Source organism: Chiroxiphia lanceolata, chromosome 14, assembly GCF_009829145.1.
Source record: "Chiroxiphia lanceolata isolate bChiLan1 chromosome 14, bChiLan1.pri, whole genome shotgun sequence".
NCBI lineage: Eukaryota > Metazoa > Chordata > Aves > Passeriformes > Pipridae > Chiroxiphia > Chiroxiphia lanceolata.
In genome coordinates this window covers 18,749,993-18,863,213 of record NC_045650.1, presented here as the reverse complement: position 1 = coordinate 18,863,213, position 113,221 = coordinate 18,749,993, and the positions used below count along the sequence as shown (strand labels likewise).

At 49.7% G+C, this 113,221-nt stretch overlaps 1 protein-coding gene across 4 annotated transcripts; it reads left to right on the top strand.

Annotated features, from left to right (window-relative positions):
* The first annotated feature begins 30,626 nt into the window (after positions 1-30,626).
* GABRA3 (gamma-aminobutyric acid type A receptor subunit alpha3) lies at positions 30,627-103,050 on the top strand. 4 transcript variants are annotated; one of them, XM_032701903.1, is made up of 10 exons: positions 30,627-30,691; positions 46,431-46,535; positions 50,517-50,638; positions 75,262-75,329; positions 79,009-79,229; positions 86,893-86,975; positions 90,383-90,526; positions 91,742-91,894; positions 94,614-94,825; positions 102,469-103,050. In XM_032701903.1, exons 2-10 carry the CDS (start codon positions 46,453-46,455, stop codon positions 102,796-102,798), a joined length of 1,416 nt encoding a protein of 471 aa, XP_032557794.1. In that variant the 5' UTR covers positions 30,627-30,691; positions 46,431-46,452; the 3' UTR covers positions 102,799-103,050. The 4 variants fall into 4 exon arrangements, with proteins under 4 accessions (XP_032557794.1, XP_032557795.1, XP_032557797.1 ...); XM_032701904.1 differs by lacking the exon at positions 30,627-30,691 and adding an exon at positions 36,388-36,711; XM_032701906.1 differs by lacking the exon at positions 30,627-30,691 and adding an exon at positions 37,071-37,168.
* Positions 103,051-113,221: the final 10,171 nt, after the last annotated feature.

The following is a 113,221-nucleotide window of genomic DNA, read 5'->3' as shown; positions in this document are numbered from 1 at the left end:
ACCAGGGAGGAGCTCTTGGAGAGATGAGAAGAAGCATTTGCCTCTGGGCACCGGCAGCCCCATTTAGCCTCTCCTGGTCCCTTCCTTTTCTGGCCCCTTGGCACTGCTCTCTCCCACCAGCTATGATTGCATGTTACTGGCAGAAAAGGTAAGTGGGAAGCAAATGTCAGAGGCATACATGAAGAGGAAAAATTATGCTCACAAATGGTGACATTTGTGCTTGCAAGTTCACCCAGTCGGGAGCAGAAACCGTGTCACATGAATTATCTGACCACTCAGCCACGACGGGACACTCTGGAAAGCCGATTGCTTGGCAGTAAATGCAGTCAAAGAAGCTGTTGTGTGCTCCTGAATAATCTACCTGAAGCCATGTTCTTGAATAAAGGACTGCTTTGGAATTAGTCACCCGTCTCTGCTGAGTCTCATTAAGGCTGATGCACACAGGTACGTGACGATGCTCGCCGAGGTGCTTGCGTCTTGCCCTCCGGAAGGTGGGCATCCTTGAGCCCCTCCCAGAATCCCAAATGCTGCGTCTCCCGCTCCTGCCAGGGGCTGTCTGATCTCCAGTGAGAGCCCAACAGTGAGGTTGATATTTTGAGTCTCAAAAGAGGTGCGAGAGGCTGCTGGAGATGAAGTGCCGTGGCCGTGATCACCCTGAAGAGGCCATGGACGATTGTGTTTGTGGCCATTTGCTGTCCTCCACTATTAAATCATTCATTTAATATCCTTTCACTCTTACCTGTTGCTCTGCTGCAAGCTCCACACCCTCACCTCTCTTCTTATCCCGTGGCCAGTGCCGCCTCCAAGTCCCAGTCAGTGCGACAGTGTTGTGCCAAAAGCCCCTGCAGATCATGGCTTATGGTCCACACCCCCCAGACACAGTGTCCCAACAGCTGAGCACTTGCTGGGGCTTCATCTCTGTGCCTTCTTCTTGCATCTTTGGCTTCATGGTTTGGAGAGAAGGATCAGTGCCAACCTGAGGGGGCTGCACGTTTAAAGCACTGAGGCAATGAATCAGATTGTCTCTACCTGTCAGCAAAAACAGGAGAAGAGGGGGAGGCTGAGTCTTGCCAGCACCAAAGCATGCTTTAGAGCTCCTCTGCAAGCATGCAGCTGCACTCAGCAAATGCATTCTGGGAAGATATTTCAGTAGAAAGAGTCCAACATTAGGAAATACCATAATTAGAACTAGTGCTAAGGAGCATCCAAAATACAGGTCCACCAGCAGCACTTGGCTGTGTCACCTTCTGCCCTGAGAAGGTGTCATGTGTCCCCCTTGCCATCACGATTATCATGTAAGTGCTGCTTTTTCAGAGGGCCTGCCATCAAGCTGGAAATTCAACCTGGTCCCCCTCCCCACTGGCTGGATAGATGGCTCTTCTGTCAAGCCAACAACTCCCAGCATGGAGAAAGCAGAAACAGGACGAGAGGAGAAAGCAAAAGAACCCAGGCATTAAACCAAAAGTTTAATAAAAGTTCTGCAGAAAAGGACTGCCCTACAGGACAAATGCTCCATCATCCATTACAGTGCCACCCAACCACCCTCAGGCACTGGCAAGGGAAGACCACAGGTCAGGGTCCCCATGTCCTGATGTCAGCAACTGCTGGGACTCTTGTTTTGGCAACTCTCTGTCCTCTAATTCGCTAATCTCTCCTAATGTATCAGCCCAGGACCCCCCTGCTTGGACACTCCTTGTGCTAACATTATGTATTCCTGAGGACACACCTCAAAGACATAGTGTATCCACAGGGTTTCACATCTTTGTTCCTTCATCACTTTGCAAGGTAGTGCAGACTTGTCCAGAGTAAGTGGAAATGCTGACCATTCTAGGAACTGTGAATGGAGGAACTGGTGAGCAGAGCTTTGCATGCAGTCCTGTGTCTTCTCTGTGCTCAAATCTCTTTAACCAGAGGATGGAAAGGATGGAGGGAAGGGAGAAAGGATTGTCCATGGAGGTGGGATCAGGGACCAGCTCCCATTCCAGCCTTTTAGCTTAGGAAGCTGCAGACAGCATTTAGTTTGGGCTTTCCTTCACTTGAGAAATGGTCTGAGTGAAGGTCTTTTGACAATGAGAGCGCAGAAGTGCTGTGACAGCTGTGGCTGTTGAGGTTTAGCTCCCATGTGTGCAATGAAAGAACATCTCTGCACATGCCAGTCTCCTAACACCACAGCCACCTCCTGCCCTGCCCAGACAGCCTGCAGGGCGATGGTGATACCATGTGTTGAGCCTGTGGCACAGGAACAATCTGCTCCAGCCATACCCAAAGGCCGGTGATGGGGAAGACAAGTGAGCCATGACCACAGGGCAGCCTTAGGGCTGACACGCAGCCACAGCAGAGCTGTGCTACCCTGGGAGGTGTGAATCCATCCCTGCACGTGTGTTGAGGGATGTAGAGCCTTAATCTCACGAATCCATGTCTGACTGCACGTCCCCTGGCTCCTGACTGCTGGGGAGAGCTGGGCCAGCTCCTGCAGCTCCTCCTGCCTGGCCCTGCTCACTGCAGGGACGTGCCATCCACTTGCCCCACTTGCACATCTCACCTTGGGGCTGCAAACACAAACTCCTGATGTGTGGCAAAGGCCTGCTCAGGTTTGAGTTTAGCTTGTCAGACGCCCCCAGTTCATTTTCTCTTTGCATTTCCACGATGGTGCTCAGGAGAACCAGCGATGCCCTTTGGGACTGGCACTTCTGATCATGTTATGACTGGCAGTATGAAGGGCACGAGGCAAGAAAAAGGCCCTTCAGCCCCTGCAGACAGTTGAGAAGTGCCAAAAAATGCCTCCCCTGCTCATTATTGTTAATGATAGAGAACTGTTCTGACACAGAGTGTGTCTGTTGGGTCCATGTCTCCCACGAGGCATTCCCCTTTCAGAGGGTGTAGCACCTCTCATTCCTAGGGAAGCTCCTTCCCATTTATGCCAGCAGAGAAGTCCCTTTCTGAGTCAAAGATCCTGGTTTGAGTCATGGAGCTCCAACCAAAAGTGCTGGAAGCAGCCATGGAATGGATTACAAGGATTTGGGTAAAAAATTCCACCTCTGACCACCGCATGGAGGTGTGGATGGTTTCAGCTCCTCTTTGTCCCTCTGTCCCTGCAGCTCTCCTGCTCTGAGAAGGGCCAGGGGTCAGCACCATCACCCTGGAGGCAGAGGGAGCTGAGAAACCCAGTTGCTGGTCCCTCCTGGCTGCAGGGACAATGTGTTCCCAGAGCAGGTGCCACCCCTGCCTCCTCCCAAATCCCTGCAGCATCCACCACCTGCGCTGAGGGGACACGGCAAGTGTGACAAGAGATGGTTCCTAGGGACACCTGCACTCCATTCCTCTGTGGCCTTGGTCTCCTTGGCCTCAGGGAGGTCAAGTCCAGATCTCCCACATCACAGGAATGTAGGAGAGAGCAAGCCCTCCTCTGTATTTTATCCCGTGACAAAGCTCGTGGTGTGAACTCTGCAGACAATGTCCTGGGGGTTGGAGTCCCCTGACTTTCCTGCTCAGCAGGGGCTGGGTGGGTCACCAGCTCAGGGCTTGCAGGACAAATGGGGGGCCATGCAGGGGGGCTTGTAGGGGCCACCAGGCTGAGGGAGGGAGGCCAGGGATGTCACGGGTGGGGGCAATGACAAGGGGTGATGCTGTGGGGAAACACGAAGGCAGCATCCCAAAGGTGTGTGAGCTGCAGAGAGAGGGGCAAATGCACCAAGTCCCCAGGCTGTGATGTCAGTGAAGGACACTGGTGTCACACAACACTGGTGTCACACACATCAAGGTGCCCCATGGGCTCTCTGCTCAGAGCAGAGCTGAAAGAGAGAACATAAATAAAGTGTGTTCAGGGTTTCCAAGACAGTTCTCAATCCACTGCCCACACTCTTACCTGCCACCCTCACTGTCCACTCATCTAACCCATTCTTCCTGAGCTTACCTATGAGGATATTATGGGAGACAATGTCAAAAACCTTGCTGAACTCAAGATCCACTTCTGTCTCCTCATTTACTCAGCGAGTCATTCCATCCCCCAAGGCTACCAGATAGGTCAAGCATGATTTCCCCTTGCTGAACCCACATTGATTACTTCTGATAACCTTTTCCTCCACATGCTTAGAGATGACATCCAGGATGAGCTGTTCCATCACCTTTCCAGGGATGGAGCTGAGACTCACTGGCCTGTAGTTCCCTGGGTCCTCCTTCGTGCCCTTTCTGAAGACTGGAGTGACCCTGACTTTCCTCCAGTCCTCAAGCACCTCTCCTGTTCTCTGTGACCTGTAACTGTGGTGAGACTGGGGCTCTGTGACCACACAGAGATCTCTAATTCTTCTTGTTTGTTCCCCATGCTGTGTGAGTTGGTGTACAGGCATTTCAGAGAGCTAATCAAGCATGAAGGTTTCCAGTAAGGGATGCAAAAGGATCCATCAACCTGTCACCCGACCTTTTTCCAGTGTCACATTGTACCAGGAAGCTGCTCAGCTGCTTCCCTGGAGCAGATCAGGACCCCCTCAGCCATGTGCTGGATTGAGAGGTCCCCACTAACAGTTCAGTTGCCCTATTCCCAGTTAGGAGGTTTCTTCCCAAGTTTGGTCTCTCTTAGTTTTGACTTGACACCCAAGCCAGCCAGCAGGCTTGTTTCTGTGATGGAGGCAGTATAGTGAGTGCAGTTTTTAGTGTAGAAATGCAGGAGGACACACCTGGAATGTGCTTTCTAAAGGCACATGCTGCTTTGGGAAAGCTGTGCTTCCTCCCTCCAGAGTTCTCCTGCCTGGGACAGGGTATTTGCAAAATGTTCTCACTGGGAACGTGATGTGTGCTCCTCGTTAGCTCAGCATTTCATGTGAGATATTATTCATGTGTGCTTTCCCATGGTGTTCAACCACTGCAGTGGTTGCAAGGAGCTTTGGCTGACAGCACTAAACAGGTGGCCGAGTGCTGAGTGACTTTTATGACCTGAAAAGGGTGATAATTGTGCCAAAATTTGCTCTCAGGAGTGTTATATGGCTGTCATGAAATGCAATTTGTACATTAGAGGTTGGAAGACGATCAGACATGTGTCTTGCTCCTGAAATAGATCTGACAGTCCATCAGCCTGTTGACAACAAGTAATCTCAGGTCATGCCTCAACTTCTGAAGCCACTTTAGCATCCACTGTGCAGATGTGAAAACAAAACTTCTGTGTAATTACGAAGAGGATCAAATTAATGCCCACAGACTCCCAGTCCTGTGCAGGCTGGAGGTGGGGCACCTGTTAAACAAATCCTCGTGGGAGACAAGGATCATGCCAGTGTTTCCTACCACTCCAAATGCCTGGCTCCAGCTGCCTGTGGGTCTGTGCCTGGAAAGAGCCACTGCCTTCAAACAAAACTCAGTGTGTGACTTCTCAGGTGCAAAACTGGCAGATGGGGAGGTAAAGGGAGGAGTTGTGTGTTAAGTATGGTCCATCTTGGAAGAGAAAAGAACTGGGATAACTCTGTGTTCCCTCTTACACTGGGATCAACTGTCTTGACCTGAGCACAAAACACAGGGCTGGTACTGCAGGCTGGCAGAGGCCTTGCTGCCCATCCCTGGGGGCTGCAGTGTGGGTGAGACATGTCAGCATGAATGAGCCACCCAGGGGGGACAAGGAAACCATGGCTGGTTCCAGCAGGAGTCACAGGTGTCCCCTCTCTGCCTTCATCACCCCACTCTCCCCCACCTCTCCTGCTGCAGGCAGAGCAGCACCACAGCAAAGCCAGCAGCCAACAGTGCCTGTTGGAGAGCCCTCACCCTCTCAGACCTGCCAGTGAGGCAGGTGAGGTCCCTCTTTGGAAGAACAGGAGAAAAATCCCTTGTATCTACAGTTTATTTTGGAGCTTGGGAGTGAAATCCATGTGATGCTGTGTTGCCTGGCAACAGGCCGAGAGTGATGGAGCAGGGGCAGGTCTTCTCCTGGAGAGGAGCATCTCCAGCCACGGTGCCTGCACGTGGCAGGAGATGGAGGGGAACATCTCCTAGTACCAGAGAAAGGGGGGCTGCTCCAGCAGAGAGGGACTTGGAGCAAAAGGTAGGGGCACAAAAAAGTGGAGCAGAACCGAGAGGGAGATAAATGCCCAACTGAGGGTAGGGAGAAAGAGAGAAGTCAGAAAGAAAAAGAGGAAAGGGGAGCCTAGAGAAGACATCTGGCCACTCACTGAGCTGCAAGGGCTCATGGCTGTCACCCCCCAGGGACAGCTGCTGTCTGTCCTCAGGTGTGTCACAGCTTTGAGGGAAGAATTGCAGGAAAATGCACTTTTCCTCTGACACCTGTGGCATTTCCTCACCTGTAAGGGATTCACACAGTCCTGCTGCCCTCACAACCACTGGAGAACTCAGTTTTGAAGCCAATTGCACTGATTTGGGTTAAGGGAATTGTTCTGAGCAATGAGGGGCTCCCACTCCCAGTTAAACTGGTTCGAGGGAGCACTTGGACTAAGGGGACAGGCATGGTCAGCACAGAGAGTGTGAGTCAAATCTTAATTTCCTTTACCTTTAACTGTTTGGAAATAACAAAAAAAAAAAAAAAAAAAAAAAAAAAAACACCACCAACAACAGCAAAAAACTCAAAAAACACCAAACAAAACAAAACGAAAACCCCAAACAAAACAAAACGAAAACCCCAAACAAAACAAAACGAAAACCCCAAACAAAACCAAACAAACAAACAAGAAAGAGAAAGAGAGAGAAAGAGAGAGGAAGGAAGGAAGGAGGGAAGGAAGGAAGGAATGAAGAAAGGAAGGAAAAAGGAATTGGCAAATGACAAGGAAAGCCATTGGTTTCCATCCATACTAAGTGCCTTTAGTCTTTATAATCCCTCTCAAAGCCATAGATCTCCCTACACATGCCCTTGCATTTGCTCCACAACTCCCAGGGGTCCCTTTCCCCACATCCCTGTGCAGGCTCCCTGCCTGGAGCTGAGCTCTGGCTCAGGGAGGGGGCACAGGCAGCCCCTGGGGAAGATCCCTGGAAGCCACAAGTCCTGGCTGCAGAGCTCTGCCCCAGACATCCCAAAGAAACGTCTTGGAGTGCTGGTCTGGCCCACACATGAGCTTTCCCCAGCTCCCTCTGCTTGCATTTCAGCCTTTCCTCATGGCTGAGTGAGCCTGGAGGCTGAGAGCTCAGCCCCGTGCATCAGTCCCCTGACACCCAGACTGCCCCTGCACAGAGCACATTGCAGAAGGGACACTGCCACCACTTTCAGCCACCCTCTGGCTTTCCCTTTTGTTGTTTTAGACTCCCCACACTGTTTCACAGTGTCCTCAGGAGGAGGCATTCATCCATGTTGCCTTTGGGGCACATAAAACAAGGTATCTTGTTCACACTCACACAGTGAGGGAGTAGAAGGGTTGTGATAGACTGTGCTTTCCCCATGCTCAGCTCCAGAGTCTTAATAATTAAGATAAACCTTTTAGCTCAGTGCTTGATGCTTTTTCACCCAATCTGACTGAAAACAGTGTTGTATCAGGACTTTGACCTGGCAGAAAATCCCAAATCCGGTTGTTGATTTGTCCCAATTTGGAAAGATGAGTAAAAATACTTTTTCTAAGTACAGTTGCTTCTGAAATGTCAGGGTAAAGTATTGTTTCAAGTGCACCTTTCTTGTCATTTCTAATAAAAGGCAATACTAAATTTACACTGGTAAGTATTGCAACACTTATCAGAACAAAGTCCATTACAATTTTCTGTTGTGAGCATTGAGGAACAAAAGTCCATCTCGCTCCACAGAACATTTCCATTTTGTACCGTGTTTTCTGAGAAAAATTCATCTATTGCTTTCCCTTTAAAAATTAAGGTTCAGCACAACACCTGACAGCAGGAGGGGAGGTGGCATTTCCTTGGGCCTGGTGCTCTCAGGGTGAAGCAGCTGCAAGCCCAGGACGTGCCCTGGCCATGCTGACTTTACCTGTGTCAGCTGCATTGCTGACCATACCTGTCCTTGCCAGAGCCTCAGCCTAAAGAAAATCACTTTTTTTTTTTAAAGGATGACGCCCAAAAAACTTGACAGAGAGGAAGGTTAGAGCATGGGCAGGGTGGAGAAAAGCTCTGAATCCTTTCCCAGCCATCCTCGTTCTGGGCTGCTGTCCCTCTCACTCCACTGCCCCTTCTCAGGCAGAGGAGTCTTTCCTCAGGAAAAGCTATGTATAATTGAAGCAATAGCTGAAACATCTGATTTTCCACCAACCAACACCTCCTGCTGCAGCCAGCACTGGCCTAAAGTGAGTGCATAAAGAGACATAACACTTCAGCAGCATGTTACATTTGCTTTATGCTGGTGCCAGCTGCTGTAGAAGGTAGTAGAAGGTGATTTGAAGCTTAGAACAGGAGCTTTTGGAAATCCATTGGCACAAATCTGGGCCACATTCCATACGTGCTGAGAACCCAGGCATGGATATAGGGGTACAAGCTTTCTCAGTGTGTGCCCACTTCTTCTTCACCAAGGTGCTTCTAATTATTTCCACTCAGGTTTGAAACTGATGCTTTCTGTCCTCACCAAATCCACTGAGGGGAAATGTTTCCATCTAAAGAAAGTCTGTGGGGAAAATTAACTTTTCCAAGGAAACGGCAGGGAGGCAAGAGAACAAAGCAACTGGAAGGAGGAGTATAAAACATTCCTGCAGTGCTGCTTGGTACAAACCTCCTCAGGGAGGGAAAGGCAGTATCCTTTATGAATGGGAAATGGGAATGGCCACAGTTTTCAGCCTTCTTGTGGGATGTGCAGGGAGGAGCAGCAGCCCAGGTGAGCAGGACCTCTGGGCTGGGCTGTGCTGGGACCAGCAAACCCTGCCTGAGTCAGTGGCAAGTCCCAACCCCAGGATCTCACTGACTTTGCCACATTCCCTCAGGCTGCCATTTGAGCTCCCAGTTCCTGGAAACACTGTATTTTTCTTTGCTTTCTTTCATGTCCCTGGACCTCATTCGAAAACCAAAAGGATGTTGGACATGACCGGGGCTGAGCTGAAACACAGGCATGGTGTGGTCACACACATTTGGCTGGTCATGATTTTCCAAGGCCAGCAGCTGCCCATATTGGGCTTGCAGACACCAGGGATGCATTTTTCCTTGTTTCTTTAATTGAAGCCCACTGCTGCCTTCCCTGGGGGCCCCAGGGAATCCTAAAGAACCCACAGTTCAAGTTAAATCCAGACCTTCGCATCTACTTGGGTCCTTTTCAAAGGAGGACACAGCACAACACTGCTCAGTGAGGTGAGGTGACCTGTATTTCTCATTTCCTCTTGCTCCAGTCTCTGTTACCCAGAGCAGGGGATGCTTTTCTTCCACATCTAGAGGGGACAAAGCACTTTGAAGACATAACCACAAGGGACAGTCTCCAGAGGCCAGCCCAGGAGCAAAGACAGAGCTGGATGCCTGTGTCCCCAGGGAACCTGCACCTAAGGTGCCTCAGCCAGCAGCCACCCAGCAGAAGTAAGTAAGCACTTCCAAGCCTCGTCCCCAGCCCACCACTCCAGCTTCTGGCTGTGAAGTTGTTTTCCAGACCACCAACATAATTCTTCCAGCAACGGCAGCCCAGCCCTGCAGAGAAAACTGAACCAACAAATTGGGGATGCCCAGACATTAATCACAGAAACACTGGTTGCCAGAGAGCTCTGGAGCTCCAGTCTCACACTGCAACCCATCCTTGCCTTGCAACCAGCAGGCAAAGCAAGGGACACTCCTGATCCAAGGATTCTTGTTTTCCCAGGCTCAGGTAAGTGCTGGTTGGCATGTTCTTGCTTTCTCCTCCAGCACCAGCCCTGGGCCACTTCCCCACGCTGCTGTGCTGACACTTTTTTGCCCCTAGAAGGGAGGACAGCCTGGTGTGAGCTTGGAGCCAGGCAGCACATCCACTGTGTCCCTGTCCTTGGAGTCAGCCAGCACTCTGTGGGGGCTGTGATGTCCCGGTGGTGGCACTCACATTTACATCCACAACTCCCGAGGCATTGCAGGGACTGGAAAGGCTCTTTGCTTTATTATATCTAATTGGCAGTGGAAGTGCAGGGGTCAGGAGAAGGCTGTTTTTCATGCTGAGATGTCCTGATTAAGTCAAGCACCGATGATAACGTCTTAAAAGGGCTGATGAGGGGTAAATCATCTGCCGGCACTGGAAGCTCGGGGGGAAAAATTACCCAAAAATGGGTAGGGGTCAGAATCAGCCGGGTACGTGCGCATCCCCCCCGTCGCCAGCCCGCGGCCCCCAGGGAAGCGGAGCGGTCCCTCACGACACAGGGGCTGACAGGCTCTGTTGGCATGGCAACGCGGGATGCTGCGGCGGGGACGGCCGGGCGGGAGTTTGCAATCGGCAGAACGGAGAACTGTTTGATAGATTTTAAAAAAAATACAACCGCACGCACTCTCCCTCTCTCCTTCCCTCCCTCCCTCCGTCACTCCCTCGCTCACTCCGTCGCTCACTCACTCACTCCACCTTGTGCTGCCAAGTTGAATAACGATGTTATTGTGGTGGGAGAAAAACAGCATAATCTGCACCCCGGCTCTCAGGGAGAGGGGGGAGAGAGGGTTTAACCATATTTGCTCTTGTTATTCCCCCATTTTCTGTCCAATATCTCTCTCTGGGGAGGCAAAGCCAGGAGGTGGACAGGGCTCTGGGGTGCAAGCAGGACACCCAGGCTCTGTGCTGTGATATCTCATGTATCTCATCACCAGCCTGGACTGCTTTACCCTCCCCATTACAGGATGGAGAGGGTGACTCTGAATTACACTTTTTTAAAAAAATTCAAGATCCTGGGTTTTCCAAATATTAGGTAATTCTTGTTCACTATTAGAATTCACAGAGTGTTCCCTAAGGGACAGTGAGGAATGAAGAGGTAGAGGGGTTAAAAAAGCAGATCTGTCTGCATGGCCAAAACCTTCACTGTTTCCACATGGGATCTCTGGGACACTGCAGAAGACACCAGGGATCCCTGAACAGTTTGCAATCACAGTGGTCCCCATTCCCACCCTGGAGGGGACGTCCCAACCCAAAGGGGTTTGTCCCCCACCCACAGCAGGCAGGCACATGTTACCCTCATGCCTGTAATTTGGGACAGTGTGACACACCCCACAGTTTCACCCAATTTTGGCTTATTCCAAACTAATCATTCTGCTGCCTTTAGTCTGGGTAGGATGTCAAGGGGATGTTTCAATCTAGTTCTGGTTTCTCCCTGGCCAGGACTTGGCAGATTGGTCCAGTTTGCACTTCAGGTCTCTTGCAAGGGCCCACTGAGGTTCCCCCCTGGCTTCTGAGCAGCATCCAGCTCTGGTGCTGTGAGCCTTGTACTTCACCCCAGTGCTTTGTGTGCTGCTCCTTCCCAAACCACAGACAGTAGCAAAAAGCAAGATGTGATTCCATGAAAAGCAACCTGTGACACCTGAAAATGCTCAACCATCAGGACACACCCACCCCTGAAGAGCTTTTATGATGTTGCAGCTGTGCATCACCTGAGTGCATCACCAGCCCCACCTGGGGGTGGGAGGTCCCCCTATATCTTCCCCAGCCCAGAGGAGGAACGGCTCCCTCAGAACTCTTCTGCAGCTCGTGTCCAAGGAGGAAAGCAGACAGCAGAGGTGCTCCTGGAAAAAAGGTACCAGTTCAGTCCCCTACAGGGCAATTTGTCTTGCAATGCTTCCCAGATGAGCAGAGCCTTCCATGGGACTGGGCAGAACAGGAGCCAGTTCCCACTCCTAAGCAGTGACCAAGGTCAAAGTAAGGATGATCTTTCCCTTGGCTAGAGGGACAAGAAAAGAGTAGTGTCCCACGGTCATCCAGGAGGTCTGTGCCAGAGACCAGAATTTTATGACTAAAATACAACTTAAACTCAAGAAAGGGGTTTAGGCTTTAATGTTTTGCGCTCAGACATGGTTGGGCATGATCCTAAATAGGGGGGTATACAGTTATGTCTCTTTTTCATGAGGGTGAAAAGGCAAAAGGGACTGGTCAGTGGGAAGCACAGAGCCCAGGTCCCACATTTCCTGGGCTGCCTTGCCTGTACCTCGTGCACATATAGGAGCACAACTGCTTTGCAAGAGTAATGGATGTCTGGGTGTCTCTTTCTGCATGGACAGACAGACACTCCCATAGCCGTGGGGGTGTCTCAGTGACAGCAGCCCATGTGTTGGCTCTCACCGGGGACTGGGCTTTGGAATCCCTTCCTCAGAGCTCTGTTGGCACAGCAACCTTCCCCCGAATCCTGCAGCCGGGCTGAGCACAGAGCCCAGTGGGTTCCCCTGAGGACAGGCTCTGTGGGTCTGTGTGAGTGCTCAGCCCTGGTGCAGAGCGTCGATCGGGAAGGAATCCCGATCCTCTGGAGGGGAGCAGAGGGGGATGGGGCTGCAGTGTTCCTATACCTCCACCACATATGCAGGGAGGAGAAATCCTCTCCAGCAGCTCGTCACTGCGCCAGGACCAATAGCGGGTGGCAGAGGGAATCCCTTTGCAGGGGAAGCACCGCTGAGCCCAGCCAGCCCCTGACAGGGAGCCTCCACAGAGCCCCAGTGAGCAGCATCCCACCTCCATCCCCCCCCGGGGAGTCTTCTGAGTTTCCACTCTCCTCTGTTCCTTTGTCTCCCCCAGCAGAGCCACCTCCCTCTCCTGAATTTCTTCTGCCTCACTCCACACCGCTCTGCAGCTTTCTCTGCTCAAAATAATTTCTGCTCAGGGAATTCCTCTTCCTCTCTCTCTCTGCTCTCCTGCAGTATTTCTCCCTGCCCTTTGCCCTGAGAGATGTAGTTGAGCATTAGACCAAACATCATCTCTCACCAGTGATCTGTAGCAGACTAGATGACTTTAAAGCCCTTCTGCAAAAACGTCTTGTTGCAAAACCAGGGCATTAGAGAGGAAGACTTTGCTCCCCAGGTGGGGTGTTTGCTGAGGAATTATTCTAAGCACTGAGTATCTTAGAGAAGTTCTGTCTTCACCTAGGGCACTCCCAGCCTCAGCAGGAACAAAATCTGAGCCTGAGAGCAGCAATCTTGGCACTGCTGCCAGCATCCATCTCCTCTCCAGCCACAGGAAGGTGCCAGCCTTCAGCAGCAACCCGTGCCCACCTGTGATGCTGTGGAGAGTCTCTGTACCCACCCCACAGACTGCAGTGAAATCATCTGCAGCTGATCACCTGCAGATGACAAGCAGCAGGTTTCCTGGCTGGGAGGTGCTGTGTTTCTGTGGGAGGTCTCACAGGTTGGGCTTGGTTAATCCTGGCAGCAGAGCTGTGGGGCAGAGTTCCCTGGAACTTGGTGTAGGACCCAGGGTCAGCAGTGCCACCAGCTGCCCCCAGAGGCAGGGGTCTAAGGCACTGCAGAGCCTGCTTTTCAGTCTCTGCTTTAATTAGGTAGCTTCTTGCTTCTGCCTTTTATTTTAGCCTTCTTCCTTCTGTAGTGAGCTGCTGAGTTTTGTGATTCCTCTGCAAACTGTTGGGGGGGCCTGAGCAATTACTGCCCCATAGAAAATGTACTGGGTTTTGCCTATTGAGCTGGGCATAATATTTGATGAACCCTGAAGGCAAACGTTTGCCAGGGTGCTGTACATGCTGTAATATGTATGTGTGTGTATGCTCTGCAGCTGCTGATCAGAAATTTAGTGAGGTAAGAGTAGGAAACTGCATATATAACCTTCCTTTTAAAATACTATAGCAGTCCTAATGCAAGCCTGTGATGGGGGTAGAGCAGCTATTTTTAGCAAAATGCTTCAGGTGAATCGAAACTTTCCCCTTTGTTGCCTGCATCTTCAAAGCACTCCTTTCAGCCTGGAGAAACAAGGCTAATAAGCCTCTGTTGCTCCTCAGTTCTCCTGTGAGCGAGTCTGCAGGCTCTTAGAAGCTGCTGCAAGGATGGGCACTGTGTTCCAGCTGCAGCCTGTGTCACAGTGCCAGGTAATAAAATGAAGTGATATAAAAATGCCATGGCTATAAGAAAGCTGGTGAACCCTATAGATGGTCTTTTGCTAAAAATGGGCTGGGGTGTTTTAGGAGCTGCCCTTCATGGTTTCTGTAGAGGGTGACCTGGATTAGCTCCACCCATGCAAAGGCAGGTGATGCTGAGCTGTAGCTGCCATGAAGATGTGGGCTGTGGCAGGGGAGGTAGGAGGAACACAGCTAGTGCAGGTAGCTTGGTGTGCAAGCTCCATGTTTTGCCCTGGGTGGCAGGAAAGGGCTGGAGCCCTCGGACAAGGAGCTGGGAATTGGCAGTGACCATTTGCCTGACAAAGGACATGGAACTTGCAGGGCCAGCTGGCCAGGGAGGGTATGGTCAATCACACAGAGATTCTATAGAACCCTATGGACAGTGAGAGGACCCCAGACCAAACACTGCCATTGGACCAAGAGGGCCATGTAAGGGGTGTGAGGAACGGGTGCACAGACTGTAAAGGCATAAAAGCCCAGGGATTGCTTTGCTGGGGCTCCCTCTCTGGCTTGAGCTGCCTGAGACTCTGCTATGGGAAACCTGGAGTCAGGCCAGTAAGAAAAACTTGTGTGGGGTGTAGGGAGGAGAGCAGGGCACCTGTTGGCTCACTGGAGCTGCCACTGTGAAAGGACTTTGGTCCCAGCAGTGACAGTGGTGCGAGTGTCACTCCAGGAGTGGCACCTGAAGGGTCAGATGGGAAAGTTTCCTCAACAGCAGCCTTAGTCCTTTCGTTGTGGATTGTCCTCACCCAGCTGTGACAATGGGGCTGAGGGTGCCACCCACCCACTCCCTGCTCCCAGCTGAGGAGGAAAACCGGGTTGGCAAATGGCCATGATCTTAAATTCATTGGGTAGTGCTGAGGATTGTTTGGTTTTTCTCTACAAGACACTTCTCCCCAGGTGATTGGCAGAGCCAGCTCCTGGGGGAGAGCAGTTCTGTCTAACCCAGTTTTATACCATGCACTTAATGCAATGAATCTCCTCGCTTTTCTCAAAGATCTTCACTTACAACAAGATCCCTTGGCACCCTTTTTAAAAAAAGAAGCCTTGCTGACATGCCTTTATTGGGCTGCTCTTAAAGCTGGCACAATTAAGCAGCACAGATAAGAGCTGTTATGCAGTCTGCATTCAGTTAGTAAATATTAATGCTGCCTTTTCTAAGGTGAGTGGTGTGTTCCTATGTTGTTGGCAGTTAGTTAGGCTGGTACAAGAAATGGCTTATAGTGCCTTAACTTTTGATAAGGGTTCAAAGAAGGTTTGAGCTCTTGGAGTTAGAGGCAGAAGGGGTAATTTGAATAAGTTTTTCTATCCAGGGTATCCTGAAGTTTCAGCTGGTTAACACTCCTCATTGATGAGCCCAGTAACTTCAGCTGGATGGAGGCAGAGGAGGTGTTTGGCAAGGCCAGCTTGTTAGAAGGCTTGTATTTTGATTTATAGAACTCCTGTAAACAGAAGCTCCTGTGCAACCAGATAGGCAAGGACTGCAGTTGCAGGCAATGTGATGCTTAATTACCCCTGCCATTAGAAATGTTTGGTTAGTGACTTTTCCCCCTTGGCTAACTTCAAACTCTGAAGATCACTTCTGATGGAGAAGTGGTTTTTTGTTTTGCAAGGAAGTCTTGTTTCTCACTTTCATTCCCCCTCGTCCCCCATGGCCAGACTAACTCAGCTTTATGCTGGATTTAGAGGGCTTTGCATTTGAAGCTTCATTTTTAATGATAGTGGGCACCTGCAGCCTCCTAACATGGGTACAAGATTTGTTTAGCTGGGAGAGCAGGTCGTGGGAGTGTTTGTTTGGCATTTAAGCTCTCCCCACTGGTAGCTGATAAGGATGTCCAGTGTTGGACTCCAGTCCAAGGGATTAGGAATGATCCCATGGAAGACCCAGGGGGAATGTCAAGTAGTCTGTGCTGTCAGTGTGATGGTGTGTTACAGAGGCAGCTTATCCTCAGTCCAAGATTCTGTCTGGCCTAATGGGTCAGGTAAGCACAAAGGGGAGAGGAAATCTGTGGCTAAAGCTCTAACTGGAAGGCAGATGTTAACTCTGAAGGCTACCACAGACACAGGTAACACCAGGAACAATCCCATGTCTTGTTTGCTGTGTCTCAGCTTGAGGCTGCCAGGGAGGAGTCAAAGGTTTCTTGCCCCCTCTTTGCAACACACTCCCTTCATTAAGCTCTGCATCTGCAGACACCAGTGTGACTTGGACCCAGTCAGAAACTTAATTGGACAAAAAACCAAAAGCCAGGGCTAGCTGGTGAGATGCTGGGTTGTGACGCTTTCCTGGGAAATATGTATAATGAAGGCAATTTATGCACCTCTATCATAGGTGGTAATGTATATACACATTTCACACAGGAGAAATTGCTGGCTCTGTGGGGATTGAGGGCTGTTTGGCAAAGCAAGCACTCTGCCATCAAATGAAGAGATCAGCCACGCTTCCTGGAGCCAGCCAGCCTCAGTTATATTTAACCCAGCAGCTTTCACACTGGGAGGGTAAGTGCATGCTTTGTATCTCATTTCTGTCCTGGGTGCCATGTTGCATCACAATTGTGGCAGAGGTGATCTGTTCCCCATTAACACCTTTACGGGCTGCTTAGCACATCTGAGGCTGCTGGAGGGTGGGGGAGAGGAGAGGGAGGCAAAAGCTTGGAGCCCGTGGTCCTGGTTCTCCTCCCCTCCCTGGCTGGCTTTGACATCCTTTCAGACCTGCAGGTAGTGGGGCAAGCAGAGAGTTAACTCTTGAATGTTGGATGTGGGTGTAGAGATTAAACAAACGGAGGAAGAAGTGCAACATCCCCACCTCAGAAGTCTGGGACAGCTCTGGAGGATGAAGTGCTGCCCTGCCCCTTGTAGGGCGTGGCTTTGACCAGGGTCACCACCACTTTCTTTTAAGCCACATAATTCAGACTGGGAATGCCCTTGATAGACCAAGGCTGAACCAGAGCAAGCTGGGCAGGAAGCTCCAAGATGTGTGATTGCTCTGGTGTCCTTCCTCTGCCCCACCCTCTGGGAAGTGCTGCTCCATGGGTGTGGTGCCCCGTGCTTGGCAGTGGTGGGGGTGGCTCTGCTCGGGGGCTGCTTCCCCAAGAACAGAAAGACATGAGAGATGTGATGCCTCAACCCTGGATGAGGGAGTTTTCTAGGCCTGGAGCTGAGTGCTGGAGCAGGGAAGGAAGAGCAGATTATGTATGGGAATGCTGAATCCCCTTCTCACCCCAGAGGTGAGTTGTCCCCTCGGGCAGGGCTGAGGCGTGATGCTGGAACAGCTTAGGCAGAGGGGACCTCAAATGTCACACTGCTCATTATTTCTCTGTACCCTGGGGGAAGGTGTAGCATCCAAAGTCTTCAATCAACATTAATCAACACCCTTTCTCCTCGTGGAGAGCCGTGAGTGGAAGCTGACAGGGGTGCAGGAGCAGAGCTGGAGTGTACAGAGCTGCCCTGGTGGCTGCATGAGGGGCAGTGTGGGACAGGGACTTTGCAGCCCACTTCTCCATTCCTTGGGGGCAGAAGGGTCTGACTGTTGCAAGATTAGTGCTGAGCTATTAACTCTGCTTGTCCTGCCTGACAGAGTGCAGAACAGCCTTTCCAGGCACCTCTTGCCCTGTGAAGGCTTCCCTGTCCCTCCTGTTCCATGGGTCATCTCTCATCAACAGCCCTGTTTACAGGTTATATGGAGACAGGATGCACAGAGAGATAAAAATGCTTTACAGGAGCAGCCTTATAGCACCAGTCCCTTTTTAAAATAGGGGAAAATGGGGCATGTTATTATAGCAACACGATCAATACGTCAGCAAGTCTGACAGTCAACAGTATAGACTTTGCAGGCTTTCCCCATCCTAAGCAAGACTGAGGCTAATCGGAGCAGGGTTGGGAGAGTATGAGGAGGGCTAAACATGTTGCCTGCATAGCAAAGGCTGTATGTGTGCCTACTGAGGCCTAGGAAGGGGTGGAGATATGGAAAAGAGGCAAAATCTGGGGTCTGGAAAATCACTGTCCGTAGGCAGGTGACCAGATGTGTTTTGTGAAGGACAGTGTGTGTGTCCTGCCTGACAGAGGACCTCTCTGAGAGATGGGACTTAGGGCACGGGGTGAAAACAGGGGGGATGCTGGCAGTTTCATTTCAGGTTAATGAAAATATGATTAACAGTTGTAATTAACTGATGAAATGGTGGCGAGTTCTCTGCCCCCTCCTGATGATTTATGAGGTGCAGAGGCTGCCTGTGCCTGTGGTATCTGCTTATGGCAGCACTCTGCAGTACCTCAAACTTTCTGCTTCTAACTCAGGCCTGGAGGGGGATTTCCATGTATAAAACCTGTATAAGTATGGGAGGACAATACTAGAGAAAGGCACTGTATGCATGAACATGTAACACGGGTAGGGCAACTACTGGGGGGGCAGGGAAACAACTTCCTTTGGTTTACTCCAGTGTGAGGGTGGCATTTGTCCCTACACTGAAGACAGATGGCATTTCTGGTGCTTGTGCCCAAGGCCGATCAGAAGCTGGTGCTCTGTCCCATCTGAATAGCTGTTGCTTTTGCTGGAGCAGTGGTTAAGGACGTGCTTTTTGCTGTAGAGGGGAAGAACAGGGCAGGTGAACTATATTTTGTTTGTCTGATTACATATGCATGTTCTAAAAAAAGTGACTCTCCATTTTCTCTAAGGATACCTGATGAGCATTAAAAATACAATTGCAAGAATAATCAGGTCAGACTTCAAACAAATGCAGGGAAGCAGATCTGTTGAAGAAATAGATACCCTGTTATGTCACACTTTGTCTGAACAGTTCTTTAAAAAATTATCTTCTTTTTGGAGATGAAACCAAGGCCTTTCAACCCACTTGCCCAAAAGCTGTGGTTAGCCAAGGAGTTCTAATTGGAAAGAAAAAGCAAATCCCATAGTTTTGCAGGGATTTTCCAGAGCTTACAGCAGGGTATGGCTGTGCTTTCAGAGAGGGTCTGTGCCTTTATGGCTCATGGAGGGTGCAGACACAGGGTTAGGACCAGAGTGGATGGGGAGATGCAGTTTCTGGGTAGGGGTTTAGCCCCCTGTCTTTGCTCCTTACCTTGCTGGGCAGGTTTTACAGGCTGGGGCCTGTCTGGAGCAGCAGAGCTTGTAGCTCTAACTCTTCTGAAAAGCAGTAACTTGAAACAGGAACTATCCATAGCTCAGCTTGAGGGGGAAAAAAATCCAGATACACAAAAATGCCATCTTACAGTCACTTTACCTGCAGAGGGACACTTTCATGCATCACTGGGATGCAAATGCTTGAATGAGCTTCAGTTTAAATGGAAGTTCTTCTGGGAAGGGAAAGCAGAGATCTCCCATGGACATGTCCACTCACCAGAAATGCACAGGGTGACCTGAACAGCTGTGGCATGTGTCTGCAGGTGACACTATTATTGTTTTACAGTTTTCCACGTGAGCTAATGAGCCTTGCAAAGACACTCTGGGAATCCTGGCCTGCCAGAAGTGCTGTGTAAAAGGAAGGGGGAGAGGGAAGCTGCTCTGAGGAGACAGGATTGTGTCCATTGTGCTGGAGTCCAGAGAGTGGCTCTGGGATCAGTCTCCTTCCTTAGGAACCAGGGAGCTCCCTCCCTGTTGTTCCACCACATCTCTGTGGGTATAAATATGTGTAAATAAACCAGTTGTGTCTTTGCACATCCAGGTCACTGGTTCTGCCCCTCAACCTACTGTCACTACACAGGGGCAAATCCTGTGTCCAGTTCTGGGCCCCTCAGTTCAAGAAGAACATTGAGATTCTGGACTGTGTCCAGAGAAGGGCAGCAGAGCTGGGAAAGGGTCTAGAGGAGAGGCTGAGGGAGTGGGGATTGTTTAGCCTGGAGAAAAGGAGGCTGAGGGGGGACCTTCTCTCTCTCTACAACTCCCTGACAGGAGGCTGTAACCAGGTGGGGACTGGTCTCTTCTAGGCCACTAGTGATAGGACAGGAGGACATAGCCTCAAGCTGTGCCAGGCGATGTGTAGGTTGGACACCAGGAGGAATTTCTTCATAGAAAAGGTGGTTAGATATCAGAATGGACTGCCCAGGGGGGTGGTGGCATCACCACCTCTGGAGGTGTTTAAGGACAGATTGGACTTGGTGCCGTGGTCTGGTTGACGTGGTGGGGACTCGATGATCTCGGAGGTCTTTTTCCAACCTCAGCGATTCTCTGATCCTGCGAAAACCGCGCGGGCTCGGAGCCGGGAGGCTGCGGCTCTGCGGGGTCCCCGCGGCAGGGCCGGAGGGCTGCGGCCACCTGAGCCGCGGTGGCATCCCAGGGGTTATCCCGGGGGCTGTCCCGGGCCCCGCTCGCATCCCGGGGTTTGTCCTGGGGTTGTCCCGGGCCCCGCTCGCATCCCGGGGTTTGTCCTGGGGTTGTCCCGGGCCCCGCTCGCATCCCAGGGGCTGTCCTGGGGTTGTCCCGGGCCCCGCTCGCATCCCGGCGGCCGCGGCAGCAGCGCTTCCCTCCCGCGGCGGGCAGAGGGCGGCAGAACCCGCGGAACGGGCGGCGCAGCCCGGGCCGGGAGCTGGGATGTGGGTCACACCGTGCCCGGGCAGCCAACAGGGCAGCCGTGCCCTGGGGGGCCGTCGGGGTGCCGGGCACAGCATCGCTGCCCGGGCCGGGGTTGTCCCGCTCTGCTCTGCGCTGGTGTCACCTCGTGTGCTGCGGGTGGCTTTGGGCACCACAACGTTAAAAAAGGCATTAAACTGTTAGAGAGCATCCAAAGGAGGCCGCGGTGATGGTGAAGGGTCCAGCAGGGAAGTCGTGTGAGGAGCAGCTGAGGGCTCTTGGTTTGTTCAGCCTGGAGAAAAGGAGGCTGAGGGGAGATTTCATTGCTGTCTTCAGCATCTTCCTGAGGGGCAGGCACTGATCTCTGCTCCCTGGTGACCAGTGACAGGACCCAAGGGAAGGGTGTGAAGTTCTGTCAGGGGAGGTTTGGGCTGGACATTAGGAAATGGTTCTTCTCCCAGAGGGTGGCTGGGCACTGAACAGGCTCCCCAGGGAAGTGGTCACAGTCCCAAACCTGACTGAGCTCCAGGAACATTTAGACTGCTCTCGGGCATGTGGTGGGACTTTTTGGGACTGTCCTGTGCAGGGCCAGGAGCTGGACTTTGATCCTGGTGGATCCCTTCCAACTGGGAGTATTCTGTGAGATGCTCATCTCCTGACTGGGTGGTGGTGCCAGGCTGTGGGGTGGCAGTGCCTGTTGTGGTCAGCCTGGCCTGGATGTGGGCTCCTCCACTGGGCCCCTCTGGACAGCAGCTCTGGGCTCAGGGTTGGCCTGGGTTGGCAAGGGATGGAGCTTTCTCTCTCTGTAGCAGTTGACTCCAGGTTCACATTGATTTCCATTTGAGTCAGACACTTCCTAAAAGGCCCAGAGGGAGCTTGCACAGCATCTGTATCACTGCAGATTCCAGAGTGAGAGTCTTGCCAAGGATCTTGGTGTGTGAATAGCTCAGGGAATCCCTCTGTAACCTCCCTCTTGTGGATGTCTCTTTCTAGGTCTCCTGACACGGTATTCTGGTGCTGCCAAAGGATGACAGCCCCTTTTGGAAGGAGGTCCTGACCTGCTCAACCCAGTGCCTCCCCAGATGTGGTTTCCTTTCCCTTTGCATTGCAAGAAAATGTGCTGCTGTTCTGATCATAAAATGGCCTGGTTTGGAAGGGACCTTAAATATTATCTCATTCCAAACCCCTGCCATGGGCAGGGACACCTTCCACTAGACCAGGTTGCTCCAAGCCCCATCCAACCTGGCCTTGGACACTTCCAGGGATGGGGCAGCCACAGCTTCTCTGGGCAACCTGTGCCAGTGCCTCCCCACCCTCACAGTAAAGCATTTCTTCCTAATATCTAATCTGAACTTACTGTCAGTTTGAGGCCATTGCCCCTTGTCCTTTCACTGTGTGCTCCTGTGAATTGTCTCTGTCTTTCTTGTCAGCTCCCTTCAGCTACTGGAAGGCTGCAATTAGGTCACACTGAAGTCTTCTCCAGGCTGAACAATCCCAAGTATCTCAACCTTCCTTCATAGGAGAGGTTTTCCATCCCTCTGATCATCTTAGTGAGCTCCTCTGGGCTCTCTGGTCCGTGTCCTTCCTGTGCTGGGACCCCAGAGCTGGAGGCAGCCCTGCAGGTGGGGCCTCACCAAAAGATTTCCCAACAGCAAGGACTCATGTAGGGTGTCACCTCCCAGCACCTGAGTAACTTTCTCAGGTGTGTCATCCCACTGTAAAACACCTCTCCTGGATTGGGGTGGCCAGGACCAAGACCAGGGCTGTTCCTTGCTCTCCAGTCAGGGCACAGCACAGGCTCCTGAGGCCCTAAAGTTTGTCTGTGAAGGAAAGGCAGCTCTTCACCATTTCTTTTCACTTTCTTATCACAGGACTTTACGTTGCAAACTGGTTGCTATTATCAGCCCAGGCTAAAAAAGTATCTGTAGCAGCAAGTACCAAACCCACACAGGAGCTGAACCTGGTTCGGATGGGTGGGTTCTCATCCATTTTCACCTGACAAAGGATTTTTTTGTTCTGGTTTAATTTTTTACCTTCTAATGGGAAGATTATCAGGCCTTTCCACCTTCCTTGAAGTGATGAAAACTCCTCAGGTTGGTAAAATGGCAGTGAAGAAAGGGACTAAGGCAGAAACTACTTGCTCAAATATTCTGACTGCTTTGTCACTCAGGTGAAAATAGAAGGATAAAAAGGACAAAAGAACCAAGAGATGATTCTGTTTCCTCTAAAAAATTCATCTTTTTTTTTACTGCTGCTCTGTCTGGTAGAGAGCTTAAAGTGGAAATTTAAGACCTTGAAGAAAAATGCAGTTTTTCAGAAGTTTCATTTTATGTTTTTGCTTTAAAAATTATTGGGTTTGGTTTTTTTCTTCTTAAAAAAAAAAAGGTAAAGAATCCAGCAGAAAATACTTTAAAATTAAAAAAGCTACCAGGATCACATCCTTTTAACTCTGGTTCTTCCTAGTGGGGCAGTGCTGAAGCCTGATGCAGGTGATGTGCAATGAGTCTGTTTGGTTCTTGGCAGTGACTCCTCAGACCCATCACACCATTGCACTGTGTTTTCCTCCTAATTCCCCTCTATCTCCTTAAAAAAAAGGGATTTGGAGCCCTTTCACCTGCTGGCCTTGCCTGTGTACCCCAAAAGCAACAGGTGAGCTTATCACCTGCTTCAGTGCCACGTCCCATGGAAGTGCTTTGGAGAGGGAGTCAAAAAATGAGAACTGCCACCCAAAAAACCATCTGAGATTTGGTGAGGGAATGTAGTGATGGGGGGAAACAGGTTACTTGTATCTCCCCTCATGCCATGCAGGAAGGAGACCTCAGGTAATCCTACTTCTAGGTGTGTGAAACAGCATCCTGAGTGGAAGCCTGAGCTCCCTCCTGCTGAGGGATATGAGGTGGGACCAAGGCAAAGAGCTTTGGCTGGAGACAGCTGTGGGTTGTGCTGCCATTTTATAAATGTGAGTGAAGACAAGAGTGTTTATCCATCAGAAACTGATATAGGGGACAAAATACTGGAGAAGAAAGAGGAGTAATGGGCAAGATCCTCTGAAGCTGGGGTGGAAACTTGAGGAACTTCATCTTGGATCAAACCAAACCACCTGACAAGTGATCAGGATGGAAAACAGTGATTCTGCCTGCAGCAGGCTCAGATGGGAAAGACCAAATTCCCTGAAGAAGCCAAGGGCTGTGTGTGGCCCAGGGAGGCTGTTGCAGTGGTTCAGGGGCTGCCAAGCACAGGACTGCCATGTCCAGAGCAGAGGCCAAGCAGTTGCTTGTACAGGTGACCACAAGTGTGGCTGTTTTACACTCCCAGTTAAAAATATCCCATGGAAGGCAGTAAATTATATCCACATGATGAATCCTTTCTTGGCCAACAGCAGTTGGCCATCCCCAGCTGTTCCAGATGTGTTTGCTGTGGGCTGGAGGCCAAGGACAGCTGGCTGCTGATCTGGGAGGCTCAAACCACAGCTGCACAAATCCAAGCCAGGGAAAGGCATCAGAGGCTGAAAATTACTCCCTGGAGTCAGTGGTGAGACCTCATTGGTGTGGCAGCTGTAGGAGGGGTTAGCAATGTTTACTGAGTGTGCTTTGTATGGCTTTTAGGATGCCTGGCTTCACTCTGATAGCTCTGCTTTCACACATGTGCCTTCCCACCTTTCTGCTTGCCCACCTTCCCTCTCCCCTGACCTCTACTCTTTATGTGTCTTGTCTTTTATAGCCATGGCTTTTAGAGTAAATGAGGCACTGAATCTTAGATCAGCCTTTTCAAGAAGTTGTGCTTCCTTGTAAGTAGCTTTTTTTTTTTGCACACCTGGTATTCTCTACCTTGGTTTTATTAGTCTTTTTGGCCCAAATATTTCTCTTGTAGTATGTGTGTGTTTGTTTCAGTGGGAGTTTTGTTGCTGTTTGTGGGTTGCCTGTTTGTTTATTTTTCCCTAGCTTTGTTTTTAACCTTCTGCTCTTTACTAAGCTTTTTCTGCTGTGTATGCTGATGTTGCTGAGATGTTCAGAATTTGAGAAATGAAGATGGAACCTGCTCTTTTACCTTACCCCGCCCCATGCTGTGCATATGCATCAATACAGCCCAATTACCTGACCCCCATGGATCTTCTCTCAAGAACCTCTGCCTCACTGAGTGCTCAGATTCAATGTGGCTTTTAGGGTTTTTCTTCTTTTGCCTATTGTAGGGCCTGCTGCTTTGCTCAGTAGTACTCATCACTATTGTATTAGAGTGCTTCACACATGGTAATGAATTTAATTTCACACCACCACTACTGGAAGACAGGTTATTTTTATCCTCTCTTCAAATTCGTGAGAATTGACGTGCAGAGCTTGAAGCAGCAAAGCAGTGGATGCTTTTGGCTGTCAGGCTGAAGATATCTAGGGTCATGATGCTGGAATACTCAGCCCCAGAGGGATCTCTGCAGTGCAGCTGCTCCTCAGTAACAGTGGTGAGTGCCTGGCACATCTGTAAGGCAGACCCAGGAGATCTCATACCCCTGGAAATGAAAGCAAGTGGCTCCCTGTGGAAACTTGGGTTTGAGTTGTTCTGTAAGTGCTCTGTAAGAGCCAGAGGCAGCACCTGCTCCCACAGTGTGGCCCCACAAGAGGAGCATCCTCCATCTTTCTGCAGCTTTATGGTTGTCTGGTTTTTGTCCCTCATTATCAGCAACAAATAGCAGTTCCCTGTAAACAGGAACTGCTGCTCCTTTGCTGTGCTAATTCAGTCTGGGACAGATGCATCTGGCTGGCTGGAAGAGCTGGAGGTCCTGAAGTGAGGTAATAGGATTATATAATTAAACACTGTCATAATTTGTTGCTCTTATGTCTGTCTGTATGTGAGGGCAGCAGGGCTGCTCTGAGTTCTGGCACTCCTGATTTGAATGCTTGACTCTGTAGCCTCTGTGGGCATTGCTTCTGGACAGGCTTCATGGACTGTTGGCAGCAGACACTTGTGGTCACAGCACTGTTTATGGACTCTGGTCTCCTCCCCCCATGCTTTGGCTGCTTTTTATGATCCAGGGTCCCATGTCTTCAGCCCAGCATTTGACCATTTGGCCTTGTCTCAGCTGTTTCTACCTCTCCAGCCAGTCCCAAAATCCCTGACTTGGCAGGTCTCAGCCACTGAACACCTTTTTGTCCCTTATAATTATTTCAGGTCTTCCTTCCCCTCCTTCCTCAGCTCACTTTGTCAAATCAAAGAAGACCCTGGTCTCATCATACCTGGATAAACTGAGCTCAGTTTGCAGCAGTGGAGTCTCCATTGCTGAGCTTCAGGTGCAAAGGCCATCAGGAGAAAAGAATCACAAGGATAGAGGGAACTCTGGTGTGCTCAGTGACCTACCACATCTGGACACTGACTGTGCTTTCACCAAGACAGATGCATTCCTACTGTGGATATTCAGTATGGGCTCGTGCCCTTGCACTTTGAAGGGTATTCAGAAAGGTTGTTTTGGGGCTGAGTGGAGTCCAGCTCTCTGCAGCAGTATGGGAAATATATGTTTCTTTGTCCCTTGCATTTCTGCTTCTGTTAATACTGATACTGGCCAACACTTTACCAGGGATAATGAGATGGACTTCAAGTGATGCCATGGGATCATTTTCCTTGTGGATCAATGCTTGGGTTGGCTCAGCAACACAGCTACAGAGCACGTGTGTGAGCAAGAGATGTGAAAAGGAATACAAGTGAAAAGGAAGGTGGCAACTCCTGCTGGAATATGTGACTAATTGCTGTGCTTTGAATCCAGGGGATTTGAGAAATGTCGGTGCAGAGGCTGATTAATTAGTGGTGATGTCACTCTGTTGGCAATTCCAGGGCAGGCCAGCTGAAACATCACCTTTGGGTGTAGATATAATCCTCGACACAGTAATCTGCATTAAAGAAGTACATAATATGTAGTTGCTTCAAGACAGCCATAGCAAAGCTGAAAATCCTGCTGCTGTCAGGGCAGGGAAAGGGAGTTTGCCCTTTTTGTTTTGCAGTTTGATTGAGGAGTGTGTGCCTGTGCCTCTCCTTGGGACTCTCTGAGTGTGTGTCTGCCCTGGAGAAGTTGTAGCTTCATCCAGTTATCCTGCTGCTCAGCAAAAGCTTTCCTGCAGCAAGACGCTCCCTGGCTTCCTTGGCATCTGAAGACTGCTTCATTAAACCCCCAACCCAAAAACAAACTTAGGGAGGGGTGAAGTCTTGCAGTTGGGTTGTGTTGGGCTGTGTTTGAGGCTGCCGTGCTGCACCTTATGGCCATGCCCTGCAGCAAGAGGATGATTCTGGATGAATCTTTGCAGGTTGCCAAAATGGCACTTTAGTAAAAGTGGGTAAAAGTTTCCCATCTGGGGACAAAGCTTCCACCATTCCTTCCTAATACTGCTGAAGTAAAAAACTTGGGAGGGCTTGTCTTCCTTCAGTGGTCTGCCAAAGCCCTTTCTGCCTGAGGGCTGCTTTGGCTTTGTGGAAAAAGATAAAGATGAGCAAGGGATTTCTGGGTCTAATGGGGTGAGATAGGGCCAAACCTCCTCCTTCCCCCACAGCCTCTCTACAGTGTCTTTTCAACTGCTGATGGATTCTGCTTTCTTCCCACCTGATTTTTTTTTTTCCTCCTCTTTATATAATTTTTTTCAATTTTGTTGTTGGCAGCTCTTCTGTTTCAGATCCTCTTCAAACTTAATTAATGTGCTGCTTATTCCCTCTTCCAGATCAGTAATTATTACATTTAATAAGACTAGATCTAGTCCTGATCTGAGCATTACCTCCTGCTATCTCACCATGTTTCAGTTTGCCATGATGTTACAGCTCACAGGAATGCAGTAGCACATCAGTCCATGCAAAAAGGTCAGAGCAGCTTTCTTGTCAAATAAAGAACAAAAATATATATCAGAGCTAGGAAAACAGACCTCAACTTGTGTTGTTAAACAGGAGGTGGAAAGAGAAGCTGCTGTAGAGGTATTTTTCCTGGCACAGCTCCTGATGTTTTGGGTGGCTCCAGATCTGCAATCCACGGAGCAAGGTCCGTTCTGCTGCTCCCGGGAAAACACGTGAGCCTGTTCCCCCCTGTGAAAGAGGATTGTGGGTTCCTGCAGTTTAGAAAAGCTCTTTCTTCCCTCTCTGCCTGGCTAATTATCATCTCTGCATCTGCAAATTGTCAGGTTTCCATCAAAATCTTGGTGGTTTGTATGTGGAGAAATTTCCACTTGTGAAAGAAAAATAAACGTCCTATTGACAAGCCCTGGCTGGGGACCTTTGAGATGTGCTGCACCCCCAACACCTCCCTCCAGACCAGGGAAGATATCTGGGGGTTACATATCTAATGCCTAATGCTTCCCACTGATCTATTGTATGAGAAATGTAACAAAGTAGCCTGATTAACTGGGATTGAAGGAATTAAGCCCATGTTTGTGGAGATAGCGATCAATGAGGTCTCTTTTAACACACTTGTTACTCTGGGCTTCCTTTGATTGGCATATCAGCAGCTACACACCATAAATTACCTTGATGGATTCCCCTGTGCCTCTGAATTTAAAAGAGATGAGGCACAGGGTTATTTTAGTTAATATTCCAGTGTGCTGTGCAGATGCTCTGCAGTTTGTCTCGACTCATAACCTCTGTTCTTTCACTTCTAAAGTCCTGCCCATGGAAATAGTACTGCAGCTGTCCTTGAACCTGCCTCTGGGCTTCCTGTAGCTCCCATGTTCCTTGACCCAAGAGTCCTTTCTGCCTGGACCGTTCCTTAAACAGTAAATGCCTTGAGGAGGGAGCAAGTGCTGTGAGACTGAGGCGGATTAATTACTGACACAGACTCTTGGCAGGACCTTGCAGGTTCTCCCAGGTGACCAGCTGGGGCTGCTGGCAGGGATCCTGGAGAGAATGAGCTAAAGAAGTGTTCCTGGATGCATGTGGGTCCACAGCAGAAATTTTGGTGCTCCCCACTGCAGCCCATCAGCTCAGTGAAGTGAGAGGCTGCCTTCCTCGGATTAGAAAGCACTTGAGGATGTCATTTACTCAGGCAGATTTCCCAGCTGACTGAGCATTCTTATTGCACTAATTACAAATCAAGAGGGTGGTGTGTGCACTGGCTCCCAAACAGCAGGAGCTCTCCTCCCTAATGGTGGGGCTGGCTGGACTGGGAAAAGCAGAATGGATCTTGATCACAATTATCCTCTCCCCTCCTATCAGCTGGAGCAAAGTAAAGCTTGCTCTGGTAAATCCTGCAGAGTTTGGGGCTCAGGTGCTGCAGCTGGTGCCCTCTGCATTCTGGGGCCCAAGTCCAGCCCTGCAGATGGAGTCTGTCAGCACTGGGGCTCACTCAGACCTGAGACCCTGACTCACACCAGCTGCTGCCTTGGAGTCACTAGAATAGTCCAGAACCTGGAACTTGAGAGGCACATGAAGGAAAAAAACTAACCCAAATTTTTGGTAGGTGTTTGGCCAAGCCACTGTAGGACTGTCTTGCTCTTACTGTTTTCAGCTGGTGTGGGAGGGAGAAGACTTAGGAAAAGTTGCTGGTTTGAATTTCCCTGCACTGAAGGTTGGTAAGCTTTGGGGTAGGGAGCTCAGTGGAAACATCATAAGCCAACCAGCTTTAGGGCTTCCCTCTGTGTAGGGCTGTTCTGGATCATGCAGCTTGGCCTGTCAGGAGTATTGCTGGTTTGGGGGCAGTTACAGCATCTCTTTTCTCATTTTGAGTGTCCTTTGATTCCCTGAGTCTGTGTTTTCCTATTTGGCTGAGGCTGGCTGCATTTCCAGAGGCTCCATGTCCCATTGCCAGGCAACTGATAGCAGCAGAACATCTGCCTGTCCCTGTGCCCTGGGGCTCTTCCTCCCGTGCAGAAATGCTTTGCTCTGCCCTGTGCCTTCCTGTCATCAAATGCACGACTCCTCTTGCTTTTTGTCTCTGACCTGTTTACACTGATGAAAAAAACCCCAAACCCCTCCTGAAGCAGACAGGCCCTGGGAGAGCACTGACTATCAGTTGTACATTTGTAGTCACAGCTATAGCTGGATTCTCCAAAGCTCTGTGCCAAGAGGGAGTTCCAGCTGCCTGCCCTGGGACCCGTAGCCTCGTGCCTGCCTGCCTGAGTGTTGGCCCAGTTCTGGCATCCAGCTGGTGCTGTGGTTTCCAGTGCACGTGCCTGAATGTGTTCCAGAGAGTGGGAGTCACCATCAGTCTTAACAAAGTTAGGCATGGATGGGATCTGGACTGATGGCTGAGCCAGTCCTGCAGCATCCATCCACTCCTGGCTCCAGCTGTGCAGAGGGGGTGTGCATGAGGAGTTGTGTGAGTGGCAGGGAGACAGCCCTTGGGCTTTGAACTGCTCCTTTTTGTGGTGCCCTACCACATGCCGGGACAAGGCTAACACATAAACCATTCCTGGGCAGTTCCTCCTTTCATTAACTGCTGAGCTTGGCTCAGCCTCAGCTTCCACCCAGGTAGCTCCAGCAGCCCGTTGCAGTGGCCTGTCTCTCGCAGCCACCACTCACCTTAATATCATGAAGAGCTCTTATTACCTGGGTCTCTGCTGCTTTGTTTCAGCTAATTAGAGCTGGTGAGATCCACTCAGTGTCAGGCAGTGGCCTCAGCTCCTGTGCTCCTTGTAAACTTTACCAAACGTGACAACATATGAATCCTTTCAGGGGCCACAGCACAGGCTGTGTGGTGACATTTAGAGCTCTGTTAAAGTAGCAGGTTCAACTGAGGTCTTTGGGAAGCTTCTCTCCTGCTAACAGGCTCTGTCTACAACCATATTGTGTGGCTGACTATTCTGTTTGATGGAGAGGATCCTAAAATTGCTGTTTTGATGGAAGTATGGTCAGTGTCCAGATGGGAGAGGTTTCTGAGTGCACCAGATTTCATTCTTCCTGTGGGATTTTTTTTATTGTAATGGCCTTTGCACCTGAAGCTCCTTGTGCCAGGAGGTTTGCTGCTGTTTGGTGTGCAGCTGAAAACTGAGCTCAGCCTATCAAACTATGATGAGACCTGTTGACAAAGAGAGCTGGGGAACGTATTTAGAGGGGAGGGAAGACCTGGAATAACATATTGCATGTGATATGAACATAGGGCATTTTCCAAACACTTCAGCTAGTGCTGTCAACCCTGCAATTTTTGGTGTGAACCTCCCCATATTTGGGCCTGTTTCAAGTTCCAGGTTTTGGCTCCATGCCACTCTTCATTCCTTCTGAATAAAAATTCACTTCACAGCTCCATGAGTGCAGAAACAAACTCAGAAGGACCCTGGATCGGGAAAACAAACAAGCAGGACTCTTCAGGCCAGCCTTCCTTAAGCACTTGATTTAGGTGAGTGTTAGGTATCCAAATTGTTTAAGAATATTTGGACTTGACAAGCATGCGCAGTGTTAGAAATAGAAATGCTGAGGCATCCAAAACCTCATGACTCCACAGGGGGATTTTTGAACTGCTGCTGCTGTTGTAACTGCAGAAGAGAAAAGGAAGAGTATGTGAGCAGGTCTGTCTCTCCAGGTTTATTTTTGCTCTTGCCAAGGGACTGCAGGACAAATACAGTGTCTTTCAGGCCCATTAGCTTTTATGAATTTGTTCCACTGCCAGCACTATAGCTTCTGGAATTCGAGACAGCTATCCCTGCTAAAAGCTCTGGTACTTCTCCATGTAGTTGGACGTGGCTTCTGGAGATTTGGGTGGACATGTTTTGCCATAGAAACAAGGCTCCAGCTCTTTGCTTTGCCAGGGTCTGCTGAGCCACAGACCTTGAGCTCTGCAGTGTCTTGCCAGAAGGGGTTTTTAGTTCTGTGAGTTGTTGTGTGGGGATGCATGTTGAGCATCTATGTGAAATGAAGATACATAGCTATGCCAGTGCTCCTTGCTGGATTTCCTTGGGCATGTCTAAGCTATGGATCAACCCCCAGATGCGTTGGAGCCCTTATCTAAGGCAACAAGATTTGTGTGGTCTTGTATAGAAACACTACAAGCATCCCTTGGGATTATATATGGAGAGCAGCACCTTCCAGGGAATGTGGAAAGGTGATGGAAAATGATCTTTTCCACTGGTGCACATTTGACCTGTCTACTTGTTTGTGGACTGTTTGTGACCTCAGATGAGTTATTTGATGGCTGTACCTTAGCCCATCACCTTCCTCTTCCCACGAGCACAGCTCTGCAGTGCTCCAGCAGCTTCCTGAATATGATACTTTACCTCTCACTTACTTTGCCAGGCTTCTGTTGACTAAAATTCTGGTGGCAGGAGCCACCTTTGCGTTTTCTTGCCAGGATTTAGCCCCAGTGTTATCAGGTGCTTGAAATTTATGGATGGAGTGACAAACTGCATAACACGTGGGATGCAAAGAAAAAGCTCTCAATTTTCTAAGGTTCGGAGGGGGAGAATTTCAGCAGCAAGAACACGGTGTTTGCTGTGAGTTTGTGAGGGTGAAAGGAGCATGTTCTGCATCCCCTTCCCAGTGTCCCAAGGAAAAAATGTGTAGGAAAGTCAGTTCTTGTGGGGGCCAGCAGATTCTAGTCACCTGCTTTGAACTGTGTGAGGGTAAAGGTTGCTCTTGAGCTGCTTCTGGATAGCAGGGAGAGCACAACATTTTGGGGGGCTCTTTGTTCCCTCCAGGAAGGCTTCACAGACATGGGGGGGGGGGAGTGATGCCTTCCCATGGAGGAAGGAATTACTGCCTTTCTGCCTCAGCCCAGTGCTACTCCTGTTTGCTGGGGGTTGGCCCAGGACCCTGCTCCCTCCCTGAGGGCAGCAGAGCACCAGCTCATTGCTGGTTTGCACGGGTGGCTCCAAACTACCAGCTTTTGGATACTGTCCCCTGGGAAGACTGTTAGGCTTTGTTTGAGGGGTGCATATGTGATGCCCCGCGGGGCAAACGGCAGCTCAGCTGTGCCTGCTGAGGGCACGGTACAGCCCTGGCAGGAGGCTCCCAGCAGCATCCAAGGTGAGCTGTGACCCCCTCTGGCCGAGGACGCAGGCAGGTGGCTGATTTACGGCCAAAAGGAGACGGGGGTCTCTCCGAGTGAAGCTGGAGGCGAGTTGCCATGGAGATGGGCTAATAAAGCACCGGCAGCAGCCGGCTCTGACGCTGCTGTGGCTGCAGAGAGCGGCCGGGTGGGGAGAAGGGGCAGCTGGCCAGGTGGGGATAGAGAGTGAGAGGGAGGATAACACCAGGAGGGCAGGACAGGAGTTTGGTCTGTAAGGCTGTTGAGATGGCCCTGAGTGCTCTGAGAGTGGAAGGAGTGATGGGAGAAAAGAGCCCCTTTCTCCCAGTTCTTTGGGAAGCAGAGGTGTCATCGTGGTGCTCCTTGGCAGTGAATGGGACCAGCAGTTTTTAGGGAAATGGTTGGGCCCCTATACAGGGAGAGGATCTTTTATTCTGATTTACTGACTGCATCAGCCACCTGTCTGTAGGCTGCCTGCTTTTCCTGGCAGCAGGAGAGGGCTCCAAAGACAATGTCGGTTTGTAGGGGCTGCCTCACACAGGACTGGTACGAAGGACTCTGCTGTGCTCAGCACTAGGTCCTGTTTTCTCCACACATCAGCTGCTCCCTACCGAGGCAGGTGCCTGCACAGGAGCAGTCAGGACCTTCCTAACTGCAGTGTCCTCCCTGTGCTGATGATCCTTCATCCTTGGAGCAGGGCTGTGCTGCCCAGTGCCCCTGGAACGCTGTGTTACCAGGACATGCCCTCTCAGCACACTGCCCTCCTGCCTTTCAGCACAGGGGAAGGTCAGATGTTCCCTGGCTCAGTCCTTTATTGCAGCCAGCTCCCTTGGATGCTGAGTGTGGGTGTTTGGGGGGAAGAATGTGGACAGCATGGACTGGCCTCCAAAAAGGGGTGTGTGCTGGAGATGTGCTGCACATCCCTCAGCTCTGGCTCCAGCTTGCACCTTCAGAATGGACCCTCCTGCTTTGCTGGGGCAGGGCCTAACCCTGCAGTTCCATTCAGTTCAAGGGCACTGTAGCATGGACCTAAAACCAAGCATACTTTTATTCTGGCTGGTTGAGCAGGATGATGGGAGGGAAAGGCTTAGCTAATTATTAGCAAGATATTCCCAGGCTGCTGTACTTCCATTTTGAGTAATATAGTGACAGCCATATTTTAACCCTGACCACTATAAGAAGGGTTTGCCTCAAAGCCATGAGCCTCTGGAGTGTGCCAGAGTTCAGGGAGGTGTTCCAGCAGGGAAGGAGAGGGTATACAGTTTAAGAAAGAAATAAAAAGCCTTATGATGGAGTGATGCATTAAAAGATAATTGCTTACAGGTTTCACAAGGTGTTTTTATGTCTCCTAAATTGATGGATGTATCCACAGAGAGTGATGCTCTTAATGGAGGGTTACCTTTGCTTCTGAGCAGAGCAGAGATCAAGGTAATTACAGCTGGTAATGCCAGATATTGATAATACTACCCCTACCCCCCGAAGACAAGGTTTTCTGTAGCTGGACTTCTTAAGCTAGCTAATGCCTGCTTCCCTGGCCAAAGCCTCTTCCCCTGCTCCCAACAGCATCCCCTGTTGTTCAAACCCATCCTGTGCTGCTGCTGGATAGCCCTTGTATATTAATTCTGTCATCATGCACTCTCCAGGTGGCAGGAATACTCACTTCCCTTATGGGTCAGTTGGTTTTTGGCACTGGCTGGGATGAAGGATGATTTCCACTGCCTCCATCATTAACAGGGCCTCCCTTCATGTCCCTGCAGGGTTAGATGGTGGGATAAGCCAGCCAGCCCTTCCCGTGGCAGGAAAACCATAAAGGGGCATAAAGAGCTTTGGGATGTGTCTGGTGCAGTCTCTCTGAGCCAGGAGGATTTTGAGTGGTGGAGACCCTAATTTAGGGTGGGTTTTAGGTGCTGTACCTCTTGTTCTGCTCTTAGCAGCTCACTGTTCATGTGGCTACAACTTGTACTTTGTTTTCTATCTGCACCCAACTACAGCCTCTTCCCCCACCCTTGTAAGAGCTTGGTGTGTGCTGTGGCTACAAGGGGAGGAAATTATTTCGATTTTTAGATTCTTGGAAAAGCTTTAATGATAAATGGCCTTATGCCCAAGACTATTTCAGGCTGCTGGCAGTGTCAGAGGAGGTCTCTGAGCAGAGGAGGCAGTCTTCAGTGAAGACCTCTCAGGGCAGAGAGGTGAGATGTTGCTCCTGGGGAAGTCTGTATGGCTGTTGCTCATGGATGAACAGGCCTCAAGAGAAGCATGGTCTCCATTGTCTGTGACTATTGTTAGCACTACTTAAATCTGTAAATCTTGGAATGTTCTTCAATGTGAGCCATTTAAAATCCTGAGTCATTTCTGTCTCCGGATATGCCTGTCTCGCTGATTCTGTTCTCATATCCAAGGCACTCCATGCCAGCAGCTGAATCAGTTTGGAAAGGAGGAAGGAAAAGTATTAGAAACATTTCTGCTCTCACCCTCAAGCCTCAATGTTCTTGAGTCTGGTCCCATCTCTGGGCATGGTCATCTCAGTGATATTCTCCAATTGGAGTGTCACCTTCCAGTGGGAAGATGGTGGACCAGATCCTTGGGGCTTTTAGCCAAGTGAATGGATGTGCCTTGGGACTCCCTCTGAGCTCTTCTCTATTCCCTTGCCAACGTGCTTTTGTTCACAAGCATATAAATCAGGAACAGAAGATGTGCCTTGGAGGAAACTTAGATATAAGCAGAAATTGTGTGAATCAGTATGGCCAAATTGTGTTGCTTTCATGGCTCTTCCTTAGCTGGCCATGCTCTCAGCAGGAGGCTGGACTAGCTGATGTCCTGAAATCTCTTCCAGTATGAATTTTCCTATGATTTGTTCTAGTTTTGGAGACCAGCAAAAAAAGCTCCTCTGCTGGCATGCACACACAGCTGTCCTCTTGAGTGATGCTTTATACTATGGCAGGAGGAATTCAATGCAGAGGCAGATTTTTAAAAAATGGGAATAGCCCCACACCATGTGTTGTTGTCATTCACATATGAGCAGTCTAAGGACAATTAAAATGTTGGCTGTCCCCACGAGATCTCAAAAGTAAGGTCCCTGCTGCTCAGTCAAAATATCTTGCAGAGATCAGAAAATAATAACTTGAAGGTCTTGTTGCTGCTGCTGCAGCAAAATTGTCCTGTGAGTATTCAATCTACATCAGCTGGGGTTGGATGTAATGCTGAGGACTGGAGAAACTTATCTTGATTACATACAGTTTGTGGAAGCCACAGAGCTCCTGTAAAGGAGCCAAGTGTTGCAGTAACACCAAGGACTCTTCCTCCTCTGGTCTAAAAGATGGCAGATTTGATTGTGGGGGCCCTGTGTTGGACTGTGCTCAGTTTTTGTTCAAGATGTTGGTCCTCAGATCTCGTGAGCTCATCAGGTCTTGCCTATGGACCCTACTCAGCAGAGGAAAGCAGAACTGGCATTTGAACCTCTGCTAACAGATATATCTGGATACATGGATTAATAAAGACCATGGTCAGGTTATAGGGAGCTGAAATTTTGCTTTGAAAGAGAGACTATATTCTCCTCTCACTGTCCAGGAATATGTCATGATGGGTGCTTCTATCTCACCAAAGGCAGGATGGCTGTGTTCTGTAGGGATGAGGTAGAAGAGTGATTGCCCCTACCTTTCTCCTGGAAGCAAGAACTGGGTCATTTTCTAATGTCCAAAGGCAGAGAACTGACAGTTAAACTGGATTTAATCACTCATGCCTTGAGGGCCCTCATCCTGAAGAATGTTTTCATGTCATTTTAAGTATTCAGAACCAAGAGTAATTTAGAGGAGTTTAGGGGTGGTCTGTTATGCCTGCAGATTGTGATCCTTTATCACACCCCACATCCTCAGAGAGGGAGGAAGGGGTTATGTACCTCGGAATCACAGCTGCAGCTGAGCCTTGCACTGCGTGTTCACCGAGGAGAGCTCTGCAGGGACAATATATTTTGAGTGCACCTTACTGTCAGTTTTTGCCTTCCCAGCTCCGCTGTCGTGTGGCTCTGCAAAACCTCCAAAGCCCAGCCAGCTCTGCCCAGCACATCGTGCATTGCCCTTCCTCTGGCATCCCTGCGCTTCCACGCTGATTCTGCCCTTGCTTTCACTGCCTACTCCTCGCTGCGTTTTAACCTCTCTTCCTCTTCTCCCTTTCCCTTGCATTTGTTTTCCTCTGCGTATCGTTTTATTGCGATATATAAACCTCGGCAATTCCAACTTGGCGGGGCCAAACTTCCCTTTCCCGCTGGCAGACCAGGGATCCGGCCAGGCCGTGCGGTGTGGAGGCAGGCTGGCAGGAGCTGGGGCGCAGCGCACCCCTGGGGGTGCTGCCCACCTCCTTCCCAGAGCATCGGCGCCCCGGGGAGCTCCCCCCTTCAACAGGTAGGCGCTGGGAGCAGCCAGCCTTGCTCTGCTCACCCTCCTGCGCGGAGAGGATGGCGGGGGCCGCCGCGGTGCTGGGAGGCCGAGGCTTGCCGGAGGAGCCCGGGGCATCAAACGCTTTGGGGCGGGGGAGGCGGCCCCAAGCCGGGGCAGGGAGAGCGGCGGCGCCCCGTGCCCGCTGCCTGCGCGGCGGGGCGGGCGGCTCCGCACAAAGCGGGTGGGTAAACCCTCCTCCGGGGCGCGGGGAGAAGGAGGAGGAGAGGAGGAGGAAGGCGGGGGGATGCTGCTCCCCTCCCTCCCTCCCTCTCTGCCTCGCTCGCCGCGGCCGGAGCAGCGCGCAGGCGGCTCTGGCAGCCCCGGCACGGCGGGCTGGGGGCGCGCAGCCCCGCGGAGCGCTGCGGAGCGGAGCGGGCTCCGGCCGCCCCCCGAGCCCCCCGCCGGGGCAGCCGGCGCGGTGGTGAGTGTGGCGCGGGCGGGGCGCGGCCGCGGGTCGTGTCCCCGGTCCCCCGGGGCTCCCCGCTCCGCTCCGCGCATCCCCCGCGGAGAAGCGCCCCGGCGGGCGCTGGGGCAGCGGGGAGCGCGGCGGGCGGTGCGGACCCGGCGTTGGGGATGGGGCTCCGCGGGGCTGCGCCGGCCCCCGGCTACTGTGTGGGGGCCGGTGAACAATAGAGTGGCGGGGGAGGGTGGCGGCTCTGCCCGAAGCGCATCCCTTAGAGGGCGGGGGGAGGCTCGGCTGCGCGGCCGCGGGGCCGGAGCATCTCCGCTCCCGCAGCAACTCCGGCGCGTGTCGGTCCGGAGCCGTGCCGGGGGTGTTCCCCGTCGGGGACCCCCGGGGATCCAGCCCACCCGCCTGGCACTGCCGGATGGAGAGGGGGGAGAGAGGCTGAGGTGAGAAATGTCTGGACAAGGGTAATCCTGAGACCCCTTCCTGGACCCGGACGGGGAATGCGGGGGGAAGGGCTGAGCGGGGAGACCGGTGTAGTAAAGCAAAGTCAAATTTCCCCCTGAATCCTGCAGCCAGGCCTAATGGACACAGGTGCTGTGTCGGGGTGGGGAGGGAAAGGAGTGTTTGGGGCTACAGTTGCTGAGGCTGGTATGGAGGGAGAGGAAAAAGAGCTACAGATGTTTTCTCCTTGCTCCAGAGTTACTGAGACTGAGATATGGATCATTAAAAATGAGTAGCCTAATGCAATTAAGAGGTAGACAGTCCCCACTGCAACACTTATCCATTGTTCCTTGCTCTGCCTTCTGCCGGAGTGATTCTCGCCTGGAGAGAAGTACAACTGAACAAATAGTTCATTTCCCTGGCCAAATGCATCTGTAGAGTCTCCCCCGAATCCGCTGCTGACTGGCTGAAAATGCAGCAACATCCTCAGACAGAAAGAGAGAGCTGGGACCCTCTGGTGAGACTCCCACTGCCGTGGGCCAGCAGGAGCAGCTTGGAGTGGCTGCTCACCCGGCTTGTTTTGATGGTGGCAGCAGTAGAGCAGGTTTCCTCCCTCACCTCTTGGTCCTTTTAGCTTCCTTTAGGGGAGTGTGAAGAAGAAAAATAGCAGGTGCTGAGGCAGGACCAGCCCACAACTAGAAGATGCTACTTGTGGTTCAGGCGAGTCCTCTCCTTCCTGTAGCGTCTCTCTTAACTTTCTCTTTGCCCTGGAGGATAAGGGATTTCGGGGTGTTTCGAGGTGATGCTGTTTTGGTGGAGTTTTGCCAGCCTGCCCTTCAGCCTGTGCCTGTGGTGTCTGGGTGCCCTCCAGCACACACAGGAACATGCACAGAAGTGAGAACCTGACCCTCCTGCTCTTTTCAGAGAGAGCTCCGAGCAGCTGGAAGGGTTGTGGCTGCACCGGGGCCCTCGGCACATGTTTGCCTGGAGGCTGCTGTGTCCTTTCCTCTGGAATCTCCTCCTGGTTGGCAGCGTGCAGCAGAGCCCAGCGTGTGGGGAGGCACAGATGCATTGTCTGCACCGCTGCGAGACTCTCTCGGCACTGGGTGGCTGCTGCTTTTCCTCGCTTTGGAGCTTCTTTTTGCAAGTCTGCATCATGGAGCTTTTCTCCTCCTGCTCTTTCTCCTTTCCTCTTCCTTCTTTGTCTGTAGACTGCTGCCTGTCCCACTTCACCCTCAGCTTCTTGTTCGTTTTTTCCAGCTTAGTCTGTTCTTTCCCCTCAGTTTCTTTTTGTCTAAGTAGACCATGTCCTCTTCAGCCTGCTTCTCTCAACACTGGGGATGCAGCCCAGCCCCTCATCTCAGTCAGAGTATTCCTGCCAACTGTTTACAAAAAGTAGCACAATACCCAGGCTGAACGCTGACATAATTACATACCCAGCCAGAGAGTGTAGTAAATAATCCAGCTTTTCAAGCTTTTGCCCAGTAGTGAGTCTTTTGCCATCTCCTTTGCCCATGGGCTAAATGTATTGTACTTGGCTTGCATTTACTTATATTCTGGAAACACGAAGTCAGCGCAGTTGGCGCAGCCGTGTGTGGTACCATGTCTTGCACCATGTACATCACTGTGCCCGTGTGCACGGTGTGTCTGAGGATGCACCACACAGCTCTGCTCCTGGGTCAGGCTCTGGCTGTCGTGCTTGGCGAGCGTGAGGGCTGTCAGGGAAGGGACAGCTGCTGAGGTGTGGACATTGTTCCATCAGGGAAGGAAAAATGGCTGTGGGGTGAAGGTCAAAAGCGCCAGGGAAAACCGCAGGGCTTGGCAAGCAGTGTTTGCACTGGTGAGGGTGATAGTTTTCCAGAGATTTGTGTGTGCACGATTGCAGACTGTGGGTATTGTCAGCACGGTTGTATTTCCAGTTGTGCTTGTGAGCCTCAGTCTGTCTGCAGTTGCCTTGATTGTGAGTCAGTCTGTCTGCAGTTGCAGTAGCTGTGAATCAGTGTCTGCCTGTAATTATGTGGTTGAATCAGTGTTGGCTTGTTACACTATGAGTGCAAACGGTTTCCCATAGCAGTTGTGGGTGTGAATCACTCTACAGTCCCTCTGGATGTGTTTCTTAGTAGTGAGATGCAATACTGGGATTAATTTTGTTTTGATGAGGAAAAGCTGTCAAGTGGCTTTTCACTTTGAAAAAATTAAAGCTGGGTTGGGAGTTGGGCACAGACCTTATGTCTTCGTTACCAGCAGATCCACTTACAGAAGAGACCCGCTCTGAGGCTTGCTCTCAAGATTTACGTGTTGATCTAAACCTTTAATTTCTTTGCTTTGTTCCCCCGGTTCCGAGTGTCCTCTTCCGCTGGCATCTCTTGCAGAGCTGCAGACGACACATTTGGTAACCATCACGTGTGCCTCGTACCTTCTGTGTGTGTGGCAGATTCATGGGAGGGTTGTTTATGGCTTGTGCAGTGTGTGTGTGTGTGTGTGCAGGGACGAGCCAACGTGTGCCTCTTGGGTAGGTAAGCACAAACATTTTCATGCCTGTGAGACGAAGACCGTGTGGTTCCTCTGCCACGCGCCCCTCACTGCGAGCCAGCGCTGTTCCTCTAAGTAGATGGTAAACAGCAAGTTTGATTCAGGTAGGCGGAGGTTCTGCTGCCTGTTGTCGTTCTCTGCTTTCTATAAATCACTGTACTAGCTTCTGGCCTTCAGCAGCACCTCAGTGGCTCAAGGCTAAACTAGAGGCAAGTGGGAGAAATCCGGGCTGCCTCAGGTAATGGAAGCAGAGCACTCGCCTCGGTCCAGGGTAGCAAACCCAGCCTGCCCCTGAGCTGGCTGGTGCAGGTAGAGCGTGATGCTGGCAGGGCTGGATTGCTTCCAGTATGTGCTGGCTTGGGTGTCTGTGCCTGTGCTGTGCATCCCAGTGAGCTTGTTTCAGAACAAAGGGATGCAAACAACCTGGGATGCAAAGGGATGCGAGACAAGGGTCTTCTGAAACACTGCGGTGTCTTATTTTATCGTTTCTAGGCTTCCAGAGGAACCATTGCTGCCCCTGCCCTCAAATGAAAACGTATTTTTCTTCTGAGGGACCCTCCTTTTCAGCTGAAACGATTGAGAACTGAAGGAAAAACTCCCTAACAGGGACCCAGGGCAGTATGTGCATCGCCTGCGTTTATTGTGCTGCGCTGAGCGCTTGCTGGCTGCTGTCTCTGCAGGGAGAGCTTGGAGCTTCACCCAGAGAAGCACTAAAGAGGCACAACAGAGATCACCAGAAAACTGGTGGGCTCACGGGGTTGGGGACAGTTGGACAGAGCACAGCCCGTGCAGGCTGGATGATTTTGCAATCCTGGAGAGGTGTTGAAGGATCTCTCCTGATGCCTGGGACCTGTTTTGCAGAGGCTCCAGTGCAACGAGGAAGGGCTTTAATGAGCTTCTTGTGCTGTGCAAATGCACCTGACATTTTGGGGTAAATATGCAGGTGTTGTGAGGTCATCTCTAGCACTGTGCTTGGCTGTGCTACTGTGCAGGTGGGTGGATAGTGCTTGACACCACCAGGCTCTGGATCACCCTCTTCTCCCTGCATGGAAGTGCTCGTGTTCGGGCTTTGGGAAGAAGAGGCAGCTTCAGTCCAAATCTGTTTTCCAGCTGGCTTCCCAGCATCAGCTTCTCATTGCACACCCCTCCTGAGATACCTGACTTGGTAAAAGATGTGGAAGTGCTGCAGGTCCTGGGGGCTGAGTGGGAGCTGTTGGTGCTCAGCATTCCTTCAGCTGGTGCCGCCAGTGTCCGTGCACGGCGTGTGGGAACGCTGATCAAATGACATTGCAGGTAGGCAGCGTCTCTGGGTGCAGTTGTGGGGCAAATATACCCTTAGGGCTGCTTTGTGAAAGCTGCCTGCATGGGGAGACTATTGCTAAGTGAATCAGATTGTTTCCTTGGCTGTGTGTGTTCCTAGGAGGCAGCAATTTGGGTGACATAGTGATGGGACTCTCACAAATGAACCCAGTTGGGTTTATGGGCCTCTTCTGCCTTCATTTCCTTTCTGATGCTCACAGTATCCCCCTTTCTGGGCTGTTCTCCCAGGGTTTTTTTGCAAGCTTTACCTTTCAGTCTCCACCTCCAGAGCTCTATCTGTCTTTCCCTTGTCAGCAGTAAGCCTGTGCTAATCACTCTTTCCTAGGAAGGCATTTCAGAATATTTAATGGTTTCTAGAACAAGGATTTCTGGGAAGATTTGGCTCAGGAGATACCCAATGTTAGCATAGTTACCAGGGTACCTTGCTGATCTGGAAGGTTCCAGCACTTTTTTTGGTTCCCAAACCCACTAGGTTTGGTTCCACCCAGTAGGAGCAGGGGCTGTCGTGAGGAGAAGGAAGCTTTTCCAGTTCCTTGTTCATAGCATATCCAAGAGGAAGGCTGTGTTTCTCTGGAGTGTTCTGCTGCTCTGGAGGTTGGACAGACAGGCTGTGTGTGTTGGAGAGGAGTGGGTATGTTTATCAAGCCATTAGGTATGTGGTTATAAAGACACCTGCCAAATTCCAGAGTGCACAGTATTGTAAACTTCAAGTACTACTAGATGCCAGCTGCAAAGTGTTAGCAGGGCTCCTTAGAAAATCTGCATTGGATTCAGCTGTGGAGGTTACCAGCAACTGCACAGTTAGTGATGAATGTGTTTGCTAACTGTGCCATTAAGGAGTGAGCAATGGACAGATGGAGGAAGGAGATGCAGAGCTGCTTTGAACACACACTGTCCCAACAGACTCCATCTTGCACAGACATAGCTCAGAACCAGAAGCTCTGGGGTGATGCTCTTTGACTTACATGAAAGAGGGGTCAGTCTAAGGAGTTGTACCACTTTTCTGAGCTTAGGAATCTTGGCATTCTGGTTTTTTTCTTCATGAACACTATGCAGTTTTCCCTTCAGTAAGTCCTAGTGAAAGATTCGGGTTTTTTTTTTTCTTCTTTGAGACTGTTAACATTCAATTAACATTCCTAAACCCTCACTTGGTTACCGTGCACTTAAATGCACGTTGCATCCTCCCCCACTACTCCCAGAGGATCAGGGATCCCTGCAGGTGTTCAGATCGAGATGTTGGCTGTCTCACTGTTGCCACTTTGCTGAGTGGGAAGTGACAGCTGAATAGCCTTCTGCAAGGACAGCACCAGTAGGGGTTGGAGGAGCTCCAGTGTTACTTTTCCCAAGGCACACTGGTGGGTGTTTCCATCCCTTCCCTTTGCTGTGCACCCAGGGACCCCCTCGCCTGCTCTGCCAGAGCCTCCTCTCCAAGACCAATTCTCCTGTGCCAAGTCTGAGGAGCTCAGTTACTGGGCTGTTGAAACCAGGACTGATCTTACAAACTGATTTTTACTAGAGAGGCTGTGTGGCCAGTGGCTATTGGGCTTATGAAGCACCTGCACAGGCTGGGATTTTGTGTGTCCCTGTGGTTGGTGCTGGGCCTGGACTAGCTAAAGTCCTGGGAAAGGGGAGAAGCAATGCTGAGAGCTGCTGTGCCATGGGAACCACACTAGGATCTGGCTATGGGGAGCTTTGGAAGACCCCTTAAACTGTCTGAAGGGTGAAATCTCCTCCTCTGCAAAAGCCTCCTTGAATTCTCCAGAGAATTCTCCGTGTTTCCTGCTTGTCAATAGGGTGATGAGCAGTGCTGGAAGGGGGTTGTTCTTTCTGCTGCTCCCCCATCACTGCCTGGTCAGCCCTGGCTCAATGGCACAGGGCTACCAGGGTTCAACGCCAACAGTTAAAGCCCTTGTGTTCTTCAGGAATGTCAGCCACCATCCTCAGGACTGAGTCTGCTTCTCAATCCATCTCTGAGTGTAAAGTAGCCAAGGAACAAGGAAAATGCCACACAGCATCTTCTATCCAGCTCCACAGGAAAAACACAGTGCATGAACCAAAGGAAAGGGGTAGAAAACAGTGCCAAGCTGTTTTCCAAGCTGCATTGTCCTTCCTGAGTCTGCAAGTGCAGCCATAGCAAACCATCACACCCCAATTTGGGGACATTCTCAGTGTGAACAAACTGAGACGTGGCTGGCAAAATATTCACTTGGGCAAGTGGTGAAAACAGATTTTTCCTCTCAGTGCAGCTATATAGAACAGGTTCTGATGCTTAAAATAACTTAAGCACATATTTGACTTTATTCAAGCAGCCCTGTTATCCTTGGCTAGCACCTTCCTTCAGCAGAACTACCCAAAGTAGAAAATGAGCCCTTCATCTCTCTGTAATATTGAAGGAAAACTGTATGAACAAAGTTTTGTGGAAATACAGTGGTTTAGAGCTTCTTGGCACAAACAGGAACATCTTATATACACTTACATGGAAGGTATAAGTGCTTCTGGCTTTTGACACTGTTCCTGTCCCTCTGAATTGCCTTGTTGTTCCATTTTCAGGTACTCTTTTCTTTAGAAGCTCTGTTCCACCTTTGGTGCACATTATCCCCCACCCATGGTCTCACCAAATCTGATAAAGATGGTCCCAGATGTTCTAGAGGAGTCAGAACAGGCCCTGCAGAGCCAAGAGGCACCTGCTGCAAATCCAAAGCATCCTCATTGGTGTGGTATCCCTGGTCAAAGTCTGCTGGCAGTGCAAACTCTGCCAAAACAAGCCATTTCTCAAAATAAGCAGTTTGATGGGAAAATGTTTATTTCAATGAAAACTTTTAGCTGTGGTGGGGGGAGGGAAGAGGGAAGGCAGCAATGGTTCTTTTTTTTTTTTTGCTTTTGGCTAGTGTTTGAAATTGCCTTAGGAAAAAAAAAATCAGTTAAATCCTATTGTATAATATGCAAGTTGAAGTGAAATGAAAGGGAAAAGTTGAAAGGAAATCTGTTAAGGAGGTGCTTATTGAAGGACTTCTGGATTTGCCTTGTAAGAAACATCAACATTTTAGCTGTCCTTGTTGTGATTTGGAATGAGTCTGCCCAAAATGTTGGAATTTCCCACAGAGCAGATGTTCAGCCTGTTAATTTGTGCTTCATCAGCAAATACTTGAATTTCCAAGACTGTGTGTCCCTTCTGAGCTGGGAAGTGGCGGGAGCCAGGGGAACCATCCCAAATCAGGGCTTTTCTCACCAGATGTGTAGCTGTGTCTATGCCAGAGGCTCCTGCAGCCTCCTTTGGTGGGAAGGCTGAGCTTCCCTTGGTAGCATCCTGATTAAATAAGGCCCAAGCACACTGGGCCTAAATTAATCCCTGCATTGATATTTGCAAGGATTTTAAATGAGTGGTGGGGAGGAAGATACAGGTGACTGGAACCCCGTGCTATTTTTCCCCCCTGTGCCTGCTGTTGGTGAATTATCTTGCCAGCAAAAAAGCTGAGGTGGGTGGTAAGGACTGGTAGTGTCTGGCTCTTATCTTCTGCCTGCCTGGCAGCTCATGTCCTCCTAGACATGCTAAAAAGCAAGGACCAGGCATAGCATGCAGGGAGACTTTAGGGCCAAAATGCTGTGGGGTGACCAGGGGCAGAGATTTAGGCTCTTCTCAATGCAGAAATGTGACATAACACATGGCCCAGCCTGGCCTTGTCACCCTTCTCCTCTTCCAGTTATCTGTGGCAGGGGTAGCCAAATACACATTTCTGCATAAAGATGACATGAGTGTCCTCCAGGTATTTCCATCCTGCCTGGCTGAGCTCCCTCTGCATGGGATTTCTGCTGGGAGTTCCTGTCTCTGATGTCCCTGTGCAGAAACCCCTGCTTCTTGGTGGCACTCACACAGTTCACCTGCCCTCTGCATCCTGGGGCACCCTCCACCAGCTGAGAATTGCCATTCACGTGCTGGGGGGGGTTGGCTTTCAACCCAGGGTCTCCTTCCTTCAGTGTTGGAGGGAGCTGCCTGAGGCTCTGCAACGTTGGTGCCCGTTGAGTGGAGAGATCCAGAGGTCAGATTTGACTGGCACAACGGCATCTTGCCCTGGTTTTCTGCATGCTAGGATTGAAGTGAGCCTCCACTGATGGCTTTGGGGGCCCCCACTGGCCATTTGTGCCTGTCTGGCACAGAGCTGAGTCTCTGCTGGGCTGAATCCCCCCCATGCCAACGTGAGGTGTCAGGACGGGGAGACGTCACGACAAGCTGTATTTATACAGGCTGTTGCTTGGCAGTGCTGCTCCAAGGTGCATCAACATAATGACACACATAAAAGGGGAAGGCAGTTAAATGTGCAATAACATCACAATAAAAGTAAAACTGAGCATTAATGAAAAATCTGAGCGCACTAAGTGTAGTACAGTCGAACGTTCCCACCACCTTGGGCCGCGCTGCTCAAACTTAATAATAATTTCTGGCAGTGTCATTACCAGAATGAAATGAGGGCCTAACTGTCTAGAAAAATATGTTTTGGGGGGAAAAAAAATAAACGGGTCTTGAGAGTCTGCAAGTGGCTCTGCTGCATAGATGTCCCCAAGGTAGCACAGGTACCAGGGAACTGGGAACTGCTGCGAGGGGCAGATGGTAACTGAGACTATAGGCTGAGGTGGAGGAAGGAAAGATTGGAAGAAGAGCCAGTGTGGTCATTTTGGGAGTGGAGCTATGCACCTGGGGAGCTGCTGGCTCTGCTGTGAAGGTGGGGTGAGGGTTTGTTTGTGTATTTACATGCTTGGTTCTGACCTCATGATGTGACTTCCCCAGGGCCAACAGTGCTCCAGGGGATGCTGCTGCCTTTTGTCCCTGGGGTGGATCTCTGGGATTTCAAACACAGGACTCCAGAAATACCGCTGGCTAACATGAATGAACTGATGTGAAAAACTGAACTAACAGGATTGCTTTTCCCTAGTAAATAAAATCTCTTTTCTCTCCTCTCCTTCCCCTCTGTGCCTTCCCTGGCAGGTTTTGGAGGCTCACTGACACCATGGCGCTGAGGCTCCCAGGAGCGGGGTCCTTCTCTCTCGTTGGAGTCCTAGTCCTGGTTTTGGCTCTCCCTGCTGATGCTGGGTAAGGTGGTGAGTGCTGAGGCTGTTGGCCAAGGCTGCAGTCCTCTTGCTGATCTTAAATATGCCAGGGTCAGGACCTGCACGGAGTAGTCCAGGGCAAAGCACTAAAAAGCGTCGCTGCTGTGTTTGACCCTCCCCTTGTCCCTGTCCCTGAGCTTTTCACCCGGGGACTGTTCAGTCCCTCACAGCTGACATTAGCACTATTTGAGGCACTCTCACTAAGGACAGTTGTCAGCATTTTTTGCAACAAAACCTATTTTCAGATTTGGCCTCTGCACAATTCATTCTGGGCAGGGACTTGGTTTGCATGAGTTTTAACACGGAAGAGAGATTCTCCCCCCCCAGTTTCATTTTTTAATACTATTTTAAAGAAGAGAAAACTAATCTGCTTCAGCTGTTTGGTTGCTTGGGGTGTAATGACCCATGGTCAGCACACCTGATCCGCTGGAGCACTGGGGTTCTCTGCCAGCTCTCCTGGGTTTGCTGCTCTCCCTCTGCCCAGGTTAGTGTTCTGGGATGTTCAGGCTCCAGCTGTCCTGGCACAGGGAGTGCTGCTGCCAGCCTCACCTTCCCAGCCTCTGGGAGCTGACAGGAGACAAATCCTGTTAGTCTGTGACAGGCTCTGCAGCCCTCCTCTGCATCCCACCAGAGCCTTTGCTTCGTGAGCTCGGGGAAGCCTTTGAGAAAGGGAGGCAGAGATGCCACCAGCTGTGGGGAGGGAGGAGCTCTGCACAGAGGGAGAGAAGTGCAAATAATACATGACTTCTATAAAACATTTAGAAAAGCCTTTAGAGTGCCAGGTATGGACACTGGAGTGATGTTTGCTGAGTTACATGTCCAGCAGTGATCAAGGATCTTCATGCATGAGGTGTCAGTGCTGCTGCTCCTCCAGCACCCCCCCCTCCCCCCCCCCCCGTCCTGCCTGTTTTGCTTTGCCTGCTTGGATCTGACTTCCCAGAGGCATCCTGAGCGTGCCTTGCCCTGTAAATGCTGACCCTGCCCTGCCTGCAGAGGCACAGACAGCCCTGGGCACCTCCTGCCCCCTGTCCAGCTGCTGGGGCTCCCTCCCCATGATGGTTGGGGGGTGTCAGCAGCCCCTGTACCTCCAGCCCTGCCTCTGCCTTCCCCACTGCTGCTCTTTTCCTTCCCATCACACACTCACTGAAGCCACTGCCGATGCTCCCTCACCACCTGCCCCAAGGGGATTGCTTAGAATATTAGTCCACAGGAGGATTTGTTTTCTAAACTGTCTGTGAGGGGACCCCTGTGCAGAGGTTGCTGTGCTGATGTGGCACAGCTCCCCAAAGAGCATGTGCACAGGTGGCAAGGTAATGACTTTTCCTCAAGCCTGTCCTAATTAAATTTGCTGTAAACCTCTGTCCTCCCTGCCTAAAGGCTTTTAATTATTTTAAAACCTTGATCCCCATCCCTCTTTGCAGTTCCTTTATGGCTTGCTAAAGGGCAGCCTTAGCTTTACATTAAGGCCACTTGAGCCAGCCCAGACCAGGCTGGAGTGGGGAATTAGCCCAGATCAGGTGCCAGGCAGAGATGCTGCTACCTTTTCCCTGCCTGCACCTTCCCTCACCCTGCCTGCACTGCTCTTTCCCCAGCGCCTCCCGAGTGAATCCCACACTGCTCACGTTGAAGTCAAACCCTCAAATGTCAGGCTAAGTAAAACAGCTTTGAAATTTGTAAACTCATTTTTCCCATCACCGCGGAGCCTCCACCAGGAGTTCCCTCACAGAAATCGGTCCTCTCGCTCTTTACATTATGGGTAATTTTTAAAGATAGCCTATAAAACATTAATGAATGAGCTTTCATGAGCATGCTGGCTGTTCATAACTTATAGATGGTTATATACTCATCAGCAGACACTGGTAACTTTTAACCATGACATGTATTGAAAGCTGGTACAACTGGAACCCCACTAATTACAGTAGTCATTCGTTAAATTTCTCAGAATTCTACTTACCTGCAGGGAGTTCAAGTCCAGATGAAAAGTGAAAGTCAGTGCTTTGATTCAAATGGAAATGGGAAGTCTTGAAGGCTGTGATGCAGTTTGATGTTCTGGATCTGAGGTTGCTTTAGGGCTGGGCCAAGTGTTATCCCGACCATGCCTCACCCCCACATCCCATGGGAACTGCAGTTTAAGCACTGTTACCCTCTTTGGGCTCCTGTAGGCTGAGCTTCCTGGCTTGACCATTTCTCCCAGGATAGCAGCTCTTGCTTTGCTAAAAACAGAGGCTGAGTGGTCTTGTGAGAGGTGGGATCCAGCCCCTGGAGAAGTGAACCCCAAGCACTTGAAATGCAGTTTCCCTGAGTGTTTGGTCATTGAAGGCAACAAAAATTAGTGTGAGAGTTGCCCCAAATGGAATATTTCAATTAACTACAGCATACTAAATAGTACTGGTTTAGTCTGGCTCTAAAAATACCCATATCCTGCCCTCAAATCTTCCTTTTTTGGTAGAAAATACCTTTTGCTCTTTTATCTTACAGAATCTGGGTTTTCTGTTGGGTGAACACTTTGACAGAAAACTCCAAGCCAGCTCTGCTACTTACCACCCACTCTATGATCCTACAGTGTATTTACAAATGGACCAGTAGTGTCAGGGGTAACTAGTCCAACCAGATGGGATACAGCAGGATTGAGCATTGAACTCCTTGAATTATGTTCCTTTTTCTGTTTGGTTTTTTCCCCCCAATTTCTTCCTCATGCATGCTTAAACCAGTGGCTGCAAAGAGCAACTGGAACAAAAGGAAATAAGGCTGAGGTGGAGAAGGAAAGGGGCAAAACCCTTAGAAAGCAACTATTTAGGGGCTTCTCTTCCCCCAGCTGTGGGGAGCAGGGCACTGCTCTCTCCACTCCAGCAGCCTTTTCTCCCCTGCCTGGCTGGGCATCCTCAGCCATCCTGCTGCCTCTCTGTGCCTCTTAATCTTTTTTTTTGCCTCAGTGGTCTCTCTCTTATTTCCTCTTCCATCTTCCTTGCAATCTCTTCATCTTTATAGATTTTTTTTTTCTTTTGGTTTTCTGTTACTTAATCTTCTGCCTTTCCATTTGTTCTGGTCCTAACAGCTATTTCTGCTGGGGAAAGCTGCACTTGAATCCACAGCACTGGTACTCTGTGTTGTCTGAAATCTCTTTTAAAGGCAGGTGGTTTCAGAAGGATTCACAGGCTCTTTTTCTGTTGATTGAAAGGGAGACACAAAACGCAAATGTAGTATTTGAGCCCCTTGTGTTTGCAAAACTGCATTGAAGATTTTGTTCAGCAAGATGAGCTTTGTTTGAGAAATTTACTACTTGTTTTATTCCACCTGGGGCAGAATACATTCTGAGGAAATCATCTTGTTTGGGGACTTCCAGGCTTCTTGTGTTGAGCAGATCTGGGAACGTGAAAAATCATTTGTTTTTATAAATAGGGAAAGTTCAAGAAACTGCAGAAAAGGTTTGTGAAGTGTTTTAATGATGGACTCAGGCTTCAAGCCTGCCTTACAGAATTCCTACTTTTCTGCCTCCCTTCCCTTTTCCCGGGGGCAGGGAACACTGAAATGGCAAATAACTGGCATCACTCCTTCCGTGCTGCCTGCAGGGAGATACTGGCACTTGAATAACTGCGGTGCCCACAGCCTCTGTTCATACAATGGCCATTCCTGGGGCAGGGATGGATGCTGGGGTGGGGGAAGACTCCCTGTTAAAACGGGGCTCCTGAACCACTGTCCATGGTGCTGCTGGCCCTGAGCACGGAAAGATGGGCAGGGGGTAGGGCGGGTGCCTCAGTGCTGAGGTGTTGATTAGAGATGCCCTGTGGGGCATCCTGCAAGCACATCACTCTGCCAACAAGTGTGCCCCGTCCTGCAGTTCAGGCTGGAGCAGGAACCAGCATCCCTTCATCCCCTGTAACTGTTCACAGCACGTACTCTGAAGGCAGGTTTCTCTTCTGATGATGTTTTTTCCTCTTTTTTTTTTCCCCTCCCCCTGTGCCAGGCTCTCTCAGAAGCACGTTTCAGACGTCGTTGATGACAGCAAAGACAACATCACCATTTTCACCCGCATCCTGGACAGGCTGTTGGATGGGTACGACAACCGCCTGAGACCTGGGCTTGGAGGTCAGTTCGGTGGAGAGATGATGCTTCCCACAGCTGTGCAGCTCTAGAAAGGAGAGGCAGTGCAGATGACTTACTGAAAAGTCAGGAGGAGAGGCTGGTTCAGTGCCAGAGTCAGTCTGTGGTTTCCCTCTTTTGAGTCGGTGCTGTTTTGTTGGTTTTTATCTTGTGGGATGGGAAGTGCCAGTCTCTGAGTGCTGGGGTCACCTGTGACATTACAGTGACAGGCCTGTAGATGGAGCAGCAATGAATAAACTTATTGCTACTATTTTCTAGGCATTAGCATTTCAGAAATGCTGATACATTCAAGAATTAAAGAAAGGCATTGAGGTGCTGGAGCTTGTCCAGAGGAAGGGCAGTGGAGCTGGTGAAGGGTCTGGAGCACAAGTTGGATGAGGAGCAGCTGAGGGAGCTGGGGGGGGGCTCAGCCTGGAGAAAAGGAGGCTCAGAGGGGACCTTCTCCCTCTCTACAATTCCCTGAAAGGAGGTTGCAGCCAGGTGTGGGTCAGTCTGTTTTCCGAGGTAACAACTGACAGGGCAAGAGGAAACAGCCTCAAGTTGCACCAGGGGAGGTTTAGATTGGATATTAGGAAAAATTTCTTCACATAAAGGGTTGTAAAGCACCAGAACAGGCTGCCCAGGGAAATGGTAGAGCCACCATCCTTGCAAGTGTTCAAAAACATCTGGATGTGGCACTTGAGGACATGGTGGTGCTGGGTTGGCAGTTGGACTTGATTCTCTTAAAGATCTTTAACAATGTGAGTGATTCTATGATTCTGTACCACCAGTTTGCAGGACCTTCAGCTCATGTTGGTTTTGCTTTTCAGTCAGTTTGCTTTGCTACAGAGCCTCTATCTTGACACCTGCTCAGTTATTTTTTTACTGTAGCTGTCACCTGACAAGCTCTTCCCTGTGTGCTGCTCTGGACACCAGGCAGCCACTCGGGCTTTGCTGCCTCCCGAGCTGCATTTAACACTGCTGCTATTGTTGCTGCTGCTGAGGTTCTCTCCAAGCACCTGCAGTTGTTTAAGGGGCTTCAGAAAGCAAAATAATAGTAGCCACCTTCCCACCTAATGCTTATGCCTTCAGTTATCGTGATATAAGGAGGCAGAAAAATTGGGGAGATGTGTGGGAAAGACAGATGTGAGCTGGGCTGAGGGAGATGTAGACCTGGGTGGTTTATTGGTGTGTTGCTGTGGCAGAGTTGACCCCTCTCAGATGCTGACAGCTGTGTGTCACTGGGGCCTCTGAGGAGATGTCCCTGCCCTGCTCTGAGCTCTCCTGCTTGGCTGCAAAGGTGTGCTGCTGGATCACAATCTGAACCCAAAGCTGGAGTCACCATGTGCTCTCCTGTTTTCCGAAGGTCCCACTGCCAAGAGAGGTTGGGAACAAGCTTTCCTGGGCTCTTGCATGCTAATGGGGACTCTGGTGTTATAGTGCTAGCCTGGAATTGCACCCTCCCTTGCTCAGAACAGCTTTGTTGTCCCTTCCCAGCCCCCAGCCCACCTCTGTGCCACAGCCCTCTGCCCTGCACCTGTCCAGGAGTACTCTGATCCCAAGCAGAGACCATGCAAAGCCTGGGGAAGAAGGGTTTCTGCAGTGAGCATCCTCATCTCTGATGCTCTGCCACGCTGCAGGACCCAGGCAGGAAAGAGTTACTGTGTCTGCATAAGCAATCCATCAGTTTTATTGCTTTTGTTGCTTGTTTCTTTCCCCCAGAATTAACTGTGGTCCCACTAATAGCTTTGCTTCCTCAAGTCTCCCCGATGGCTGTATTGATTTAACTGAAATGAGTTCTGAAAGGGGACTGAGGGGGCATTTATGTTCACCGTAGGCTCAATTGCAGGCAAACCCATGCAAAGCATTAACAAGAGGACTCCCAGGAGCCCCTTGCTGGGAAAGTTAAAACCTTTCTTGGAACATCTTTTCTCTGTTGCTTTAGATCCTTTAACAACGTGCTTAACATAATAAATTGCCTTTGCCTGAACCAGCCACTGTATGTTTAAAGACTGCTTTCACCTCTGGTTTCCCCTGGCAGAGCAGTCCTGTGGGCCCAGATGGGAGGTTTTGACAAGGGCTAGAGGTTTTGGGAGCTGTTGGCTGGCAATGAGTTGTGTTTGCACACGGGGCAGCCTGGTGAGCCGGGCTCTCCCCACTTTTAGCTGGACCTGTTTTCCCCAAGGCCAAACTTTTGGAGATCTCTCAGGAACAGAAGGACCTTCCCCACTGCTGCTGGTGGCCAGAGGAGCAGAAATGGTCCTGCTGCAGCCTCCAGACTTGGGGGTTAATGGAAGAGCCTGGGGTGATAATCAGCAAGAGGTGGGCTCCTGCTGTCCAAGGCTGTGTGAGATCTGTGAGAGGGATTGCTTTGCTCCAAATTAGCAGCTGTGCTGCTCGGTGACTGACAAGGTACATTGGCTTTCCTGTGAGGCAGCACTGGGCAGTCCCTGGAGACAGACCCAGCACTGGCTCTCCCCATTTCCCTCAGGAATATCTTCCACTTGCTTTTCTGAAGATGTCAGGTAATGGCATCCATTAGTAGCACTAAAGTCCTGCTTTGGTGCCCGTGGACAGGGCAGCTGTGGTGTCACTGTGTCCACACACGGGCTGATGGAGAGATGAACTAGCCAAAGAAGGACATGCAACATCCCTCCTTGGCTGGTTTCCCTGCTCTGCATGAGACAGATCCCCCTGCAAATGGCTGGGACAGGCGGGGCTGGGAGTGCTGCAGCCCCTCTCAGGGCTGTGTGCTCAGTGCCTGTCCCCCACGCTCGGCAGAGCCGCTCCCCGTGCGCCGGGAACCGAGCAATGTTTGTTTAGACTTCGGGAAAAGACACTGTGTAAGCAACAGAGTGTTAATGTGGTGACTTCTCCCCTCAAGATAGCCTCTTTGTATTTATTTTCTTATCCCCTCTGTTTTCACCATCTGCTGCCACCCACTCTAATAGCTCCCATGCCAGAGCTCCTCTTCCTACCAGGATGCTGCAGACACAGACTAAAGCAAACCAGTGCTGAGGCTGCTTGGGACTTCCTGGTGCTGCTGAGCCAGGCTCCAGGTGAGGGTAATCCTGGGCCCTGCTGATGCTCCTGCCTCCAGGAGCTGGCTCAGGGCATCCTCTCTAGCTCAGAGTCCTTGCTGTCGTGAGGCAAGTGGAGGTTTATGAGAATACTCCAGAAGAGGAAAGGAGGGGGCCAGGGGAAAGAAAGTGATTGTCAGACTCCTCTTTTTGCAGTAGCACCCTGTAGCATTGGGGACACAACCACTGGTGTCCCAGAGAAGTCTTCTGTGGCTGGTAGAAGGTTTCTCCCTGTCTCTGCCAGCTGAGCCAGGGCTGGGTTCCTCTTAGGAACAAAGCTGAGCCTTTCCTTTGGCCTCATGACCACTGAAAGACAGTCTGGGCTTGGGGAAGGGGTAGCTGCGTAAAGGGATGATGTTACAGGACTCAGAGTGGGGGAGGAGAGGAAGGAACTATCAGCAGACAACCTGTGTTTCCCCTGGGAAAACACGGGGCAGATTGGTTATTAAGTCAGGAGAGGAACAGAAGTGGACCCTGAGGGGATGCAGACATCTGTTGCCATGGCCAACCTTGTAGGATAAGAAAATGTCCCGTGGAGAGAGCTTCTGTGGACAGCACTGGCCTCTGCTCCTGCTCTGGAGCTGTGCAGGCACACACCTCCCAGCCCTGAGGGGCTGCAGTGGGAAGCATCTATTTACAGCTCTCAGGTTCTTCTTGCTGGGGCTCCTGCAGAGCTGGCACACAGGGAGCTGTGCACCTGGAGCTTGCAAGAGTAGGAGAGAGCAGATGTGGCCAGGAAAAAGAGGTAGCACTGGCTGACAAAGGGAGAGACATCCTATACCCCACAGGAAGAGGTGCTCAAGGAGTGGGATGTAAGGGATGAGACCACGAGTGATCCTCCAAGACTGATGAACTAAAATACCCTGTGTGTCCTGGTGCTGTGAGGAGTGAGGGAAGTTCTGCAGTCCTTACACAGCCAGTGTGATGTCCAGCACAGTGAACACGAGGGGGGATGTGGTGGTTGAGGGTTTGAGGGTCAGTGATGCTCCCTGTGCAGCTGTGCCTCCTGTACCTTATTTCCTAACTGATGAAATTTGGGCCCCTTGTGCTGCAACTGAAACAGAGATATGTGAATGTCTGGGAAGGGACAGGAAGGGACATTTCCAGGCTTTTCCTTCCTTACAGCCTCAATAATCCTTTTAATATTTGGCAATTGAAAGTTACCAGGGGAGCTTGGGGAGGTGTGTGGGACCTTTCCACAGCTGTTTGAAAATCAGGGTAGGGTTTTTTCCAGCTAAGCCAGAGACTGCCTGCTTCAGAGGGCTGGGGATTCACCTGAGGTACACTTGGTGTAAGGATGAGGAAGCCAGAGGGCATCTGGAGCAGTGGTGGACAAAGTCTCTCCATTGGGCGACCAGGAAACCTGCGCTCCAGAAAACTGTTGGCCTTTTCCATGCACTGCCAGGAGGAGAAGATTTTGCCCCAGGGAAGAGGAGGCTAGAGTAGGCTGCTCAGTTCTCTAGAAGATGAGTTGTAAACTTCCTAGATAAGCCAATTTCTCCGACTGCAATTAAAAAGTAATTTGTACCATGTTAAGCCGGTGGGCTGGGATCGATCTGTGTTATCCCTCCTGGATGCAGCATTGCTTACAAGGCTCCTCTTCCTCCTCTCCTCCACTGCACTGCTCTTTGTGGCTTGGTGTCAGCATCTCCCTGCCCACACTGGGCTCAGTACAGACACCCTCGGGGTCAAGCAGGATTTGGTGCAGTCAGGGTCTGCTGCTCACAAAAGGACTCAGCTCAGGGTTGCCTGACATGGGCCTATAGTGCCTTTTATCTGGCCTCACTGTGTCAGTTCTGTCTTGCTGATGGTTTTGATCTTTAGCCACCTGTTAATATTTATCCTGCTGTCGTATTCCCTTTATTCTTCTGTAAGTGGAGTGCACCTCAGTTGGAGCTGTTCTTGTCTCTTCTTTCTGTGGTGCAATGTTTCTTCCTGCTTTTTTTAATGATGGTGTAGTTTGGCAGGATGGCTTCTGAGCAAGTAAGAAACATCTGTATCCCTGTCTTGCCACGTCTATCTCACCAATTCAAGTGCTGATGGGCCAGAAGTTTTGGACTTTGGTTCAGAGAGGCTTCCTTTATGTTGAGACTTTCTGGGGCAATGCCTGATGTGTTGCACCTCAGTGCACGTGTCATTTTGTCCTGAGCTCCTCCTTGTCTGCTACTGTGTGAGCATTAAAGCAGAGGGGCTGAAATATTCACAATAATAAATTCTAGAATTGCCTTTCTGTTCCTGGTCTCTGGGCAGAAGCATTGGGCACTGCCTGTGCTGTGGGGACACCTGAGTGGCAGTGGCAGAATCCTGTCCCACTCCCTGCTGCAGCAGAGCTGGTCCTCAGGTGTCCCTGCCTCGGGCTGCTCTTGAGATCTTCATTTTTTTTCACCTGTGCCTGATGAAGCTGGCTGCAGTCTGTCATAAACATTACCTAGATCTGCTGTTTGTGTGAGACAAACATTAGATGACAAACCCAGTGGTCCTTTGTGGTTTGTTGTGATTTCTAGGGTTTCAGGACTGTGTTTCATCTGTTTTTCTGTCTTAGTGTTCCACTTCTCCCAACTTCTCATCTCTTTTCTCTGATCTGACTTCATTGATTACTCCAGGGAGGAATTTGATCCTTAGAAAAAAAATCCATGTCTTATCTCAGATTTTTGTCTTTGTCTGAGATTCCTTGATGAGTTTTAATTTGGAGCTGAGGCATTGCCTGAACAGCATTTTCTTCTGTTTACCTTTCTGGGCAACAGGGACCCTGCTCTGTCTCGTCAGACTTCTGAAGTTATCTGTGAACAAATTAAAAAAAGGTTGTCTTCCCCTCGGGGGCAGCTCTCCAAAGGCAGCTTTGCCATGGATTTGCACAGCCCTGGTGCTCTCCTCTCTGATGCAGAACTCCCAGTTGTGTTGCTGGTTAAACCCGTGGTGCACAGCCAGAGGAAGCTCTGTGTGGAAAGGCTGGCACACGTCAGGAGGCGAGCGAGGAACGCGGGCTGCTGTGCCTAAGGGGGAAAGTCTTCTCTTCAATAAGTGATGAATGTGCTTGGGGCAACAAGCCCGTATCAAAGCTTCAGGGATATCACAAACACTCCAGAGGGGTCAGGAATGCACTGTGAAGAGGGATTGATAGCTTTGGGTGTGAAACCAGCCCCTGGGCTTCGGGTCAGCACCGGGTCCCTCGGGGGCACTGCAGTGTCACCGCAGGGCTGTGAGGGGGGCACCACAGTGGGTCCCTGCCCGGCCACCCTCCCATGGGCCAGTTGTGTGGCCAAAGTCCATCACCTGCTGTCCTTGGGCCACTCCTGGGCTCTCCAGAGAGGCCCAACTAAGCCCCCAGGCTGCAGGGCTGTGAAGGGGAAGGTGTTTCTCGTGCTCCCTTGGATGCCTTTTTTCAGCTGGTGCCTTCGTTTGCTGAGTGTGCTCCCAGTGAGGAGACCCCCCAGCTGCTGAACCAGCCCTGTATCCACACATGTAGGCAAGAAGATTTTTCCCCAAAGGGTGAGAAATTCTTCTAGGAAAGTGAAGAGCCATCTGGAGGAATTTTTGCCCCAGTAACTTCTACTGGAGTGACACCTCAGAGCCTCAGTGCTTGCTCAGACACCTGCAGTGAACCAGTGCAAATGTTGGGCAGCTGATCCTGCCCGAGGGGAAGCTGGTGGGTGCATGTTGATGTTTGTTTATAATGACTTTGGAAGGGGAGAGCTGATGTTTCAGCGTGTTGAACATGTGTTAGATGGTTTTAAGAACATTAGTAGATGATGTTATAGATGGCTATAAACTGCTTGTGAGGATGTCTTTATTGATCTGTTGGACTATGGCAGCTACTCATTTATTAGTTTCCATTCATTTAGTCCCACGTAAAGGATTTATAATGTGTCTTTGATATGGATTGTGAAATAAGATTTTTTTTTTTATTGGGCGTTTTAGAGTTTGAAAACAACTTTAATTGGTTTATTCTGGGAAGCTGATGGTGAAACAACTGGTCAAATATTGAGGAAACAGCAGTTCTTTTATTCCTTGAGCTAGAGGATAAAATGTTTGCAGCAGTTTGTGTAGTAATACAGAGGCACTGATTATGTCTGATGAGGCAAAGTCATTGATCGTGTTGGTGCTGAATTTCAGCCCTGATCCATCTGGAAGAAGCAATCACATCTATCTGAGCCCCCTGTGGAGGGGGGGATTAATGCTGCTGATTCAGACCTGTTAGCTTGTTAATGCTGTTCCATTTGTTTAAAGGTTATTGTTTGATTAAATAAAAACATTGGAGTGTTCGTGAGGCTCTGGAAGACGCATGGGGCTTTGGGGAGTGAGCTGCTGCAAGACTCTGAGGCTAAATTGTGCAGGGTCCCTTAACAAATTACTACTAAAAGGCAGAGAGAAATACTCATCTTGTTGCAGTAAATGGCAAAACTCTCACCTGATGGGGCAGGAGTTTCATGTAATGATTTCTTGGTGTACTCACCTGCAGCTTTTTTAAAAAATCTGCCTCTGAATGATGTACTGCTAATATTTATTAAAAAAAAAAAAAAAGGAGTGCTTCTGGAGTACTGGCAATTGTAGGCAAGGAGTATAGCCTAGAGAGAGCTTTTAATCTGCAATTTGCATTGTGAGAAAAGGACACCCCGTTCACTTTACCTTCTGGAAGAACATAATTCAAACCAAACTGTTGAGAACAACAGGCATGGAAAAAGAATATGACTTTTTTTTTTTTTTTCTTCCCCCAAAATCTGCTGGAAAATCCTGTTGATGACAAAGCTCAGACTGCATTAGTGGCTGGAATGATTCATGACTGGAGCAAAATAATAAATTGTGTCTCAAGAGTCGAGATGCTATTTCAGCATCACCAAAACCGTTTCAGACGGCCCTGGTTTGGAAGGATCAGTTCTGACACAAAAGACTTTGTTGAGGAAAGGATCTGAGGACCGAAATAACGTCCCCCAAACCACAACCATTTGGTGTGTGCAGCACCAGAGCCTCTGTACAAGGCTCTCTGCATCCTCCTGGGCTCTTGCTGAGGAAGTTGTTTGTATCCATACAGGCCAGATCAGATTTCTTGCAGTCCTGCTTACTCACCTGAAGACATATCTCTTGAAAGCTGTGGATGTCACTTTGGCCAGTTAAGGCCGCTGTCTTGCAAAAAAGAAAAAAAAAAAAAGGAAGGTGCAAAATCTTTCTTCCACAAGTTGTATTTTCTGTAAAGGGTCTGTTCACATGTGGGAATTGAATTACAGGCTTTTGTGCAGGAAAGATTAGAGCTCTTCCCTTTGGAGAGATGCACCTGGTCTCACCTGAGATTTTGAAAGAGCCTTTTCCTAGAAAAGGCAGAACAAAGGTCTTGTCTGCTTTTATGAGGAAGGGTTAAAGAACAAAAGCATGAAATCTCCTTTCTTCTTTCTCGACCAATCTAGCCATCATTATGAGAGAAGCTCTCTGATAGCTTCTCTTTGTCATGTAATGTTAATACCATTAAGTCCACTTTGGCAAGGAAAGTGATGTATAATTAATTTGCAAATCAGTAAAGTGGATGTGATTTTTATACAAAAGAGAAGGTCTTTGACAGCAGCAAGCATTGTGTGGGCATGGCCATGCTCGGGTGGCACCTCTCCTCTGGAGCATCCCCTGCCAGCAGTGACCTGGCACCCCCAGGTCCCAGGCTGGGCTGGTTCCCCTGTGTGTGTCCTTCTGTGCACACACCTTTAGTGGGTCCCCTTTACTGCCAGCCAGAAAAAGGACTGAATTTAACAACTAAGAGGGGAACCACGTGAGGCAGAGGGGTTTAGGAGTATGAAAGTGCCACTGGATATCTCCAGAGCAAGTTGGTTGAGCCAGCTGAAAGTATCTGTAAGCCTCTGCCTCCATCCACTGGTTTTGGAGGTGATGGTTTGGGGTTGTGTTTTTTTTTTTAAAAAAGCCTTAGGTCTATTGGAATTATTATTATTTTGATACAGAATACATTAAAAAGGGAAAAGGAAAAAAAATCCAAACACTATCTGGACTGATTTGTTCCCAGAAAGATGTTCAATTTTGTATGTATAATTGAAAGGGTCTAAATATAGCTGTATTAATATTTATGGGCCTTATGTTGGAGTCAATACAAGAGTTGCTGTTCAAGGCAATTAAGCTTTACCTTTTCACATGTAGGATTTCAGCTTTTGCAGATGACATTAGTGGTGTGACCTGCATCCAAGAGAGAAAAAACTAAAAGCATGCCATTATCTGTCAAATATGATACCCTGTATTTAATGCTGTTTGCTGACAGGCAGTTTGTCTCCAGCAAGGGTGATCTCTCTGGAGAATGGCTGCTGTCTTAATAGGGGGGAAATCAGAGGAGTCAGTAGTCTTAGAGGCTTGCAGGAGAACTGTCCCCACAGTGGATGCTGTGTTTGGGAGGAACTGAGTGACTAGACTGTCTCATGACATCAGAAAGTGGGGATTGCCCACCTCTGCTGCATCAGTAGCTGCTGGGGATGAGGAGAAAATTATTATGGTGACACTTCATGGATTCCATTTGTCCTCACACCACCCACACCCTGGGGCTGGGACACGGGAAATGCGACTCCTGTGAGGAGAGGGAGTGCACAGGGCAGGGAGGGCTGCTCGTGCCCTGCTCCTGGGCTGGGGCTGTCTGTGCCTGTCTGCAGGGCCAGTCACAACCTTCATGTCATTAAAGCACGGGGAGAGCAAAGCCTGTCCAGGGAGCTGAGCTGCTGTGGGGAGAGCGTGTGCACGGGGAATTAGGTCGAGGCTGTAACGATGCAAACAAGTCGCTTTGCGTTAATAACAAAGGCAAAATGATGATGTGCTTGATTTCTAAAGCTCTGCCTTTCAAGAGCAGGGTGTCACTGGGAGAACATGACAGCAATCCTGGCGCTGGGTGAATTGCCCTGCATTGCTGCTTTTTGGAAGCCGCAGCTCCTCGCTGCTCCAGTGAACAAAGAGCTGTTAGATGCTATAAAATCTCTCACTGATAGGGACTGTCTGAATCTCGCCTTCCTCCTAAATTTGATCAATGTGTCAGGTTTTTCCTTCCATCTGGACTGTGATGACTGCCTTTGGGCAGGAGGACAGCAGGAATGAGCCTCAGCTGGGGTTGCTCCTCAGTCTCCCCAGGGAGCAAGGGGTCAACCTGCCCTCCCCAGGGCTGCAGGGGGAGGTTGTGTCAGTGAGGCTGAGCTTGGTGCTCATCCCTTCTCCGAGGACTCACCAGTTTTGAGTGGGTGTGTTTCTGTTCTTTCACTGGTGTGTTGTGTATTTTGGTAGCTTGGAAGCCTTTTAACCCCCTTCAATGAGCATCAGGAGGATGCATTTTCTGAGGGCTTTCGTTAGCTTTGGCTGTTGGAGCACAATGGCTGCTTGAACGGGGAGGGAAAAGCAGATATCAAGCAGCACACGTGCCAAGGTAAAAATGGTGGCTACGCTCTTAGTGGTTGAAAATGAATTTTCAACTCCAAATGGTCCTTTTGAATCCCGTCTGGGGATTTGCTCCAGGCGATGCTGACCCCAGCAGACTGGTATTTCCAATTATGGATGACATTATCCTTGCCCGAAGGTGCTGGCTCAACAGCAAAGGAGTGTTCCTTGGTGTACCAGCACAGGGCTGAGTCCCACCTCGTCTCTATTCCTGAACAAGGGCAGGCCAAGATATACATTAAGGAAAAAGGAAATTGCACCGTTTAAATTTAAAAAACTCATTTAGCTAAAGCAGTGTAAGCGCCCATGAATATTTATCTGATGTTATGGAAGCGTGTGGACTCCCACCTACTTTATTAAATTGATTTTCGATAAAAAATGCAAGTGGAAGACGTTTGATTAATGGCTGGTGGGACGGTACAATTAATGTGAAGTCTGGAGTCAGCAAGAAGTGTCCCCTGAGCCCGTGTGTCCCTGCTCGAGGCTGGGCTAAGGAAACATTTGTGAACTTCTCTGAGGGACACCAGCAACGTTTACCCGTGTGGTTTCCCAGCCGGGGTGAACAGGAGCTGCTGTTTGGCTGGTGCATGGCTTTGCTGAGGGACACTGTCCTGACCTTGAAGCGTGTGGTGTTTGCTCCCAGTGTTCTGCCTTCTCCTCTGCTTTTCACACCCCCCCGAGCAGGCTGCACCTGAGAATTAAGCACAGCAGGGAGCTCCAGAGATCACGTCGGGTGTGAGTGAGGCTCCCTGGGTCTTTGCATTTTAACATGCCTGGGATTAGCTCCATCAGCCTCCGGATCTGCTCAGCTCCTGCCGATTTACCTGCTCGGATTTGTCTGCTGGAGGAAGGCAATTTGGAGCTGTAATGTTACAGCTCTATTAAAGATCTCCAGCGTGGTTTCCCGCCGGGACCCTCGCTGGGGCTGGTACCGCCTCCTTCCCGGGAGCTGTCGGGAGCTGGGAGATGCTGATCGTGGTGCCAGGGAGGGTCGAGGGCTTTGTGGTACCCGGGGTCCTGCTGGGTGGGGGAGCCTGGGCATCCCTGCAGGCTGCAGGGGCCTCCCTGTTCTCTCCGTGCCTGCAGCCTGAAATAGAAACTCTCCCCGGGGGTCCTGTTAAAAACCTTCGGAAGCTGCCGTGGGTGGGATGTTACATCTCGCCGCGGGGGATTTCTGAGCCGGAGGCGGAGGTTTTTGGGCTGTGATGGTTAGGCAAGGGCTGTGTGGGAACAGGGGCAGGCAGCATGCCTTGGTGTGGCAGGGAAGGCAGGAGTTAGGCAGGGACACAGCTCCATCTCAGCATCCCTCAGCTCCTGGAGCCCAGAGAGGTACCACAATGCTGCGAGCCACTGAAATGAGGGTGTCCAAATGACACCAGGTAACACCAGGGGCATGAATCCTTCCCCCAGCCAGGGTGGGAGCCCCAGGTCCAGGCTCCTGTGCTGGGAGCACGATCAGAGCTGTGATGTGCTCACCCCTTCCCAGAGGGCTCCTGGTGCCCGGGGGCTGCAGCCACATGGCACAGGGGCAGAGATGGTGCAGATGCTCCTGACGCTGCCCTCTGAGAATGGAGAGGCATTGCAGTGATGTCTCTTTTGCAATACTTTGGGGGTTTCTCTGTGTGAAAATGTATAATGAGGCTCTCTGCCTACAGAAGGGGGCCTGTGCCAGCAGGCAGGGGATGGGTGCAGATACTTTTGGCCTGTGCTGAGTTGGTTGGGCACACCCCTGCTGTGCTTGCACTGCTGGGGAGCTGGGCATGGGCAAGAGTGATGGGAACAGAAAGGAATTAAAAAAAAAAAAAAGGAGCAGGTGTTGGCTAATATGTATGTGGCAGAAAAAGAGAGGAGACTTCTGGTTGAAAACAGAAGCTGAGAAAAGACAGATTGGCAGGCAACATATTTCTGGAGACAGCTTTCTCCTCTGTAGGCTGAGTCACCTAAGAAACATGTCAATAAAACACACTTGCAGGCAGTGTCTCTAATAAATATATATTTAAGAGAGACATTTCTTCAAAACTTCTACTAGGAGATGTTGAATTCTGAAGGGATGGCATGAGAAATGACATCTCCAGTGGAAGCACGGGGTTGCCATGGGAACTGGAACGCTTTGAACACACATCACTAAAACAAGAAAACATTTTCCCCAGCAAAGGAAATTAAAAACTACATACATCTGGAGGCATCTGCCCTCTGCTTGTCTCTGATGGGAGCATCAGAGTATCATGCAGCATATCGTAATTCATGTAGTGGGCAGGTCTGACAATTCCATGTTGGTGGCTGAGTTTTTGTGAGTGATGGTGATAAAAAAGCCTTCCTGTCCTTGGGACAGATAATGCTGGCTGGGGAAGAGGAGATTTAGAGCCATAGAGGAATTTCCTCTGAAATGATTTTGCTCCCTGGGGGATAAAACACCAGCCTGAGTGCACGACTAAGCTCATCTTGCCTTGTGGGGATGATTCCACTGCTCCCAGGGTTTGCTGGCCCCCTTTGGCAGCCAGGCACTTCCCTGGGCGGCCTGGGGAAGGCAGGTGAGAGGGGATGTGAGGGAGGGGCACGGGATGTGTTTGGGGATTTATCTTGTGCTTCAGAGACTCTCAGTTTGTCCGTGCGACTCTGGGACAGCAAACCCGGGAGGAGTTATCTGCACATGGCAGTCTGTGCGTTTCTTTCTTTTCCATTGTGTTTATTTGCTTTCCTTTCTTTTCCAAAGCCTTTCCCGGTGCGTGGCAGCCCCGTGGGCAGAGGTGGCAGAGGGGGAAGCCCAGGCAGGGAGGAGAGCTTGTCGTGGCACACGACAGCCCTCCAGCATCAGGGGAAATGCTAAATTGACCGGTGCAAGGCAGTGTGAATGAGATCAGTTTATTTGTGCTCTGTATTGGCATTGCTGAGGAGTAAATGAGCACTGACCATGCAGCCAGTGACCCGTGCATGACAGGGGACAGACAGCTCGGAGGAGAGCTGGGCTCTGGCACAGCTCAGCAGCTTCACAGGCAGAGAGACCACGTTGGGGTGCATGAAGAAGGGAAAGTGTCTGTGGAGGTGAAGGATGCCAGAAGCATCACCGGAGGCACGCTGTCTGAGGAGCTGATTAAGTCCTCCACTGAAGGAAATGCCAGCCAGGAGCTAATGGATAAGGGAACCAGAGTGCAAATTACTCTGTTGCTCCCTGCTATGGTATTCTTTATTCTTGTATCTTCGTCTCAGTACCTGGCGTTGGCCTCAGGGGACAGGTTTAAAAATTAAATGGGCCCTTCCTCTGAGCTGTACAGCAAGCCCCAAGAGTCACTTTCTTTTTCTTTTTTCTTCCCTTTTTTCACACTACAGTCCATCATGTGGCCTGGCAATCCTCAGCCTGCAAAGCAACCTGGAACAAGATATAGCCAGAGGCACAGAAAGGCAGTGCTGGGGCTAAAAGGCAGATGGGGGAACTTAGGCACAGCAGAACTGCATTCTTTGCATGCTCAGTGCCAGCAGCAGTGGTGGGGCTGGAGCTCAGAGCTCAGCCTGCAAATCTCGTGCACTTCTTTGAGACACCTTGTTTATTCTTTCTGCCTCTGCAATGACATAAAATTAATGCAATGCAATGCAGTGTGTCTCATTTGATTTGGTTGATACTGTGTTCAGTTTGGGGCCCCTGACGACAGGAAAGGTATTGAGGGGCTGGAGTGTGTCCAGAGAAGGGCAGCAGAGCTGGGGAAGGTTCTGGAGCACAAGTCTGATGAGGAGAAGCTGGGGGAGCTCAGCCTGGAGAAAAGGAGGCTCAGGGGGGACCTTCTCACTCCCTACAACTCCCTGACAGGGGGTTGTGGTCAGGTAGGGGTCAGGCTCTTCTCCCAGGTAACAAGTGACAGGCTGACAGTAAATGGCCTCTGGTTGTGCCAGGGGAGGTTTAGATTGGGTATTAAGGAAAATTTCTTCACTGGAAGTGTGGTCAGGCTTTGGAACAGGCTGCCCGGGGAAGTGGTAGAGTCACCACCCTGAAAGTGTTCGGAAAATGTGTGGATGTGGCACTTGTGGATGTGGCTTAGTGGTGAACACTGATGGTGGTTCTGAACTGACAGTTGGACTTGATGATCTTTTCCAACCCAAATGCTTTTATGATTTTTCTTTGCAGTTGTTTTCTCCATATCAGTGAGTCTCAGGTTGGCAGTAGCAGCTTTGTATTGCACCTTTGTGCTTATCTTCTTCCTGGGGATCTGCCTTGAGCTCTGATGAATTACAGAGCTCAGTAATTGCTTTATAAATGCTTTGGATGTTACTGGCACCGATCTGAAGTTTTTGCAGCTCCTCTTAAAGAAACTGTGGCCTGTTGGGAAGTGATTTCTATTGAAGAATTGCTCTCTATTGCTGAGAATGAGTTAATGAAATGTTCAGTGATTTATTTTTTTTTTTAGGAAAGGAAGTAAGTCAAAACCTCCCAGGGCCAGTCTGCAGTCTCCCTGAGGAAGAAGCTTCAGGGATGCACTGTGTCCATGCAGGCTCTGGATAAGCCTGGTCTAATGACTGGCTCTCCCAGCTGAGTCATACACACGTGATGGGATAGAGCAAAGGCAGGAACCCCATGGCTGCTTTGTTCTTGTGCCTCATCTCATCTGTGTTTGCAACCTCAGCCACAGCACAGGGGCACAGAACCTGCTGCAATCTTTCTCTGAGGCTGCTGTTCACCAAGACCCCCAACCAGAACGTTGTCATTGACCCCTGAAGAGGAAAATTAACTGAAGATAAGGTCATGAAGGCAGGCCCAACCCAAAAGACAGCTTGTTTGCAGGTAACATGGAGTGATTTGCCTGATGCTGAGGTGCCAGTCTGGTGGTTTTGCCCTAATCCTATTGGTGTCTCCAGTGCATACAGCCATGCAGACATCCTGCGGGCCTGTGATCAGGAAAATTCTCCTGGCTTTGGTTTTATTGGGGCCACAGCTGTGTGTGCCACCTGGCAACACAGGGCTGTCTGAATGCCTTTCCCCTGTCCACAGGGACCAGCAGGGATTCCCTTCCCTGACTGCCTCTGGCTTAGCCATCAAGGACAGGCTTTAAGACTGAATAATGTTAAATTATGCATGCCAATTTACATTCACACATTTTCTCATTGTATTTATAATATATAACAAACATGTTTATGTAGCATCTCTCTTCCATTACCACAGGGTCTCAAAGCACTGTGGAACCTCTAAAAGCATGCTCCTACATACATATTCCTCCTCTGTCTTTATGGCATCTGAGGGTGTCCTGAGTCCTTAAAATAGTAACGACAGTAGCTTTGTTCATTCTGTCTTAGTTCTGTCTGTAGCAAAAATAGCACAGCTAATTTGTATCTCCGTTTGTAGTCTGTATGTGTGAGAATGAGGGGTGTGTGTAAAGCCTCCATGACTGCACACCCTCCAGCAGCTGCTGCTTCTGACTCTTTCTTCTATTCCGCCTGGACTTGATATCAAGAACTTGCACCACATCCTGATTCTAACCTCTGGATGTGGATTTTATGTCACTTAACGTGGTGATAAGAGTATGTGCATGTGGATGCCTGCACAGGGCGATGAGGGAGAGCTAAATTAAGCTGCATGTGCCAAATGCATCATTCTGTTGAGTCTTGTAATAGGAGCCCTGGCTAAAAACCCGATGGTGTAAGGCTTATCAGATCCATCTTTCTGCCTTTTGTCTTCTGTAAGCTTTAGAGCCTGTTGGCTGACAGAAGGGTAGATATCTCAGAGATTTTAAGTCCCTGCAAGATTTGTGGAATTATGCAGCTGAGTGGAAAAAGACCCAAAGTAGAGAGAGGTAACTAGGTGGGATCAACTGGTGTTAGGCATCAGAAAAACAGGGAGGAAAAGATGATCTGCAGGAAGCAGGGTGTGGTGGTTCCACTGCTGGTAAAACAGCATCTCTCCTAAACTGTTCTGCTGGATAGAGCTCTAACCTGCATCCCCTACTCTTGACAAATGTGAGAAAATGCCTTTCACCAGCATGGGGGGTGTGTGAAAACCTTATAGCACCTTCTCCAGCAACGTGTGGATTTACCTACTGTGCCAGATATGTCTGGAGCCCCCTTACTCCTCCTGTGTTGAGACAAAGGGGCAGTGCAGCCTGCTCAGTGCAGCAAGGTCAGACCAGAAAATTGGGCTACCCTGGGCTGTTATCCCCAGGGAATAACAGCCTGTGCTAGGGAGGGAGTGCAGTTTCTCACCCGAAAGGCACAAGCAGATGCCCTGTGTGCCTCTTGGCAGTGTGCTGGAAGCAAGGAGGAACAAGGTGTGTCTGACTCCTCTGCTTCAAGCAGTAGTTGTGCCTTGATCCAAACTCCATAACCAACATGTCGTGTGGGTGTAGGGAGAGCTCAGACCCAGATCAGAGCCACGAGCACAGGTACAGCACATTGGCAGACTCCTTAAGGATTTCTCTTCCAAGAACTGAGCTGATCTTCCCTATGGAACCTGAGGAGTTTGAGCCTAGGAATTAGACATCCATCAGTGCATGACAGTGTGCCACAGATCCTAGACAACCATACTCCAGTGGTGACTGGGTCACTTCTTGGTGCTGCACCTGGTTCCTGCAGAGGACATGGGATGCAGTCATATTAGCACACTGCCTCTGCAGCATGCTGTGTGAGACAGGGAATAAATCTCTCCATTGTTTCAGCTCTCTGTGGCCCTGCTAAGAAAGGGAGCCAGGACAGCGGGCTGTCTTTCTGAGGATTTCACAGACATCATCTCACTTCATCTGCACTGAAGAATTAAGAACATGTAATTGTAGACCATGCTGATCTCTCTCATCACGTGGGAGTGGCTTTGTTGTTGGCTGTCTCTTGAGAGAGCCCCTGAAATTATTTTTGAACCGCTTCCTCTCCCCGTACTGGAATATCCAAGTTGAGAGGAGAAAGGAGAGAAGCACAGCTGGAAGTGCCACCACATGCATATCTGTGTTTACAGATTGGATGACTTCTCACTAGTCTGGCTGGAGGACATGCAATTGTACAGACACTGATGTGCCTTCACACCAGAGAGAAGGTAGTAATTAATCACCATGGCTCACAGAGCAGCAACTTGGGAACTGGCTGTACAGCAAATGCTGGCAGTTCCAGGGGATTTAAACAGCAGCAGTGGGTGAAAAGATGTCTTGGTACCCCAGGATTGGGGGAACAGGCTTGCTGCTTCCATGGAGAGCAGCAGACAGCCTTGTTTCCCCTGTAAATGTGATGCCTTTTTGGTCACAACCCTGCAGGAGTCACTGGGAGCGTAACTGAGTGGGTCAGATCTGTTACACAGACCCAGTTATTCTGGAATCAAGCAAATAGCCAAGGAAAACTACATTAGACAAATAGTTCGTGACATGGCAGAGCTAGAAAAGGATCCGACCCAAAGGTCTTGTTGGCAATCCCCTGCAGGCTCTTACTCACCCCTGCTTTTGCTGAGATGAGACATTTGTTTCAGACATTTATATATTGTTTCTTTCCTTACTATGTGGTTTATTTTGCAGAGTACAAATTTCCCAGTGCTCAGTCCTTGGCTGACCCCACTTTGCAGTGGATGAGCATCCCATCATCTTTAACCACGTTGTCCCAGGTGGGAGCATGAGGCCAAGGCCAGCCTTCATCCATGGGACTGTGGTCATCCTCATCTCTGTGCTCATTAGAGAGAGGCAGATGCCATCAGAGGCAGTGAGGTCTGGGTGGGCTGAACTACCTGTGGGATTACCCTCCCCCCATAGACAGAACGGGGCCAGTGGGGTCTCTGCTGTGTCTTGATGCTTCTGCCCAAGTGAGTTTTCCTGGAGATGCTTTGCTATTTTAGGTGGTTCAGGGGATTAAAGCCGATGCTGCTTTTAGCTCTGTCTGGCCTGTGAAGGACTGGGCCAGCTGCCAGCCCTCCTGGTGACACTCCTGGCCCTGTTCTCTGCCATTTGGCATTGACAGGACCAAGACACCCTGTGTATGTTCTTGCTGCCTCTTGTAAGAAGAATATGTACATTCTGCTGTCCACTTTTGGGAAAGATGCCTAGGCTGAGCTTGTCAGACCAGGGTGAATGTCTGTGAGAGGAGATTTGGCTTTTGCTTCTGAGCAAGTGATTTCATATACAAGGGTGCTGAGGCACTACAACAGCCAAACCACGTCTGAAAATATGTATGTTTTCTTTGGGACTGGAGTTTGAAGAGGTTGACTGTGACTTCTCCATGTGTTGTCTAAGAGCCCTGAGTCAAAAACAGCTGAGGAGAGAGAAGGAGTGGTGCTGAGACCTGCCCACAGCTCTGCACTCCAGCTCTGCTCTCCGTTTCGTAGAGGCTGGAGGAAATGCCAGTACATTCTTAGGTTTTTTTGCCATCTCTCTTCCCCAGCCTTCCCCTCCTGACCCAAGTAAAGCCTCTGTTCCCAGGATACCAGGTGTGGGAGCATCCCAGGTGCAGCAGGGATGTTTGTGGTCCTGACATGGGCAGTAGCTTGTGCTGCCTTGTGGCCTTTGTGTGACAGGAGCTTTGTCAGTGTCCTTGGAGTCAGCTTTGTCCCCTGGCTGGGCTGGACAAGCCCAGGAGGCATTAACAGCACTGCAGTGATGTTCACTGAAATGTTTCCTTCTCTGCTGCTATTTCTGAGCTCCCCAGCAAAAAAAACTGAAAGAAAAGCAACTCTAATGTGTGTGGGATAGTGTGACTGGCCCCACAGCAGGAGAGCATCAGTGAAGGCTACATTAGGGGTTTCTGGTGCATGGTTGTTGATGTAGATGTCATGTCTCCATTCCTGCAGCTTGAGGCCATGGGGAGAGGTCCCTCTGCCCTTGGGCACCTGCCCCTCTGCTTGTGCCTCCCTGTCCTCTCCCAGTACTGGCCTGGCAGTCCCAAGGGCAAAGTCACAGAGACTTTGTGACTATGTGCCACAACATCCATAGGCATGCCACTCCCTTTCCATGCATCTCTTCCTGCAAGGGGGCACCACTCTGTTCCTACTTCCCAAAACAAGGCAGCCCCACAGGTTAAAAGGCCATCTGATAAACCAAGGTAGGGACTGGGAGAGGCAGCAGTCCTGGTGTGAGGCACTGAAGTTCTCAAGGAGGGGCCCAAGGGTGGAGTTCCTGGCTGGGGGCTGTCGTGTGCCATCTCTGAGGCAGAGGCTGCCAGGGGTTGTGGTGCAGCTCAGTTCCAGTGGGCTCATAGAGCTTGTAGCACAGGTCATAGGAGCCTGTTTTGTTCCAGAGGCTAAAAGTGGAAGGAAAATTAAATTCCTCCAGTGAGAGGCTGAGAAAATGAAGAATGACACACACAAAGATCTTTTGTGTGCAGCTACAAAAATTACCTGCTGCTGCTTATTAATTATCATGGCAAGGATTGGAGAGAAGGCATGAGGTGGAAGTTGGGAGCACAAACCAACTATTTCCCTTCCCAGGGATGCTGGGTTGGCTGGAAAGCACTGTCCTGACCAGTGTGCTCACTGTGGGTTACTTGATGTGGGAAAGAGGGACACAGGAACACCTCTCTTCAAGGTGACACTGCTCTCACCATGGGCTGGTGGGAATCCTTCCCACGGGATCTGTGTTTTTGAGGGGACACTGGGTAAGGAGACCTCATTGAGCTGAGGGTAAATATAGTTGTCTAAATGTAGGAGGGAGTTAAGGGGCACTATCAGCTTGTTACTGTCCTCCTTAGGTTGTGGGAGGATATTGGGCTAGCTGGAGTCTGGAGCAGTTCATAGGGAGCCCAGTGCAGAAACATCTACCTCCTGGAGCTGGCCTGGAGCAGACTGATGGTTTGAACCCCGGGGGCAGAAGAGCCTGAACAGCACTGTCCTCCTTTCTACTCTCAACCATGCCACCCTGCAGAGAGACACCACCACAGGCAGGGTTGTCACCTCCAGGCTCCCTTAGATGCCGGCACGGCCCGGGGGCAGAGCAGGAGCGCTGCCTCGGGGCGGTCCCCATCCCCTGGCTCATCCCGGTTATCTGCGGGCTGAGGCTGTGCATCCTCGCTGACGTCAGCGCATCAGCCAGGAATCCCCTGCACGAAGCCGCAGTGGCTTCGCCCCCGTTTCCATGGCGCGCATCGTTCGGGAGCCCCCAGCGCTCGGATGCAGGCACATCATTTCAGCTGGCTTGCGGCAGCGCCTCTGGGAACCCCCGCCCGGGAAACGGGACCGTGCTCGGCGCATCCCCAGCCCTCCGGGGCTGGAACGCAACCTGGCGAGAGCCGGTCACGTTCCGCCCGAGATTCCGGAATAAACAGCCCTTGCTGAGTGCGGCGGGATGTTTAACGAGAGGCTGCTCAGCCCCCCTTGTGCCCCCCACCTCCTAGAATCGCTCGGCTCCACAGCCAGGGAGGGGAGAGGCAGCGAGGCGGCGTAATTTGTATTCCAGCTCTGCTGCTGCTCCTGGTGCTTCCAAGAAGCAAGTAAAAATAGCACTCTGTCATTTTGTAAATAACAGCTATCTCCTCACAGGCCCAGGGAGTCATGAGCACTTAAAGAGGGGATTGCTGGAAGGGGGGGGGGTGTCTGCCTTGAGCCAGGGCCTGGAAAATGGGGAGTTGGAGGGTGGCACAGGGGAGGGCGAGGGTAGATGGAGTGCCTGAAGCACCTCAGCAGCAGCTGCTATTGCTTTACACCTTCTGCACACCCGGGGAAGCAACAGACCCTGCTGGTGTTGGAGCTGGGGGTCCAGATCTGGCCCCTCCACCCCGGGCTGGGAGGGACGATTGTGGTGTACACGAGCAGCCAGGCCTGGGGTAACTGATTCTTGGAGGAGAGGGGTAGCTTTTAAAGAGCAGGCAGGTGTGGGAAGTGCCATGGTAACACTGTGGGAAGGGATGGTTTGTTTTGCATTTGCATTGCAGATCTGCCCAGCTGTGGGGGATTTCTCCAGGCAGGAGCAAGGCAGCGTGGCCGGGCAGGCAGAGAGTGAGTTCTGTGCCTTGGGGGAGAAGGAGCAGCTTTGGGTGACCTGCAGCACCTTGTTGCTGCTCACACACTTGCTCCAGATGGTTTTAGAAATGTGATTGTGCTGAGGGTTGGGAATAAGCTGAGCCAATAAATGGGAAAAGCTCCCAGACCAGGGAACCAGCCTCAAACAAATGGCTTGGGAACGTGGCATGCCACTAGTGTCTCTAAATTCTGCCCGTGTACAAGTGTTGAACCTGAAAATTTCTTGCTCTTCTAGTTTCATGTCAGCTCCAGGGTCCTTTTTTGCTTTCCTGGTCCCCAGCAGGACCTGGGGCACACTGAGGCTCAGCAAGGTGGCTGGAAGGGGTTTGTGCAGCTCACCAAGAGTAACACTGAGCTGTCTTTAGGGCAGTATTGTGCCATTACTTAGGGCAGCCAGGGCTGGTCCATGCCCTTCTCCAGCTTCCTGCCTGAACCAAGTCTTTCCTTTTTTGTTTGCCTGATTATGAACAGGACAGCAGCATCCTCCTGCCACCCCAGCAGGCTTGAAGCCTTAACTTGTGCATCCAAAACCCTTTGAATTACAGGGAAGAATGATGCTAGGAAAGGAAAAGTGTAATTTAACATTCTGCAACAGATCTAGTGAAAGCACCTAACCCTATTTACAGTCCTTAATTATTAATCTTTGGTGAGGACTGGGCAAAACAGCCAAGCAGCAGGGTGAGCTTGTCTGTGGATTGAGGACCAGATAAGGATTTCCCTGCCGTGTCTCCCAGAAGAGGCAGGAGATGATCTCTCAGCTTTCTCTTGCTGCAAAAGTAGGCACAGTCTCTTCTCTTCACCCAGGCTCTGGGTGGGTAGCTGTGAGGGCAGGGAGAAGGGAGGCTGGATGAGTAGCTCCTGATTGCTCTGGAGGAGAAGATCTCCCAGTCACAGAGCCAGTGAGCTCTGGCAGAGCTGCAAGCAGTGCAGTTGCTCTTGGGCTGCAGGACCACAAAGGAACTGAGTCTCTGAGGCTGGAGCTCGCTCTGTTCTGCTGGTATTTTACTTATCTCTGGATTTCCCAGCTCTGCTGAAATCCCTGCTTGCGTGGCAATGATTTAATTTCAGAAATCCCTCCGGCTCCCAGCCAAATCCTGCCCTTAGGAGCACACATTAATTGGGAAAGTTCAGTCTGGCTTTTGCCATGAAAGGTGCAGGGAGCTTGTTTTCCTGTGTGCTGAGGGACATCAGTAAGCCAGTGGTGAAGCCCCAGCTTGTCCCTGCACCAGGCACTGCATGGCCTGGCCTGGGGAATACATCTGCAGCCTGGAAATGGGAGATCCTCTTCAGCTCTGGGCCATAATTGACTATTAATATTAATTATTAATTTTAATAAGATAATGCCATTATTTTTGATTGGATTTGGCAGTAGATTAAAGGGAACAAGAAGGGCTCCCTGGAGCTCTGTGATACATTGTTTACAGCTTGATAAGGACATAAAGGCTCATGTAAAGATTGCAGGGTCGTACCAAAATGGGTCCAAAACTAGTTCTGCCTTTTGTCTTCTCACAACTTACTGAATCCCTTCCCTTGTGCTTGAACCCAACAGAGCACACTGGGGAGCACAGGCCCGTTCATGGAGCCCTGTCCCTGAAACATGAACAGGGACACCCTGTTCCCTCTGCACTTCACAGGGACTGTATCCCCTGGCCATGGGTGGCCGTGGATCCTGATCTGAGATCCGTGGCTGAGAATTTGTGTTTTCTCTAGAACACAATTAACTTTCCCTCACAGCATGTGGTAGCAGAAGGAGCCTTGCATCACTGATTGTTCTCTGCTGTGTATCTCATTTGGGGACTTGTTTGGAGGGAGACAGAGAATACCCTGAGTGTTTGCTGCAGAACTCATTTTGTTTAAACTTCTGGGGGTTTCACAAAGTGTGCTGCATACATATTTCTCTTTAACCTTCTTTTTATCACATCAAGGAAAGATCAAGGGTTACTTATATAGCACAATAATACCAGCCATAGGCTGCATCAGAAGCTTTCCAGCCATAATAACGAAAGACATATACATGTATATTTTAGCCATTAAGGAGAAAAGCCTGCCAGAATGCATTATCTTATTTTGGGATGCAAAATTTTGAAGCACAAAACTAAGCTTCATAGTACTGCAAAATAACTGTCAGGGGACAGAAGGATTTCCATAACTTAATTGAGCAATAGGCCATCCAGGCTACTTGCAAAGCTGCTGCAGTGGCCAAAATTGGGTACTGTGCATAAAACATGAACTCTGCTTTGGGGCTTTAAATTGGTTCTTTCATTAGGAGAGCAGCTCTGAGCCAGCTAATGCCATACAATAGCATGATGTATCCCTAAAGTGGTGAGGATTTATGGTAACTGAGTGCTCAACTCAGAGCACCTCATCCATCATTTTTTCAGCACGACCCAGTGGGCAGAGCGTAGGGCTGTAAATCTGGCAAATCACCGTGCCTTGATTTCCCTGCAAAACGGGACAGCAGCAGAGGTGTCAATCAGGAAACGTGCCAAAGTCAACTGAAGCCAGGAAGGAGAGCTGTGTGTGCTGCTCAGCTCGTGCTGACGGCTGCCTTCTGCAGGGCACTCCGGATCATCTTCATCTGAAGGCATGGGATGGAAATGGCCCTGGGTTTTAGCAGCTGGGGTAGGATCTGGGGCTCAGTGTCTTTTTTGGGGCAGTGAGGCTGTTGTTCAGCATCCATGAGGGCAGCACAGCCTGGGGGCAGGGGAGCATGTGATGTGGGCGAGCAGCAGCTTCGCAAGAATGAGGCACTTAGGAGAACAGCGAGCAGTGGCAGTAAAAGGCAATCAGAATATTGATTCTCTTTACATACAGATAAGCCTGAAGCTGTAACAAACCCAGGCTTTCCTAAGACTGGTGGAACATTGCTAGGCTGTTTATCAGGCTGGGAGACACAAAGGGATTTCACATTAAAAGGAGTTTCAAAGCACCTCTGTATTGAAAACGTGTGGATCTGCACCACGTTATGGATCGTGCAGCCACATGGATTCTGTAAATAGGCAGTGTCTGGCCATGTGGGATGTATTCATCCTCAGTGTAAGTGTGGGAAGCAGCAGAGCTGTGCTGGAGATGAATTTGCCCACTTAGGAGTGATAAAATCAGCCGTTGCTCGGGGCACAGAGGATGGTGCAGAGGGTTCAGCAGAGCAGGAAAAATCACCGCGTAACAACCCCCAAACCCTTCCCTGTACAAGAAAATTCAGTTCTTTAATTGCTTTTTTTCCCTTCTCTCTTTTTTTTTTTTTGTCCCAGACAGTGTAACCGAAGTCAAGACAGACATTTACGTGACAAGTTTCGGCCCTGTCTCGGACACAGACATGGTAGGTGCCTCACAGGGAGAGATGGCTTCTCCTGCAGCCACTGTGGATGTGTCCCACCCTCGTCCCAGGAATATCTGGACAAAAGTGGGATTTTCCTAAACGGCAAAGCTGGTGGTAGCTCAGTGTGAGTGGTAGAGAGGGGTTGTTTCTCAGGTTTTTGGAAACTAATTGATAATACACCCTTGGGGAGTCAATACCTTTGCACTTCTCAGACACACTGCAAGCTTTAGAGTCTTTTTATTTCCTGCAACTCCAACCTAATGAAGTGGGGTCTGCCCACGGGACCGAGACATGAACATACCATGCTCCCCCCTTACCTACCTTGACAAGCACCTTTGATGCAGCCACCTTTCCCTGACCTGTCTGCATGTGGAGGAAGGAAGGTGCTCCCTGGGAAGAGGAGAGGATGCCAGAATCTGGTCTGGTTTGATGACAATGCCGGAAGAGAATGATTCACCATCAGACTGTCCTCAGTGCTCGAACCAGAAAGGAGGCAAAAGAGGAAAAAAAAGAAAAAGCATGAACTGATTGCAGTATTTTGACATGTTCAGGGGAAATTATTAATGAAAAGGCCTGAGGTCTGAATTTAGGCTTGTATTCCCACAACAGTTTGTCTTCTAATTAAAACAGGACTGTGGAGCATAATTAATAGTGAGGTTTCTCAACAGCGTTCCTTGCAGATCGTGTTCCACAGGCGCCCAGGCACAGGGAGAAGAGTTGACTCGGGATGGTTGCTCCACAGTTCAAGGATGCCACGTGAGGACAGCCCTGCATTCAGGACTGAGAGCCTCCTGCACATCCAGCACTGAGGTGACCTGGTGCTGACACATCCCAGGCCAGCAGTGGGCTGTCCTGGCTGTGGAGGGAGCCTGCTTTGGGAGGAGGAGCAGGCTTTGCTCTCACCAGCCAGGCCAGGCTGGAGCAGTGTCCTGTGACTCTCATGGCACCTCTGGAGCTGGAAGGGTTTAATTTTCTGTGCTGACACAGTCTGAAATTCTCTTCAGCTGTCCCGCAGACAATCCTGTGCTAGCAGGCAGAGGAGCTGGGGGAGAATAAAACCTCTGTGTTTCATGGAAGTGCTCGTTCAATCCTGCAAACCCATGTTGCTTTGGGAAGACCACTCCCTCCAGGGTAAGAAGTTAACTTGATGTCAGCCTAGTTGAGACTATTAACCTCATTTGAGTTCTCCCTCCCTCTCTCCCTGCTTTCCTACCGCAGCAGAGACCCATAATGTATTCAGCAATCGTAGCCCATGGGGAGTATCTGATAATTACTTCCAAGGTGGAGCATATTTGATTAAGGGACTGTGTATAATGAACTGTGAAGAAGAAATATGAGGTATTGAAAAGAGGAAGGTATTCTCCGCGTTGTGATTTGACAAAATGAATTTAAAATTAGGAAGACAGTTAAGGAATAATAAATTATTTCCCCTTCGCGTGCTTTCGATCCGTGTATTTTCCAAACGCATAGCGAATGTGCTTCAGCCCGCTGTTCTGCTGCTGAATGCACTCAGAAACGTGAGGGGGAGAAACGTGGGGAGAGCCTGCTCTTCTGCTGTGGTTCCTTTTATCTCGGGAGCGGGGAAGTCCCTCCTTCCCTGCCGGCATCTGCCCGGTGATCCGCTCCCATCCCTCCCACAGCCATTGCTCACTGCCTGCGGAGCGGCTCCGGCGCGTCCTGCTGCAGACAGAGACTGTAATTATGATGATGGAGGAGAGGCAGGTAAAGCTGCTGTGCAGAGGGGAGGAGAGCAGCTGGTTACGGAGCGTGGAGGAGGACGTGTGGACCTTTTCACTGAGCTGCTCCGAGGGACTTCTAATCTCAGCTTTTAGTTCGGTTCGGAAAGCGGAGCCTGACAGGACCTGACACGCGCCTGGATCTTGGGCACTGAGCTCTTGCAGCTTTGCCTCGGTCCCCAGGAGATCACAAAAAGAAAAAAAAAAAAAAAAAGAGTTCAAGGGAGTTTTTTGTTTCATGGATGGACTCTGAAGACAGACTCAGCCTTGATGTTTTCAGCTGCTTCTATAAGTAGGAGAAAAGCATAACATAGAACTAAGTGTGCTCTTTGGAAGGGGTGAATTGGGAATGATGCTTTTAAGGAAAGAAGTATAGAAAAGAGGGGAAGATTCTCAAAATGATTTCTCTCTTCTTCAGGAATGATTCCTTAGCATAAAAGAAGAAAAACAAGGCCTGGAAAGTTGATAAAAACGTTTTGCCTCTTTATTTGCTGTTTTTTAACGGGAACAGGGGTTTTGAATAGGAGAGATCTTCTCCTGATAAGGACTTTTCCCAAACCTCCTGGGACACGGGCTCATTTCTTTGGTTTTATCCATTTACTGAGCTTAAAACCACAAAGATCTCTTCCATGGAGGGGCAGAATATCTAGTACACGGCAGAGCCTGTAGGAATGTAGAATCTTCTCTTCCCTTTCCCCAGCCAGGCTCCAGAAGGTTCATATTTGAGCAGGGATGACTCCATGGCCAGGGAGCAGGGATGAACTTGTTTACTGAGATGCTTTCATTCAGCTGCCATCTGCCACAAAAACCTGTAGGAATTTCTCTGTCCTATAGGAAGCTGATGCACAGCAGTTTTTAAATGCTGCTGAGAAGTGCTGCAGGAAAGAAATCACTCACAATGATAAGTTTAGTTGGTCCTGCGGCCTCCAGGAACACGTAAATAAAGACTATGAGTCTGCAACAGCAGGGGAAGAAGAGTTGGGACTGTTCTTCTTTCTGAAGCCCCCTTCTCTCTCTGAAAGCCTCGTGGCTCTGAAAGCCCTCATCAGCCAGAGGTGTGTGCTGTAGAGGTGAACAGTGGTGCAGCCCGTGCTGGTGGGCTGAAGACATGAACCTCAAGTGACATGAACCCGCAGAGGACACGGGGACCACTGGGTGCACTGATTTGATTTTGCCTCGGGGTGGCCATGGAGCCACAGGGACTTTGCTGCTTTGATCGAGTGGTTTCTGAGGCTGCAGGCACCGAGCAAGAAGCTGCAGTACTCCAAAGAGATGACTTCTAATTGCCCCAGCTGGAATTTGGCCTGGGAAATGGGTTTCTACACTAACTGAAAGAAATAAAAAAAAAGGGGGGGGGGAGAAAAAAAGGAAAAAATACAAAAAAGAAGACAAAAGAAAGTCATAGGATCTTGTAATGCAAGTTTGTGAAATCCTTGATTCAATGCTTTTCTAGAGGTGGCCTGGGGAACAAAATAACATTAAGTCAGTGTCATGGAAGTTGATTTCATTATATTTTTTTATGAGCAGGGATACAATTGCCAGTATCCTGGCCAAAATCCATCTACAGGATCTTTATTTTTGCTTTTTAAAACGCCCATGTAGCTGCACACAATGCACTCCCTCCCCTGAAACATCTGGATAAAGGTGATGGTGCAGGAGGGCTACCCCAGAACTGGCTGTTGTAGTCTGTGTTGCAGTTTGTCTGCAGGGGTCAGAAACATTGGAATGCACATTTTGACATCATAGGTGAGTCATTATACAAAATGTGGTAAATGCCATCTGTCCTCCACTGCTCTTAATTCCTGCTTCTTGTTGCACCACACTTCACATCACCCAAGGTGTGCCAAAATGCAGTCTGCTCCCTGACTGAAGATACTTCCTGAATCCCCTTGTTTGCAACGAAGAGCTGAGCTGACTCACTTTTCTCTCCTCTCCCCACAAAGGAATACACCATTGATGTCTTTTTCCGGCAGTCCTGGAGAGATGAAAGGCTGAAGTTCGATGGTCCCATGAAAATACTTCCCCTGAACAACCTGCTGGCCAGCAAGATCTGGACTCCTGACACCTTCTTCCACAACGGGAAGAAATCTGTTGCCCACAACATGACAACACCCAACAAGCTGCTGCGCCTGGTGGACAACGGCACCCTCCTGTACACCATGAGGTAGGTTTGTGCCTCCTGGCCAGGGTATTCCAGGTCCCTGCACACATACAGGCCACAAAGGGACCTCAGGGTGCATGACAGCAGGATTTACACAGACTTCCACTAACTCTGTTAGCCCACTTGAGTCTTACACTGCTGCTTTCCCTGCTACCCTTGTTTCCTACCTATGTATCATCTCTGATCCTCAACTTTGCACATTTTTACAGGTAGCTTTTTCCTCATCATTCATGTTGATTTTTTTTTTCTTTTATGTGATGAGGTAGAAGTGTTGGAATCTATAATTTGTGAGGTTGATGCTCTAGCTGACATAATTTTGTTCCTGACCTGTGATGGGTTATGAATCAGGTATCCAGTGCTGCTAGGGGAACAATAGGATGGGAGGATTTATTATTCTCCAGCAGCTTAAGAACAGACCTAAATTTGTTCAGCATGTTACAGCACAGCCATTTCAAACATCTAATGAGACTGAGCTTGCTTGTGAGAACAATGGGGTTGTTTTTTTCCTTCTTCATGGAATCTGGGTGATCAATGCACATCATTAGGAAAAAAAAAACCAAACAACAGCTTCTTAAAAACTGTGCTTTGGAGAAGCCAGATTCTTGGGGCTATCTGAAGTTCTAGGTTTAAACCAGCCTTTGTTACCCCCTCCTGGGATGTCAGAGAGAGCCCTGAACAAGAGGCAGCACAAGAGCCCAGCCTGGGCAACCTCCCTGTGAGCTCCAGCAACTGGGGCCTTCCTCTGAAAGCACCAGTTGCTGTTGGGAAACTGTGCCTGAGCAGTCCTGTCTGGGTATCTCAAGAGCAGCCCTGGTACATAACATTTGTCATTAAGCTACAGCAGTTTGAGAGCAGGAAGAGAAATGCCTTTGGGTTAATGGTATGTTCATTCCAGAACTATTCAGATATTTCTGTGCAGTTGTAAGCTGTTCACCCACGTCAATAATGTTTGCCCCCCGGGGTTGAGGTACTAATTTGCCTTCTGAGGTAAACGGGCTTATAAATGAAACAACAAGTTACTCATAGATGCACACGAAAGGTATTGAGTTGGTTTTGGAAAGGTGTAAATCTTTGTTTAAAAAATTTGTTCGCTCTGTCTCCATCTTCAAGCCAATCCTAACTTGTAACAGGCTTCGTTGTGGATTCTGTGTGCTGAGATGATGCACTTTCACCTCTGTTTTTGAGGACCAGGCAGAATTTCATCTCTTCATAGTCGAACTGGCTGTGAATCTACGTGGTGTCAGCAAGTTTTGCAGCCTGCATTGATAAACAATGCTCTGCTTTTGTGCAGCAGTTCTCTAATATGAGCTAATCCTGCCAGTGCCCTGGGGGTTTAGGTCTCCACACATCAGTGATCTCATATTAAGGCAGATGGGGTAAATGAAGGGAGAAGCCCAACTTGACTCAAGGGCTCAGTTCTGCTCCCAGCTCTCTGACCTGCATGTAGACAACTTAACACTCCCTCTGTTCATATCATTGTCTGACTGTGAAGTATTATAGGAGCTGCTGGCATAAATAGCAAAAAAAAAAAAAGGGCTCAATTTCAGAGCTTTTATATCATTTCACTTCTTCTTTATTCAGCAAACAGCCATTAGCTGCAGCAAGTTTTGTGTGACTAAGAAAGTATTGGATTTATGTTTCCGTTTAGGGCTGGGCAGGTGCCAGGATGGCAGCGTCATGAGACTCTTGGGAATGAGTTTCTGGAAGAAAACAGAGCCATGGGGGTTTTTTAAATAAAATCGAAACATCCTTTGTTTTAGCTGTATCCTGAAGAACTGGGGGATGAAGGACCTCCTTTTGGGTATGCTCCTGCCCACCTTAAATATACTTTTAAGGCTTTGTAAGAGGTGAAGAGCCCACTCAGAGATACTCAGAAAGGAAGACGCAAGGGCACAGACTGCATGGGCCAGGACCGTGCCTCGGGCTCAGAGACCAAATCCTGCCTGGCTTTGCCACTCCTGGGCACTCACACCTTGATTCCTCTGTAAAATCATGACAAGGGTATCACCCTCCCTTGTTAAGTGCTTTGAAACCTCCTTCCAGGCAAGGGCTTTATGTGTTTTATGTCCAAGTGGCACATTTGCTGTTCTCCCCCATACCCAGGGGCAGGCATATGTGTCCCTCTCAAAGGAAAGACAGGACCATGAAGCAAATCTCAGCCTCACACAGCTGGCACCCAGCAAAGGGTGAATCCCAGAGAGGTACAGTCTGTCCTGATGACTATGGAGCAAGTCTGGACTTTCACCAGGTTTCCACTGGCCTGGCAGGACTGCCCAGGTGTTCCCTTGCAGGCTCAGTCTAGACTGGTACCTTGCCATGCAGTTTGACTCCTGAGAACATCCTGCTCCTTTACCTTGTACCAGCCAATATCCTTGAGGGATCAGTTCTGCTGATGTGCAATTAGAGGCATGTCTCCTGCCATTTATCCTGCTGTGAAAGCCAACTTCTCTTAGTCAAGGCTTGCAGTTATAGATGAAGTTGCTCTGGTGGAACAGCAACTCTGTCACACACATCCAGCAAAATTACACCTGTGTGACAATATTTATAGCTCCTGGAGAGAGCCTCTTTATCACTGACCTGAGCTTCAAGGAGTCACACAGCAGCTGTAGCTGAGCTCCCAGAGATCTCCTTTAGTCGTGGCACAGTCTCCTCAGGGATTGGTGCAGCATCACAGTGCAAACATCTGACCACTGGCAGGCCTTGGCACCTGGGTGACAGTGTGGCCTGTGTGACCACAGCACAGAACTGCATTTCTCTATTCCCCAGGGTTACTGATCCCTCTGCACCTTCCCTGCCACTCCAGCTGCCTTAGAGGGCACGGGGAACACGGTTTTATTACATAGCCCTGCCTCTGCTCTATTTTGTGGAGCTCCTACAAGATCCGAGTAGTTCACAAAAGCCCAGCTGGGGTCTCAAAGCTCTGGTGTCAGACCTGAGCACAACAAACTGGGAATTGTGCATGGATTTACATAAGGTAGAGACAAAAACTGAGCTGCTGCAGCAGTCTCTGGATGTACTCTCTGGTTTGAACTGTGTGGGGCATGTAGATAATGTTCTGGTTTTTCCTGGCCTTGAAGCATATGAAAATAGTGAAAGTTTAATGCTGTGCTGATGGGATTCAGCTTTGTGAATCTGGGCTTTAAAAAAAGCTCTCCTGCTCTTAACAAGGACTGTCAGAATGGCATGTTGAGGCTTTGTGGTTATTGTCAGAGTGGTTCCCAGACAACACCTGCTCAAGTTAGGCACTTAGAGGATGTTTTCTTTACCTGTCAGGCTGACATTCAGCTGCATGTCCAAAGACTTTGCCTTGAGAGCCTGTGTTGCTGAAGACAACAGAAGTCCTTGGTGGCAGTGCATGAGCACTGAGGAAGGAGAGTTGGGGAACCCTGGGGTGAGTCAGAGGCAGAACAGGAGGGAAAGAACATCTGCAGACGTACAGGGGCTGTTGAACCCCATGTAACAAGTCCTCTGCCTGTTATAATATGTTCAGAGGGTTGAGCTGCCCATGCTGCTTCTTGAAGGCACAGAGCTTTCCAGGGTCTCCTTCAGCAAAGGCTTTGGGGTGGCTTTACTGCCTGGGGTTTTTTAACACCCAGACAAGTTGTGATTGCCCCAGGCTGGAGCTTGAAGCACCTTCCACACAATGGAGGTGCAGCCTCTCTGCAAGAGCAGCAGCTGGGACATCCCAGCACTGTTCTGAGTAGTCTGGACTGGCAGCTATTTGGCTGTGTCCCACATCAGGGCTGATCCCAGACAACAGCACAGACAGATCCAAGCAGACCAGAGGTAGACTGACTGATAAACACACAAGCAGGCAGATAGACTAGATGAGATTTGCTCTTGCTTTTCCCTGCCTTACGGTTTCCAGAGCGGATCCACAGACAGAAATGATCTGTTTTCCAGGCTTGGCTTTGTGCAGGCAGACTTTTATAAGGAAGCTGTCCCAGGAGGGAAAAATCTTCAGAGAACACCTTATCTCACTGCATTTCTGCCATCATGAGCTAAAAACTCCAAGGGCCGGGGGAGGATGCAAAGTGAATTCAGTGCTTTCAGATCCAGCACGAGGATCCTAGAAGCAATTTGGGTTTCAAGCTCAAATCCTGGCAATTAAACCTAACCTAGATTCTCACACAGCCTAAACTGTAAACACTCTTCGGCCTGACTGTGGTTATTAATGAATCTCCTGGAGAAGAAATCAGGACAAAGCTCAAGCAGCATCCCTGGCATAAACAAAGTCGGTTCTGCTGTGCAGGGCGCTGTCATGTTTTTGTACCGCTCATGCACCGAGGGATTATTACATTTGCGTCCCAGAAATTGGACTGAGGTTCTGGCTCATCCTGCAGCACGACGCAGGTAACGACAGGGGCTCTAATGACACATCAAAGGCTTCGCTAAGCTCCCGGTAACCATGAGAACGAAGCTGAAGCGGTTTGTTATCCCGTCAGCCCTGGGAGAGGTGTGTTTAGCCTGATTCACACTCCCTGCCATTGTGCTGCGCAGTTCAAAGGACTTCCGTTACTTTAAAGAGAAAAACATGGTTTCTGTCCTGGATGTTCCACTTTTGGTGCCAATTGTGCCAGCAAAGTGAGGAGAAAACACGAGGAGTTTGGGGTTTTACTTCAAGTTAGTTCTGCCTAAGTTGTTGCTGGTTCCTAGGACAGATGAGCCAAAGGATACACTGGCTGGATGATGTGATTGCTGGCAGCTTGGCTATTTTTTACATGCTGTTTAGGCTTTCTAAGGACATTTCAGAGCTCAGATGTCTGGACCTGAATGGGCCATCAGAGCACTGAAGCAAAACCCGGTGGCTATCTGGCCATAAGCTCCCTTGCACCGGGTAAGGGGCACAGATGAGAATTTCTGCAGTAAACTCTTTTACCTAAATGCTGCAGAGGCAGAGGTAATTGTCTGGGAAGTGAGATCCATTCCTTGCCGTTTGACATTTTGATGTTTCATTAAGCAAAGCATATGGTGCTGAGAAGTCCTTTCCCAGCGACAGGAGGTGGGGGGGAGCAGAAGGGGAGTGCGGGCACTCTCCACAGCTCACCTAAACACCTCTGCTAATCAAGGCTCTGAAAGATGAGTGTGTGCAGCAAGAGAGGCTGCAGGAGTGGAAGATGTTCTGGTGGTAGGGGGAACATCCCAGGAGTCAGCACACCCCCCCCACGTGGGGATAAAGCAAAGGGGGAACACCTGGGAAGGGGAAATGCCTGTGTTGCTTCCCCCATAGCAGGAAGGCGACTCCCTTTGTGTGTCATCTGTGAACGTGCTGGCTTCTGGCTGGCTGAAGTTGCTGAATCAGACTCGTCTCGCTGGAGTGATGTGATTTTTTTTTATTTTTTTTATTTAATTTCAGGAGATTTTAAAACTCCTTCAGTTGTAGGTGGAGAAGTAGCAGATTAGGTTGCTTTTTCGGTGGTTTGATGGTGGATTTATTGTTTCCTTGTTTACTAGCTCAGCTAATACAGGGTTTAGATTTAAAATGCAACTGGTGAGTTCCCACAAACATATGGAGTCATTCAGCATCCATATAAAGTTGTCTCCTTCCCTTGACAACACATGTTCTCTTTGGCCATGGCCTGGAGAGGGCAGGAGGGTATGACCAAGGCCAGCTTGTCCTGCAGTCCATTCAGCCTTATTCCTAGTGGCTGTTGGTCACAGCCAAGACTTGCAAACAGTACAGTGGATGGAAGAGACTTTTCTGGTTTTTTAGGGTGAGTTCAGGATTAATCAGAGGGGAAACACCAATCAAAGGAGAGGTCCTTTGCATAAGGCAACTTTGGAAACTCCCAGCAAAGAGCATTTTGACATAATAAAGAAATTAATGTCAATGAGAAAAAAATAGGAAGGTAAAAAGGAACTGTCTCATGTGGACTGCTGAGGAAGACAGGGAAAATGCATCAATATTTCCTTGACACGAGTGACAGTGACAAAATGAGAAGCAAAAAGTTCATTGCAGTTGGAAAGGACAGAGAAAGAATTGAATAATAAGCTCTGTGAGGATATGCTTGACAAGCTCACCAACCATGAGCTCCCCCTGTGAGTTTTCAGCTGGCTGAAGAGAGCATCACAAAAGATAAAGTACAGGAGGAACAAGGCTGTCGAGTCCCCACCTTGCTGCCAGGTTTTCATACCTGCTTCTTGAAATCCTAATCTTCATCCAGGTTACAAAAGAGAGGCATCAGAGCAAATGAGCAATTTGTTCATGGTGGCCTTCGGGTGTCCAGGAGAAAATCATTGCAACAATGTGCTTTTAGGGTTGTCAGAATCACTGCCAGTCTTTCCATCCACTTCACTGAGTCTTGGTAGAAGTCTAAAGATCAGGTCTTCCTCTCTTTCATGTAAAACAGATGCATTCAATCCAGTGATGAGGGAGAGATCATCAAGTCAGAGAGAGTGATTTGTTTCCAAGAAATTAGATTGGCCACACAGTGATTCTTGGCTTGGCTGAGAAAGCCAAGCTGGAGCCAGACATAATGCAAGCAGGACAGTCATCATCACCTCTTTGTTAGATTATTACAGGACCCAGTGTCTGTGACATCCCCTACCTCCCCCCAGCCACACCCATCCTACTTTGTTTCCCCCACAGGGGTTTTCAGAACAATTTGTCAAGGGTTTGGTTTTGTCCACCGGATTTTATTGTGACAAGTTTTAGAAAACAGTCCTCTTTTGTAGAACCATTTAAGGTTCGTCCACCTGAAAGAAATAACCTTTATTTTTATTATTTTTTTTTTTATTCTTTGCTTTTAGCAAATATAATCCAAAGCCTCTATTTTTTCAGGGTTTATTTAGCATTTGCCTAAGCCTCGGTATTTTCTGTGAAGAATAACTTAGCTAAACATTTTTCTAGGTGAAGGAAAATATCTCAATAGAAGCTTCTTGACCCGAGTTTTCCTCAAACCACCATCAGCCTCAGGTCTGTGCTCTTGCCCTTTGCAACCACATGTTGCTGCTGTCACGGTTTGTTTCCTGTTTTGCTGAGCCATCAGAAGTGAGTCCTTTCTTCTACATTTCTTCTACAAATGGTTCCATCAGAGGAGATTGTATTAGACATCTCCTGGGAAGCTGTTTGTTCTCTCTCCCCCTCCTCGGCTGCACACTTTGCAGTACTTCAGGAAGGAACACGAGCTCAGAACTACCTTTTTTTAAAGCCTTTTTAAAGGGATCCTTTTGTGCCTGACCCCATATTCTGCAGCACACTGCTTTTATGGCTGTGCCTCCCTCACAGAACTGCTTCCTGACAAGGTATCCCACGGGGGTTTGGTGGATGTGTGAAGCTCACAAGTTGTCCTGCTCAGCCCCAAGCAGCCCCAGGACATTCAGTTCTGTGTCTGCCTGCAGTGCCACCAGTGAGGGAGGAGCCAGGGAAGGTGGGATGAGTTGCCCCACATGGAAAGGAATGTGTTTACCCTGGTGACTTCATGGGTCTGACTGACTTTGTTCAGCCCAATAGTGCTGTGGCTTTGAAGATGAACTTGGTCAATAGGGTTGAGTTTGTGCAATGGAAAAGGTTTCCAGATCCACAATGCCTGCTGTTCTCTCCACAGCTTTCTACCCGGAGACCCAGAGGCTGGTGAGCACATGAGCTGCTGCTGATGGATGCAGGAAGGGCTGTGGCAGAAGGGCTGGGGGTGTCTCTGACCGTGCCCTGTGCTTTGTCTTGCAGGCTCACGATCCACGCCGAGTGCCCCATGCACCTGGAGGACTTCCCCATGGACGTGCACGCCTGCCCGCTGAAATTTGGGAGCTGTAAGTACCCTGATAAACCTTCTTCAAGGAGGTGGTTACAGAGCTAAAGAGAAGTCCTTTGTGTGGCTAGTGTTACCCAGCATTCTAAGTAATAGTGTTATTAATTATTGATAATGATAATTATCATTAATTAATGACCAAAAATGTTTTCTTGGCATCTCATGCATCTCATGGCAGTGATGGGCTGATGGTTCTACTCAATGATCTTTGCCAACTTTACTGATTCTATGATTCTAAAACTGAGATATGTTTTTCCTTCGTCACAAGGTGATCCTGGGGAGACAGATTTGGGAAGATAGCAGTGGTTCCTGCTGCTGGATGTCCTGTCCAGCTTCCCTACATCCCTCCTGCCAATCTGGGGAGACCCTCAAATACTTGGTTACTCTGGCTTCATGCTCCATTGGAGCTTACAGAACTCTTCAGTCTGTCAGGCAGGTGGCTGTCAAGTAAAAGGCTTGGAAACTCTGGAAAGCTCAGTCCCAACAGCCAAGGGTTCTGGTTTAGGGAAGATTTGTTGTCTGCTGGTGAGTGGAAAGCTGCTCCCAGCCTCCCAGGCTTGCAGCTGCTCAGCTGCTTGGGCTTCCCATACCCTGCCCAGGAACAAGTTTCTTGTCTCCATACATGAGTTAAATTTTATTTGGTTTTGTTCCTAAAAGTGAGTGGGAGCCAAACTCCAAGCCACTGATTCACCATAATGCCAAAATAATTTCCTAGTCTGGCTGTGCCTGGATTCTTCTCCAGGTCCAACAAACTGAGCACCACTCTCAGTCTATGTTTGCATTAGATGAAAAGAGTTACCCACCTCCAACTACAGAATGAGCCCACACCAGTAACCTCCAGAAAAATCCCAACTTTCTTAAACTGATACTTCCTTCCTGTAGCCATTTGAGAGCTAACTAAGGACAAATTTGAAAAGTTTGATTGACAGCAGAAGAAATCGTGTTTATCATGTGCATCTGCTCCTCTGCCTCATGACAAACTGTACCCATGAAACTGGATTATTCAAAACTACTAAAATAAGGCTATTTTGTAGGCAGCACCTAATTAAATGTAGAACTCGTTGCCACAAGACATCACTAAGGCCAGTAAAATAGCAAGCCTTAGAGAAGGATGAATTATTAATGTTAATTGACCTTGTGAGGAGGGATATAAAACCTCATACCTCAGGCCTAAACTCTGGGATTATTACAAGACTTGCAGGAAGGCAGATTACTCCACCTCTAATTGCTTATAATGTTTCTTGGTGAGGAAAAGAGATTAATGTGTATATTTCTGCTGGAACACCCTTTGGGTTTTTTTTTTTTTTACTGATTTGGCCTCTGAATGATGAGAGTCTTGAGACAAGCAGCTCAGAAAGCTGCCCCTGGTTAACATTAATGTGGCTCTTTCTAAAGCACCATCTGCACGGCATCCCAGCTCACCTCTCCTGTGTTGGAGAAGGATTAAAGCAGTGTTTTCACTAAAAAGCCATCAACAGCTGGAAGCTGGAAGCTTTGTTTCTGAGAAGCCTAAAGTGGGTTGGGCTTGTAAGTGGAAGGACAATGCTGGTAGCAGACACATGTTATTCAAGGGGCAGCTGAATTTGCCTTCTGGGCCACTTCCCACGGATCCCCAGAACCTGAACGGCTCATAAGTGGCCTTCTGTCCCTGTGCCACCACAGCAGCCCCCCAGGGAGGGAAGGCAGAGCATTTGCAGAAGAATTGAGGGCATCAGGCCTTCCAGAGAGCTTCAGCTGCCCACCTGCATCGTTCCTGGGGCCAAGAGCAGTGAGGGTGATGATCACCGCGCTCCCGAGAAGATGAACGTACACCACAGAGAACTGTTCCTAAGCCATCACAGGCATTTGTGCAGCAGCTGTCTGAGACCAGGGTAGCAGAAGATGTTGCTGAAGTCACCAGCTCCACTAAATGCCCAAGAGCTGTCCTTGTTTGGGTTGGATTGGATTGGGCAGCATTGCAAACAAGGCATTGACAGAACCAAAACTGATACGTGGCATTAAAGATGTTCCACACATCCATGCCACGCCTACATGACACCGGATACCCTTCTGTCCCACACAGCCAGATGTGCAGACAACTGAGTTTTCTGGACAAAAATTCAGGGATTTTTTTAGACATTCCTGAATTTTTAGGGACGATGGCAATGAAACTGTGGGTAGGTTCCCTTTGCAGGCTGGGAGTGGCACTAAGTGAGCTGTGACTGCTGGAGCAGGAGGTGTTGCCTATCAGGTGAAAGAGCAGTGGCAGAGCTGTGCAAAGCTCTGAAGGAGGATGGAGCTCTCCAGAAGCATGTTGAGAGCTGGAAGGAAGGGTTGGAAAAGCAGAATGTTGCACGTGGAATGAGAGGTGCCAGCCTGCATCATCAGAAGTGCTTGGGCAGCACACTGGCATGCTGAGAAACATTGGCTGATCATCAAAGCCACTCACCCTGCTTTGCACAGCTCCTGGTTAATATTTGACAGGTTTGCCAGCACCTACAGTGCAGGGGTAACAGCGGTTGTTTTAAAAAGATCAGAGAAATCTGGTTGTCTCAGGACACAGTCTTCCACAAAGCAGGAGCTGAGACATTTCTGTAGCAGACCTGGCCCATTGCTCGACCTGTCTGCACTCAAAGAATTCCTTAATGTCTTAATAAGAGGAGCTGGTGGTAAAAATTAGTTAAAAACCTGGTTTAGTGAACCATGTTCTTGCTTAAAAAACTGGTGCAGAGTTGCAGGAACTTCCTGCACAGGAATTTTGGGCATTATGGGGAGAAGTAGCTCCTAACAGAGTCCGGAGAGACTCAGTTTCTGGATAACCATAGGACTGGCAAAGCCAAAAGCATGTGGGCAGTGTTGAGAGAGGGACTGGTTATGGGGCAGAGCAGGGGTTTGGTCACAAACACAGGGTCAGGCAGGGAAAAAGCATTTTGGTGGAAGAGCACACCAGCTCCAAAGCTGAGAGAGACCCTGAGTGAGGGTAGAGATTTTTAACTTTTTCTCCTCAACCTAAAATTTAACCCCATTTGCATTTAGCCTTTCTTGCCAGCTGCTGCCAGCATGACATTCCCTGTCCTTGGCATGGCAGGGCTGTGGCTGTCCTGCTGCCCAGTCTGCTGGCCTGGATGCCTTCCTATCTCATCCCTGCTTGGAGCCAGCCCTTGCAGAGTCAGCACGTCAAGGGGACAGCATGTCTCTCAATGACAGTGCTCTACCCCCTCTCCAGCTCCCTTCTGAAAACCCCAGCTCCCTCCTGCTCATCTGATTTAACAGTTGTTGATCTGCCTTGGTCTCTGGCCATGCTTGGCTGTGCTCAGCCATGTGGTTCTGAGAAATGCACAGGGAAGATTAATTTGGCCACAGGCTAATTTTGGTATATTTTAGGTCAGGCAGAAGCACAAACCTCATTCTCCTCCCCCCCCTCTGCAGACGCCTACACGAAGACAGAGGTGATCTACACCTGGACACTGGGGAAGGATAAATCCGTGGAAGTGGCCAAGGGTGGATCTCGCCTGAACCAGTACGACCTGCTGGGCCACGTCGTTGGGACAGAGATGGTCGATTCCAGCACAGGTACTTGTGGGACCACGGTGTGGTGCATGGGCTGAGCACATCCCGAGATGAGATGGATCTATGGGCTTGGAATGCCGTGACTGCACTTCCACAGCACTTCCCAAGCCGCGTGCTGTTGGAGAAACTGGCTGGTGACATCTATAGCAGTCACCAAGAGGCAGTAAAGAGTTTAGTTTTGAGTGGTTTCCACTGAAAGAGCCTTATCATCCACAGTCTTCAGGAAAACTGATCTCGAGCATCTCAGTATGATCTGTTGTGTGGAAAATTTGCCCTGCATTGTCCAGCTGGTCCGTGGTACTGTGGGTTCATTTGTCTTGGATTCCTTTCCAGCCCCTCAGGAGAGCACTGCGGGCAGGGCAGGCGAAAGCAACATAATGTCCAGTGTGATTTTCACTGCATCTGCTTGCACAAATATTATCATAGCTAGTAGAAGATTATCCCAAACAAATGTTTCCTCTGATTAATGACCAATATTAATCATCTTTCTCTCCCATCTGCTGCTCCTCCCTTCCCCTCTGAATCCAGGTACTGATAGCTTCTGTTATCTCATGTGTGTCTCTCATATTTCCTTTTTTTTTCTTTTATTTTTTCTTCTGTATGCACCAGTAGTTCTCTCATTTGAGGATATTTCCTCTCTGGTGCACTTGATTTTAATAGTGTCTGTCTGTAACAACTCATTTCACCTCCCTTGGGGAAATGTGGGGAGCCCAGGGAACTAAATGTCATAATATCTGGCCCATCTCTCTACTTAAGTTGTAGTAAAATGTACAGATGAATAACCTGAAGTGGTAAGAAAGCTGCTAAAGGCTCCTGTGAGTAATGATTTAGCAGAGCCACGCACACAGCATAAAGGCACAGTAATCCAACAAAATATCCAAAGCTTTGAGAGGAGGAATAGGACATTGAGGGAAAATGGGGACAGCTACTTCTTTGGTTCACAGGCCAGAGCTTTTAAAACAGAATTTGTCCTAATTTTTTGAGATGGTTTAAGTGTGGCAAGGTGGAATATTTTCAGGCTTGTAAAGAAAACAATATCCTTCGTCCTAAAATCCTGCTACAGCACTGGAGGGTACCAGGGCATGCCAGCCAGGAACAGGATTCCATTGCAGAGCTTGGAAGTTTGTTCAGGACAGGACCTTTAGTGGCTCAGAGCTGGACGGGTGGGCAGCTGGAAGGCACGGGGGGCTCAGCATCTCTGACTGGCTGTCTCTGCAGGGGAGTACGTTGTCATGACCACACACTTCCACCTCAAGAGGAAGATCGGCTACTTTGTGATCCAGACCTACCTGCCCTGCATTATGACTGTCATCCTGTCCCAGGTCTCCTTCTGGCTCAACAGAGAATCAGTTCCTGCCCGGACGGTTTTTGGTGAGTCTGGGAGCTCAGGGGTGTCCTCTCAGGTTGGGGGAGAAAGGCACCACAAATGAGGGGAAACAGATTTAAATCAGAGTTGGTCTTCTCTGGGCCTTGTCTGGCATCATTGAAGCTGCTGCTGATTCCCCAGGATAGCTTTCAGTGTCTTCCCAGTGCCCCTGCTTTCCACAAATCGCTGCGAAAATACTCCTGTCCCTGTTTCTGCTAGAAGCCAAGCAATAAATGTTAACAGTAATCAAGGTATTGACCATCTAATTATATGCATTTGGCTGTGTCTGCTTCTCTGTACTGGCTTTTGAGTTGAGGAGATCATGGGTACATGGAGAGGCATTGGAAGCTCTACCTCTGAAATTGCTGATGTGCCCCTGGTCAAAGCTCCACATAACAAGTTCCTGGGCTGAGGCAGCATAACTGCACGGTGAATATAGTGTTATTATTTCCTTCAGCTGGTTTCAGATCCTCTCTCCAAGGCAAAGTGTCAGGCTGGCATGGCACATATATTAATAGCTTTTACAAACATTTAATAACAGAAGTGCTTTGTGCTTCCCTATCGAGACCTTTAGCTCGGGATCTGCACAGAGCAGGTGTGGTACTGCAGGACTGTATTTCTTGGAAGTAACACTGCCCAGCAGATTCCAGCTAACAGAGAGTATATTGGCCAGAAGTCCCCAAGCAGAGAGCGGTTTATATGGTACCACCTGCTTGTGTTTTTTAATAAGACAGAAATTATTTCAAAGATCATGAAGCATTTTCTCTGTGGCAAGAGTCGTGATGGAAGGACTCCCCCAAGCCCAACCAGGCTGATGTCCTCCTTTCTGGAGCCTCTCCACTGGACCTTGTTCCTGTGCTGTGGACTGGAACGGGATGCAGGGAGGATCACAGATGATTCTACACCCTCTTAAATGAACTAGAAGGGATTTATTATGGTTTTTTGTGTTCACTGGGGATTGTGAAATGTAGGTCGTGAACAAGCTTTAATATTTACAGGTGACTCCAGCTTCACCCCATTAGCACTGAGTTGCCTTCCCTTGCCCACTAAGGCAAATCCCACAGAGATTCCCAGGGTGGAGGGCAAACCTAGGTTAGTATGGCCAGACTGGTTTGCAAGATCCAGATTGCAAGAGGTTCACTGAACAGTGGTAATGGTGAAGAAGAGGGGGCACAGCCCCTCAGCAAACATTTTCTGCTGTTTCCATCCAACAGGGTGGAAAAGGGGGAGAAAACAGGGTGGAAAAGGAAATCATGTGGAAAATAGGACCAGCTCAGGCATATAGAGAGTCATTGAGGAAATTTTCTCACTCATCCCTCTGTGAATCCTTTGCAGCTGAACCCCACACCTGGACCCTGTGTCTGCCCAAGTCCCAGGAGGGCTCTTGCATCAGCATCTGGAGTATCTGTGCACTCATGACACGGGGGCTTGATTCCCTCCTGTGTTATCCTGAGAATTGCAGTGAATAGGTTTCCTCAAGCAGCAGCTCAGATTGAGCAGCAAAGAGCTGACTGAAAAATTAAAACCTACCTTTGTGAAAAAATGTCTTCGCTCCCAAATTGCTTGCTTTCCTATTAAGAAAATAATGAGAACTCCAATTGTTTATTCCTTTTTTTTTTTTTGCCCCTCAGAAAGTATTGTCAACAATATTGAATTGAAACTCTTAAATTACCAGGAGTATGGCTTGAGGGAGCTGAAAATTAGTCAATACTTTTATAACATTTTTAATGCATTTTTAATTGAAAAGCACATTATTGGGGAAAATGGATAGCAATGGTTGCTTGCTTTAATGAAAAAAGCTTTAAAAGGCATTTTGCAACAGATCATCTTTTAATAAGTGTCACCCATTGTGACATTTATTCTGGCAGCTTGGGCCACAGCCTGGCTGAGCTGGTGGGACCCAGGATCCCAGGTGTCCATCCATGCAGATCACAAGACACCATTTCCAAAACATTGAGAGAGAGCCATACTGGATGAGTGGCCAGCTTCTGATCCTCCATGAGGTTCCCAACCATCTGGCAATAATAACAATATTTTCTTTTGATTTTATTGCAAAATTAACTAGAGGCTTCTCCATGGCATATTCTCCATGAGGGAGCTGGCTCTAGGATCGTGCAGCTTACCCTGCCAGCAGGCAAGGAATTGAGTGCAGGTGCCTACCTGTGAGCTAGGACTCCTCTGTGGTGAGCAGAGATCTAGCCAATGGAGTTTGGGAAAGGTTAATCTCATCTATTGAAATGCTGCCATTGATTATGCCAAAAACCACAACAGAGACAGCCTTGAGAAACCTGCAGTTGGCTCTGATTTGAGCAGGGTTTGGACTAACTGTTGCCCAGGGAAGCTGCGGGCTGCCCCATCCCTGGAAGTGATCAAGGCCAGGCTGGATGAAGCTTTGAGCAACCTGGTCTAGTGGAAGGTGTCCCTGCCCATGGCGGGGGGGTTGTAACTCGGTGATCTTTAAGGTCCCTTCCAAGCCAAACCATTCTGTGATTCTGTAATTCTATGAAACTTCCTGCCAGCCTGGACTGGTTTGTTGCTCCAGGAATTGCACCCACAGATCTGTGCTGGGTAAGACTCCCTTAACTGCAGCAGGAATGTGGGTCCATGGCTTGGCAGGCTGCTCCTCATTTTACTGATGTAGTCAAACCAGCGCGTGAGCTGAGAGAAACCGGGATGAGTGTCTGCTCTTCTCAGCGTCCTCTGTCTCCTGCTGTGCTTCCACAGGTGTCACCACCGTGCTCACCATGACCACACTAAGCATCAGCGCAAGAAACTCGTTACCCAAAGTGGCGTACGCGACGGCCATGGACTGGTTCATAGCCGTCTGTTATGCCTTTGTGTTTTCTGCGCTGATCGAATTCGCCACCGTCAACTACTTCACCAAGCGCAGCTGGGCCTGGGATGGCAAGAAGGTGCTGGAGGCCCAAGAGATGAAGGTCAGCCTGTGGCCAAGGCCTGGGGCGGGGAGGGGGTGGTGAAGAAGCGCTGCAGGAGGGAGCTGTGCCGGGGACAGCAGTGGGTAACGTGCAGCCCCGCAGCACTCGGGGGGCTGGACGCTACTCACTGCCCTTCCCAGCCCAGGTCTCAGCTGGAGCGGTTCTTGAGGGTCGGGCGAGGGGGGGCGAGGGGGGCTTAGCTGTGCTTAGCTGGAGAGAAGCCCCCAGGCATGGCTGCTTGCTTTTCCCTCTGTCCCCTGCACAGCCATTTGCCAGTGGAAACATGGGTGTCTGCGTGTTCTGGGCTTGCTCTGCTGGTGGTCTTGTCTCTTTTTCCTTCCCCCTCCAGCCCCAAATCAAACCCAACCCAACCCTTCAAGCCCGTTCTTTGTTGCTAGCATGCCACACAAACCCCAGTATGCCACAGGACAGCAGCCCCACCGGTGGGGACGGTCCCCATCCGCTGTGTCCCCTGGCTGTCCCCACCCTGGCTGGTGCAGCAATGGGCAGGTCTGATGCTTGTGCTGTTGCCCACAGCTGCCAGCAGCTGCTGCCTCGTGAGCTCGGGCAGAGAGGGTGGGTGGGAAGCAAGCAATCACAAACAGCAACTGGCAGCAAATTAGTGCCTGGCATCACCCACGTTTTCCCTCCTCGCTCAGGATCAGCCTCTCTGGCAGCTTCCTTCCTGACAGCCACTGCTACCCCTGCTCGTGGCCCCCTCCCTCTGAGCTGATTTAATCTTGGCTGTGCAGAGAAATCGCTTACTGTAGCATGCTGCTCCTTGTTTATATTTATTGAATCAATTTGAAAATCAGCTTTGTCCTTGTTCTTGGTTCTGGAGCCTTTATGTTTTTTCTCCTTCGCATTTTGATGTGTTGCTTGAAATTGTTGTGGGGCTGTATGTAAATACTTGACAGAACTGCAGTAACTTCTTGGAAGACAGCAGCCAGTCATCTCTCTGGTGTGGAGGTCAAAGAAGGTGAACAGAAGCCTTATAGAGAGCCATCACTGGGTGTTGAACGCCTCTCTCTTGTCTTTCTTGGATTCTCTATCTGTTTGCTTTTGCAGCTGTGGTCTGAGCAACAGGACTCATGGCAGAAGGCCTCCAGAGGAGGCCAGGTGATGGTCTTCCATCATGAACAGTAATGCTAACTGGGCTCTAGAGAAGAGAGAAGCCTGAGTCACTGGCATGAGTGAAGAGTCAGAAACAGGTCCTCAAAGCAACTGTATCCCTTTCAGGGATGGGCAAACAAGCACGAAATCAGGATTCAAACAGCCTTGGGCAATTACGTGAACTGGGCACAGCAGAAAAAGCAGTAAAGGCTCAAAAGTTCAGTTTGTCTGAAAAGAAGCGTGTTTATCAATTTATTCATTGACCCAGCACTGCAAGACTAACAGTGCTGAAACAATAGGGTAAGAGAATGCAGAATGTTTGTTGCACATGGTAATCAAACAAGAAACAAAGCAGGACCAGGAATGCTTCAGAGGGGATGCTCTTTGTGAGCTTGCTGCAATTGGCATCAGCCTGGATGATCAGTGAGGGCTCCAGATTTGTGGATGCTTTTTCAAGCTAACTCTAATCTCTGCTGTCGAAGGCAAACCCACTCCCAGTCTCTGCAGCTCACAGAGCTCCCCAAACAGTGATGGGCTTTCAGGGAGCTTAGGAATATGATGTGTCAATCTATTTGTTTTTCATCTTTATTCCAGTGAGTATTTCCAAGCAGTGAATTTGCTACGCAATGGAGGTGCCTCGTTGGCTCAGTTTCAGCCTTTAATTAGCTCTTCTTGAAACAATTGACAAACCAGGTGGTTGAAGGCACAAAAGAAAGAGGAGGCAGAAGAATAACTATTGGCATTTTAAAGTGTTTGCATCAGGAGTAAAACTACCAGTGACAAGCCCAGGCTGGTCTCTGGAGATCCTTCTCCCCAGCCAAAAGCAGTGCTCTTTATTGATGTGATGGCAAGGATCCTCACTCCAGGTTGATTGTTCCCTTGCACAACAGGAAAAAAAAACCCAACAAAACAATGTAGGCAGCAGTAATGCTTCCTATCCCATTTGAGAGAAATCACTACTGTGCAAAAGCTGCTGGTTGCTGACAGGCACTCCCAGTGTGCTCATTCTCCCTGGGCTGAGTCCGTTCTTTCTTTCTCCCCTTCAGCCAAACCATTGGTTTAGGTGAGGACACCATGGGGTTTTCTTGCAGGTATAATCTGACATGGTGGGCTAATGTAGGTGAATCACTGCTCTCTGCATCATAAAATCATGATGATGTTCTGGCTTTAGCCACAGTTGGGTTCTGGTTTTAGCTGGGAGTGACTCTGCATGTTCTCTGCAGTTCTCCTCTAATGAAAGGCAGGCAGATATCACTACAGATGTCACCAAAGCTCCCTTTAGCATGCACTCTGTTAAGATTTGCCTAATGTTTCTTGGACCCAAGATTTTCCAAGCCTTTCTTGCCTGCCACCAGTACTTGCTAATTGTAGATGAAGGATCTATTTTCTTTTGTGTGGTAAACTGGCTGCAACCAACCTAGAGGTGCAGACTAAACTGGAGAGAGGCATCTGGATCCAATGTGGAAAACTTGTTAGTAAAGATGATTTTTTAAAAAACACCATGAGGAGGAAGGTGTGAGATGGCAGTAGTGGGAGGGGATGAGTGAGAGGACAAAGAAATTGTGAAAGGTGAGTGGTTTCAGTGCCCAGCAAAGCTCCCTGTCTTGGGCATTCTCAAAATATCTTGTTGAAGGGATCCACTTCAGGACAGAAGGGCTGTGCCTGAACAGAGTGAGATCCACCCATCCCATCCATCATCCCTTCCATAGGGGTGACCATCTCTGGAGCCAACAAGGTCACTTCTTGGGTGGCAGTGAGGATTCAAAGAGACAGCAATTAATGATGACTTTGCCACTGGGAAGCTGCAAGGATGACATGGAACAGTGAGTTTACCACAAAAAAGGTGTTGTCTGTTCCTCAGGATGGAAGATGCTTTGGATCTTTGGAAGATGATTCCTTTAACCCACTTTGGCCTGCTATGCCATGTCTGTGCATCAGATCTGATCTAGCTCTGTATCTGTGCTTGTCTGACATTGCCCTGAAACTCTGGGTGGCAAAAAGCAACAGAACCATACGAGTGGCTTCAGTCAGAGACATGGAAACAAGGAAGAACACACTTTGGATGGAGGAATAATCCTGAATCTTAGTCTTTATCTTAAGACAATAATTATTTAGTGCTTGGTGAGGTTAGATCCAGGCTTTTTATGTACTTCTCACATGTCTTTTCACTAAGAGAAAGCCACCAAAAGCATCCTCCAAACCTCTCTGCTGATGGTCATCATGGTTTTCTTTTTTTGCATTTTGGAAGTGATGGGCATGATCCCCATCTGCATGAGGTGCCTTTTCTCCTGACTGAGTGAAGCCTCGCTTTTTGTCCAACCCAGTCTTCAGCAATTCTCAGGTTTACCCCTTGATCCAGGTCCCATGGGAATCATTCTTCTTTCTCCTCTGTTTCTTACATTGTGGCATCTTTGTTACAACCCTCTCCTTGCCAGCAGAATGGAACTGGAAACCAACCTTGACAGACCACCATTTTCAGCCAGTTTGAAGTCTTTCAGACCCATCTCTTTTTTTTTCTGCCTCACTGTGGTAAATATGCTTTTGCTGGGACTTTCCGTTGCTGGCCATGCTCTGCAGCCCGTGTGTCCTTTGTTCTGCTGCACTTACAATCACCTCCATGATTTCCATCATGATCTCAGAGGTCTTTTCCAACCTAATTTGTCGTGTGATAGCACTGCAAGTGATTTATGTTCTCAGCACCTTCACTACAGTCCATGAATCAATCTTCAACTGCATTTCATCCTCTTACTCTCAACACTGTGTGGCATGTTGGGCTGATTATTAACTCCATCTAACCTCTGAGTCTTTCTCTGGTGATCCAGGGAGCACAAGATCATTGGACTCAGTCCCATGTAATCTAAATGAAGATATGGGAGGGATGAGTGATGCCAAAAGTTGCACCAGTAACTGACAGTAACCTGGCATTGGCCTACTGGTTCATGCAAGGCTGTGTTTTTCAGAGCCCTGACTCTCCTCAGGGTCCAGGGCTCTTGGTGTAAAACACTTGGCTGCTGTTCCATGATAGGAGCAAGTCTCTGCAGGGCAGGAACTTTGGCTGGAGTGAGGAAGGAGTGACATGTTTGCTGGAACAGCAACTGCACTTGCTGGCTTTGAATTATGGGATACAAGTATGTCAGAGACAAGAGCTGCTTTGAGGTCATTAAAGTGACTTTCTGTAGAATGACAAGTGGCAGCCACTTGGATTTCTCAAGTTCTGCAGATATGGTGACCTTAAGAATTCAGAGGGACAGTGCTTCCAACCAGATTTCTAGCCAAGGAGCAGGTACAGAGAATGGAATCTCATGCAGACCATAGGCAGAACCAGCTATTCCCATATTTTAGGGGTTCAGTCATTAGTTCCTCAATAGAGAGGCTTGAAGACAAGAATATTTAGCAAAAGTACTATTATTTTTCAGTGTGTGTGTTGTTGAAGAACCTGTCAGACTGCAATATCCAGGGAGCAGATTTATCTCTAGACCACTTTCACAGCTCTTTCCTAAGGAGAGCAGCACAGGGATACCTCTGTGCAGCAGTTCAGTCTCCCTGTGCCTAAACTGGGCCATACAGGAGTTGCTTTGGAAAATAGATGTTTTAAATGGGACAAGTTTTCAAAGCAAATGTGGGTTTTCCTTCTGTTTATCCACTCTTCCTCCTGCTTCAGTAACTCCTCACAGATAAAAGGTGCAGGGAGGAGGCTGGAGGCTACTTTGCAGCTGACAGCAACAAGCACGTTTTGCTTTGTTTTGATTGTCAAAATCTTGCCTGAAACATTTATTTATAAAGTACAGCCCAGCAAACAGCCTGAACCATTTCTTCTGACATCTCAGGAGCAGAACACAGCCAGAGCACTCGTGTGCCTCAGTGTAGGCAGTGTGTGTTCTGGGTTCTTCCAGCTCGGACCAGGGCAGAAGATTCCATAGGTGGTTGGGAAAAGGCCCTGGCTATAGGCTCACCTGAACAGCCTGATCTGAGGTCCAGAAAAGCCCAAATGGATGCTTAGGGGCTCTGGATCACACTAGTAGGAGCAGTAGCACACTGTCACCACCCACAGCGTTCAAGTAAAGTTGCCTGACTTTACTGTTTCATCCAGCTGTTCTCAGGTGCCTTTAGCCAGGCACAATGGATCCACTCTAGGGCAAAAAGGCTGGCCAGGTTGAAAATGTCATGTCACTTGGATTCATCCTATTCCTCTAATGAATAACATGGCTGATTAATACTAAGATAATCACAGTGCACTTCCAATTACATTCTGCAAACAACAATCTGTTTTTCATTTCATTACTGATTATTAATTATTTTATTACCTCCTCTAGCTGTGTTAATAAGTAATCATACTTAAGCATATTTTAACGTTTTAGAAGGTGAAACATCTTTAGCCCTTCATCTGCTTCTTGTCAGCTCTTTAGCAGGAAAAGTTCACCCACTATGCAGGGGATACATATTCACATGTCTCTAATGACTGAGAATCAGTCACTCAGTTAATTATTAAAGATCACAACAAGCTCCCCCATAAAAGACCATGAATATGGTCTGATCAGTGGTTCAGTCTGATCTGGAGCCTGAAGACATTTAGACCTTCTCCTAACAGCAACTTAATTTCTGTAATTGCTGGCATTACTACAAGGCTGCAGGCCTGGCTGTGGTGTTATTGGAGAGAGGTTTAAAGATTGCACAGGAGTCTGCTTTTAGTGTCTCTCTGAAAATCACCGTGGAAAATTCATTTCCGAAGGTAACCAGAAATATCCATGGTGATTGTAGTCACATTTAAAATGGCAGTGCAGCACTGAAAGCTAAAGTCCTGGGAGTATCTCTGCAGAGCAGGCTGAGTGAATCTGGCCTTTCCATCACCCAGTGATGGTGCCTGCCACCAGTTCCCAGGCCCTGGTGGGGACTGGACGGGTCCTGCTGGCTGCACATACTGCCCTTCTCCTGACGTGCTTCCCTCATAGGTACCTTGCCAAGCAGCCCTGGAAAATGCCTGGATGAGCCCTACCTTGTGTTTCAGTTGCTTTGGAATAGAAAATGAGATCCAAAGGCACACCCTGTTCTGAGTTTAGATATCAGAGTCCCCCCACGAGTCGTTGCTGTGTCTGGTGCTGGCTCTGGGTGTCATTGCAGTGGACACCCATGGAGTGCTGGGATGAGGAGGGTGCCTGATGCCTGAATGTGAATACATTTCATTCAGTGGCCTTCTCCTTGTAGACCTGAATTGCTTTACACATTATGGCCTGCAGTGCAGCTGGTCTCAGGTCCCTGACAGCAACAGGAAGACCCCCAGAGTGGGGGCAACACCTATCATGACTTCCTAGGTCCGTCCTCCTGTCCCTTCATCCTCATTAACATCTGAGCTGTCTCCAGCACTTTCCATCATCCTTCAGTACATCACATCTGACACATAAGGGCCTCTCTTGCCATTTGCTCTGCAAGTTGTCCCCCCTGCAGCATGGACAGCACAGATTTTGGGAGGGGTGCACTCACCTCCTGTGATTTGTAGCAACCCTTAGGTATAAAGGCAAGATGAAAGGCTTCCCCTGTAGCACTGTGTCAAGCATTCCCGAAATCCAGGGCTTGTGCAAATGCCTTCCATCTGTTCTGTATATTACCTGGGTAAGCCAGGAGGTGCTCTAAAGAGTTCCAGGAGCATTTTGAGCACCATGGTGTTAAATTGTGAGGTGTTCCTGTGAGGAACTCAGGGCACTGAGGCAGTGTATGAAATGGTGCAAAAATATTGCAGTGCTGTCATCCACATTCTTAAAGCCACCACTTCTTTTGGTGGCTGTCTGCCACCAAAAAAAAAAAAAAAAAAAAAAATCAACCTGTAATCCTCTGTGCTGTCTCCTCCTCTCACCTGACCCAGGAAGCAGGTCAGCCAAGCAGAAAATCCAGTTCTTCCCCCAGGATGACCATGTGGGGTGTCATTCTTTTTTCTAAAGAGTACGTTCCTGCATCACCTCTCCACGGCTGAACCTTACATGCAGCAAAAGTCACAGATGAGGCAGAAAACAAGGAGTCTGCTCAGTTTGAGCCTGCATTCCTTTACACTGACCTTGCAGCTCTCAGCCAGGCTTGGAGTCACCTGACTGGGGCAGCTACTGCTCAGGTGCAGCAGCACACACCTTGTTACACCACTACGCTGATCCCAGGGGCCGCTGAGACACAAGCCCAGCTATGTGGCTTCAGTTCTTTGACTTCCAAAAGGACCTGGATGCCAGGCCAGGACCCCTGTGTGCTACATGCTGTATGCCAGGCTTACATGGACTAGCTGGTCCACCCTAGGCCAGCACATTCTTATGCTCCAGCAGCCCTCAAGCACCAGTGGTTATGTGTTCTGGCCATCTTCTCACCTCATCTTCCTTCCCTTCCACAATGCCGCCTTGGTCTCTTGCTCCTCACACCTTTTCCCACCTTCTCACCCGGACAAGCAGGTAAACTCAGAGGACAAAATGTTCTCCATGCAATTCCCAGTCGCTTTATCTCTATCATGTTGTGTCTTTTTCTTTTTTTTTTTTTTTCCCTTCCACCTTCCCTAGAAAAAGGAGCCGGTGGCACTAGCGAAGAAAACCAACAACACCTACAACATTGTTGGCACCACCTATGCCCTCAACATCGCCAAGGACCCCGGCCTGCCCACCATCTCCAAGAGTGCTGCTGCCACTGCTACTGCCACCAACGTGCCCCCGAAGATGCCCCGCCTGGAGGAGAAGCTCCTGGAGAGCAAGAAGACGTACAACAGCGTCAGCAAGGTAGACAAGATGTCCCGCATCGTCTTTCCAGTCCTCTTTGCCATTTTCAACTTAGTCTACTGGGCCACGTATGTAAACCGGGAGTCAGCTATCAAAGGGATGATCCCCAAACAATAAAACCAGTCACACAAACCTTCCATCAGTGAGCATCATCCAAGCAGGAATTCTCCAGGGCTTTCTTCTTTTCTCGTTTTGTTTAATTATTATTGTTCATTTGATATTATTATTATTATTATTATTATTCCTATTAGATCACTCTTTTATAACGTAAACAAAACTGTGATTTTAATTTAATCCCTATATACTTTAGTTTCGTTTACTTTGCCTCTGATGATGGGAGTTTAAAAAAAAAACAAAACAACAAAGGGATCATAACAAGTTGTGCCTCTTACATCGTAAGTCTGCTGTCCCCCAAGTCACCCTGTGCTTCCATCTCTCCTCTGCCACCTTCTGTGATCCCCACAGTCTTCATGCCACTGCCATTCCACACTTCACTGCTGTCCCCAGGGGCTGCTGCTCTGGGCCATCCCCCCCCTCCTCTCCTGCCATGGACTGCCCTAGCATGGGGGATGCTCCTGGTGGCCTGGGCTCCAGGATGTGTCATCACTTGACTGGGCTTCTTCAGTGCCTGGCATTTTGTGCGAGGTGACACACCTGGGCTGGGAATGCAGGGGAGCCCTGGGACAGGAGGGAGAGGTATGGCATGGGCCAGCTTGTAGCCCAGTGCCTGCTGGGGGCAAACCTAGCACTGCTGTGGTCCCTGGAGCCATTGCAGGGGTGGAACAGGGTGGCAGCATCTTGTAGGTGGTGGACAGGACTTCTTGCTCTCTGTCTTCACCAAACCCAGCTGCTGGTTTCCTCCAAGTCTCTCCAGACAAGAACAGGTGAGAAAGGTCTTGTCTGTCTGCCATCCTGCACTCTTGGGGCAATTCAGGTTAGCAGGTGGTGTGGTTCTTGCCAGAGAAATAATTTTTCTCAGGATCAGTCAGGGAATCAAGAAAGGAGCTTTACAAAGCCTTTGAGGCAATAGTAGCTGTGAGGCTGCATGAGTTCAGCATCAGGGCTGGAAACCAGAGAGTTCACATTCAGATGGGTGGTTTATTGCTCTCTCTTGGCCCCATCCACTTATCCTTCTTGGCATCTCCTCTCTGTCCCAGCCCCTTCTTCCAGCTTCCCATTCATCTTCCTTTGGCTATTCAGCAGTCCTCGGTAGTATCTCACTGCTCACACATGGATTTAGCCAGAGAAGCCCCTACCTCTCAGGTAAGCCACACTGATGGGGAGGAGCACAGCCCAGGGCAGTGGGATCATGGTGCATCCCTGCTCCAGTGCACCAGTGGCAGTGATGCTGGGTCACATCTGCTCACGTGCAGGGTCCCTGTGGGACCCACCCTGGGCCATCCTGCAGCCTGTGGGGATGAGGCAGGGGGCAGGTGATTCCCAGGAGTCTCCCTGCCCCTGTGAACTGGTGCACCTGAGGATCCTCAGCACCATGGGAGAACAGCAGAAGGGGCTCTTGGACACAGCAGGGTGGTCCTGCTGTCCTGCAGAGCCGCATGAGCCAGATGCCATCCCACAAAGCCACTGAGGTAAGACCCAACTGCAACACCTGCACACTCCTCCAGGGAAAGCCCTCCAGCACCTTGGAGAGAGGCTTTTTCTCCCTTCCTGACCACCACAGTCAAGGTCTAAAACCAGTGGTTGTCCCTTTCCCAGAAGCAGCACAAGATGGTGGCATCTAAGCCATCTGTCCCTGCTCCCTGGTGCCTGGACCCATGGACACACTGTCCTGCTACAAGGAAGGACATCCTGTACTGGTGATGTATTGTCCCCAGCCCATGGGCAGCACTGATCCTGCCAGCAGTCCTGCTCCCGCAGTGGGATTCACCCCCTCTCTCTTTGGACTTCCCTCTGCCCCTCCAGTTGCCCCTCCAGAGCTCTCCCAGCACATTTTGGGTACATGCAGCCAGGCCAAAACCCCAGCACCTCCAAGGTGATGCCTGCAGCACTGCTTTGAGCCGCTGTGCCAGGCTCAGCTTCCCTCCTGTCTGTGCAGGAGCAGGGCTGAGCACAAGGCACAGGATTCGCCCCACCTGGAATATCCATGGAGGAGGCAGGATGGAGTGAGGAAGGCCAGGGCACTTTGTCCTGCAGTGTGAGTGGCATTGGTGCGTGTCCTGCCTGTCCTTTACCAATCTCACTGGCTCAACAGCAGTGCAGTCACTCCCCCTGCCCACAGCTGCAACTTGGAGAGGAGCTTGGAGACATTTAGCCCAGCCCCCGGTGTGGTGGGTCCACAAGCTCCTCCACAGGCTAATGCTGAGGAAACCAGCTCTCTCCCCATCCTCCCTCACAGCATCCACACCCCAAACTGTGACATTTCCACAGTGCCTTTCATCCCTGAGGGCTCCCTGCCAGGTGGGAAGCCCCAGGAGCTCTCCCCATTTGCACCAGGAGCTCTCCCCATTTGTACCAGGAGCTCTCCCCATTTGCACACAGCATCAGAGAGGAGTAGAGGACAGAGAGCACTGTCCCCAGCCCTTCTGCCAGGCAGGGAGGGCATCCTGGCTTCTTTGGCACCTAGTTCCTCCTGGCACGGGCCTCCTGCACGGCTGCAGCCACCCTGCTGCCACAACCCTGGCCTCACCTCTTCACCCCCCCCTCGTGCTCCCTCCATACCAGCAGTGTCCCCTCTGCCACTGCTGCCACCCTTCTGCTCCCCAGGCTCCCCAGAGGGAAGGGCCACGCTGTTTGTTTTGGGAACCTTCTCTTCAATAAGCTAGATGAGGTGCACCTTGTAAAACATTCATGTCACTGTAAGACTCAGGCCCAAGTGAACGGAATAGGAGCCCTACACTTCAAAAAAGCAAAGCAAACACAATAAAATGGTCACAAAAAGTACGTTGTGTTCACTAACGGAATTACATCAAAGGCAAGTTTAAATATGGGATCCAGTGACTTAACTGACTTCAGCTGGCCCTGGTGCAGAGGTGGCCTCCTCTGCTAGCCTGGGCATTCCCAAAAATCCCTTCTACCCCAAGAGCCACATCCTACCACGTGTTGCCTCGCTGTCAGTTTGTGCCTGCTTTGTAGAGGTCTCCATAAATTGTCAGGTCTTTTCTCAGCAGCCCAAGCACCCACAGCACTACCTTTGCTGCCTGCCCAGGGCCGTGTGGGCTCAGTGCCACGGGGGGATGCTCAGGGTGTCTGGGCTGGGTCTCTTTGCAGTGCTGGACACAGAAGTGGGGCAGCCCCTGAGCCTCCTCCCTTCCTGATCTATCTCACTGAACTGTCAGGGTGATTCTCCTGCCTGTCTCTTCCCTCCCTGTGATGCTGAGACTCTTGTCCCTCCCCAGGACACTGCCCACCCATCTGGCTTACCCGTGACACCCGTCTGCTGGCTCATCTTTGCTCTTCCTGACTCCCAAAACTTTGCTCTCTGCCTGATAAAAGGCCACCTTCCTGTGTCTGTGTGAGCACACCTTGAAAGCCAAGCCTGTTCCCAACCAAAGCCTGGCATGGGCTCCGAGTCTTTCTGCCAGCTGGAAGCAGAAACACCGGCATCCTTTGGTTAAAGACAACAAACCAAACAGGATTTCTAGTTTGGCTTCCAAGCAGGAAAGCATTTTGGGAAGATAGTTATAAATAAGTGGTTTAACATCTGCCAGCAGACATCACAGAGGAGATAATGTTCTTTTTTTATAAAACTGTCAGCAACTCAAATTGGGACGTTTCCTTCCCAGTTAACACGAGGCTGTTGATGGGGGCTTCTTCTAAGTGCTTGCCAGGCCAGAGCCAATCTAGCATCACCTACAGGGGTTTACTGCTTGCTGTGATAGCATCTAAGGGCTCCATTTTTATAATTGATCCTATGTAGAAATATATGTGTATATGACCACTGATAGTCTAATCCACAGTTGTGCACAGAGTGGGCACATCATTTCGCTGTGAACCTCAATATTCCAGTATTTCTTTCCTTCTGGCAAGACCCAGAGCTTCCCTGACTTGATGAGAGTCTCCCAGGCAGGAGTTAGAAGTCTTTGAGGGACATAAAAATGATCTGTTCAGTCTGGGCTCCTGTTTTGCAGCTTGCACCACCTGGGAAACACACGGTGCAGTCCAAGCCTGAAGTTGCATTCCTGCTGGAAATGTCAGAGGGACATTTTGGCACTGGCAGCTCTTCCCTCCTCTGAAGCTGCCCATGGGCACAGCAGTGTGGCTGTGAGGAACTCAGAGCCCCAGGGAGGTGGGGGCAGTTCATGTGGGGTGCCCTCAGTGGGCGGGAGTTGCTGCCAGCTCCATGTTATGTTAGCATGGAGAACATTCCTGCAGGGGGACATGAGAGGGCTGGGGAAAAGGTGGTCCCTCAGTGCCACCCATTCTTCTAAGGGGCTGATGAAGTTACCCACACGGAACACCTCAGAAGCTCCTGGAACATCACCCAGCAGAACTGTGGCACTCAAGACAGAGCTTGCTGATTCTCCTCTGTGCACTGAGCTCAGCATAAGCAGAGCTGGCTTTGCCACTCCCAGCATTTTACAGACAAGTGCTGTGGCCAACAGTCACTCTGTCCTGATCCCTGCCAGCTTGGTGGCACTGGCAGGGTCCTGTGTGACACTCCCTGTGCAAACAGACCCCAAGTCTGCTGTTCCCAGACACCAGCTGTGCATGTGAACAGCCTGTTCCTGCAAACCCGTCCTATGGGCACGAGGTGCATCCATCCCTCACCTGCAGCCTTGATCTCTCCTGTCCATATCTTGGATCCCTTTCAGCCATCTCTTGGGAAGGATTATAGGGCTGCATCACACCCCAGGAAGGGATTTCCCCTGTTGCAGATCACCTCACATGGGGAGACTCTCTGTCCAGCTAAGAATATCTCAGACCTCCAGAAACCTGGTGCTCTTGCCTCTTGCAGAGGAGAGAGGAGAGTTCTACAGCAGAGGGTGCTCTCCCAACAGGCTCACGTGGGGAAGGGTTTGTCAGGGATGTACCAGGGCCCCCCTTCCACATTCTTGGTCCTGGGGTTGGTGGAGAGCTGGCGTGGGGCCGTGGGGCTGGGTTGTCACAGCATGCAGTGTCAGACCAGCCCCTCTTCCCCAGACTGTGTCTCCCTGGGGCCACACTTTAACCCACCCCACCAGACATCTGTGTGGATCTTGCAGACTGGAGAGAAACAACATTTCCATGAGTCCTGTTGGGGGTGGGGAGGGCTTAACCAGGGCAAAGAGCTCATTCATGGAAACATAAATGCTCTATTAATATCAAAGTAGAGAGAAAAAAAATCCAAACAATTCACCAATCCTCTTTCCACATCAAGCTAAACTACTTCTGAAGGTCTTTTTGGCAAGAAGCCACAGCACAGATGAAATTGATGGCTTCCAGGTATAAATATTTACTGTTTGACCTTGTTATTGTTCCATCAGCCAAAGGTTTTTACATATATATGAGCGTGTGTATATTTATGCTCACAAACTCTTTATATATAAACATCAAGCCTCCTTGTCTTTGAAAGATAAAACGGCCACTTTCAATTATTTTACTTCCCTCTCATTCCCTTTGCTTAATCTTCTAGAATGAGGTGCATCCCTCTCTGCTGGTCCTCGGGTGGCTTTGGGAGGCACAGGGAACAAAGGGAGCAAGGGAGAAGAGCCTCTCCCTGCTCTGGGGGCTTGGTGCAGGCTTGCTGCCTGGGCCAAGGGCACTGCTGGCAGTGCTGCCCAGCATCTTTATGGAAAACTTAGTCCCTGAGGTCACAGCTGCTCCAGCACAGGCCTTGTCCTGCCCTGGACACCAGGATGTTCCCAAGATGGCTTTTCAACAGCTGAATGCTACAAGCAGTTAGTCCTCCTCCCACAGCAGCATCAGGGAATGTGCAGCCAAGCATTGTGAACATGTGTGAGGTGTCCACCCTCAACCTGCTTCAGGAGGGAGCACAAAACCTGGTGGGATTCACTCCAGCTGTCCCTGGCCAGAGGAACACCAAAGGTAGGGGCTGCGCTTCACCTTGATCTGTTCTGCACAGCACAGGGCAGTGCTGGCACTTGGCCACTGCTTGCTGCTCATCCAGGTGGGATGGGCTGATACCTGACCATGTGCTGATGGTGGGAGGGGTCAGCAGAAGCACAGACTTTTGCTTCTGCTGTGTCCTGGGCCTGTACCTGATCTCAGCATGAGCAGGGCCACCGGCAGGTGCTGGGCAGCCCCTGAGTGGTGAGCGAGCAGGTACCCACTGTCTGCTCCCTCAGTGTCACCCCTGCCTCACCTCCTGGCTTAGGAGAAACATTCAGGCAGTGATGCTGCAGTTGCACTTGTGGCTCCTCTGTCCCCTCCCCTGCTGCTGGAGAGAGGCTGTTGTGGTCAACCTGTGCCTTGGGGTGTCCCAGCCGGGAGAATGAGGGATGGATCTGCCCATAGCTGGTTCTCACTCTGGGTCTATGCCTGCCTCCCACCACTGGAATCTGTGCTGCTTTAACCAGCAGAGAGCCTTAGGCTTGGATTAATCCCAGTGTTGGACCTGTCATCTTTCACCACCAACCAGCATTTATGTTGTTTTTTGCTCGTGAAGCTTTAGGACAAAACATGATGTTCTAGCTACTCTGTCCTATTCCCACTGTCCCAGTGCAGACCTCTTCTGCACAAAACTTTAACAATCCCATCTACCTAGAGAGGGAAGCCTGGTCCCAGGTTTGCTGCGTGAGCCAGGATGCTCCCACAGTCTTTGAAGGCTCTTGGCTCTTCTCTTCAGTGCTGCTTGAAGGACCTGTCAGCTTGATGAGACCATTGGCTCGTGTTACACTGCTAGCAGCACTCTGTTTCCCCTGAAAAGTCTGTCTATACCTCCTGTCTTTTTGTAGGGCACCCAGCAAATGTAACAGGAATCATACATTTGATTTTTGCAACCACAAAAAGGAGGGGCAGAGTTGGGAAACCTGAGTCGCTGCCAGCTTGCCTTTGCCAGGCTGCATTTAGGGTTGAAGGGTTCCTCTCCACTGGCACGAGGGAGTTTCTCAGCCCACCCAACCTGGTCAGGTGGCCACAAGTATCCCTTCATCAACTAGATTTTCACTGTCAACTGACTTGGGGATAGCTGCAGGCAAATGTCCTGTCTGAAGGTGAGGCCACCAGCTGCTCCTTTAGCTGCAGCCCTGGTGCCCAGGGTATGGAAAGTGGCATTGGCATCATGCTAGGGCAGCCCATCCTGGGAAGGAGCAAATCACCAGAGAACATGCTCATCTCACTGCCTCAGGTTCAGTCTGAGCCCCAGTACGTCATCTGCTTTGTTTTCCATCTTGTGAGACTCTCTTTACTCCACTATGAGAAAGGATCTAGCTGGCAGCAGTTTAATGCATGACAATCCTGTTACTACATCTGTAAATAATTAACAACTAGGGGGGAAAAAAAAGCATTTTTTAAATTTTTTGTTGACTTTATTTTCATTATTGACTAGCTGGTAGCCACTTTCTTAAGGGATTTCTCATGGAAACTGTGACCTTTCTTCTCTCTATTTCTCTCTCTTTCCTTCTGAGATTTGTGTTTCAGATGCTTTTTGGTGCAATGTTCAATGCCTGTTTGTATTTTTGAATCGTATTTTTCAACCTTTGCTGGAAAAAACAAAAATAAAATTGCCCATTCTAATTGGCAGGATTTTGAGTCCTGCCATTTTTTTCAGCTTTTAGCTTTTTCACTAAGTTAAAGCAACAGAAAAATGCCTCAAAAAATTACAGTGAAGTTCTGAAGAGAGATTAGAAAAACATCAGAAACAAGAACTAAATGAAAAAGATCAGCAAGCTGAGTGGAGGAGGAGGACTCTTCTGACACCTGCTAACCTCCTGATCTAACACACAAGGCGGGACTCGACCTCTTCACTGAATTAAATCACTCCGCTTTTCCACTCTGCCCACTCTCTAGAACTCCAATCAAAACAAATAAAAATTCATATTTTAAAAAAACCCCCTGTGTCATTTTTTTTCCCCCCATGTTTCTCAAAGGCAAATGATGTTGATACACATAGGGATGGGGAGTCCAGGCAGCCAGTCCTATGGGCTTTGGGCTACCTGCACATTAAAAATAATATTCTGTGGGAAAGTAGAGGTGCTTGAAAATATTCTCTGCTTCCCATCGTGCCTGGCTGGGGAGTTTGGGAATCAGCTCAAAGACAGAATGGCAGGGGTGTGAGTGGTGGCAATAAGGAGACCCTGAGGTGTTCTCTTTTCTTGCAGTGTGTGGCTCATGGTCAGACTTTGCTTTTCCAGTGGAGCTCTTGGGCATTTCTCTGTGCACAGCATGAATGGAGCTTTCTGCTGCTCTAGGGACAGCGAGAAGAGGCCTTGGCCAAGACCTACCCTGAAACCTACCTTGAAAAAGGGCAGGTTCAGATTAGATATTAGGAAGAAATTGTTCCCTGTGAGGGTGGGGAGGCCCTGGCCCAGGTTGCCCAGAGAAGCTGTGGCTGCCCCATCCCTGGAAGTGTCCAAGGCCAGGTTGGACGGGGCTTGGAGCAACCTGGGCTAGTGGAAGGTGTCCCTGCCCTGTCTGTGCCAGGAGTGGGATGAGATGGGTTTTAAGGTCCCTTCCAGCCAGTGATTCTATAAGACACTGGCTTATCCAACCCACCACACACACTTCTCCAGCTGAGTCACACCTTCAAGACATCCTGATGTGGAGAAGGACATGGGGGCTCTCAGCCCAAATGTCTTAAGCCATATGTAGCTGGAGTTTGTTCCAAAGAAGGCTGTGGGCCTTCAACCCCCCTTGCTGTGCTGTTCAGATGCCACAGTGACACCCCCTCTCACTGTGGGCCACCCAAAGACCTTCCAGGCATGACTGGGGTTGACCATCATCCAGAGACCTTTCCTGCAGGGAGTTTTGATTGTGGCTACCCTGTAGACTATAAACTGGAGATTTAATAGCACACAGACACATCCATGACACATCCCCTGGTGTGACATGTGTCCAGTGTGTGGTCTGCTGGGTAAGAAGTCCAAGGTGCAGGGGCTTCATTTGGACGCTCCACTGCATCTCCTTGGAGGCATGAGAAGTTATATTTAGCAACTAGTAGAAAGAAGGATTTTTTTTCTCACTTGGTAGAAAGATCTGAAATGAAGTAAATCTCTTCAAATGCAAAAGCAGGAGAAAAATCACCTGGAAGAAAGGCAGAAGTTCTCCCTATTGCGTTAAGCTTGAAGCATTCGCTGTTCCCCCGGGGCCTTTTTCTGCATTTTTGGTTACTTTTTAGTTTAAAAATATTGATGATTTACCCAAATCTTGCATATTCCCCCTCCCCCCGGTTACCACTGGGAAATAGCAGGAGAAGAAAATAACTCCAATGACAGCATCAGTTGTTTTCCACGCCTGAAGAAGGAACACAAAGCCCTCCCCTCTCCCCGGACTCCCTGAGCACCATCTGTATGCTGCACCAGGGACTTGCTGGCGGGACAATATCTCCAAACATATTGCAACCTCGGACAAAAAAAAAAAAAAAGTTAGGCGTTTGAATTTGCTGCATTCAGCTGAATCCTCCCCCTTCCTCCGAGGTTCGGATGACAGGAGAGGCTCGGGAGCGCTGGGGCTCGCAGCTGCTGTGGCAGATGGAGAGTTACCACGGGTCTCAGCAGCACAGGCTGCATACTTATGTCTTCCCGAGGAAGGAGCATAGCTTGTGACCTCGGCAGGAGCAGGCAGGGAAGGAGTCCACCACTGTTTCAAACCATAAAAGCTGGGACCTGAAGTTTTCACCGCTTTCCCCGCCAGCCCTCTGCCACTCCACACACCCCCCAGCCTGAGTACTTGCTCAATCAGAACTGCACAGAGTTGGTCCCAGCCTGAAAAGATCTTCCTGACTCAGAAGACAAAAATAAACAGCGATGTGAAATGCTTCCCTGCATTATCACTTCTCTATTTGAACCTAGAACAAGGGCCCTGAAGAGGAACAGAGTGTAATTGCAGTGTCCACAGAAAAGAAATACTAATGAAAACAGGCAGAGCCCGGAGAATTGGCAGAGAAGAGGCAGAACTGAACAAGTATTTATTACCCCAGCACTTACTGCTCAGGCTGACAGGTGTCTTAGGAATGCAATAGCTGGGTTTTATTATTAGGTGCTCATAACACAGCAGTGCTCGGGGTGAGGGGAGGGCAGCGCTGCTGATGTGGCTCCCGAGGTGCCAGGACTTGGGGAGCAGATAATGTCTCCCCCATGCCAGGCTCTAACGTGGCCAGGGGGGATGGCTCAGCCCCACAGCCCCACGAAGGAAAGGGCCTCCTGGGGCGCAGTGTTCATCTTCTGCCTTCAAAGGGTCACTGTTTCAGAACCTTCTTCTTTGAACAACCCCCCCACGAGGTGGGGTGAGAGCCCCAAAGCCAGCCCTAAGCTGGCCCTCACGATTTTGGGGTGGTACGATCAAAAACCCCAGCACCAAGGAAGGGTTCCTCCTGCAGGAGGAACTCTCTTCTCTGCTTCCTTCACCCTCTAAGACAAGTAATTCTAACATGGCATGACTCCCATTCGCAGGGCTCTTCCCAGGCAGTGCTGGCTGCCTTGTA

Bases quoted from the DNA above. Each gene is read 5' to 3' on its own strand.
- GABRA3 (XM_032701903.1), top strand. From the start codon at position 46,453: ATGGCGCTGAGGCTCCCAGGAGCGGGGTCCTTCTCTCTCGTTGGAGTC. The intron at 90,527-91,741 runs GTACTTGTGGGA...CTGTCTCTGCAG, and splicing joins GATGGTCGATTCCAGCACAG to GGGAGTACGTTGTCATGACC. The intron at 94,826-102,468 runs GTCAGCCTGTGG...CACCTTCCCTAG, and splicing joins TGGAGGCCCAAGAGATGAAG to AAAAAGGAGCCGGTGGCACT.